This window comes from Vombatus ursinus, unplaced genomic scaffold, assembly GCF_900497805.2.
Source record: "Vombatus ursinus unplaced genomic scaffold, bare-nosed wombat genome assembly UNPS02014802.1, whole genome shotgun sequence".
NCBI lineage: Eukaryota > Metazoa > Chordata > Mammalia > Diprotodontia > Vombatidae > Vombatus > Vombatus ursinus.
Genome location: NW_020954580.1, coordinates 19,188,735 through 19,332,913, shown reverse-complemented (window position 1 = coordinate 19,332,913; position 144,179 = coordinate 19,188,735). Strand labels below are relative to the sequence as shown.

Here is a 144,179-nt window from a genome sequence, read left to right as displayed (position 1 = left end):
TCAGCTCCCATGGGTTCAATTATCATCTCTATGCAAATGACTCTCATGTGTTCAGACTTGATCTTTCTTCTGAGTTCCAATCCTCCGTCACCAATTGTTTGTCTGAACTGGGTAACCTACAGGCATCTCAAACTCAGAATATTCCAAAAAGAATTAATCTTTCTCCCTAAACAACCTGTTTTCTGGACATCCCTATTTCTATCAAGGGCATCACCATCCTTCCACTCACCCAAGTTTGCATCTTTGGCATCATCTCAATTCCTCACTCTCACTCTACATATCCAATTAATGGCCGAGTCTTTTGTTTTATTTACAACATACATCAGCTGCAACACTTTTTCTTCATTCACATAGCCATTACAGATTGGCCCTCATTGTTCAGGCCCTCATCCTTTCTCTCCTGGATTATTCTAAGAGTTTCTGATTAGTCTCCCTGCTTCAAGTCTCTCTCCACTCCAATCCATCCTCCAAATATCTACAAAAGTGATTTTTCTAAACTAGACGTCTGACCTCATTTTCATCTGAACTGGTCAAGAGGGAAGAATACACACATACACACACTGATTCAGGCATAGAAATACATTTTACTCAATAGTGAAATAGGAGGGAAAAGGTAGCACATATAAATATAAATACATATAAATATATCGAGTAGGGCTATATATATATATATATATGTATATATATATTTTCATCAAGAATGCTTAGATGTCCTAATCTATTTCATTAAAAGCCTGCTTCCCCCACTGTTGCATTGTACTCAGTTTTGCTGAGTAAGTTACTCTTGATTGTAAGCCCATATCCTTTGACTTTTGGAATATCATGTTCCAGGTTGTCTGTTTCTTTACAGTGGTGGCTGCTAAATCAGAGGTGGTCCCCACGGTAGATCCCTAATATTTGAATTCTTTATTTTTGGCTGCTTGCAGTATTTTTTTTTCTCTGACCTGGAAGCTCTGGATTTTAGCTCTGATGTTCCTGGGAGTTTTCATTTTGAGGTTTCTTTTAGGAGATAACCAGTGAATTCTTTCTACTTTTCACTTTGACCTTTGGTTCAAAGCAATTTGGGCAGTTTTCTTTTAAGATTTCTTGAAATATGATATTTAGGCCCTTTTTCTTTTTGATTATGGTGACCAAATAGTCCAAGGATTCTTACATTTTTTCTCCTTAATCTTTTCCCATATCTGTTGTTTTTACTATGAGATACCTTACATTTTCTTCTATGTTTTCAGCTTTTTGACTTTGTTTTTAATTATTTCTTGTTGACTCTCAGAGTAATTGGCTTCTATGTGGTCCATTCTAATTTTCAAGGAGTTTGTTGTTTGGACAACGTTTTGGACCTCTTGTGCCCAGCTGTTAATTCCCTTTCTAAATTCCTTCTTGCGTAGCTCTCATTTCTTTTCCATTTTTTTCCTGCAAGCACTTTCATTCAATATATAAAACCATTTTAACTCTTTTAAAAAAAGAATTGTTGCTTCATCTGTTCCAGGAATTCTAGTTGAGTTTGTGCCCAAGCTGTTTTTCTCTGACGTAATACTTATAGATGTTTTGGAGTCATTCTCTGATTTGTGTCTTGAGTGTTCCTGCCATAAAAGCTCATTAGGCTGGAATTCTTTTTTTTTTTTTTTAATCTGCCCATTCTTCCAACTTACTTCCTAACTTTAGACTTGATGTCAGAGCTGGGCTCTGTGGCACTTCTGGAGGAAGGGTGAGGCTGGTCCTGTTACTGATTTTGGTGGAATATTGAGCCTTGCATCATACCAGGATCTCAGGACCTAAGAAACCTAGACCTGAGATACAGGTTGGGGACCTGAACATTTTCAAAGTGGTCTGATCCAGGGCAAAGTCTGACTGCAGCCCCCCAGGACTGAGCTCTGCAAGTTCCTGACCTGGGTTTGGTCTGTGCAAGAGTAGACTGCTGCTGGACTCTGTATCAACCAACTGGAAAGCTCTTTTGGCTCAGAGTGGCAGGAATTGTCGGTTCCCCTCTGGTCTGGGATTCTGGCCCTGGTTACTCCTTTGCAGGCCGGCCTAGATGTTGGAAATGAGAACCTGCTGTGAGCCTGAAGTCTATGCCACACACCACTGTTGCTGCTGCTAGCTTCTGAAGCCACCCAGGGCCTCCTCAACCAGAAACCTTTGTGCGAATCCCTTTTTACTCCACCCTGGATCTATAACCAGGGACTGGAGAGTGGGCAACAAAGCTGACAGTTAGCACCTGCCCTTGTCATGGTGCCCCAGTGTGGGTTTGGGCGTGCTCAGGTAAAGGCTCAGGATCTCCTCTTGTGTCTGGTACACAGCATCTCTCTGGACGCTGGAGTAGTGCCTTTGGCTCCCCCATCTCCAGGGCAGACCTTGTCCAGACCTCTGTCTGTCTTCCTATGTCAGATAGGGAGAGTCAGAGGACTCACTGTGACTTCTTCTGGATTTCCTTACCAAGATCCAGTCTGGTGAATTTTCTAGATCTGTCTGGAGGAGTTTGACCAGAGTTATTATTTTTTTTTTACAATATTGTAGACATTATATGGATTGTTCTTTTACTCTCTTCACCTTTCATGTCATACGAGTCTTTTTTAGTTTCTCTGAATCAATCCTTTTCATCTTTTCTTACAGAACAGTAATATTCCACTGCATTCATATACCCTTCTTTATTTGGTCGTTCCCTAATTGATGGAAACTTCCTTAATTTCCAATTCTTTTAAAAAACAAAATGTGCCTCTATGAATATTTTTGTATAATATGGGTACTTTCCCTATTTCTTCAATCTCTTTGGGGCCCAGGTCCAGTATCACTGGCTCAAAGAGTATGCACAGTTTAGTGTTGTTGTTGTTGTTTTCTCAGTAGAGTTCAATTGTTTTTAAGAATGACTGAACCAGTAATTCAGAACTCTGCCAACAGTGCATTAATGTGCCTGTTATCCCATATTTCCTCCAACAATTTCTGTTTTCCTTGTTCGTCCTCTTTGCCAACCTGATGGGTGGGAGACGAGACAGCATTACTTATCTAGAATAAATAATATAAGTTCTACCCAGAAGCACTACTCAATGAATTAATATCAAAATAATTTCCCCAGACTGCTGGACTAAGGTAGTCCATATTATTATACTTTAGTGAAGTAGTATTTCCATGGAGGAGTAGATAAGTTAGTATCACTCAGTCAACATCAATAAAATACAGTGAGAAAAGATTAATTTACAATAATATTTCTAATAAATTTACTTACATATATATCCAAAACCACAGCAAATAAAGAAATGAGTAGATGTGTTGATATGAGTAATACAAGCCAAGAATATAAGTTGTAAGTAGCCTTACTAATCTTGAGAAAAAGTACAGGAGGATTAAAAATTAATAGCTTTATTTAGTTTCCTATGATGTGTTTCAGTTCTTAGCTGGCAAAATTCATGACCACTTTCCAAGCAATGAGTGGAATTAAAACTTGGCTCATCAGTTATAACAGAGGCAGGGTTTTTTGTTGTTTTGAACCTATGATTGCCACTGATGTAGCACTTTTTCTCCTTGTGGAAATTTCCTCTACTGCTGCAAATGGGAAATTCCTCTGTAACTTGGAGTCTTAGAGAATCAATTGGGGGAGGAAGATCACATAGACTTTAAATGATTTGCCCATGTTCCAATAGTTAATATTGTATCAGAGGCAGTACATTGGCCCAGGTTTTTGTTTTTCTTTTCTTCGGCCAAAGACAAGGTTTATTAAAGATCCGCCATGTTGGCCAGACTCTTAAAGAATCTGAGCATTAATGATCTATTAACTAGATTTTAAAGAAAATGAGCCCCAGGTTTTTCTGATGCCGAGATTGGTCTTCTACCTACCACAATGGGTTGCCTCTTTAATTAGAATCAGAACCACTAGATGACAAATTTTGTCAAATAATGTCAAATTGATTGAGGCATATTGGAGATAAGCAATGTTGAAAGAAGGTCTGTATGTATGTTAATGAAATAGCAAAATAAATTGGGAGGAAGATTCTGCATGACAACCAACAACATAAAAGAATGAATGTGTGACACATAGTAATAAATGCTTCTTGATGAATTGTTTTAAAAGCAACGATGAAACTATTGGCCTGTGTACAATTAGGAAATGATATAATGTAGGAAGGGAAGAATAAAGAAAATCTTTTTTTTTTCATTTAGGAAATAAGCTGCATCCTAGGATTGACTGTTTGAAGAAAAATCTAGAAATTGTTATTTTTCTATGATGACGAATCTTGGAAGTTCTTGCTTCCTCCCTCTCCCTTTGTTTGGGAAGTGTTTCATAATTTACTACACATTGGGAAATGTTTTAACCTTTGCTTATGGTTATGGAAGGTTAAATTCTTAAAATATACAATATAATGTTTTCTACTCTCTATTCTCTCATACTCCTGAAGAAATTTAGGTTTTAAAAGGCAAAACTATCTTACAGGTAATCTAGACAACTTCTTTTACATAATGGAGGCATACAGTGCAAATGATGGATTTGTATTCTAAACACAGTATTAATAAAAAGGCAGTTTTATTACATGAAAAACAGTCTCCATTATCATTTAAGCCAATTGTGGAATTCAAGTATATTGGAAAGAGCTTGGACCATTCTGTAGCTTTTGACACATCAATTACCTCCTTCTTGAGAATGCTCTTTCCTCCCTCAGCGTCTGTAACACCACTTACAATTGGTTGTCCTTTTATCTATCTGACAGGTCCTTCTCAATTTTCTCTACTGCATCATCTTCTTTTCCTCACTAAATGTGGGAACTTTCCAAAATTTTGTACCAGGCCCTCTTCTCTTTTTGGCACACATTTCCCCTTGGTCTAATTGGTTTGTATGGACTTAGTCATCATCTCTATGCAGATGATTCCCAGATCTATATATACAGTTTTAACCTCTCTCCTGACATCCAGCTCCACATTGCAAATATTCTACTAGACATCTCCAGCAGACTGTCCTTTCATATAAAATTTAACACAACAAAGATGAAACTCATGTTATTATGCCCAAAACTTATCCCTCTTTCCTATTCCTATTGAGGATACTTGAAGCTTCTCTGGTTTGATAGGAACTGGGAGAGCTTGCATGCCATGCCATTGGGATTGTTTTTGAAGGACTAGACCTTTGATTTCATTAATGTAGGGAGCTTCCAGGGAGGAATTTCCCCTACCAATGCAGCACAAAATCTGCTCAGCCACTTACTCTTCAAGAGTTGCTTGGGGCGTACTGTGAGGTTAAGTGATTTGGCTAAGGTCATTCAACCAGTGTGTGTCAGAGGTGGGATTCAAACCAGGATCTTCTTGAACCTGAGGCCAACTCTAACTTCCATGCCATACGGCTTTTCTGCTACTGCCATCACCTTTGGAAAGCTAGGGGCACTTCTCCACCATGATGGAGAAGACCTTTGAAAAGGGGAATAAGTCTTCTTTATTCATGTAACCTATGTGCTGCTAACCTGTAGACCCACATAGATTATTAGGATTTAAATCACAGGAATAATTCATCTTATATTCACAATGTTAGATTGTGAGCTCCTTGAAAGCAGGAACTGTCTGCCTTTTCAGTTTGTATCCACAGCATCTAACACAGTGCTTTGCACATAGTAAATGCTTAACAAATGCTTCATTCATTCATTCTTATGGCTTTTTTGTTTTGACCCACTTTGAAAACTGGAACTCCTAAAGTCACTCTACATATTCAGTTGCCCATTTTGTTAATAGGACCTTAAAAAAGGTAACATTAGAATAGGAAAATATTTAGCCAGTACTAAAATATAGAATAAAATAACAAGGAAACAATCTCATGCACATTCCTGGGTAAGTATAGTCTCCTTTTTTATTTCCCACCTGGATGTACTCCTGAATTTCCTTATGCCCTCTAGACTCATCCTGTAAGAACACATTAACCCTGAAACAACCTTTGTAGTATCCCTTGCTCCTGGGGTCCCTCCTATAGTTAGAGAGGGTGGAGGATGGACAGTGGAAAGTTCTTTCCAAATTCTCCATTTAGGGAGAGTGCAATCACATAATTTCTCAACTGGCTGTAATCATGGACTTCATTATGTCCCCATTCTGGGTACCCTTCCCTGCCTCCATTTTTAGCTTTTTTTTTTCCTTTTAAATTGTTGTCGTCCCCCGTAAACTGTGAGCTACTTGTGGGCAGAGACTGTCCTTTGCCTTCCTTTGTATCCCCAAGTTCTGCATGTTGAGTTTGAGATGCCTTTGGAACATCCAGGTGAAGTTGTCAATCTGGCAATTGGTTGGAGTTTGGGAGAGATGAAGGTTAGGTTTAAGTGATGAAAGTCATTACTTTTGCTTTTACAAATAAAGCATATTTTTGTAGAAGTGGTTCACTTTTTTGATATGATACCTAGTGCATATGATTTCCACCAATCCCCCAATCCTATAACTAAGGCTTTTGTAGATATCCTCTTTGTCTGAGGTTTCTGGACGTATATTTAGCATCTTTCACTCTGAGGTTGGAATACTAGTAAACCATAACACAGAGAAGTAACAGCAGCCCCTAATACCCTCTGACACTGAAGAGCTAACATTGTTTTTTAGGGATGTCATAGGGCTCCTGCTTCTGCTGAGCCAGGGATGTCTGCTATTCTGTTATTTCTGTTTGCTGCTGTGTCCTGGATGCATCCACTGGTGCTGGACACCTCCACTCTTCCTGGATAATGTTAATGCTGCTGCTGCTCTCTGCTACCATCTGCTGGTCTTTGGCTACTATGCTATCTCAGGGGGCGCAATCTGCCCCCTCTTTAGTTTGATAGTCCCAGAGGACATCTTTAGCACTTTTGTGATGTAAATTCTCCAGCCAGCTGCACCCAGTCAGCTCTCTTTCTCCTTCTGCTTCTTGGAGGTACTTCAGCCTAAATAATTATCTGAGTTATAGTCTAAAACTCCTTGTAACACATATTATTATATCCTACAATCACAAGTCTGTGTCCCCTTCAAATTATCCCATGCATTCTACTTAGCAAAAGTCACTGAGTGGAACTGTGATGAAGAGATTCCTCTCAACCCATTTTTGTCCTAGCTGTTGAGTAAAGCAGCTTGGAGTAATACTGAAAAAGAGTAGACTGAAAATATTGAAAAAGCTCAGGAGTAATACTGAAAAGGGCCAGGTGGGACTGGTAATTTTTGTTGTACATTTCATTCGATCAAAAAAATTGCTCATCTTTCTGTATGATAGCCAATAAATAATAAGTATGGTAGGATTTTGTATTCTCTATACCTTTCATGTGATCATAGATCCTATAGACTATTGAAGAACCTGCTGGTTGGTGTCTCTGCCTCAAAGCTCTCCCTACTCTAGTCCATCTTCCACTCAGCTGTCAAATTGACCTTCATAAAATACAATTCTGACCATATCACCACTATTTTCAATAAACTCCAGTGGTTCGCTATTGCCTATAGGATCAAGTGTAAAATCTTCTGCATAGTGTTCAAAGCCCTTCATAACCAGCCCCTTTTCTCTCACTTTTTTGATCTTATACCTTATACCCCACTATATACTTTGCAATCTAGTGTCACTGGCCTCCTTGCAATTCCTCCCACAAGACAAATTTCATCTACAGACTATAGGCATGTTCGCTGGCTATTCCCTATGCCTGGAATTCTCTCTCTTCATCTCCACCTCCTGGATTCCCTGGCTTCCTTCATGTCTCAGCTAAAGTTCTATCTTCTGCAAGAAGCCTTTCCCATTTCTCCTTATTCTTAGTGTCTTCCTTCTGAAATTATCTCTAATTTGTTTTACACATATATGAAGATATATCTGTGAACGCACATCTTGTTTGTACATAACTATTTACATTTTGTCTCCCCTCCTTAGACTGTGAGCTCCTTGACAGCTCCTTGTCTTTTGCCTTTCTTTGTATCCGTAATAATAAATACAATGCCTGTCAAAGTATTGTTGCTGTTTAGTCATTTTCAACTGTGTCCAATTCTTTGCGTCCCCTTTTCTTGGGGGAGAGATTTTTTGTCAAAGATACCAGAGTGGTTTACCATTTCCTTCTCCAGCTCATTTTACAGATGACGAAACCGAGGCAAACAGGGTTAAATGGCTTGCCCAGGGTCACACAGGTAGAATGTGTCTGAGGTTGTAGCTGACTTCAGGTGTAGCACTTTATCCACTGCACTATCTAGCTGTGGTGCTTGATAAATACTTATTGACTTGACTTAAAACATTCTTTGATGAGGCCACAGTCAGAGAGTAGGTATTGTTAAGGGAAAATCAATTAGAATGGATCTTCTCTAAAACTAAATTTATATGAATGAAAATATATGATTTAATTTTACTTACACCTTTTGGGTAAGATTTATATTACTAAAGCTAAGTGTGATTTTCATGTCTCAGCATTTCTTGATTTGAAGATTGAAACAATCATCAATTTGAAACAAATTTGAAGTTTGAATTTTGTTTTTTTCCCCCCTTTTCCGGTATGTCCTGTGACTTGTGAGAGACCTGAGTAGATGAGGGATAGGGAGAAAAACCAAAAACCACAAAAACTCATTGTTCATTGATCTGCAATAACTTTTGTTTTGGCCAACATGCTTGCTAAATATCTACCCAAGTTATTCTAAGCCAGTACCAGGTACACATAATAAAAGCAGAAATCACATTCCAGGGCAGTGGCATATTCTTTCAGACTTCATTTATCCCTTTTGTTTTTGCCTCTGGTTTTATTTGCACGCTAATGAAGAAGAGGGCAGCTATGTGGCTCAGTGGATAGAGTGCCAGGCTTGGAGTCAGGAAGACTCATTTTCCTGGGTTCAAATCTGGCCTCAAACACTAGCTGTGTGACCCTAGGCAAGTCACTTAACTCTTTTTGCCTCAATTCCCTCATCTGTAAAATTAGCTGGAGAAGGAAATGGCAAACTGTCTTTTGTGCTTAAAAAGGCATCCCCCAAATCAAAGGCAACTAAAAAAAAACAACAAAAAAGAAAATCAAGATTCCTAGCTGAAGCAGGAAGGGGGAAGGAGAGACAGAAACAGAGACGGAGACAGAGAAAGAAGGCAGCACGTGCCAGGCATGTTGAACCACAACCATTATCTCCCTTCCCCATTTATGGAGACAGCCCAGGATCTTCAACCCAAGAGTCTTGGGAATAGCGATGCTTTCAGATGAATGGCCTCTCCCATCATAATGGGAAGCAACCTCTGTGAAGATGGATGTAGCCTGGCAACTGTTCCTGCAGGTGCTATAGGTACAGCTACGAAAGACTCAGAAAAGAAAGGTCTTGGCACTTTGGTTCAATATCAGAAACCAATATAATTTTATCAGTGGAAGTGACATGAAAGAAGAAGCTTTAACATCTATTTTGCTGCTGTTCCTTAAGGACCATGAGACTTTTCCATCTGACTGTCAGCTGTCTCCCCCACTAGAATGTGAACTCCTTGAGATCAGGAACTGTCTCACTTTTCTATTTGTATCTCCAGTGCTTAGCCCTGAACTTTGTACGTAGTTAAATGCTTCATAAATGCTTCATTTATTCAGAAGGAAATGTGGTCCTTACAGAGTTTCTCAGAATATATGGAGCTATTGCTACAAGGATTTAGGACTTGGGATCTACTGGAAGTTACCCTCTCACCCTAAAGTGTGAAACCAAACATATTTGACTTGGTATTTGTGTAGCAACATACAGTCAGGTACCAAGTGCTACAACAAGCTAGCACTAAATCCCAGGGGACAGTGGGTCACTTGCCCTCTCATTCTTCCGCTATGGGACCCCTTTCTGCTCTGGGCCCACCTCACAGACAAGGTTTACTACTTTAAAATTCCTTTGGGTCCATATAACAAAATAGGACACTCAAATTTTCTTCAGGGATCCCTGAAATCACATAGTGAATCCAGCTCGAGGTCAAAACAAAATCTCGACGTGTCCCTTCCCCCAGCTCATAATGCTATAGTTGCCTGAAATAACATGAGGCATTTGAAATTTTCTCTGGGAATTGCTGAAATACATAGTGAATCCAACTTGAGGTTTGGACAAAATTTCAAGATGTTCTTTTCTACAGAGGGTCCCTGTGTAAGTTAGACAGGTAGTACAGTGGACAGTGCACTGGACCTGAAGTCAGGAAGACCTGAGTTCACATTTAATGCCAGACTTGTGTGACCCCGATGAAGTTGCTCAACCTGTGTTTGCTGCAGTTTCCTTAACTGTAAAATGGGATAAGGATAACACCTATCTCCTAGGGTAGTTCCATTAAATGAGATAATATTGGCAAAGCATTTGTAGTTCTTGGCATGTAGCAGATGTCTAATAAATGCTTTTTCCTTCTTTCCCTGAAACAGCCTAGGACACTCAGCATTTCTCCACTGGATCCCTCACTGCCAGGACAATATTAGTGGAATTCCAAATTCATGGGATGCCCATCAATTGGGCAAGGCTGAAAAACCTATGGTACATGAAAGTGATAGAATACCATTGTGTGTGATAAGAAATGAGGAGATAGATGATTTCAGATAGACATGGAGAGAATTATATGAACCAATTCTGAATGAAATGGGACAGAACCAGAAGAACATTTTATACTATAATATCAGTGTTATAAAAAACAACTTTAGGACTTTTATAAACTAATGAGGAATGAAATTAACAGAATCAGGAGATCAGTTAATACAATAACATTTTAAACACAAAATAGTTTTGAAATCTGTAAGAACTTGGATCAATGCAATGACCATCACTCTGAGATTATCTCTAATTTGCTCTTTCTATATCTAGTATGTTTATAGTTGTTTGCATGTGAGTTCCCCCACTAGAATATGAGCTTGCTTGAGAACTAGATTAAATGATGAAATAGCAGGAAATATTAGGACAAAATCCAAAAATTGAAAAAAAAAAAGAAGAAAATGTAAGATATCAAATATCAGAAACACTAACCTGGACAATATCTCAAGGAGGAGAGAAAATTTAAGAATCATTGGACCCCCTTGAAAACCATGACTAAAAAAAAAAATGCCTAGATGCTAATGTTAAGAAATCATAAGTGGAGCTGGCCAGCTCTATAAGAACAAGAGTAAAGACAATAAAAATCTACCTATCACTCCCTGAAAGGAACCCCCAGTCAAAATCTAGATCTTCCTTGTCAACGAAAAAAATATAAAAAAAATAAATATCCATAAAGAAGCAGTTTTTCAGAATGTTTAAAATAAATATTAAAAATTATTTTTACATGTAATTGGGGAAAAATAAAATACTAAATAAATAATATTAAAATGGGGCTAAAAAAGAGTAGTTCAAGTACCAAGGAACTACAAGCAGGATTACACGAGACCTGGGTTTCTAAACAAGTGAAAGAAAACCTTCAAATACAATATTTTAAAAGGTAAAAGAGATAGGTTTACAGCCAAGTAAATTGAGGAACTGGGAAATTAAAGAGTTTGTGGAAGAATTAATATGTATGTTAAAGTCCTCTAACATGAGAGCATGAATTGGGTTGCATAAAAAGACTATGAACCAGACAATGAACTTATTGATCAAGGATCGAGAGATGAACGCACACAGAGACACAAACACACAGACACACACACATACAGTTTAGTTTAGAATTCCATAAAAATAAACAGAGAAATAAGTAAAGATGGTGGGGGAGGGAGGGGAGTGGTTAGGGGAAGGATAATAATGGGAAAAGAATAGTCATAAGCAAAACTAATTTCCTGATCCTCAGGCAAGGATTAGAAGGTGGAAAAAAATAGAAAAGTACATTACAGAAGAAGTTCTAGCCTTTGAGTCAGGAAGATGTGAATTCACATTCTGCCTTATATACTTATTAGCTAGGTGACCCTAGGTAAGTCCCTTAATCTCTCTCAGCCTCAATTTTTTCCAACAGAAAAAAGAAATGTAATAATAGCACCTACCTCACAGGATTGAGAACATCAGATAAATCAATAAATCAATCCATAAACATTTATTAAGCACCTACTTTGTTCCAGGCACTGTGCTAAGTACTGAGATAACAAAAAAGATAACATAGATCAAGTATTTTGCAAACATCGAAGTGCTACATAAATGTTAGCTATTATTATTGGCATTTTCCTTCATTTTCCAATGTTCTTTGTTTCTGCTTGCTCTCTTTCAGGTCGAAGTTATGGTCCTCAACGTAGGTGATGACTGAGTATAGAAACAGATATATCACACTTAGTCTTTTGTACAGGACTTGACTTATGTTCTTGTACGGTCTATTATTCTGCATCACATACTTGACCAGGTGTATATTATCTTGACATGGAGTTGAAATGGCTGGCTCATTCAACTGCTGAGGGGAATAACCAAGCCAATTAATGCACCTAAGCCATTCTGTTCTAGTTATTTCTTGGATGTGCTTGTCTTCCCAGAAATCAGAAGTTTGTAATGTCTTCAGGACATTATTACCTAAGAGAGGTCTTAACTCAGTCAGAACTGTCTGATGAAGATGATCTCCAGGTGTTTCAAATAAACACACAGGCTTGTTTGTGATGGAGTTAAAAGAATCACAAGAGAGGAGAATCACCTGTATCCTGGCATCTTTCTGTTAAGAGCATCAAATCTCCTTCAACATCATATCTATGTTACAAAGAGGAGGAGTTATTAAAATCTTCTATAACTGAGGTCAATTTAACATTTGCCTTTTGGATCTCAACTAGACATCTCAATACATGTTTCCTCCATCTAGGAAACTCCACCATTTAAGGACACCTCAAACGAAGCTATTGGAACAATGAAGGAGATGAGAGAAGGCTTGACAGATGTAGGCCTCTCTGTCATTCTTTCTTTCAGCTTGGGAACTCCTGTGACCATGCTACGAAAATAATGGACAAAAAGTTGCTCAGAGAGTAGGCTCTATAATCAGAACACTGAAATTCTTGCTTATGGGAGTTGGATGGTGTTCAGAATATTTGAAAAGAGGCATCTGTTTTGAATTAGTGACTGCATCTGGTGATTCAGACATGGTTTTCAGGCATGCTTTCTGTCAAAAAGTATGAGCCAATGGCACCTTCTAGATCTCCTAAGAAAGTATTGCTTAAAAAACAACAGCAACGACTCAAAACACCTGAACTAAACCCAACCCTTAATACACCAATTGCAGTGCAGCTATACTGCAGCAAATTCAGGATCTTCAATGGAGATAAAATTGTGGAAGGTCACCTCAGCTGTTTAAAAAAATTTATCTGAGATTGGATGTATTTTCTCATTCTAACTAATCTAAAAGGCAGGATGTATTACGTGGTATAATTTTGCCAAACCACAAGTTGAAAAACAGCTGGCTGGAAACATCCAGGGACATGACCCATCATCTTGCAACTTGATTCTTGTCAAGTTTCTACTACAAATCAGACCTGGCAGGAGACCTGAGACATGATCTCATAAATCTACAATACAACAAAAATGTGTTGGATTTAGTAGAAGAAATTATTTTTTTAAGGGAGAAAGGATGAAGAAGAGTCAGAAAGCCAAGAATGATATAAAGAGTAATGAAATCCAAAGTTATGTCCACTTTTGGTTTCTAAGAAGTTTTTAAAAACTTACTTGTTAAATGAAAAATTTTAATTAGACCTTATGGAAAAATAAAATGAAAGCATTTCCTGCATTCAAAGACTCTATTCAAGATATGTTCCCAACCAATCCCTGGAGGGAATACTTGTACTTGTGTTTTTTCTATGACATTTGAAAATGAAACATTAAATCTAAATTCCAATGTTCTTCAAGAAGGGCCTGAAGTATGACTCCATGGGTCATGCTTATTAAGTAGACAACCTGAAATAGAAGTGCAGGTGTGCTTTGATGTATGCAACAGTTACATTTCTGAAAAGTTAAGTGTATCCTGCATTTAATTTTTGTGGGTTTAGTATGCTGATTAGTTAAAACTGACAGCATAAACAAAGGGAAGAACTTGGAGACAACTAACCACCATCTGGAATTCTCTATTTGCTTTGGAAACTAACTTGATTTCAAAAAGGCCACTGAGGAACTCTCTTGGTTTCAGAGATTCTGTTGTCTTCTGATTTCTCTACCTTCCTTATAAACCATACCTTCTGTCCTTGGCCTCTCCTCTCCTCTTTGCCTTCATTCTCTCCCTCAGCAAACTCATTGACTTCTATTCTGAAATCAATATTTCCAATCCTGACATCTCATCTGAATATCATACCTGCATCTCAAGACATAGCTCAAATTCTGCCTTATAAAAGAGGTCTTTCTTAATCTGCGCAAGCTGCTAATGCCTTTCTTGAGATTGCCTTTCATTTATCTTGCATGTTTGTATCTTGTATGTATATAGTTATTTGCATATTGTTTCACCCATTAGAACTTGAACTCTTTGTAGCTAGGGGCTATGTTTTTGTCTTTCTTTGAATATTCAGCTCTTCTCACAGTTCCTGGTACACAGTAAGCACTTAATAACTACCTACTGACTCACAGCAAGTGGAAATGCAGGTACTTGGGTGATGGTCCACCAGCACTTCAAACTCAAAATGTATAAAACCAAACTTATCTTTTTACCAAAACATCCTTCTTCTGATTTCACTGTTTTATCGATAGTACTGTCATATACCTAATTTCTTATGTTCAAGTTTGGTGTACTTAGTATAGTGCCTGGCACATAGTAGGTACTTAATAATTATTTATTGACTTGACTGACTTGTTATTATCAATCAACAAACATTTACTAAGTGCCGGCTATGTGTCAGGCTAGGCATTGAAGACAAATGGACAAAAATGTCTTTCCTTTGTTTCTTATTTTCTTTTTTTTTCCTTTTCTTTCTTTCTTTCTTTTTTTTTTTTTAACAGAAACAACCTTTTCTTTAATCCACAGCTAAGCTAATATCCTTCCTCTGGTGAAACAGACCTAGTTGCCTTTTCTTAGGGGAAAGGAGGAGGGACAGGGGACTTTTTATTTATCTCAGTTTTTTAAATTTTATCTCACTTTTTATATCAGATTGCCCCTCCATCATTTAGTTTCTTTCTTGGGTAACCAATTAAGCCCCTACTCCCTTTTCTTTCTTTCTTTCTTTTCTTTTTTTTTTTTTTCTGAGTGACTGGCAGCCATGCTGAAGCTATTTTCTTTGGGCTGAAGCTCCACACTTGGAAATCCAGATAGATCACTTGTTAAGAAGTGTATATTCTCTGGTAAGTAGGTAGTTGTGTAGTAGTGGGAGAGAGCTGAGCTGTACCATTTCCTTCCAATCTGACATCGATTTAGTTTATCAATTAGCTTTTACAAAGATGTATTTACTTAGAAGATACAGTAATAACAGCCTACAACATTTTACACCTCCCTTAACATTTCAGGGGCACTCTTTCCCCTATACCATCTCTATCCCTAGGGAGAGTAGATTCAGACTTAATGAAAGTTCCACATAGTATTGATCTCATCATGTGCATGTCCAAATGAAGCATCTAAGCTTGATGAGTTGTCTCAGATAACACCAGGCTGGATAACAAAGATCATTCCTCTTCCTCAAGGTCTGAGAGTTAGACAGACCAGCTGACTTCAAACCCCTGGCTGGATTCTACTACTGAATCTCTTGGTGGCTAGCTCTCCTGAGCTTTTAAAACTCAAAAGATCAGACAATCTCCTTCCCTAAATTTGCAGATGACACAAAGCTGAGAAAGATTTCTAATGATGATAATCAGGATCCAAAAGAATATTGATAGGCTAGAAGCTCTGGGATGAATCTTCCAGTTACGGCTGGTGAAGAGGTTGGTATTAGGCAGTTTTTCCCAGTGCAGGCAACCATATGATGAGATCTAGAGGTTAGGGGTGCTGGAACCCCAAGAACACAACACGTGGGTCCTGCCCAAAAGAATTCGACCCAAGCCTTCTTTCTGCCAAAAACAAGGTTTATTAAAGATCTGCCATATTGCCAGACCCTTGAGGAATATAGGAGTCTACAAGTATTGGCTAGATTCTAAGAATCTAAGCAGTGGCCAGATTATGAGAATCCGAGCCTCTTATTTTCTTTTTCAATGGAAGATAGAGAAATACCTGTTACTGAAAAAAATACACTCTTAAAGAATGATTCTTAAAGGATATTTACATAAAGAAAATTTATAAATAATTTTGTTTAATATAAATTTTACTTACCTATATAATATAATATGGAAGCATATTATTTGCAAAATAAACAAATTTTGGCTATTATACTTATGCACTAACCTCAAAACATATTGTACCTTGAACTTGCAAAGAACCCAGCAAAAATGTCTGCTTATGCTAAAATGAAGCCATGCATGCCCAAGTCTCCCAAATCTCCCATAATGTTTCCTGTATAAACATGTGTTTCTCAACTGTGTTCAGTATGTGTGATTCCTATGCATACAAATCTCCCCACTGTGTATTTCTGGGAAAATATGACCAGATCTATGGAGAAAAAATTATACTTGGGACTTTCTTGTTAGGCAGTTCCATTAACATCTTTCTTTGAATGAATTGTATCCTTTTACTGACTAGAGAAAAAAGTAAATACCTCAGCAGTGGTTCACAAACTATGGTTTTGAATGGATGTGGCTCCACAGAGTACTTTGAACCTGTGGTATCTATTCTGGGGGCCCATCCATGAGAGAAGGGTACCCTAAGTAATACATTTCTATCTCATACAATGAACCTACCTACTCTTATAACTTACATCACTACCTTGTACTTTCATTGCTAGAATCACAGAAAGCTGTATTTTGGAGGGATAGTGTTGAAACAGACTGTTGGAAGGGATTCCAGATACCATCTAGCTCAGTTTCCTACTTTTACTGATGATACCCTAAGTGATCAATCCACTCATTCATGTTTGAAAGCTCTGAATCATCGTTAACTGTTCTCAGGTCTCCTGTTGTTTATAGAGCATTGGATCTGGAATTAAAGAATCTGAGCCTGAATTCCAGTTCTGACACATACTCCCTATGTGACCTTGCATAAGTCACTTTAATGAGTTTAGGTCTCAGTTTCCTTATCTATAAAATCAGGGTATTAGACTAGATTATGTTTTATTGGGTGTCCTTTCCAGATTTTAATACATGCTTCAAAGATCTTTTTCTTTCAAATTTGGCCCCTCTTTTCTGTCACTTTTGGCACTGCTACCATAGTACATGACTTTCTCCACTCCAAATCTATCTTTCACAATATTGCCAGATTAATCTTGCTTAAACAAAGATGTAAGTTTTGTACTTCACTGTTCAAAACCCTTCAACGATTCTCTCCTGCCGGTCAAATAAAGTCTAATTTCTTAACTTGACATTGATTGCTTGCCATAATCTTGTGCTACCCTCCCTTTCCAGCCTTATCTCATGCTATTGCTAAGCCTCCTGATTCCTAGGCCAGTCATCTTTCCATGATGCCATGCTGCATCATGCTATCAGAAGAAAATAGGCCAGTACTATTTTTAGGCTGCATAGGAAGTGTCCTTTATCATAGTACAGAGCAAAGAAATGAGACAATTTTCTTTTAAGCAGACATCAAGCAATAATGAAGGTTGTATTTTTTTTTTTTAATAACCTGGAAATTGACAGAAAGAACAATGGTAGGTGTGAGAGTGTGATGGACTCCAGGGTAGTGTGGGACAGGGAGCAACAACTACCATGTGAAAGAATTTAATATAAAATGCAGACATAATATTTTTGACACTTTATAGTTCACAACACATTTTCAGATATATTATCTTTTTTGATTTTCTAGAAGAGTTAAGTAGCATGCTAAAATTGGCATGATTAGTAAGTATCAGAGTGGAAACTAGTACCAAGGTCTTCTGACTCTCAGTCTACCTAGTACCTTGTCTACAAAACAAGTGGGCTAGACATTTCATATGGATTTGTCTCAAGAAATTAAATACATCTCTACAGCCTTTGTGGCTCGGAGCATTAGCCATCTGTGGTGCTTATCCAGGAGTATTACACAATATCAGAGAGTCTATTGTTAAAATTTCAGTGTGAGCCTTTAAATTTGGAAATCTGCAAAGGCTACAAATCAGGACTTAATTTATTGTTTTATTGATTGTTTAGACTTAAGACAATGATGGAACAAGCATTAACAATGCAGATTAAACCTAAAATGAGTCCTACTTTGGAGAGCCAGTGGTTTTGCATTTCCTAGCACAATCCTGTGGCTATCCTAGATATATCTACTGATACACTAACTGCATACCAGAATGAAACTGGAGTGAATGGACTGGATTGCATTTGGGAAGTTGTACAATGCTTCTAAATGTCCCAAACTGCTCCCCAACAATCATCTTTAATACCATTTCCCTTCTAGTGATTCCATATGATTGTGAATCTTGGAATAGCAGTCTCTGATAAAATCAAAATTTCATGTGACTAGAAAAGCAATGTAGGTTGTAATACATTACCAAGGATGAACTATGCACAAGAAATGACTAGGAAATGAGTAATTGGAAAAGAAGATAGGCTGATTGCATGCCAGAGTAAGAGATACCAGTTGGGCAGTCTAAATGTTGTACTGACATCGATGACACTTTTAAATTAAATTTTACTTTTTCAATTAATAAGCATGTATTTTCTCTTCCTTCCACCCCCTCCCCAACCCTCTCACTAGAAAAAGAAAAGCCTTGTAACAATAAGCACAGTAAAGCAAAACAAACTCCCATACGGGCCATGCCCCAAAATGTTTCTCATTCTGTATCATCTCTCTGTCAGGACAGTACCCACAAAATTTAAAAAGACCTTGAGGAAGACCAGTGGGAGAACATGGACAAGAATTTCATAGATGAAATGCTATGGATAAGTTAGGATCTACGTGGATGGAGGGGAATATCTACATTGATGAGATCATAGATCTGTTAAAATAAGTGTATCAAACATGCATGAGAGCCAGCTGTAGTCAGCTTAGCTTTTTCTCCTTTTCCCTCCACACTCCTACTTTTGTGAGGGTTAGGAAAGAGAAGAAGGAAGGCACATGTACTGATAGGAAAAGGATTTGTTTCCCCATAATGCCGAGGACTGAGATACATGTTCTTCATTCTCAAAAAGGACCAATGATATCATAAGGGTGATGTCCATGCACAAAAAGACAGCAACAAAGCCTTCTGGAGACTAGGGAGTTCTGGACAGGAGGAGACTTCTGAGAGGTGGGGCAGCAGTAGCAATGTTTAATAGACAGATGGCTATAGTTAGTAGAGACTATATCTGGAAATGTGTGGCTAGAAGTATCTGAGGTAAACAGTAAAGATCTGCAAAGCTGTTGAGATTGCAGACTTGGCCAAAAGATAGGCACCATTGTTATGGGAGAGGACAGACATTGATGGAGACTGCTGTAGATGTGGAAAACTCGAGGAGGTAAATGTCCAATGGAGATGAAGAACGTGAACCTGCCATAGGATTTGTCTAAGTGCATCCTGACTACTGAGATACATTCTATTGTGGAGACCTAGATTGGGCTAGTGGGGGGAGAGGAATAGAAGGAGGCAAGAATCAATGGCACTTAAGTGGAGGTGGAATATATAACTATTCCTTTGTTAAAGTGGCTGGGATTCTAGTCCCTCCTCTAATCATTATTTTCTTAAATAATCTAATTTTAAATCCTGGGTAGCCACCATTGATTGCAGAAAGTAAATGACCCTAGGGGAGAACTAAAAGAGAAAAACCTGGGTGTTGGTTAGAATCAACTGGTATGATTATTGAGAAACTCCCAGGATTGAATTCAGGTCTGTGAGAGTCCAGAGCTATTTTGGGCAATGGTTTACATAGATACTGATGCATGTAAGTCTTATAGAAAGTCAACATATTCATCAAGCTTATTAAATAAAGACCACTTGAACTGGCCATCAATACAAAAGTCTCTTGGAAGGAGGCATACTAAGGGAATGGAAAAAGATGGGGCTTCCAAATAAGTTCTAAAACCCATAGATATTTACCAAAAGAAAATTTGCAAGCAGCTTTGTACTAAGCATAGTGCTTGGCACGTGGTAGGCACTTAATAAATGTTTATTGTTTGATTGATTGATCTTACTTCAAAGCATGTACATTTTAGTGGGGATAAAATAGACTATTTGTAAGCTTGTTCCTGAATCCCCACTCATAGTTTCTCTTATAGAGATGGAGTAGCACCTGACACCCTGAAAATGTACTATCTTACTGTGAAGTATCTTGATGTCTTTAGGGGTAGAGATGACTATAGGATGAGAGACTAAGAGCTTTAAATATATAGATAGGATCAGGGTTCATTTTCTGCTTTCTGTCAATTGTTACCTGTTACTCCAATTAGAGTATTACATTTATATTGGAATTCCTCATTTTTTTCTTTGCCAAAAATAAATGTTCCATGTAAAATTATACAAAATATTTTATTTTCTTAATAAATAGCTAGGCCACTTGCCCTGCCACTAACTCACAGCCCTTTGTGTGTGTTGCAGGAAAGGAAAAGGCAGTAGGAAAGTAATCAATCGGATCTCAAGGCAATACAGCAACACTGGGAAAGGATGAGTTGATTAAGATGAGGGTAGCAACAACATACTGATTGTGAAACTCAGTTTCCTTTCCCTGAGTCATTTTCATAATAGTAACAGTAGAAACGTATATAGTGCTTTAAAGTTTGCAAATCACTTTATATACATTTTCTAATGCTTACAACAACCCTGTGAAGAAGACACTCTTATTATTCCCATCTTAAAGATATGAAAATGGAAGCTGAAAGGTTAAGAGAAAGGGAATTGAAAGAATTAAGACAGCAAGTGTTTAATTGTGGGAATTGAGTAGACCACATTGACTCTATCTTGTGACTCAATTCTGGAGCTCGCTTAGTTTCTATTCAATTATGGATCCAGTCCAATTTCTGTTTTGTAAGAAAACTTTATTCAATTGTGGGAATTGGGAGAAAATCTTATTGCACTGTTTAAACCTGGTCCTAAGTGGCTGGGAAAGTGAACCACTCTCTGTGCTGCTTAGAGACCCTTAACCAAGGACCTAGGTCATGCTGACCAAAAACTCAGATCCAAAGATTGATTCAAGGAGTTTTCTCACAACTACACATTTCAAGCAACCCATATGTCTTATCTGAAAATTGGCCCCATACTGATCAGTCAGTTATTGTTTCCATGTTCTTTTGATTATTTACAGAAACTTGGGGGGAGTGGGATACCTCTTTTTCTGATTTCAAAAAATTGCACCTGTTTGCTCTCCACCTCCCAATTTGGAAAATCTCCAGTCTTTCATCCAATTAGAAATCAGATTACCTAATGTAGTGTTTCCTTTTAATTGATTGACCTTACTTGATTAATTATTTTTGAGTATAAAAGTCTGTCTTCCCCTGTATTCTGGGGCAAGTCCTAAGTTGAGGAGATCTGGTCCTGCTTTGTTAGGCAATTAGCATGCATTGCTTAATACATCGACATACTTGGAAGATCAAACCTTTGTCCCTTGGTCATTTCATCTATCACTTGCTACAAGAGGCTTGCCCAGAACCACTACAACTATTAAATATCTGAGGCAGGATCTGAACTCAAGTCTTCCTGATTTGAAGTCCAGGGCTCATCCACTAGATCGTGCTGCTTTCTATCCCCTCTACTTGCCAGACACAAGTTGCAGTACTGGTCATTCTAACTTATAATGATTTTAAATATTTGGACATATTTTTCAATTTCATATCTTTGGGATAAAGCCAAACAAACACTGGAAAACACTGACGTACTACTTACTTCACACTTACATAATTGAAATAAAATGATAGAACTGATGTTTTGAGTTTAAACATTATAGTTCACTGAGTCTCCAGTTGTTTCCACCATTTACCTCCCACTCTTTCTAGGCAGCTCTCCAGAATATTAGATTTTGGCCCCTGGCAAGGCCAAGAAAAACATACTTTGTTTAAACTTTTACATTGATTTATGTCACAGTTGCTCTTTTATAATACAGGAAAAAGAGTAAAGATTCTGGTTCAAGGCAGATACACTTAAGTATCTAAAGGCATAATGTTAAAATGGTTTCCATTTATCATATTAATCAGGTATAAAATGTCACATAAAAATAACAAAAAATAACATTTTTGAAAAGAAACATTTAAAGAAAATATTTTAATTTAAATACTTTGGTTTACCTTACAAAAAGTCAACCAATCCCTAAATAAACCTGAATTTCTTGGATCTAGCATGACATGATTTGAGATAATCATCCCTAACCCCATTCACCATTCCTGTAATGTGAGATTGTATTAGATTTGGGAACCAGGACTTCTTCCAAGCATTTACATTTCATGTAGTGAAAGAAATAATTTAGAACTTGGTTATTAAAGTTATGCTTCAGAGTGCTCCACCCTATATTAACCATGACTTTCCATTCTTATTTCTCACTAGTCACCCACATGAATTCTTTGTTCTAGTTAAAGGGAGCAAGTCATCATCTCTTGGGCCTGTTTTATATTCCTTTCCCTCTATCCTTTTGCTCACTATATTGTTTATCCACCTCCCCACCCAAACCGGTGCCTTCACCAGAAGGCACTGTCAGAAGGCCCGTCTCTGTTACTATCTCTGGAAATCTGCTCTCTACTCCTCCCTAACAACCCTAGCTAGAAACGATCTCACAAAATCACAGAACCTCAAATTTGGAAAGGATTTCAGAGGTCATCTACTCCAATCACCTCCTGACCAGAAAGCATCTCTACAATATGCCCGACAAGTGGTAGCCTTTTCACTTTTGGACAATCCTATTTTTTAGGTGAGTTAAAATTTACATATATATATATATATATATACACACATACACACATATATATACAGCAGCCCTAAATAATCCTATCTGTGATTTCCATCTGCATTTTCCTCTCCTTGAACTTCCAAATATTTATTATCTCTATCAGTTATCTGACACTTTATTATTATTGTGCAATATTTTCACCTGATTTTCCAAATTCAATTCAACCACATGCGGAATACTATGCAAGGTACTTGGTAAAACCCCAAATTTAAGTCCCTAAGGTTCTAAATCCATGATCTTATGATCCTTTCCCTCAGATATCTTAAAGTCCACAAAGGAGGATAAAACACACACACACAAAAGTCACTACTATTGCATGAGTACCCCTTGATTTAGGAACCCTTTGCTACCCCTGGTTCAGCATGGGATAGTTTAGGTAATCATAATTTTGCAAATATGGCTCAAGCCTCCAACTTGTTCATTCTTTACCAACAGATCATCTGGGAACCATAGATCATATAGCAAAGCACTCAATTGAACCAATGGCAAGGTAAATTATGAGGGGAAAAATCAATAAAATTATTTTTAGTCCCCATGCAAAAATGAATAAAATCCCCCATGAATTTTCACACTAGTAGGGAAAGAAACTCCAACGCAAACTCACCTCCTAAAATAGGAAGGGTTGTGTCCTGATTGAAACGCTTCTTATGAACAGGACCTTTTTTTGGCACCTGATTGTGTTTCATTACTCTCAGCTTTGCCTCTTAAAACTCCATTTTTTGTGCTTGCAGAGCTCCCCTTTGCCACTGCTGTCCTATTCCAGTAGAAATGGCTAGAACATAATGATCCCTTAGGATCCATTGTCCATTGTAGCAGGACTCTCATTATTTCTATAACATGTGGTCTTGTGAACCAAGGTTGAAAAAAAAAAAACCCAGAAAGTTGTAATCATAGGGATTAATCTCTTAAGGATCTGGGGTAGCCCCATCCCTGGCACTGTTTTCTTTATTGATGCCAGTCTGTCAGATTAATCTACCAGATTCCCCTCTCACATGGTGTGCATATCTTATTCACAGTTGAAACAAAATACCACTCAGTCTCTTTATCTGTCCCCTGTTGTTCTTGAAGGAGGCTGCCTCATTATCTAAACCCAAGCCTCCTTTGGCCCTCTGGAAGGCCTGTCAAACAAGAGTCTTGGTTGCGTCTGCAAGGTTCTCCTTTATTTCAGTCTCAGTGGATGACACCTGAGGAGATTGTCTGGATCCTGTGAAATTTTATTGATTTAGCATTCTATCTGCCCACATGCTATTCCTTTACTTCTTAGATTGAGTGAATCAGTTCTGGGTATTAGAAAGGCAATTTAATCACATTCACAGCTCCTAATCAATAGTGCTATGAGGGTCTAACCCTACCATTGAATGTCAGTTCTCCTAAATAGCCTTTGTTTATTCATTCCAATACAAGAGTATGCAAAATTGAAGGAAATTTCAATATAATTCTATACTAGAACCTTGAATCAACTTACTTCCTGGACCATAAACTTCTTCTAGAAAAAAAAATACTGCCAAATTATAGCCCAGACCTTGAAGGGAAAAAATATCCTCAATAAATTTTAGCAATACAAATCCAGGTAGCTTTCATCATCAAGAGATAAATGACAAAAACATTTATTAAGTCAGTATTGTTTTAAGTTCTGAAGATGAAAACACAAAAGCCCTCATACAGCTTACATTTTGAAAGGGAGTGACAACACATTTAAGGGTGTAATGGTCAGAGTGGCAATTTTGTCCAGAAAGTTTCAGGGATGGTGTGCAGGCTAGTAGGGGAATAAAGGGATTAAGAAATTATATGATTCTTGACACATCCCTTCCTGAAACAATGGCAGAGGTGATTTGACCATGCTTCCAAAAAATGGAAAGGAGAGAGTGTTTTGGAGAGGTGGCAGGGCTGTTGGGGAGGGCGTCAATAAGATAGCTAGGGAGTGAATGAAGGGTGTGTGGCACGGGCTCGTTATCATGGCAACTGAGACCAAGGCCAGGGAATTCGAGAAGGGGAAGCCCTTTAAACTTCTAGGGATCTTGGGTGTCCAGAATGTACCAAGTGCACAAGGCTCTACACTCCATGGCTCATTAGGCTCTGTCGTAACTGGCTTTGGACATTTTTTATTTACTAGTAGAATTAGAAGATTTTGTGACATTGCGGTAGGAGTATTTATTTTGGGAACTTTAGGATGCTGATATAATTATGCAAAGCAAAGAATCCTGCAAAGAATTGTCCAGGAAGGAATAAAAAACAAGATTTTGTTTGAAAGCACCCACCTGGATCCTGAAAGAAAACAAATCGGTACCAAAACCTGCAATTCTCAATCTAGGTGAGAAGGCTAAGGAACAACTTAAAGCCTTCCTTGAAATCATGGACTACGAGCAAAGTTGATCAGCTGTAGAAACATTTAACAGGGACACTTGAAAAAAATGGAAATTTTGTTTTAAAAATAGCAGCAGTATATAAAAGTGGTTAACATTTCATTTTCTGTATTGTAAATGTCAAACCTTTCTGCTAGTACAACACGATCTAGAATTTGTTAGTATTATAATGGTGAAATAAATGACAAAATTAAGTGTCTGGATACTTGGGGGAAAAAAAAGAAGATAGCCAGGGAGAGAAGTGAAGCATGGTTCAGAAAAAGTGGACTAGGTGAACAAGTCACCAAGTCAGGACAGCAGGGCCCCAGGGTAGAAATTCCAGAGAGTAAAGGGTTAAAACTTCCAGTGTGTGTTTTCTAATCTAGGAAGCAAGGCTGCTTCAGGTCTTTAAAAATCATAAGCAACCCTAAGTGAGGCCCTACAAACATAGCAATGGTCTCTCTCAATTCTAGAACTTTTTCCTATTTGAGGTTCAGGGTGGTATGTTTTGGTTACTCATAATTATGTAAATATGACTCTGGTCCTTTTCTAGTCCATTCTCCATCAACAGAACAGACAAGAACCATGATTTAAATAGCAAAGTAGTTAATTGAGACAGAATAGCAAAGTAAATAAATAAGTAATGAAGAAAAAAACCACACGCATATTCAAAGTCTAGGCTCCCGTGCATTCCCTGACAAGTTCATATTCTGAGATGAGGAATGGTTGCACCATAGCAGGAACCCCTTTTCTGGCCCCGTCTCCTAGCAATCAGCTGGGCTTCATTGCTTCAGAACTCTTCTGCTTATAATTCCCTCAGTGCATCTCAGAGTCATTTGCTACTGTCATTCTACTCTGCCTCCAGCATACTGTAAAATAATATATTTTGGATACAGGAGATGTGAAGGAAAATGTGAAACATGAATCTATGTGAGATTCAAGGAAGGAAAGCTAGTACTGATGGGAAAAATCAGGAGAGATTTCCCAGAGGTGCCAATATTTAATTTTAGGGATATGTAGGAATTCAATATGTGAAAGCAAATGGTAGGTGGAATACATCTGATGTGTAGGGTATGGTGTAAACAAAAAAAAAAAACAAAACAAAAAACCACAACAGAAGAGGAAAAGGGCTTGTTTAGAGGAAAGGGTATAGCCTAATTTTTCCAGAGTATAGAGTACATGGCAGGTAGTATTATATCATGAGATATGACTGGAAAAGTAGGGTTGCAACAGAATATGAAGAGTCTTGAATGACAAACGAAGGAGCATACATTTTATTTAGTAGGCAATATGGAGCCATTGCAGATTTTTTTGAGCAGAGGATTCTGTCAAGAAGCATTTATTAAGTACCTTCTATGTGCCAAGCACTGTGTTAAATACTGGAGATACAAGTAAAGGCAAAACACACACACACACACACACACACACACACACACACACACGCACAAATAGTCCCTGCTTTCAAGGAGTTCACAGTCTGAAGGAGGAGATGACATTAAAATGACTACGTGCAAAAAAGATATAATATACAGGCTAAATTGGAAACAATATAAGAGAGAATGCACTAAGATCAAGGAAGACTTGGGAAAGGCTCCTTGCAGCAGGTGAGACTTACCTAAGATTTGAAGGAAGCCAGGAGGAAGAGATGATGAAAATTCCAGACATGAAATTCACAGCCAGTGAAAATGCACAGTCAAGAGATGGAGTGTCTTGTCTGAGAAACAGCAAGGAAGATCACTGGACCACAGAGTATGTGGGGGTGAACAAGGTGTAAGAAGACTATAAAGGTAGAAAGGGCCCAGGTTATAAAGGGCTTCAAAAGCCAGGCAGGATTTTATAGTTACAACTCAGGCTGTTTGCAGTATGTTCATCTAATATGGAGGGACCTTCGAGGGGCCTTTGGAGCATGTCCAGAACTGTTAACACAATGGCCAGCGTGTCCCCTACCATGTGAGTCAGAGTAGCGTACTTTGACTGGCTGACTACACCATTAAAACTGGTGAGATTGAGCCTGTTCCTTGCTTTTTAATCACTCTTTTCTGCCTCTCCCTCTTGTTGTGTCCAGAGGATGAATGTCCCAGTTCACCCGCAGCAGGAGTGCCGTGAACTGAACCAGACATAGGGGAAGGACTGAGAAACGGGTCTGCAGATGTTTGCTGCTGTTCTGTTTTTGGTCCTCCCTAGTTTCAGGTGCTCAAGGTGATCCTCATGGGACCTGGGATTTTGGAGCCATGATCACCTTGGAATCAAAATTGCAGGGAGGATAGAGTAGTTGGCAACCTGGTAAAGAAGCCCCAAGAAGAAAGGGTGCCTGGGACTTGAGCCTGAGGGGGATTTTTGAAATTGAAGCTGGGACTGTGCTCTATAGGAAGTGAGCTAAACTATGAGCCCAATATTCTTACTCTCTTCAGAGATAGAGGTGGTATGGGGGAGAGAAATAATTATGCCTCCCACCTTTTGGAGGGTGGGTTAGGGATATGTATGTTTGTGATTATAATTTTTGAGGCAAACATTCTTTTGTAAAAGCTAATCTGACTGTTACTGGCTAAATGGAAATGGTGTGAGAGGACCACCCCCTACATTTGGAGGGAATACCATTGAGGAGGGCTGCAGCCATTGGGAGAGAGTTTAGCCACTCCCAATCCCCTTAAGGGTACTGGAGAACCCTGGGAGAAAAGTAGAATCTAACCTACTTGACCTTCAGATAGTGGGGTCAGGGTGGTCTGTGTTACATATATTTGATACTAGAAGTAATAGGGAGTTACAGGAGTTTATTGAATAGAGGGGTGATGTGGCCAGACCTGCATTTAGGAAGATTACTTTGGCAGTTGAGTGCAGACATCTCTCATCTGTCTAATCCATTCTATTTTAACTACTACTGCTCTAGTAGAGGACATTATTATAATTTATTTGAATTATTGCAATGGCTTCTTAATAGATCTTACCCCTCTACCCATGCATCCTTCACACCACGCAGCAAGACAATCCTTTTATACTTCCCTAATTAACTCATTATCCGGTTTTTCCAAACCTTTCATTGTCCTGACCTCTCCCCACCGTGGTTCGCCATCCCCCCTCTCTCAACTGAGATCTTTTCTTATACTTCATTTCCTTCCTTACAGTTGTTTGCTTGTTCTCCCAGAGCAAGGCCTTCTTCATCATTCTCTCAGGGTTCTAGGCAGGGCAGTGCTGAAGCCAGCTAGAACTGATGGGGCAAGGGAAAGGCAATTGTTAAAATATCAGTGTGAGCATTTACAAGTTGGAAATCGGCAAAAGCCCCTGGTCAGGGCTTGATTGACTGTTTTATTGATTTTCTAGACTTAAGAAAGTGACAGAGAAAATTCTAACCATGCATATTAAATTTAAAAGGAAGTCATGGTACATTTGACTCCATGAGATAACAAGAAATATTAAAACTAAATCCAAAAGCTGTAAAAATAGAAGAAAATGTAAAGTATCTCAAAGCAAAAACAATTGACCTGGAAAACAGATTGAGGAGAAAAAATTAATAATTATTAGATTCTCTGAATGCCATGACCAAAAAAAAAAAACCAAAACCAAAAACAAAAAAACCCTAGATAGCAAATTTCAATAAATCTTAAAAGAAAACTGTCCAGCTCTCAGAACCAGAGGTCAAAGTAAAAATAGAAAGGAATCTACCCGGCCTCAGACACTTTACACTGAGTAGCTGTGTGACCCTGGGCAAGTCACTTAACCCCAATTGCCTCACCAAAAAAAGCAAAAAAAGAAAAAAAAATCTGCCAGTCACCTCTTGAAAGAAACCCTAAAATGAAAACTGCCAGGAATATCTTAGCCCAAATCCAGAGCTTCCAGGTCAAAAGCAGCCAGAAAGAAAGAATTTAAGTACTGAGGAATCATAGTCAGGATCACACATGATTTAGCAGCCACTCCTATACAGGAGAGGAGAAATTAGAATATGACATTCCAGAAGGCAAAGGATACGTATGGGCTTACAAATAAGAATAACTTACTCAGCAAAATTAAGTACAATGCTAAAAGGGAAAAAAAAAGTATCTTTAATGAAATAGAGGACTTCCAAGCATTCCTGATGAAAAAATTGGAGCTGCATAGAAACTTTGAGGCTCAAACAAAGGAGTTAAGAAACATAAGATAAACATGAGTTAGCAATGGTAAGGGACTAACCAAGGGTGAACTGCTTACATTATAATATGGAGAGATGATACATGTGTCCCTCTGAACCCTATGGTCTTCATGGGTCATAGAGAGGTCTAATTAGACGAGGCCTGGGAGCGGTTCTGTTATGTTTTGATGACCTTAAAAGAAGAATAGAAAGAGATGTGGAAGGGAGAGAGGAGAAAAAGGAAGGTTAGGGAGAACTGTCTCACATGATGATGGTGCACAACTATACAAATGAGGAGGGCATGAGGGAAGCAGCTGGTATTTCAACCTTACTGTCACCTGTACTGGTTAAAGGAAACACACACACACACACACACACACACACACACACACACATACACAAACACACACAGAGTAGAATACAGAAATAAATTTTACTCAACAGGGATATAGGAGGAAAAGGGGAGGAGGGAAAAGAAATTAGGAGGATAGATTAAGGGAGAGATTAGTTCTAAACAAAACAAGTTCTAGGTATGTACAAGAATATTCAAAGGTCTTTTGAGGTGGCAAAGAATGGGAATCTGAGGGAGTGCCCACAAATTGGAGAATGGATGAACAAATTATGGCATATAAATGTGATAGAATACTATTATGTTGTAAGAAATGATGAAGGGGATATTTTTAGAGAAACCTGGAAAGACTTGTAAGAACTAATACAGAGTAGAGTGGAGAGAATCAGGAAAACAATTTATACAATGATAACAATATGGTAAAGGTACTAAATTTTGAAAGAACTAGGAACTTTTCTCAATGCAATGACCAACTACGATTCCAGAGGACTATTATGAAACATATTATCTACCTTCTGATAGAAAGGTGAAAGACTCAAAGTGCAGAATGAGACAAAATTTCTTTTGGATGTGGCCAGGGTAGAAATATGTTTGGATTGACCATACGTGTTTATAATGGGTTTTATTTTTCACTTGGGATAGAGGGAGGAATGGAAGGGTCAGAAGGAAGATTTTTGCTAATTAAAAAAATAAAATAAAAATTTTTTAAAGAGTACATTGGGAGGATTGCAGAGTTATGGTAAGGAGGCTAGGTTATGATTTATATATTTATAGCAGGTGAAATCAGCTCAATTTTTATGAGATTATTTGTTGAAGCTCATCATGCTGGGGTCTAGAGCAGAGAATATGGGTGATGGGAATTACTCAGAGATGAGAATTACCTTGGGAATAGCAGAAGGCAAAGAGGAAAAAATTCAAGGATGGTTGGCTAGTGAATCCATTAAAGTGGAAAATCATGGGATCAAGTCTGGGTATAGGGGTATAATAAATAAACATATATATAGTGGTATAACAAATATACATGTATAGTAAAGGTATATGCATATAGCTCTCTATATTTATACATCTAAGGAAGAGTTTTTTAATGTAAAGGATGGACTCCTATGTTTAAAGAGAACTTTTATTTTTGATTGATCTTACATTTAATAATGACGATGGCCTGAGTGTAATAATAATGCATGTATCTATTCTCATTTTTGAGGCATGACGGTTAGCTAGCTGGCTTGGTGCAAGAAATCATTCCAGCTAGTTGACTAACGACACCAACCCAAACCCAGGCAGCCTCACTGTCCATCAATAGCTGCAGTATTCCTTTTCCAGACCTCACCCTGACTGTAGTCTCCTTTTTGGCTCATACTTGCCTCAATGGTAACCTTATTAAAATGATCTAGAGCATAGTGACAACTAACTAACTAACTAAACTCTTTCTCTCTTTCCCATTCTGTTTCTCTCTCTTTCTCTTTCTCCCTCCTTCCCCTCCATCTCTCTCCCCATTTCTCTCTCTTTTTCTTCTCCCTCCCTCTCTTTCTCTCCCCTCTGTTTCTCTCTTTTTCTCTTCCTCTCTCCCTCTCTTTCTTTCTATCTCCTCTGTTTTTCTCTCTATCTCTGTCTCTCTTTCTCTCTCCCCTCCCCCCCCTTGTCTCTCATTCAAATCCTCTTCCCAAATCTTGTCGAAACTCATCATCATTAAATTATGCCAATTAGGGCTTTATAGGCTACTAGATTTTCTTTTGGATCATTGAGAACAAACTTGTAAACAAAAACAGAAGATTAATCAGAGAACAGTTATTTGGAATGCTGGCTGGCTGTGGCCGTACCTGGGAGGAAAGAAAGTGGGTTTTTATCCCTTGTATCTTCCACTTTTTAGGAGGGCCAAAGGAGGACCACTTGCTGCCTGGGGATGGAGAGGGGGTAAAGGAAGGTGAGGTGTTGAGGACTTGGTGTGTGCATTGTTCCCCATCCAATCCCGATATGCCTCAGAGCCTTTTCTCGTGTCATCACCCTCCTAGTATTTCAGACCGCAACTTGAACAGTTGTGTGTGTGTGTGTGTGTGTGTGTGTGTGTGTGTGTGTGATAGTCCAGGGGGTCAGTAGCAACATTGATTCCGCGGGCTCTCCTGAATTACTGCCTCCCTCCCTCCACGCCGCTCACTTGCCGCCTCCCCCCACCCCCCACCATTGGCCAAGATGGATTCTCCACATCCTTCTTCTTCCCAGAGTCCTCTCCTCCAGGGTCGGCATAACAGGTCCTATGAAAACTGGGTAAAAGCCTGCTCTGTTGCCATAGATACTCCCGGGCGTCTCCTGTTTCCATGGAAATGCTCACTAAAATGGCAAGCTAAGAGGGGTTACAGAGGCAAGTGAAGCCATAATAGGGAAGATGAATTAGGTGAACAGGAAGGAATGAAGACAACAGAGGTCATGATCAAGGTGAAGGGCAGATTTATTATGAATGAGGGAGTGGGAAAGGTGGAAAGATAAGGAGATTGTGATTAGAAAATGACATTTTGAAGTCCAAGATCTTAAAGGTGGTATAGTTGTGTAAAATTATGGGGTTTTAGGAGGGAGCCTATTTGGTTTGAGTGGGCCCTGGGAGGAGTAAGGCTATTCTGAATAGGCAGAAGATGGTAGAGGACAGATAACTTGTATGTAAGGTGGGGACAGTGGGTGATTGGGGTTGGTAAACCAGAATAATAGGAAACAGATTGTCATGGCATATTAACTGAAAGAGCATTTTGAAGGCAAGGATTGTTTCCTTTCTTGCTATTGTGTTCCCAAGGCTTAGCATTGTGCTGTTTCTTTTATCAGGGAACTCAATGGGAAGGTGGTTATCAGTTTAAGTTAAACTATAGATGTCAAAAGGGAATAGAACTCAAATCGTAGAACTTAGGAAAATTAATTTCTTTTTTTTTCTGTTTGATAAATATGCCTTACTTGTGGTGCATTTTAAAATTGTCTTTGTATTGTACCATAAGGAAAAGTTGCAACTATATTTATTCTGGGCAGTAGTGTCATTCCTAACCCAGTGCTTCAATTTAATTTAGTTCACCAATTATTTATTCAATGCTTCCTATTGGAAGGTACTATATTAGGTTCTGAGGATTTATGAAAAGCAAAATAGTCCATGACCTCAAGGAACTGACATTCCACTGGGGGCATACAACAAGTATAGTGATCTTCAAATAGGTTCATTATTTCATCCATTGAACGGATCCCTCCAAAACTGCAAATCTCAACTTACTCTTGCCTGGCCATCCTTTGCTACTCTTGTCCATGTTCTTCTAGAAATTCAACACAGAAGGTCCACTGAGCATGCTGGAGTCTTTCTACGATTTATCCTGGAAGAGCAGCAATGGAGCACTGACTATTCACGTGTCATATCTCCCTCTTGCCATGTGACCATCCTCTTTTCCTATCATACAATTCCTTCTCTTCTCCTTTCTTTTTTTCATTACTATTATTAATCACTCTTCTCCTCTCTTCAAAACCCTCCCTTAAAACAAGTAAGTATTATCAAGCTAGGCAAATTTCCTATTATACAATTCCTTGATGATGTCTTTTACTTATGTTCTTTGAATTCCCTCATTGGTTGTGTGTTCTAGCCTGTTTCCACTTGCAAGTGGCCTCTCCATTGTCCTTCAGCTTGGTTTTGCAGAAGCAGTTGTGTTCCACGTGTTGCTGTCAGGTAGCAATACTGGTAGAATGTTAGCATTAAAAAGATGGGTTTTTACTTTCATGAGAAACTTGAATTAGAAAAAGAACTTAGCAGTTTTTTGAAAACAATCCAGCCTTGTTCTCCTCCTGTTCAACTCTGGGCTCAACTCATTGTCCATTTGAACTGTCTCTCCCAGATATACCTACATTGATGGAAACTCTCTATAGGATGTCCATCCAGATGCATGCCAAAGTCCAAGTGACAGACATTCTTCCTTTACTTGGTCTTTCCTAGGTGGATGGGCAGGACAAACTTTGGAATGATTAAAAATCTCTTTCAGGAGGCTCCAAAATATTCCTGTGTGCATTCAGCACAATGTCATCTGAAAATAGGAGCTTCTAGAAGACTTCACCTTCCACAGGGAATCACTATTTGACCTGGAAACTACACTGGATACCCCCCATTACAGTGGCAATTTTTGGTGAGCATGCATCTCCCTGTTTTATTCCTAACCGTATGTTTATAATATAATATAATATAATAACCATATGTTTATAATATAATGTAACAATATTATTATTATATTTTATATAATATAATATTATATATTATATAATACAATATTATATTTTGTATAATATAATATTATATATTATATAATATAATATTATATTTTATATAATATAATATTATATTTTATATAATATAATATTTTATATAATATAATATTATATTTTATATAATATATAATCATAATATAATATTATTATATTTTGTATAATATATAATCATAATATAAGTATAATAATACTGAACAGGGTTATTTCTGTTGTTATATCTTCCAAGGAATCTTGAGTGACTTTGATGTATGGATGGAAGATGCTCTGTAGTAAAAGTTTGTCATTCTTTTCCCATTTTTTTCCATTACTTATTTGAGAAGTTCAGGGGTAGGTCATGTCAATTATGCCATATTTACCTCATTATTATTTTTTTCTTGTTTTTTAAAAACTAATTGTTATATTAACTGACAAGTTGACTGGTTAATTTTTATGGTGTTATTTGGTGCTTACCATGTCTCGACTTTTTTTTTTTAAAGAAAGAAGACATGATATAGAGGTGTGAGGCTTCTGTGTAATCTATAATTCTCTGACTTCTTTCATTCTTCTTTCCTGAACCACACCTCCTCATATATTTCTCCCAACCCTCACCTTTCCCCTTTTCCACCATCTTTTTTCCTCATATATGTCCCACCTTAAGGTAGACTCAAGATTTGACAACAGATTTCATATGCAAGGTGAGTGCAAGTGAGGAGTTAGGATGACACCAAGATGGTAAGCTTGGGTAACTGGGACGATGATGGTACCCTTGTAAAGAGGGAAGGGTTTCTGGGAGGAAAGATGATGAATTCTATTTTGGACATGTTGAGTTTGAGGTTAAATGGACAGAAGAGGATGGATGAGAGAGATATTGTGATGCTTCAGCCTATGAGGTAGATTAGGAACTCTCCTGTGAGAGGCAAGGCAGTGTAATGGAAAGACCTCAAAATGTAGAATAACAGACCTGAGTTGGATTTCTAACTCTGCCATGTATTACCTGAGTGATTTTAGGCTAGTCACTTCTGCTCTGGGAGCCTCAGTTTTCTCATCTGTAAAATGAAGGAATTGGACAAGATGGTCTTCAATTTTCCTTTCAGCTTAAGACCCCCTGTATAGGCACAGAGGTGAAAACAAATACATGTCTGTGGCACAATGAAGAGTTTGGTTTGAATAGAGCAGACAGCGCATGTTTGCTGAGAAATGAGATAGGTAGGGTGTGGCCAGATTTTAGGTAGCTTTGAAAAGCAAGCATAGTACAGTAGTTTCGACTTCATACTATAGAAAACAGAAAGACACTGAGAGGGGCTTGAGTATGGTGTGTGGTGCTTAACGATTAGTTAAGTGATAATATAAAGAATGGATTAAGTTTATAAGAGGAAGAAAGGCTAAACTTGAAGGCATGAACAGAAGTAGAGAGGAAAGGATTGATCTTCAGGATATATGAAGGAAAAAACTGATAGAAATTGGTGGCCGATTAGATATGGTAGATGAAGAAAAGAGATGATTCTGTGGTGACGGCTAAATTCAAACATTAGTGACTGGGAGAACAGTGAGTCAGTGACAGGTGAGGTGGAAGGGGAACCTGATTTTTTTGGAGGAGGAGGTGGGGTGGAATATATCTTCTGTTTTATAGACTAGGCTGTTGAATCTCCTAATGGAGTTAGGGCTTGACCCAAAGCTCAAGAGCCCCCTGACTGTGACTTTAAAATAAAGTGGAGAATACTCTGAATTCTTGTGGCCCTCCAGATTGAGGGTTATGAATTTTAGATTCTCTGAGTCAATTCATTTTTAAGTTTTTAAGCACCTACAATATTTAAGGAATTATGATCAGTACCGGGGCATCACAGAAGAAAAAAAACAAAACAACAAAACTAAACAGATCCTGCTTTCACTGAACTTACATCAAGCCCTACTTAACTTTATGGTCAAGTTTAAGCCCTTTTCTTTGTGACAGCCCTTCAAATACTTGGAAGACAACTATCAGGCTATTCCTAAATCTTCTCTTCTTTAGATTATATATTCCAAATTCAAAAGATTCTTGAATGTATGATCTTGAAAATTTTCTTCATCCTAAGTCATCCTTCTTTGGTCACTCTCTAGCTCATTCATGTCTTTCTTCAAATGTGGCATTCTAAACTAAACTCAATATTTCAAATATGATCAGATCAAAGAAAAGGACAGTAGAGCTATTATTATACTGAATAGTGTATGCCTGAGAGCATGTTAAGTTTTTTAGTTGCTGAATACTGTTGATTCATATTGAGCTTGCAGTCCACTCTAACCCACATATCTTTTTCAGGCAAATTGCTTTTTAGGTATACTTCCCTTACTTTGTATTTGTGAAGCTGATTTTTAGGGGGTCTAAGTGTGATATTTTATCCCAATTAAATTTCATCTTATTAGAATCACCCCAATGTTCCAGCCTATTTTTGGATCTTGACAGCCCTCCAACATTTTAGCTATCTCTCTTAGCTTTGTATTATCTGCAAATGGAACTATGCCTTCATCTAAGTCACTGACAAAAATGTCAAAACAGCACAGAACAAAGGATAGGTCTCCGAGTATGCCACTAGAAACCTGTTTCTAAATTGACAATCAACCATTAATCGCTACTTTTTGGGACTACTCATTTGACTAATTCTGAATCCACCTACCTGCACTATTGTCTATGCTACATCTGTTCATCTTTTCTAAAAGAATAGCATAAGACACTTAAGTCAAATGCTTTGCTGAAATCAGGATATAGTAGGTCAAAAGTATTCCTTTATAATTCTCCAAACACTCCCTCCTCAAACCTCCTAAAAATTAGGTGAGTTTGAAATGACTTATTCTTTCTTTTTCTTTTTTTACATTAAATTTTATTGATGCTACTGCTTTTTCATTAGAGTAATTTCTAAATATACTTTGCTGCCCTCTCTCATACTCATCCTCCTGTCATGAAATACCTCAGTGAAACAAAGAAAAACAGTTTAACAAAAACAATCAATAAGGTGATTGTTTCTAATGCATATAACATATACTTGTAGCTTTCACCTTTCTAATGAAAGAAGGGAGACGTGTTTCTTTACCTGTCTCTAGGACCAAAATGGGTCATTATAACTAATGTAAAACTTGTATTCCTTTTTGAGTTCTTTTTATTTATTTATTTGAGTTCTTAGTATTTACATTATTGTAGTCCTTATATATATTGATTTCCTGGTTTGGTTTACTTTACTCTGCATTACTTACTTCACACACATTGTCCCAAATTTTTCTGAATTCTCCATATTCATCATTTCTTGAAGTATAATCTGTGCCATTACATTTATATATCACAGTTTGTTCAGCTATTCTCCAGTTGATGGACACCTATTTTTTTTTCTAGTTTATTTGCTACCACAAAAAAGCTGCTACAAATATGTACATGATCTGTTCTCTCTTTTTTCGGTTGTTCCAAATGTTCAATAATAAGCCCTGTTCAAGAATTTTGCCAAGAATCAAAGTCAAGTTTACTGGTCTCTAGTTTGCTGACTCCATTCTTTACTTATTTGAAAGTCAGCAGAACACTAGTGCTTCTTAAAACCTTTCCCATTCTTTACTATTCTTCAAACATCACTTAAAAGCAACCAATCAATACCATCTACTATTTATTTCAGTATATTGGGATGGGTTTTTCTGAGCCTTAGTGACTAAACTCATCATGAACATAAAGGGTATGTTATCATATTACTAATTTTAGGTTTCAATATTATAGTCAATAAAATTAATATTTATAAAATATATACTCTGTGAAAGGCACTACATAGACACTACATGCAAATACAAAAACATTACTTGTCCTCAAGGAGTTTAGCTCAGTAAGGGGAAGCAGATTAAATAAATGCAAAATAATTACAGCAACAACACTACAACTAGAGATACTAGAAAAACCTGCCTATATGCACGTACATCCTGAGACAAGTATTTAACTACTAGGGATTCTGAGAAGGAGAGGTAAAGAGAGAATGCATTTCAGGCAATGGGGGACAAACTACCCTAAAACATACGATACAATGTGTTAAATTCAAGGAACAGGCAGTAGGCTGCTTTGGCTTAGTAAGTTTAGTAGGCATGCATGGAATAGAACATATGATTATTAATTATTTTCAGCCCTAGCTCCATCTTCTACACATCTTTTTAAAAATAAAATTTTATTGGTGTCTTTTTTTTTTAACATCCTCTATGTTTTCTGCTGTTTCTACTCCAGACTTCTCCTAGAGACCCCCTTTTGTAAAATAAAGGAAGAAAAAATGTTCAGCAAACCAATTAACCTATCTAAAAAGTTTGACATTATATACAGTGTTTAACATGTATGGTTTCTGATCTCTGCAAAGAAGGTGGAGGCAGGGAGTACTGTCTTCTCATGTTTCTTCTTTGAGGCTAACTTGGTCATTAGAATTTTGCAAACATTCAGTTTTGATTGTTCTGTTATTTTTCTTCCTATTTACATTGTTGTATTCTGTGTACATTGTTTTCTTGGTTTTGTTTACTTCTTTTTGTATGAACTCATAGAAGTCTTTCACAGTTCTTTGTTTTCATAATTTATCATAACACAGGAATATTTCATTACATTCACATACCGTATCTTGTTAGCTATTCTTCAATCAATGGGCATCTAATGTTTTTAGTTCTATACCACAACAAAAAGGGATACTAGAAATATTTTTATGTATATGGAGCTTTTCTATTTATCATTTATTTCCTTAAGGTCTATGCATAGCAGTGAAATATGGGTCTAAGAATATGGACCCAGAGATTCTAAATAAAATATAAAATATTTTTGTTACTTCAAATAATTCCTGATAGCTTTCTAGATTGAATGTACTAATTCACAGCTCCAACAACAATGTATTAGTGTTCTCACCTTTGTGCATGCCTTCCAACATTGACTATTCCCATCTTTTATTATTTTTGCCAATTTTCTGGGTGTGTAAGTGAGGTAAAACATTAGTATCATGTTGATGTACATTTATTTTATTGTTAGTGATCTAGACAGTTCTTTCATATGATTATTAACAGTTTACAATTCTTTTGAGAACATTTCCCTATCATATATTTTTATTAGTTGTCTATTGGATATCAAACCCTTTAATATGAAGCTTTCCCTCCAGTTTACCACTCCCTTCTTCTCCTTAATTGTGTTCATGCAAAAGCTTTTCAATTTCATGAAATTGAAATTAACTATTTTATTTTTTGAAATTGCTTTCATGCTTTGTTTAAGAATTTACCACCTACCTATAGCTGTGACATGTATAGGATCTCGTTTTCTTCTAATTGTTTATGGTATGATCTTTAATATTCAGGTAATGTCCATTTTCACATTATTTTGAGATATAGTATAAGCTGTTGATCTACACCAAATTTCTGCTAGACTTCTTTCAAATTTTTTTTGGTAATTCTTGTCAAATAGAGAATTCTTTCTCTGGTAATTTATATTTTCAGGTGTTCCTGTTTCATTGATCTAGTTTTCCATTTTTTAGCCAGTCCCAATGCTTTTGATGATTACTGCTTTATAATATAGGTTGAAATCTGGAAATGCTATTCCTCCTTCATTCCTATCTTTTTTTTTCATTATTTCCTTTGACAATCTTGATCTTTTGATGCTGCTAAAATGATTTTCCTTAAGCACAGACCTGACCTTATCACTTCCCTACTGAATCAACTCCAGTTACTTCCCATTGATCTAGGATAAAATATAAATCCCTCTGCTTAGTTTAAAACCTCTCCAAACCTGCCCCCCCAAATATTTCCAGCCTTATTGTACATAACTCCCTCTCCTACACTCAGTGTGATTCAGCCAAGATCTGCCTTCTCTGTTTCTCATACGTAACACTTCATCTCCAGTTTCTATGCTTTTGTACTATGTGCTCCCTACACCTGGAGTGTTCTTCTCCCCTCACCAACACATTATGAATCCCATTTTTTCTTAAGTATCTATTTGAGGTGCTTTTACACAAAGCATTTCCTAATCTTCTCAACTGCTAACCCACTTTTCCAAACTACCTTGTATTTATTCTCTTTGTATTGATTCTGTATATACTTCTATATGTACTCTCTCTCCCTCCCTCCCCACCTTCACCATAGTATGTAAGCTCCTCGAAAACAGGGATATTTTTATCCTGTTATTTGCATCACCAATCCTTACCTAGCACAGTGACTGATACATAGTAGGATTTTAATGCACATTGATGGATTGTTTAATTGATGCAAATGAATTTTATTCCTCTGTTAAGTATCTCTTTGGTGGTTTGGTACTTCACTAAATTTATAAATTAACTTTGACATTATTATCATTTTTATTATGTTGGCTTAGCTCACCCATGAGCACTGAGTATTGTTCTTTATTTTTCCTAAGGAATATTTTATAATTATATTATCTATACATCTCTCTCTCTCTATGTGCATTTATAGATTGACTCCCAGATATTTTATGAATTTTGCAATTGTTTTGAATAGATGTCTCTTTCTATTATTGCCTCCTGGATTTTGTTATTGTTATACACAAGTGCTATTGAATTTTATGGGTTACTTCCGTAGCCTACAACTTTACTCAAGCTAATTCATCTCAATTAATTTCTTCAATGATTCCTTAGGATTTTCTAAGAAAACCATTGTGTCAGAAAACAAGAGTTTTTTCTCCTTTTTGCCTGTCTTTATGCCTTTAATTTCTTTCTTTTGTCATTACTATTACTGGTATTTCAAGAACCATGTTAAATGACAGTGAGGAAAGGAGTATTTTTTTTCCTCCTCCTGTATCTATTAGGAAAACTTCTAGTGTTTCCCATTTTGTATAATGAAAGCTCTTGGTTTTAGATCTATCAAAGAAAAAGATTAATACTGTCCTTGTGTTTTAGGGTAATGTTTATCATAAACACTTTTATTTAATTTAACATTAATCAACTATCCAAGAATATCTAGCTTGGAGAAAGAAATGACCAAACTGGAATAGTCTTCCATGCTCTTAGATATTACTTTCTTTCGAGATGATTTGAGGTAGCATTTATCAGAATCTTGTACAAGACAGTGGATTGATAAAACACAGTTTTGTGTTAATATTCCAAAATGGTTGAGTGATAACATCACCATCCTATTACTTCTTTAATCATTCCCTTTAAGAAAGTGGTGGCCTGGAGTGAAAAAAAAAAAAGACTTCATCTCTTCCATCAATATCTTAATTCCTCTTCAATGAATAAGACTGGGTTCTAGCCAATCACTTCTTGGGTGTGGAGGACAATAATGGAAGCCGAATAAAAATTGTTTGGTTATGGTTCTCAATCCATTCCCCTATGAAAGGTCTCTTTGTCTTTAACCTATCACCCACTTTTTCAAGGGGCAACTTAGGAGTCTGGAAAGGATTTTAGAGTCCATAGAGTCTTAATATTTTTGATTTTACTACAAAGGAGGTTTTAAAATATGCTTCCACGGATAGATGCTTCTCTACCTATGCTTTGTAGGGCTTTTTCTTCTTTCATATAAATGAGAGCATTTATTATCTAACACTTATTTATTAATTATTCTGCATCTATTAATATGAGCATGTGGTTTGGGATGTTTTAGTTTTTAACATAATTGTTTTCCTAATGTCGAACCATCCTTCATCCCTGGTATAAATCCAACTTAAGCACAGTGGCTGATTTTTTTTTTTTTAATAAATTGCTGCAGTATGTTTTTCCAGGGTTGGTTTTATTTAATATTTTTGAATTTATATTTATTAATGATTTGGTCTATATTTCTATCTGCCTAAAAAAACAATCTACATTGGTTGAAATATTCATTGTGTACCCAAGATTGGTTTCTTTTGACATTTTCCTTTTTTTCATCATCGAATTGTTTCTTTTGTGTCTTGAGAATTTCATTCTTGAGAGCTTCTTTTGTTCTTGGGCTGACTTGTCCCAGGAGAATTAGCCTGTGGGATTGGACCTATACTATATCTTAGCCCTTTGAAATCTGCAGTCACAAATTCTAGTATGTGTGTTAGACTATGGTTGGCTTTCTTACCTTTATTACAAACTCTAAGATGAGAGACGACTTCCCTCCCAAGGTTACTCTCATTTCTACTTCAGCAACTACTTCCTCCACATTAAGGAGAATCTGGTTTAGCAGCATAGCAGTTTTCTTAGCTGCTACTTCTACCTTTTGAAGAGTGAAATTATCATTAGGGCAAAACAAGAAATTATTAGCAACTTTGCTTTTGGCAGAAAGCTCCATAAAGTGTCCCAATTATTGAAACTCTTTTTGCTGTTATTCCTCAGTCTTGGATAGGTGATGTCTTTCTAAAACCTCATCTATTTCCTTTGGCACCTTCCTAACAAATAAGGCTTTGCACTAGTAACTTCAGAATACAGCCACAAGTACTATAACTTTTAAACCTGATCCTTCAGCAAGAATATGATCAATTTGTAATCCTATTTAGCTTCTTGGGTTTTAACCTTTGAATATTACTAATGGATTTTATGTTGAATGTTCATAATATGTAACTTAGCTATAGATCTTTTCTTTTATTAACATAACCATATGAAACGAGGAATCCTTTGATCTTTTAAAAAATTAACACTTTAAAATGAATTTTATTGTAAGTCAGATAACAGAGAAAGTATGGATCATTTTCAGGGTTGGAAATGAACAAGATGAGGCTGTAACATTACAAATAAGGAATTAAACAGGAGAAATGGGATAAATAATGTCATTAAAATGCATCAATGGTTAAAAAAAGATGGGCTTGTCACATAACAAGAAAAATGGATAACTAATGTACAGCTTATGTGCTTTTCTGATTTCTGCCCAACATCCAGAGAATAAAAGGAAGGCTCCCAATACATTGAATGAATCTCTTTTGTAAAAAATGTTTGGGAGGTGTCAACTGAAAACAGGAGCAGTTGCGAAGCTATTAGTTATCTAAGTGAGAGATGATAAGGGCTTCAATTAAAAAGTAAGCACTATGAATGGAAAAAAGGAGAAGGATGGGAGAGATGCTTATTAGTTATAAGGAATGTGGGTGAAAGGAGGGAGAGGGAGAAGTCAAAGATGAAGTGGAACTGTTGAGCATGGGTGATTGCAAACAAAACTAGGGAAATTTGGGTGGGAAAAAGATAATTTTAGTTTGGGATATGTTTAGTATGGCATATCTGGGTAATGTATAGGAAGTAGTTGGAGATGTACAATTGAATTTGTGAAACATTAGTGCTGGATATAGAGATTTTGGAATTGTTTCTGTAAAATTGAACTCGGAGAGGAATAAGAGAGCTCAGTTCAGAGTTTCATGCTACCACTGTCAGAATACTAGCTTGGCAGGATAGACTGCTGGTTTGACCTAATATATTCTAGGTGACATTCTTATATTTTCATGTGGTAGTATCAGAAAAAATATGATTATTCATGAATTCAGGTACAAAAATTCGGAGGAAAGGTATCAGGTTAAAAGACTAGTTAGTTAGTAGCAGGAAGCACCCTTGTTTAATGGATAGAGCTTGTTCACAAAGTCAAAAAGCCAGGTGCAGATCCCATCTCTGATACAAAGTAGTTTCCAGAACTTCTGGCACTTTCTAATAATTAAAAGTTGTAGAAAAGATGCAGACCTGCATTGGAATTTCTTTTACCAGTGAAATCACAGCTCCAGTTTCTATCCTTACTTACATTATGCTGTAGGGGTTTATAGATATAACACCTCAAAAAATGGTGGTTACGTGGGAAAGAGAGCAAAGGACACAAGGAGGCAGTAGCACCCTGTAGAAAAGAGATGATGATATAAAAAGATTGTAGTAAAGTGAAAAAACAGAACAAAGCAAAAAAGTCCATTATGTTCTTTAATGAATGGAAGTTACTCCTCTGAGCTGATAAAAATAAAATAAACTTCTGACAGATAAGCATCAATAGCCAATGTGCAATTTAGCAATTTCTACAAGGAATATTAATATTACTCATCTCTTGGCGGTCAAAACTTTGAATTAGTTGTTTCATAGGTGCATTTGACTGTGCTGCTATGAATTTATGAGAGGGTTATTTGAGTTCCCCAGGGTATTAAAACAGTTCAGGTCTCAAGTGAATTAAAAAAAAAAAAACTATTTAGCAAGCACCTGCTAATTATAAGGTGCTTAATGCTAGGCCCTGGGGATATAAAGCTGTACACTAATGACAAAGTAGCAACATGATTAGGTGCACCTAAAGGGTTGGAGAGAATAGTCCGAGATTTGATAGGGATTACTTACAGATAGTAGGGATAGGGAGAAATCAAAAGAAAAGGTAGCATCCCCACGGCATACAGCAGTGACCTAAACGTTGCTTGCTTTTGTTACTAATAGTTAGCATTTACATAGTGCTTTAAGATTTGCAGAGCACTATACACATATTATCTCATTTCCTTCTCATAACAACCCTTCCAAGTGGGTGCTATTGTTATCCCCATTTTATAGCAGAGGGTGGGCTATTATCAGCCCGTTTTTATAGATGAGGCAGTCTAAGTGGCTTGCTGAGGGTCACCCAGGCGGGTCTTCCTGACTCCAGAGGTCCAGCGCCCTAACTGCCTTACTAATAGGTATGACGCTAAAAAGATGTTCGCAAATGACGTCACAGGATCGCCTCCTTTTGGGTCTGGAGTTGCAGTCAGGAGGGCCTTGGTTCTAGCAGCGTCGAGGGCTCGTTTTTCGCACGGTAACCGGACTTCGGCGGGCGCGTGCGTGTCTGCGTGTGTGGTGGGGGGCGGGGGGCGGATTCTCAAATCCCTCTGGGCCTGCCCTCTTTCGTCAGTACATTGCGGGGGTGGGTACAGCCACCTGAGGGAGCGGGGGCCGATCCCTGCAAACTCTGCATCCTCGATGCTGATGCCGAGGAGGGCCAGAGCGGGCTGTGGGCGCAGCGGGGGGCCGCCTGGCTGGGGGTGGGGTCAGCCAGACGAAGGCGCCCAATCCCGAGTGGGCCGTCAAAGCTGCCGCCGATCCCCCGGCCCAGCCCGGGTGAGCGTGCCGTACGGCGGCAACGCAGCCTCCTTCCTTCCCCTGGGGAGCGTTCGGGTTCGCGCTAGCCCACCACGGCTTCTCTCCCCCTTCCCCTCCCGCCCCTCTCCTCCCTTAGTCCAAGCGCTCCCCGCCTCACTGACCCCGGAAAAGGAAAAGAGGAGGCCCCCCCCCACCCTCCCCACTCCTCAGGCTCCGACCCTACTGCGGCCCGGAAGGAGTCCGCGAGGGACTCGGCTGAGGTGAGTGTCGGGGAGGGGGAGGGGATGGGGTAAAACACAGGGGCCCAAGTTCCCCCCTACTCCGCGCTGGGGCCCTTAGGCGGCCGCGGGATGTCCCTGGCCATCGCCTGGGAAGGGCCCAGGGACCCGAGGCACTCCAGGGCGCAGCTTCGAGCGGGTGGCCGCAGACAATCCGCTGCGCCCGACGGGGGGCTCGAGGCCGCCCCCGAGCGCGCGCCGCCCAAGGGGCGGGGCCTGGCCTGCTCCCGAGGCCCGGGAGGAAGCGGCTGCCTAGCTTCGGTTTGTTCTGGCTTCTGGCTCCACGTGTGGGGCGCGGGCTCGCGGGCTCCCGGGTTCCCGGCCTCCTCCGGCTCACCGGCCGCCCCCACCTCTTCACTCCCCCTCCTCACGCTGCCTGGCGGCTCTTCTCCAAACGAGGCTCGCGCCTGCGTGGGGAGGAGGGAGGGAAGAAAAGAGAGAGACAGAGAGGGCCGACCGACAGATGGACGAAGCGCCGCTGTCTCCCCCCTCTCCCGCAGTCCCGCCCCTCCTGGCCCCCTGACCCCGGCCCGTGTCCTCCGCGCTCCGCCTAGGCTTTGGGGAGAGGCGGCGGGGAGGGCCCGGAGCGTCTCACGCCCCTCCTTCGCCTCTAGTTCTCCCTGAGAGACAGCGCAGTCCTGTGGGGTTGGGGCCGGAGCGTTTGGGTGCCATCCCTGGCTCTGCGTGGGCCACCTCGGGCCACCTTCATGTACTTCATCTCTCTGGGTCTCAGTTTACTCATCTGAAAAAGGATCGGTTTGGGCCTGACGGTCCCACAATCCTGAAATTTACCCTTTGCTTCTCTTTTTTTTGAGGATGAAGTCGAATCTTCCCCAGCTTAAGGCTAACCCTTCCTTCCTTCCACCTTGTCACCAGGTGGGGTCTTCATTCCAGTAGTCGCCCCTTTTTGTGTTTTGAATCTTTCCGTTTTCTCCCTCTCCTCTGACTCTTTAGGGCTCAGGTTTCCTCTGGCCTTTAAAAACAAACAACTGAAAAAAAAGTCTCTCCACTCTGTTACCTCTCAAAATGCATCTCCGTCCCTCCTCTTCACTCTCTCCTCCGACCCCACCATAGTCTTTCACTTCCTCGTCACCCACCTGCAATCTGGTTTCTTTCCCAACGCTTTACTGAAAATGTTTTTACAGGTTGCCCATAACCTGTTACTGACAAATCTCATGGGGTTTTTCTCCTATTGGCCCTTGACCCTTTAACAGCTTGACACTATGGACCATTCCTTCTTTCTTGTAATGCTTCTCTTTTGGTTTTCTTTCTACATTGTACTATTTCTTGTTTTTTTTCTTTTTAAAGCTTTTTGTTCTCTTTTGTTTTTATGACAGTCATTTCCCCTTAAATCTTTTTCTCTCCTTTCTCCATTGAATCCTTCCTTGTAACACAACCAGACTGCATTTGACAGCTTAATGAACATTTTATATTCCTAGTCTCTCATCTCTCAACTGAGAGCTGAGAGAAATCTTTCATCACAAGTTCTCTGGAACCTTCTCGTATTACTTTTATTAATTTAAATTTTGTTTATTGATAGCTTTATTTTCACATATTTGCCTTATTCTTTCCCCTACACAGAGAGCAATCCCTTAGAAGAAAGATTAAAAAGCAAAAAGGGGGAAAAAAGCAGTTTTACAAATCTAACACAACAACCAAGTGTTCATTCCATAGAACATTCCTTCATATGTTCTATGTTTCATACCAAAATGCTTTTGCTTCTGAAAAGAAAAGGGGAGGGAAGCACATTTTCTCATCTGTTTTTTAAGGTGAAATATGATCATAATCACATAGTATTTGATGTCACTTTGACGGGTTTATTGTTTTCATTTCATATAAGTCTTCCTATGCTTTTCTGAATTCTTCCTATTTATTATTTCTTAGACAGCAGCAATATTCCATTACATTTATATAACTTGTTTAGTTGTTCACCAGTAGGTCTGCGTCTATATTGTTTCTGTTTGCTTCTACAAAAAGTTCTGCTGTGACTCTTTTGGAATATGTGAATTTTTATGTCTTTGACCTTATCCTGTATAGGAGATGCCTAGCAGTGGGATCTTCAGGTTAAAGGATATAGATGTATTTAGTCATTTCAAATCGATTTCCTTGATATCTGTGATGGGGTTGGGATCTGGACCCCAGGAAGGAAAAACCTTGGACTTTCCCACCTAGCCAAATCTCTGAATTTCATCTGTGGCCATAATCCCATCAACTGGCCTTTTGTTATCACCTATGCCCAATCTCCTAATTCTGTTCCCCTTAACCTAGCCCAGCACTCCATTGTTTTACCTCCTTATGGGCTTCCCCCCATTTCCCACCATTAATCTCCATTCTCCCATGGCCAAGTGGTCTAGGTCTCAGGTGTTCAGTTCCCACTCCCATCCAGATCATCCTGAAACCCCTCCTCCAGTCACCCCAAACTACTTGGCCACTCCTAGATCCCGCCCACAGTTTTTCTGTATATAAGGTCCATCTTGTCTCCATTAGAGTGCTCAAATTCCTTAAGAACCTAGCCAATAGCTCACAAATGTTCATATTCCTTAAGAGTCTGGCCAATATGGCAGATCCTTAACAAACCTTGTCTTTGGCTGAAAGAAAGCTTGAGTCGAATTTTTTTGTTGTAATCTCAGGGTCCCAGCACCTCTAAACCCCTAGACCTCATCATCTGGAACAATTCATAGCTTTTAGAAAGTGTGCACCTATCTTTCCACTGCTCCTCATACGTTGACTTTCTATCATTTTTGATCTTTGGCAGTTTGCCTTGTATGAAGTAAAACCTCAGTTGTTTTGATTTGCGTTTCTTACTATTAGTCACTTAGAACAGTCTTGCATATAGTTAATAATTTGTAATTATTTTGAGAGATGTTTGTTCAAGTCCTTTAATCACTTGTCCATTGGAGATTGACCCTTTGTCTTGTATAATTGTGTTTTTTATGTAATTATGTAAGTTTTCTGTGTATCTTGGTATTGGATCCCTTATTGTATGTTTAATTTAATTTGAAGATTTTTCCTTAGTCTGTATTCATACTTCCCTTATCTTAGTTGTGTTGATTTTCTTTGTGCAAAAAGTTTTAAATGACCTGCTTTATCTTTGTGCTAACCTATATCCCTTAATTGATTAAGAGATCTTTTCGTAGTTATAACTGAATATACTTGATCTGTTTCTCTTATAATTTTTTGTGGTGTGATCTTTAGTATTCAGGTTACATATGCATTTTGCTTTTATTGTGGCATGTGGTGTGAGATGTTGGTTTACTCTAAATCATATTTTTGCTGAATTGCTTTCCAGTCTTCTCAGAAAATCTTTTCAGGGAGTTTTTGTAAAGTATTTTATGATTTATGTTCTTATGTTCTGAACACTTAGTTCAGTTGTTTCTGATACTTCCTTATCTAACCTGTTCCATTTTTATTTTCACTTTTTTAGAAACCAGTACCAAATAGTTTTGATAAATACTGCTTAGTGTAGTGTAATTTGAGGTCTAGACGTGCAATCCCCTCTTCATTCCCACTTTATTTTTCTCCTTTGAATTTTTTTTTGGTCTAGTTGTATAAAGTATTTCTTTGGGAATTTGATAACATGCTAAATCTGTGAATGAATTTAGACAGTATCATCTCTTTTTATCATATTACTATATTCCAAACACAAGCAATGAATCATCTCTACAATTATTTGCCATCTTTTATTTCTTTAAAGATTGTTTTGTAATTGTATTTGCATATATTTTGGGAATGCATTCTCTCATTCTTTAAGAAGACAATGTTAGGTAGTGGAAAGAAATAATTTTGGAGTTGGAGACCTTAGGTTCCAATCTCAGTCTGATCACTTATTACATGTGTGACTTTTGGGAATGTCACATTATCCCTCTGGCCTTCAGTTTACTAATTTGTAAAATGAAGGCACCAATGATATCTAAGGTCCCTTCTAGCTCTAAATCATATAAACAGGTTTTTTTTTATCCTTCTTAGTTTCTTTCTTTTCTGTGAACCTAGGTATTACCCCAGGGTTGTTCTTCACTCTTTTTTCTTGTGGTTCTCTCTCCCTTGGTAGTCTCATTCATTTTTGGCTTTACTTCATGCCTTCCCTTATCCCATACTGATGATCCAGAAGTCACCCTTGACTTATCTTTTTCTACTCCTACATGTTCATTTAGTTGACAGATCCTATTTCTACCTTCATAGTATCTCACATATCTAGCCCTTTTCCTCCTTTTGACTACAAGCACTATCACACTAATTCAGACCCTCACTTTAGTGTAGAGTGTAGTAATAGCAACTGGTCTTGCTGCTTGAGTAACCTTCCTTCTAACACCTTGCTTTATGATCCTTCACTTCTCTGCTCAAAAGTATTCAGTGGCTTCTCATTACCCACAAAATAAAGTATAAATTCCTAACATTCAAGGTTCTATCCAGTCTGCCTTCAATCTACTTGTGCAGGTATCTCATTCTGTGTTATCTCACATCAGATGACATGTAAAAACACTTTGCAAACCTTAAAGCACTACATAGATACTAGCTATTATTGTAGCTGGCGGTACAGTAGATAGAATGCTGGTTCAGGACTCAGGAAGTTGTTCTGTCATGTCTGACTCTTCTTGACCCCATTTGGGGTTTTCTTGACAATGTTACTGGAGTGGCTTGCCATTTCCTTCTCCAGTTCATTTTACAGATGAGGAGCTGAGGCAAACAGAATTAAGTGACTTGGCCAGAGTTACATAGCTAGTAAGTGTCTGAAGCCAGATTTGAACTCAGGAAGATGAGGCTTCTTTCCAGGCCCAGCACTCCGTCCACTTTACTTTCTAGCTGCCCTATATATAATAAATACTATTTTTTGAAAGCTCTTTTGAAAAGGGTGGGGGGAAGAGAGGAAAAATCAGTATAACTGATAAATATATATTAAAAGTCTGAAAATAAGTGCAGTGTGGAACACCTTTGGACTTCCCATCTCTGCATGGGAGGTGAGGTGAAGAGTATCTTCTCAAGCCATGCCTTTTTTTGGGGGGGGGGTAATTTTGTAGCATCCACTTTGGCGCTGTGTGTGTGTGTGTGTGTGTATGTGTATGTGTGGTTGTTTCCATTTGTACTGTTGTAGTTGTATATATTGTTTTCTAGGCTCTGCTTCACTCTTATCAGTTCATGTAAATATTTCCATATTTCTCTGTATTCATTACATTCATCATTCTTACAACAAAGTAGTATTTTAGTACATTCATGTACCACAGTTTGTTTTGCTGTTTCCCAATTGATGGTCATCTATTTTGAGTTGCTATAAATATTTTATTTTATATGGGGGCTTTCTTTTTATCAGTAGCTTCCTTAGGGTATAAGCCTAGTAATGGAATCTCTAGTTCAAAAGGCATGGACATCTTAGTCACTTTATTTACATAATTTGAGATTGTTTTCCAGAATGGTTGTATTATCACACAGCTCCACCAACAATGTATTAGTGTGCCTGTCATTCCACAGTTCCTCCAACATTGATTATTACCATTTTAAAAATCATCTTTGCCAGTTTTCAGTGTGTGAGGCGAAGCCTCAGGGATGTTTTGATTTGTATTTCTCTTATTATTGATTTGGAGCATTCTTTCATATGGTTGTAAATACATCACAGTTCATCTTTTGAGAACTGTTTGTTCCTGTCTTTTGAATATTTATCCGTTGGGAAATGGCTATTAGTCTTATATATATTTGTTCATTATTTATATATCTTGAATACCAAACCTTTATCAGAGTAATTTGATACAAAGATTTTTTTTTTCCTATTTAGTTGCTTCCTTTCTTATCCTAGGTACATAGATTTTTTTCTCTGCTGAAGCTTTTCAGTTTCAAGTAATCCGAGTTATTTCTTTAATTTTTTCTGTTTATTGTTTGGTTAAGAATACGTCTGTTACCCATAGCTGGGAGAGGTATGTGATCTGCTTCTTTTCTGTTTTTTTTTATATTCTAATCATAATATTAAGGTCATACATCCCTTTAGAATGTATTGTGGAATATGATGTAAGTTGTTGGCCTAAGCCTAACATAAAACTTTTCTGTTTTTTCAGCAGCTTTTTTTTTGCAATCGAATAAGAATTTTTTTCCCTAGATAATTTATGTTTTCCACTTCTGAAACAATGGTTTGTTGACTTTTCTTGTTTTTGATTCTATCTTGTCTACATCGATCGATCTTTCTATTTTTTAACTAATATTAGAAGTTCTATAGAAAAGTATTGTCTCAGTATCTTTGATGATTCCCTAGGAATTTCCAAATTATACCATCATATCATCAGCTTAGCACAGCACCTGGCATGGAGTAGGCACTTATAAATGTTTTTTGATTTATTGATTGATAGCTTTAGCTTCTCTTTACCTGTTTTTATGCCTTTAATACCTTTCTCTTATCTTAATGCTGTTGCTAGCATTTCCATACATGTATCAAATAATGGTGGGGAGAGTGGGCCTTTTTGCTTCACTTCCATTTTTGTTGGGAAAGCTTCCAGCATATCCACATTGCGTAAGATATTTGCTTTTGGTTTTATCTAGATAATTTTTATGATATTAGAAAGGTCCCTCTATGCCTACTCTTAAAGGGTTTTTAGCGTAAGAATGTGTTGCACTTTGTCAAAGACTTTTTCCTCATCTATTGAGATGTTCATGTGGTTTTGGATGTTTTTGTTTTTAATATTATTAATGATATTGATTGTTTTCTTAATGTTGAACCATCCTTGCATCCCTGGTATAAATCCAACTTGGTTATAATGAATGATTCCTAGGAGAGATTGCAGTAGTCTAACAAGTTCTTGTTTAAAATTTTTGAGTCAATATTCATTAATGGTATTATTTAGGTTTTCATTGTTCAATCTCTGAGTGTCTTTTGTTTGTGGCCCCTGACTGTTTTTATTACATTTTGTCTGTAAGGATGTGTTTATTATTTCTACCTTTTTTCGTTTGTTTAGACTATCTCTGTGCCCAAATATGTGGTCAAAAGTAGAATATTTCATATGGTGCTAAGAAATACACATATTCTTTTGAAGTCCTATTTATAAGTTACCATAAGTATTTTAAGTCTAGCTTCTTTAGCAATTTGTTCAGATCTATATTTTCCCTTTTGTTTTATCTTTCCATTAGATTTATCCAGAAGTGAGGGAGAGACATTGAAAACCCTTGTCTTCTTGTAGCTCAGGTAATATTCACAATGTGAATTTATATCCTAAGTTATTTGGAGCATATAAATTTAATATTGATATTGGTTTGTTGTCTTTGGTTCCTTTCAGTGTAATGTGGCTTCCTTGTTTATTCCTTTTTATATTTTAAATGTTTGTTTTTTGCTTTGTTGGCATGATTGCAGCTACTGCTTTTTTGGATTTACTTCATGTGTAGTAATTTTTTTCAGCCCCTTATTTTTATTCTATGTATGTCTTTTAAAAAATAAGAAAAATGAAACTCTTGTTACAAACATGTATAAACAAAACAGTGGGGGTATCCCCCATTTATCTAGTACTCTTGAGTCCTTCACCTCTCTATCAGAGGTGGATAGCATATTTCATTCCCTACTAACAATGAGCTTATGTTTTAATGGGGAAGACAACACACACACACATATAAAACGTAAGTTAAATACATACACAAAGTAATTAGATAGAAACATTTGGGCTGGGAGAGCACTAGCAGTCGGGATCAGGAAAGGCTTTGTCAGATGATGGTGCCTGGGCTGCATCTGAAAGGAAGAAAGGGATTCTGAAGTAGAAGTAAATCAGGGAGTGCCTTCCAGGCATGAGAGACAGTCTGGGCAAAGGATGGCAGTGGGAGAGAGAATGGTGAGTGAGGAACAGACAGAACCTAAATGTCCATTAAAGCTAAAAAGTTAGGTTGGGGCCAGGTTGTAAAGTGCTTTAAAAATTTACATTTTATTCTAGAGGTAATAGGAAACCACTGGCGTTGGTTGAGTTGGTTAGATGATCAGATAAGCACATAAAGAAAATTACTTTGGCAGTAGTATGTTGGACAGATTGGAGTGATGAGAAGCAAAGCAGGGAGACCATTTAGGAAGCTGTTGCTAAATGTTGCAGTAGTCTAGTTCATATCTGTCTTTGCACTGACATCTCTTTGTTTTGGTGATAGACACTCTTAAGCATATTATTGGCAGTGATTTGAGGACATTTTAGTAACTTTTATGAGGAAACTAACCATTAGCCATAAAATCATGATCTGTATTTTCCAGAAGATCATGGATAAATATAAAATACCTGTGGCCCCTGTAGCCTTACTCCAAGGCTCAAGGTCATATTTGAATCCAGATGCTTTGACCCTGAAGCCAGTGCTCTTTCTTTAGTACCGTATTGTCCACCTTTGGACAAGTATCATACTGGCACTATTTCTTGAATGGGTCTGGAATTTAGAAGTGCTCAGATGCTGCTTCTAGTCGATTTCACTTCTTCTAAAGATGTCTTTAATATTAGCTTTATCTCATTCTGATGTTAAAAGCTGTAAGTTGTGTAGATAATGTGTGATTGTGCCTCATATTTTTATTTTTTTTCTCTCCCATTGCTAATGGTAATGCCTTTTTTTTTTCAGGAGTATCTTAGGCTCTAATGTTGTTCATATCAGTGTGTGTATGGTGGGAGGAGAGGAGGAGATTAACACTGTAGTAACTTAGTTGGTCAGGTTATTTTTAAGTGCGGCTACTAACGCCTCACTTAAAATCTTAACTTTCATGGTTTGTCTGTAGAGGGACCACTAGAATGGTGTAAACTGTAGTCTTAATTAAGAAACCCTTTCTTTCCATTTACCTGCACCCAGGAAGGAAAATGAAAGGCATTAGTCTTTCTTCATTTCTGAATGTATTTTTGATATACAAGGACTTATTTCACTGTCAGAATAACATTTCTTAATTTGTTGCTATGAATTCTAAGACTAGACTTAACATGTATCTTTTATAATGACTTATCATTTGCTTGCTCATTATTTCATTATACATGAATATAAAATTTAAATTAATTCCATTTGTAAAATAAAAGAAGCTTATCTGATTCTCTGCTGGGAACTTGAAGATACTTTGGGTACCTATTTTCTTGGCTTTCCTAATCAATTCTCTTTGGCCTGGAGCAGGTCATTTAATCACTTTAGTATCTTTGCATAGTCTATAAGATGGATAGAATTACTGTTTACTACTTATGCTTATTGAGAAAGTGAAAGAAAGAAATTATTAATTTTTGGTGTTACTAATTTTCATTTTAGTTAAATAAGTTAACATTTGAGATAAAAACACAATATGAGTATAACTTTGAAACTTAGCTAGTGCTATATTTTACTAAATATCCAAGATCTTTCAGATGGTGTGATTCAGAGGTGGGATTTGAACCGAACTCCTCAGAAACCTAAGCCTACTTACATAATGTATATACAGATTTAATGTAAGGAAGTCTGCTTTGAATATAGTTAGGAGAATCTGCAGGAGAATCATTCTGTGTCAGAGTCCTTTGAAATTCTGAGCCATTTTGGGATGATGGGGAGGTGTACTAGCTTCTCCAGGACAACTTATTCTAGTTTAAATTAGAGGCTGGGAGAAAGTGTTCAAAGATAGAAGGGAAGACAACAATTGGCTTCAGACTAGTCAGAAAGCCACAAGATAGGAGCAAGTCTACCCGTATCTGAAACACTTCGGTGATTCTAGGCACCTAAAGACTCCAAAATGGAGTGGGGCTCCGGAGTTATCCTGGGCATCCTTACTTTAAAGGACGACTTGTTTGGGCTGGGATGAATGGGGAAGACAGTTGGAGGAAATGGGACTTGAGATGGGCCTTGAAGCGGTTTAGGCAAATGGAGCAAAGAGGGAAGACATTTTAGGTAGGGAGAACAATCGGCAAAGTCAGAGGCAGCAGTACGGGCTATGTGTTTGAATATCAGATTTTGACAGTGCAGAGACTTCTTGTAGGGTTGATGTTGGGGAGATGGATTGGGACTAAACTATGGGGGAGACAATGAAGAACCATTGAAAGGTTTTGAACAAGGTGTGTATGTGTTGGCAGGGAAGTTGTGGGTGGGGGAGGTGGGGACTGAATTGAGTAAAAAGTTAACATGCCCAAAATAGAATTTATCATTGTATCCATATTGACACCTTTCTTCTCCTCCCCCCCATGCCCATTCACCCTGGTATTTATTCTTGAAAACTGTATGACTTTTGTTTCTCCTTTACTTCCCATATCCCAATTATTTACTAAGGCCCGTTGATTTTTACCTCCACTATTTTTCTCAGTTCTATACTTTACTTTCAGTTCCCATTGTCAGCACCTTAGTACAGCAGCTCATTTCCCCATGCTAGGCTATTGCTTCAACCACTTACATAATGACAATAACTAACATTTATGTAGCACTTTAAGTTTTGCAAAAGGCTTTCTATGTTAATTCATTTGATTTTTACAACTGCCCTTGGAGGTAAGTGCTGCTACTATTATTATCTCCATTTTACAGATGAAGAAACTGAGGCTTAGTAAGATCTAAGTGACTTACCCTGAGTCACATAGCTAATAACTGTCTGAGGCAGGATTCAAACTCAGGTCTTTCTGACTTCAAGTCCTGCACTCTTTCTACCTAGCTGGTTCTCTTCCTTCAATCTCCTGCTCAGGTATATTCTTTAGACTCTTCTTGTATTGACCTTTCTTTTATACACACAGATACAATTAGTTAACTCCTCTGCTCTTAACCCCTCAATGCCTTCCTATTGCCAACCATATAAAGTACACACACTCTCTTAGTCTGTCATTTAAGGCCTTCCACAATCTGGTACTGGCCACCTTTTCACAATACTGCCCTCTATATTCCCTGTATTCCAACCAAATTAAATTATTCAGCATCTCTTGTATGTGTTGATTGATTTCCCACTTTTTTACCTTTGTTTATGTTATTCCCTACATTTACCTTCCTCTCTCTTTCTTCCATACTCTCTCTTCCTTCAAAGTCTAACTCAAATAACCTCCACGAAGTTTTCCCTAAACTCCTCCTCGAAATGATTTTTCTTTTCATAACCTTCCTTGATTTTGTGTGACATTTTGTACCTCAACTCAGTGAGCGTATATTATGCACCTCCTATGTTCATGTCACAGAAGTGGGAAACATTGGATTGGTATAAGACGTGAATAATGTGATGTGGCTGGAGCATGGGGCATGTTGAGGGGAGTGGTGTATTGTTTCTAATATCAACTGATATTTATGTAGTATTTTAAGGGTTGTGGGGGGCAGAGCCAAGATGAGGAGGGAAAGCAGTGACTGGCTTGAGCTCTTTCCCAAAGCCCTCCAAATACCTAAAAAAATGACTTTAAACAAATTCTAAAGCAGCGGAACCCACAAAAAGACAGAGTGAAACAAATTCCAGCCAAAGACAGCCTGGATGGTTGATCAGAAAGGTATATCGCGCCGGGTGAGGAGAGGAGCGCAGTTCAGTGTGGGCGTGCAGGCCACAGCAACCCTGGAGCAGGCCTCAGAAGCAGGCAGGTGTGGCGGTTTCTAGACTTCTCAACCCAGGAACGCCAAAGACAACTTAGGTCAGTGGGAAAAGTCTGTGACTGTGGTGAGAGAGGAGCTAGGTCTCAGCCGCAAGTGTGGATCGCGGCCTGGGGCAGCGACTGTTTCCTGAGCTTCTGGCCCACAGACTGAGGGGGAATAGAATTGCTGATCAGAGGGGGATGGCAGGGATCTCTTTGCCAGTGCTGAGGCAGGAATCTCTTGCTTTGCCCGCGCTTGGATCTGGGTCACAGTTCTGTGGGGCGGTCCTGGGGCGAGGAGGAGTGCTGGCATGGTGGTGCTTGTGGTGGTGGTGGAGAGGAAACATCTCGCTCCTTATCATATCACCTTGGAAGAACTGAAAATTTTCAGGTCCCTAGAAGTATCTCTGAAAACAGGTGTACAAACCCCTGAAGCTTGGGACAGTACATTCTCCACATTGGAAACAGACTCTTACCTTAACAAAGAGTTTAAAACTCAACTAATTGGTTGGGATCATGAGCAAGCAGCACAAAAAGAGTCAGACTATATTATCTTACTTTGGTGACAAAGAAGATCAACACATACAACCAGAAGACAACAAAGCCAAAGCTCCTACATCCAAAGCCTCCAAGAAAAATATGAATCAGTCCCAGGCCTTGGAAGAGCTCAAAAGGGATTTTGAGAGGCAAGTAAGAGAAGTAGAGGAAAAACTGAGAGTGATGCAAGAAAATCATGAAAAACAAGTCAACACCTTGTTAAAGGAGACCCAAAAAAATACTGAAGAAAATAACACCTTAAAAAATAGCCTAACCCAAATGGCAAAAGAGGTCCAAAAAGCCAATGAGGAGAAGAATACCCTAAAAAGCAAAATTGGACAAATGGAAAAGGAAGTCCAAAAGCTTACTGAAGAAAATACTTCCTTAAAAATTAGAATAGAGCAATTGGAAGCTAGTGACTTTATGAGAAATCAGGACACTGTAAAACAAATCCAAAAGAATGAAAAATTAGAAAACAATGTGAAATATCTCATTGGAAAAACAACTGACCTGGAAAATAGATCCAGGAGAGAGAATTTAAAAATTGTTGGACTATCTGAAACCCATGATCAAAAAAAGAGCCTAGACATCATCTTTCAAGAATTTATCAAGGAAAACTGTCCTGATTTTTTAGAACCAGAGGGCAAAATAGAAATTGGAAAGAATCCACTGATCTCCTCCTGAAAGAGATCCCCAAAGGAAAACTCCTAGGAATATTGTAGCCAAATTCCAGAGTTCCCAGGTCAAGGAGAAAATATCACATGCAGCCAGAAAGAAACAATTCAAGTACTGTGGAAACACAATCAGGATAACACAAGATTTAGCTGCTTCTACATTAAAGGATAGTAGGGCATGGAATATAATAGTCCAGAGAGCAAAGGGGATAGGATTACAACCAAGAATCACCTACCCAGCAAAACTGAGTATAATCCTGCAGGGGAAAAAATGGTCATTCAGTGAAATAGAGGACTTTCAAGCATTCTTGATGAGAAGACCAGAGCTGAATAGAAAACTTGATTCTCAAATACAGGACTCGAGTGGAACATGAAGAGGTAAACAGGAAAGAAAATCATAAGAGACTTATTAAGGTTGAACTGTTTACATTCCTGCATGGAAAGATGATATTTGTAACTTTGTCAGTATTAGGGTAGTTGGAGGGGAAAAAATTATATGTATGTATATAGAGATATAGATAGAGGGCACAGGGTGAGTTGAAAATGAAGGGGTCATATCTGGAGAATAAAATTAAGGGGTGAGAGAGGAATATACTAGGAGAAGGAGAAAGGGAGAGGTAGAATGGGGTAAATTATCCCACAAAAAAAAACAAACAGAAAAGAAAAGGCTCTTACAGTGGAGGGGAAATGGGGGAAGGTGAGATGGAATGAGTGAATCTTATTCTCATAGGATTTGACTTAAGGAGGGAATAACGTACACGCTCATTTGGGTGTGGAAGTCTGTCTTACCTTACAGGAAAATGGGGGGAGGGAAGGGGACAAGAGAGTAGGGGAATGATAGAGACGCGGGCAGATTGGGAAAGGGAGTAATCAGAAGCAAATACTTCTAAGGAGGAACAGGGTCAAAAGAAAGAATAGAAAGGGTTGCAAAACACTTTAAAGACATTGTCTCATTTGATTTTTTACAGTAAAGCCTGTTAGGTACTACAAATATCATTCAGTTTTACAGATGAGGAAAGTGATACTCAGAAAGGTTAAGTAAATTACCACATAGACCAATAATATATATAAATAATATATATAATATATATAAAGTAATATATAAATATATAATAAATTGTAGAGTCTTTTTGGAAAAAATAAGTTTATTATTGTTAAGCTTATTATTGTTAAGCATAGATACACATGTATACATACATGTGTATATATAGTGTTCCAAAAGTCCCAGTGCAATTCTAAGTTTTATAAACTCAAAACTCCAAGACTTTGCAAACAGCCTGTATATGTTTGCAGTCACAGTGATAGTACACACACACACACACACACACACACACACACACACACACGTCATCTATAGTACGTCTCACAGATTTCTTGAAAAGTCATTCTGTGGGTCAGCATTCACATAATACCATGTGAATTGTAGAATTTTAAAAATTGGAAGAACTTTAAAGAAATTCAATTTCTTACTCAGTGCAAAAATGCCAGCTATAGTATCCCTGAGAGATAGTTATCCAGTCTTTGCTTGAATAGCTCTTTCCTGCTATTGATCCCAGTGTTTCTGTCTGTAGTTTTATGATGCTTTGGGGTGAGATAAAAGGCATGGAATTTATATTTTATCATGGAAGCAGCAGGGAATCACTGGAGTTTATTGAGCACTGGAGCTCATTAAGGGAAGGGCATGATCAAACCTACACTTTAAAAAATCCTCAGAAGTCGAGGGCAGCTCGGTGGCGCAGTGGATAGAGCATCAGCCCTGAAGTCAGGAAGACTTGAGTTCAAATCCAACCTCAGACCAAACACTTGACACTTACTAGCTGTGTGACCCTGGGCAAGTCACTTAACCCCATCGCCTCGCCAAAGAAAAGAAAAGAGTTGGAGATGTGAGACTGGAGGTGTTTTTTCTAGATACCTGAAAAAATGTCTGGATTTCTGGAAGGTTGATGATGCTTTGAATGCATGGATTGGGGAGAAAAGCTTAACACCGTTGTATCATTTGGGTCTGAAGTCCTTTTTTTTTTTTTTAATTCCTTTTAAACAAGTTGGTGAATCATCATAGATGCCATTGCTGTTTATCTCTTTGTGGAAGACTTCAACTACTCCATACCCTGCTGGGGGCTCTAAAGCAGTGTCCAATGGACAAATACCTGGTGATGTAGTGAAGGTGCCTGGGTCAAAAAGGCACTTGAATTTGACTGTAAATTGGTTTTGTATGAATTTTTTTTTGCAAGTTACGTTATTAAAAGAAAAACCAATGGCACACCCTGGAATTGCTGCTGCTGTTGTTTTTGTTTTTCTAGAATGTATTTATCTTTTTTGAGGACTGGTTTTTAAGTTTGGCCTACTAAAAATTTATGGCAGTGAAAATGTCTTATTTCCTGCAGAAGCCCTGTTTATTTTTATATCTCTCAACTTTTTATAATACTATTTTATAAACTTTTCTGAATATTTTCTTGTGAAAAGTTACAAGAAAATCAGAAAGTTATAGAATACTCTAAAATCATGAAATTCTGATTTTTAAGAAAATTTTTGTTAAGTATTCATTTTATTTAATTATGAAATGGTAACAAAATATTTCATCAAAGTGACTTTGGTCAAACTTTGTTGTTTTTTAACTTGGTTCTTTTTTTTTGTTTTTAAGTAAATGAGAAAACAATGTAGGGAAATAATTATGAGTGCACATGAACAAATATTTGGCATCATGTCTAAAGTCCAAAATTGCAATGAAAAGTTCTTTAAAAGACAATATATTTGTGGTATCTTCTGTATCAACTATTAAACTCAGCATATAAATATATCCTTTTTTTTTAAGCTAAAAAATAAAAAAGAACTAGGGATTCCAAGGGAGCAAAGGTAAAAGGAAATATTGTTTTATAAATAGGCTACAACAGCCTTTGCAAGGGCACAGAAATTGGAGATGGAATGTCAAATTCTAGGAACAGTTAATAAACCAGTTTGGCTAGAATGTCAAGTGTATGAAAGAAAATAATCTAAAATAAGTCTGGAAAGATAGATAATGGTCAGATTGTAGAGGGTTTTCAGCGTCAAGCTCAAGAGATTATGATTCTTGAGGTTGTAGGCTGGATCATGAAAGTGGAGGCAGGGCTTGGCTGTCTGTCACAAATTCAGGCAGGTCAGAGAGAAGGAAGCACCTGAACAAAGGCTGTTGGATTTAACAGCATCATTGGAGAGAATGTTTTTACTTGAGTAGTGGGAGTCAGAATTCAGATTGCAGAGAGTTGAGAATCAAGTAGATGCTAAATAAGTGGAGTCAAAAATACTTTTTTCAGAATCTGGCTGTTAAAAAAGATGAGCTATTCATATATCCAGGCTAAGGCTTTCTCCTCAGCTCTAGCTCCACTTCACCAACTGCTTATTGGACATTTTGAACTGAGTATCCTGTAGGCATCTCAAACTCAACATGTCTAAAACAACTCAGCCCAAAATCTACCTTTCCATTATTCACTCTGTGGTCCAATCACAGTGGTCTTGCAGTTCCTCATACACAATGTTCTGTTTCCCCTGTCTTTATACACGTTGTTCTCTGTGCCTGAAAGGTTGTCTCTTATCATCTCTGTCTCTTAGAACTCCTAGTTTCCTTCAAAACTCAGCTCAAATGCTACCTCCTTTGTGAGGTTCTTCCTGATCCTGCTTGATTCTCCCCAAATTACCTTGCATTTATTTTGTATATCATTATATATGTACATGCCATCTTTCCTGATAGAATATTTCTTAAGTGTAGGAACTGATTCATTTTTGTTTTCATACCTCTCAATGCCTACAGTGCCTGTCATATAGTAGGCGCTTAATAAATGATTGTTAGATTTGATTGATAGCCTCAGAATCAAGTGAAGGATTTTTATGAATGAGGGAGGCCTGGACAAGTTTGTAGGCATCAGAGAAGGAGGCATTAGGTAAGGAATTGATGAGAAGAGTGAAAAAGAGTAATTTAGGACACAAGTTTCTAGAGAAGATGAGAGGATCATAGAAGGGTAATTACTTGGATGTTGTTAGATGACTTTGATACATTCTGGACTGAGTGAGATAGTGGATTGGGTGTGTCTCAAATGAGTGTTACTCCTTCTCTTGGCACAATGTGTGTTGGTAGCATTGAAGGAGGGAACATGAGAGCAGGAGCACCTAGTGCTAGAGAAGTCAAGAGATGAATGCAGTGTCTTCTGGAGGGTACTAGGTTGTTTTTCCTTACCTTGAATGAATGGTTCTAATTTTTGTGCTTTTTCCCCCCCTATATATTTCTGCTTTATAAATTTTTTTTGGCTTCTTTTTTGATGTTAGGTGTTACCATTGCGATTTAATTTGCTGCCATGAATAACCCCATAGACTCCTTCTAATGTTCTTCTAATTTGCTATTCTCTTCATCTCAAAATCCCTTGAGTATTATTTCCCACTTTCTCCTAGCCTGTGACATAGAGGTGGCCCTATTCCTTGCTAAGACCAACACCTTTTCAAGTGCACTTGATCCTGTTGTCTTCTTCTGTTTTCACTTTCTGCCTGTCTATCTGTCTATTTTCTTTGTTTCTCTCTCCCCTAAGATGGTTTCTTTCCTCCTGCCTTCCATCCTGCTCCAGGCTCCCACATCCTTAAAAAACAAGAAAAAGACTTCTCCAGAACTTCCATCCCCTCAAACCACTGTCTAATATCTTTCTTCTCTTTCTCAAGAAAGTTCCTTGAAAGTTGTCTACACTTGCTGCTTCCTCTTCCTCTCAGTCACCCCTCAACCTTTTGCATTCTCACTTTTGATCTCATCCATCAGTTGAAATTGCATCCCCCAGAGTTACTAGTGATCCCTCAATAGCCAGATCCAATAATCTTTTCTCACTTACTTTCCTTCTCAGTGTACCGACAGCTCAAATCTGACATGATTTGACCATCTTCTCCCTTTGCATACTCTCTCAGTTTTCATGATGTTTCCTTTCCCACCTGTTAGACCATTCCTCAGTATCCTTTGCTGGTGGAGTGGCCACCTCATGTGCCCTGACAGTGGATCCCCTTCTCCCTCTATACCTTTTCTTTTGGTAATCTCATCAGTTCCCATGGGTTTAGGTGACTACCAGGGTATTCATCCAGCCCCAGTATCACCCCCAAGCTTCAGTTCCAGAATTCCAGTTGTTTCTGGACATTTCTAAGTGGTTGCCCTGGAGGCTATCTTAAACTCAACATGTCCAAAACTGAACTAATTATCTTTCTATATCTTTCCCCTTTCCAAACTTAACTGTTTCTATAAAACTACCACCATTCATCGAAGTGTCTTAGGTTTATAATTCTCTTACCTTATGAATCCATTTGATTGCCAAATCTTGCTGTTTCTATCTTCACAATATCTCATATTTAACCCCTTTTCTCTACTCACACAGCTACCTCTAGTTTAGGCTGTCACTGTCAGCTATTCCTTATTGCAACAGCCTCCTAATGGGTCCTTCTGCCTTAAGTGTCACCACTTTATAGTTTATCCTGTTTGCTGCTTTCAGAATAATTTTTTTTAAGTACAAATCTGATATGATTCCTCTTCTTAATCAACTCCAGACTTATAGTTGCTTCTTGGATAAAATGTAAAAACTCCTCTTTTTAGCTCTTAAAGCCCTATGCAGCTGTGCTTGTCCTATCTTCCAGTTTCATTGGACTTTATTCCCTGTCTGATACTTTTTAATCCAGACAAACTGGCCTTCTCTGTTTCTCACACATGGTAATCCATCTCTGGTATTTGTTCCTTTGCACTGGCTGTCACTCGTGCCTGGGGGCCATCTCTAGTTGTCCTGTTCTTGTAAGGACAACTTGTGAAGGACTTAAAAACATTGATAATTATAATGACCAACCACAATTCCAAGGGCCAGTGATGATTCATATTACATATCTCCAACAGGTGATGAATTCAAGGTGCAGAAAGAGACAAACATTTTTGTATGTGGCCAATGGGGAATTTGTTTCCCCGACTATTCCTATTTTTTTGAAAAGTTCTTTTTCTTTTCTTTTCAGTGTAGCGGGGAAGGTAGAAAGGGAAGGAAAAAAAAAGTCAATTGGACAAAAAAAAGATGCACTTCAGGCACCATTTTCATGAAGCCTTTCCTGATCTCCCCAACTGCTAGTATCCTTCTTTCTAAATTATCTTGTGCTTAATTACTTTGTATGTACTTGTACTTGTTAACTTTCTGTTTATTCTGTATATATTTTATATGTACTTATTACTTCACCCATGCAAATGTAATCTTATTCCACCTAGGAATTGTTTCATTCTTTGTAGTTATATTCCCATCTCCTAGCATAGTGCCTGAGTTCACATAGTTCTTAGTTAATGCTTGTTGACTGATTGAATAAAATAAAAGTAAATTATCATCTGTAAAATAGAATACATGAGCTTGGTGCATGGACTTTTTGGTATCAGCAAGTTCCTTCTGAATTTCCTTTATTTGTCATTTTGTATGCAACACTGTTATATTTTCTAATATTGTGTATTATAGTTATTTGTGATTACTTTGATGGTAGGGGTTATGTCTTGCTTTCCCAATTAATTCTTTGAAGACAAGGGCACCATGTACTATACTTTACGTAATAAGTATATAGTAAATATTTATTGATTTGTTTTTGTCTTTTATATAAAAATTATCATTAAATCTCTTTATAAATTTTTCATAAACATAAGGGAGACTTATGGTTGGGATAGTTTTAAGAAATTTAACCTTTTTTAATGATTGCTAGAGAATGTCCATAAACAATAAGTCCTGTGTTTTTCTTCATTTTTAGGTTTCTGACCCAGATGTCTGCACTGACTTAATGTCCTAAAGCTGAGGAAGGCTACAACTTTGAAGTCTAATGTCTGATATATTTGAAATAGTCTTATTTTGTGGGGGAAAGGGCTACTATCAAGGTTAGTGTCTAGTAATCTTCCTTTAGTTTATGTTTAAGACTTATAAAACTAAACTGACAATTTGGGCCCTTTGTACTTATCTTTCCAACAGGTTATTAATGAAAATAACCAGCACTTACCTTTCTGGTAAGAAATGTAGGTACCTTATTGCTTCTTCTGTTTTGCATGTGAATGAAATGTGAAATTTGCATGTAGAGAGGAAAAATGCGTAAGGATTAATTTTTTTTTCCACTTGAGTCAGAGTGGATTTGTGATCTAAGGTTTTTTTTTTCTTTTCTGGTTTTAAATAGTTACAGGAAAACTCATCTCTTCAAAGTAATGCTAAATTAAGGGACCTCCCTTAGAAAGTTAAAAATCTTATTTTATGAAAATAACTTATTTTTGATTAGAATATTTTTATATATATCTATTTTAGGCATTTGGGGTTAAGTGACTTGCCCGGGGTCACACAGCTAGTAAGTGTCAAGTGTTTGCTCTGCAGTTGAATTTGAACTCAGGTCCTCCTGACTTCAGGGCCGGTGCTATATACACAGCGCCACCTAGCTGCCCCGTGATATATTTTACTTGTCTAATTTGATACAAAGTTATCATAATTTTAATTTTCTTTTGGGAGTTTTAACATTGCTGGTAAGTCGCAAAGTTTCAGTATTATTAAAAAAAAGGAAAAATTTTGATGAATGCTGTTAATCAGATAATAAACACAGGTATCTTGCTTTCTTGTTTGTGTTTGCTCCAAAGAGAAAATGACTTTAGATCCTAGTGATTAAAAAACATTTCTGTTCCACTCCATGGTGTTATTCTGATTTTCCCGACAATATGTAAACTCTTTGAGAATAGGGACTAGTTTGGTTTTTGTCTTTGTAGTCCTGTGCTTGACGTGTGCTTAATAAATGCTTGTTGATTGATTAACTTGTGATTTATATCCCTTTAGTGTGGTGCAGTGGCAAGAGTGTTGGGTTTAATCAGAGGACCTGGATGCGATTCCTGGCTTTCTCACTTACTGACTGTATGGCCTTGGGTAAGTCATTTAAATTTTCTAGGCCTTTATTACCTCATTTGTAAAATGTTGGGGTTGGAGCTGGTGACCTCTTTAAATTGATCTTCAAATTTACGATGCTATAAAGCCTGTGATACTAGCTGGTTAAGTTTTTTGAAAGCAAGAAGTATGGCTTATTTATCTTTCTGTTCTCAGGCTTAGCAAATTGCATTGCACATGGGAGCCACTTGTTGAATTTTAGATTTGAGACTAGGAAAATGTAAAATTATCAAGATGAGAACCTTAAATGAAGATTTTTTTTTTCCCCTCATGGAGTTAAAAATATCCAACAGCAACTTTCATTTGATTAAATGCCTTTCATTTTTTCTTTTTAAAAAGAAAAAGTATAAAACAAAGTTGGCAAAAAATGGCCATCTGCTCTTTTAGATTGCATCCTGGAGCTTTCTTTTCTAGCACTAGTGCATTTTAGAATACTTTTTCATGTTTCTTTTTTTTCCTGCACTAGTTGCTTGATAAGTAGCTATAACAGTTACCCTCTTCAGTTGTAGTTCTTCACCTGCTTCATCAGTTTGCAAATTTGCAAAAGGAAGAGAAAATAAGAACATACCATGAATAGGAATACAGTGGGCAACCTTGAGTCTTAGCTATTCCTCTGCTTTTAGATAAGACTTTAACAAGACTTAAATGGTAATGGATAAATAACCTATATTTGAAAGACAGGGAAAGAAATGTCATAATTTCCCTCATTAAGCATTGGTATTTGATAATTTGTGCCATCAGACAGTATAGGAGAAATTATTGTCAGAATACCACATTCTTGTTTATCATGCTTGTGAAAGAAAAACTTAAAAGAACTTTGAAGATTATAGTTGAGAACTCAGGAAGGTAACCAAGTAACTGAGTTATTTGATTAAAATTAGGCATGAGTCAGAAAGATAATATTTAATTTTAAAAATCTAATAATAATTATTATAGCTAACATTTATATAGTGCTTATCATGTGCCAGGCACTGTGCTGAGATCTTTAGAGATATTATCTCATTTGATTCTCCCAGTAACCTGCAAGGTAGGTTCATCTCCATTTTATGATGTCTGAGGCTGGATTTGAACTTAAGTCTTCCTGACTCCAGGCACTCTGTATACTGTGTCACTTAGCTCCAACTAATGAATATTATTTGTTTTTGGTTGGACACTAAAAGATCAATATCAGTGAAAGGAAGTTTTAGCAGAATAATCAATTTTATATTTTGGTTTTTCTTTAAGAAATTTAAAATACATGTTTGGTTTCCCAACTCAATTTGTTTGGTGCTCCTTCTAGCCTTTAGAATATAGGATGACTTTGGGAGCCCTGTAGGAATGAGGTAAGATAAAACCTTCTACTTAGTAGAAGGCTTGAGACAAATAAAACCTAGAGTATTCACCACTTGGACCCTTTTAGATCCTGGTTTTCCAGGAGAGCCTAGAAATTGCAGGAAAATTTTGATCACTCTTTGGGGGTCATAGTCAAATATGGATAAGTCTTGAGATACTAGACTGAACCAGGGTATACCATAACCTTTTGTGTATATTATAAACCTTTGGGAAAGACTCTAGAATTCTCACATTTGCCTGGCTTCTTCTCAGGTGAACAGTCTTTTTGGGTACTAAGGCAATTCTCAGAGCATCACTGGATCCTTTACATTAAATATATGTTTATTGTAGCCTTGTAGACTGCAGTGTGGGAAAGGGACATCTCTGATTTTACTTCAGTTTTTTATTGATGCCTTTTGTTTTTACCCATAGTCTTTTCCTAATGTACTGCCCCCTTCTTCCAATTTCTACCATTGAATTCTCTCCTTTGTAATCCAGAAAAACAGTAAATCAAAAACAACTGGCATAGCAACTGCTTCTGACAGGTATGCACCCATCATCTCTTACTCTTCTACCACGAGAATGGATGTGTGTTTCAGCACTCGTATGGATGTGATTGATGATTACAGTTAATCAGCTGCCTTTTAGTGGCCTCTGCTTTTCATAAGAAAATTCTGAGTGGTTAGTTTTTTTTTCTTCTTAAAAAAACCCTCAGTAATTGTAAAATAATATAAATGCATTGGCATTGCAGTTATCTGATGTAGGTGTGGAAGTTATATTTTCTAAATAAATGAATTTTCTATATAACTGTTTTTGTTTTCACTCTTTTGATGGCAATGTTACTCATGTAGATAACACAGTTTTTGCTTTAGTAAACAAGATATATTGGACATAATTTAAATTTTGCTTGGTCATAATTATGATTTATCTTATATTGCTTAGATACCTTCTGCCACTATTTCCACCACCTGTCTCCCATGAAAAGGTGGCCCTTCTTGCCAAGGCAGACCCTTCTATGTATACAGGTTATCCAGTTCCATTCTGTCTTCTTCCATAGATAGCCCCCTCTATTATTCCTATTCCTTCAATAATCTTCAGTGTCTTCTTGTCTACTGGTTGTTTCTCTGCTGCCTACAAACACATTCATGTCTCTATCATCATTTTGAAACCTTCACTTGGTCTGACCTTGTCTACTACCTATTGCCCTTTATCACTCTACCCTTTCATGGCCAAACTTGAGAAGGCCATTTATAATCAGTGCTTCCATTTCTTCTCCACTCATTTTCTTTTGAACTCCCAAGAAGCAATCTGACTTCTGACCTCATAATTCAGCTGGAACTGCTCTTTCCAAAGCTACCTATGATCTCTTTGATTTCCAGATCTAATGCCTTTTTCTCAATTTTTATTCTTCTTGAGCTTTCAGCGGCCTTTGAGACTGTTGATCATCCCCCTCTCCATAATACTCTTTTCTCTCTAGGATTTTGTGTTTTTTTTTTGTCTCCTGATTTGCCTACCTGTCTGACTGCTCCTTCTGGTCTCCCTTGCTGGATCTTCACCCAGATCATGCTTACTAACCTAACCCTGGGTGTCCCCTATAGCTCTGTCCTGGGCCTCTTGTCTTCTCTTTCTGTATAGTGTCACTTGCTCATCTTGACCTCCCTTAGATTCGTTATCATTGTTATGTAAATGATTCTCAGATTTGTTCAGTGTGACCTTTTATTTATTTCCTCTACCTCCAGTCTCACTTTTCTAGCTACAGACAGCTCAAACTGGATGGCCTAAAGATATCTTAAATTCAGCATATTCAAAACGGTTCTCATTATCTTTTCCCTCTATCCCACCTTTCAGATTTTACCATCCTCCTACTTACCCAGGATCACACCCTAGGTGTCATCTTCCTTTCCTTAGACTGTTCCTTCTACTTCCCTTCAATCTAATGATTTGCCAAGTCCTCTTGATTGTACTCTCATAACATCTGTCTTTCCCTTCTTTCCTCTGACACTGCTACCACCCTGATGTAAGCCCTCCTTACTTCACACTTGGCAATATTTCCGTAGCCTTTTGGTTGATCTCTCTGCCTTAAATTTGTCCATCTTCCAATCAGTTTTCCACTCAACCTGTCAAAGTGATCTTCCCAAAGTAAAAGTCTGACCATGTCATTGCCTTGTTCATTTGACTCCAGTGACTCCTTATTATCTTCAGCCTTTCTACAAAATTTATTATTGAATACAAGCCCTATAAGTTGCTGTTCTCATTAAAACCATTGTATTTATTGTCTCTCTAAGTATTTTAGCAGGATTCAAACTTCTTTTTCTTCTGCATTAGAAATTCAACCTTGTCATCTTCAGCTCACTCTGTCTTACTTTTGTCATATTATCTTCTTGCTCGACTAAGTGGAGTATTTTAAAAAAAATTTTTTTAATTAATTTATTTTGAATGATCAACAATCAAGACTTCCATAAGCTTCTGAACTTCAAATTTTTCTCCCTCTCTCCTCCCCACCTCCCTTCCCAAGACCAGCGCACAATCTGATATAGGCTATACATATACATTCCTATTAAATGTATTTTCACGTTAGTGAAAAGTGGAGTATTTTTCATCTCTGAGTTTACCATGGGGCTGTTTTGTCTGTCCTTAGAGAGATAGTTATATCTTTAAATGATGGAAGCAGGGCCAAGGAGAAATGCTATTCTAGGTTTAATTATGACTAATATGGATGCATTATTTGCTGAGTAGAAATGATGGAGCCTTTAGAAGGAGCCGACTCCCTTATCTTAGAGCTCATGATAACAGAGAGGAAAGCTGGGCATAGTTGAATACAGACCCTAGATTGTGGTGGGAGAAGAGATTTCATATTCAGAGAAAAGAGGTAAAATTCCATGGACTAAAATTTTAGAGGGAAGTTAGTCTAGGAGTAATGTGAAATATGTAAGAATTTTATTTTGAAGATTAAACAGAGTTATGCCAGTGAATAAAAAAAGAGGAATGAAAAAGGTCTAGAGAGACTTCCGTGCCTGCAAAGGGTATTTACCCACCAAATTAGATGAAAAAGAGGCAAACTGAAGATAGTAAAAGGCAGTCTTAGTACAGTGGGGAGAAAGTCCACCTGGCAGTCAGGAACCCTTAGCTTCAAGTCCTGCTGCTAACATACACTGGCTGTATGCCCCTCGGGCAAGGCCCCAAGCAACTCTGAGACTTGAAGTGATAGCCTTTTTAAACAAAAACCTCATTTATCTGTTTTTCCTCTCCCTGACTCTGTAGTTCAACGGAATGAACTGTCCTTCTGTTTCTTTTACATGGCACTCCATCTCCTATATCTTTGCCTTTTTACAGGCTGTTCCTCATGTCTAGAATGCACTGCTTCCTAACCCCTACCTCACAGAATCCCTCTCTTCCTTCAAGACACAAGTCAAGTCTCACCTACATTAAGCCTTTCCTGATCCATTTATTTCTGTAGCCCTTCCTTCCTAAGTACTTTGTTTTTAACTGCCTTGTATTTGCTACATATATACATACATATGTGTAAACTGTCTTCCTGAATAAAATGAAAACTTCCTTGAGAGCACATTTTTTAAAAAAATACTTTCATCTGGGGCAGCGAGGGGGTGCCAACAGGGCATTGGCCCTGGAGTCTGGGGGACCTGAATTCAAATGCAGCCTTAGACACATAACTTAACTCATTAGCTGTGAGATTCTGGGCAAGTCACTTAATTCCAATTGCCTCACTAGAAAAAAATTTTTTTACATCCACAGTGCCTAGCACAGTACCTAGCACATAATAAGTGCTTAAATAAAAGCTTATTGATTTAGTCTCAGAAGATGCTTAACTACATTTACGACTGGCCAGGTCTAACTCAAACAAGTAATTTAGGCTCAGAGTGGTTGTAGGGACACACTCTTGGACCATTTTTATTTATGTATTTATTTATTTTTTTTTTGGTGAGGCAGTTGGGGTGAGTGACTTGCCCAGGGTCACACAGCTAGTAAGTATCATGTGTCTGAGGTTGGATTTGAACTCAGGTCCTCCTGACTCCAGGGCCAGTGCTTTATTCACTGTGCCACCTAGCTGCCCCTACACTCTTGGACCATTAAATCAAATAAAAATAGTTTTATATGTGATATGAAAAAAAAGATAACATTCCTTAATGTTTAAGACCTGGTTTGGAGGAATTATTCCATTGAGTCAGGAGAACACTAATGCCAAGAAATCTTCCTATCATACCACTTAAAATGCTGTGCTTGAAAACTTTCTCCTTATTGCCTATAGGATAAAAATCTGAATTCTTAAAGCTTGTATTTAAGGCTTTACCTAAATTGAACTCAGACTATTTTTTTTATTTCTTCAAAATTTTATCAATTAGAATGCATTCTTTTTCTTTACCTCTTCTCTATACCTTTTATATATTTTTATATATGCTTGCATACATGTACTTGTCTCTCTCAATAGAACATAAACTATTTGAGGCCAGAGATGGTTTCATTTTTTTCATTGTATCCTCATTGCCTAGCACACTGACTGACACATTTACCAAATACTTAATAAAGGACTTGATTGATTGAACTGCCTTGTTATGCATCTAGGCTGAGGCCATAGTTGCTGCCTCCAGCTGCCTTCCATCACCTGTAGTAATTCATAGGCAGGACAAATAATTTTTTCCTTCTTCGTACTATTGTTAATGTCAGTAATGGAAAATAGACTGATTATTCACATACTACCTAAGATTTTGGTTCATTTTATATAGAATAATTCTTTCTTTCTTAGATGGCAGAATGCCTTAGAAGATAGAGCACTGGGTTTGGACTAAAGAAGACCTGGGTTCATATCCTTCCTCAGATGTTATAAGTTATATGTCCCTCACCTCACTTCCATGTGCCTCATGCATGGATTATGATCTTATCTGTAGGGCGCTGGAAAGAATTCTCACATTGGAAATTCCTTACACTTAATGTAATAAATGATTTTTTGTGTTGAGATAATTTATTTCTTCCTTCTGGTCTTGAAGATTCTTTTGAGATTACTATTTTCTTTGCCTCCTCTTTTTTTTTTTTAACTACATATGATTTAGTCTTTTATGTTGACTTGATTATTACTTGTGCAAATAATGAAAAAACATTAGAGGAAAAAAGCAATTCTGTGGAACTAACCAACAGGTCAGTAGATTACAATTGCATATTCCATTCAGTGTTCCACACCCATAGTCTCCCTCTTTTGAACAGAATAGAAGGAAGTACATTCTCATATCTATTTTTCAGGGCCAAATATGACCATTAAAATTACTGTGATTTTTTTTGCTCTTTATATTATTGTTTTTTGGTTATCCTTAATTTCACTTTGTGTCAGTTTATATAAATTTTCCTTTTTCTCTGTATTTTTGTTTTTTTATTAAATTTTATTTTTTCATTTAAGCATTTTTTTCTCCTTACTATCTTTCTTTCCTCCTTCTCCTGCCCCAGAAAAAAGAAAAGCAAAGTCCTGATAACAAATTAAGTATAGTCAAGCAAAACAAATTCCCACGGTTGTTTGTCCCCTTTCCTTATCCTAGTTAAGAGCTATGCTATATAACTTATGTTGTATGTTTGGCAACTACTGTTTCCTTGTTTAAAGTTTTAGGTTTTGATAATGAGTTCAATGGCTCAAACATCCTTACTAGACCTAGCATTCTTCTGATGAAGTTATGTTGTGAGACTCAGAAAAGTTGTTGGAAGTGCTTTTTGTTGAAAGATAATCTTTCCAAATCTTGTCTGGTTTGAAATATTGCCTAATAGTGAGACTTTGTGTTTACTACTGGACATAGCGTTGGGTATGCTTAAAATGAAAGTACTCCTTTAGTCAATGAAAGTACTCATAGTCAGTGCTAAACTGGAGAGCAGACTGAGGGGATACTCTTCTAGGGATTTTCATTTTTTCTTTTTAATTCACAGATGTCTAACAGGATTAAAACTGCTGAGGTGGCCACTGCTTCTTCCATACAAGGTGAAGTATTTGTTAATTTTATTAAACTACTCAGTACCAGTGGAGTTCTGTAAAGCTACTAAGATCAGTGCATTCAACCCAAATCCAGATTAGTGTAAGCATAGATTCTAAGTGAAAACCTTTTCCACCAGTCTGCACTGATTAATTAGACAGGTGTTTCACTATTCATTTGGCATCCAAATGGTAGGGTTTACTACTACATAAGAATCTTGTTTGGCTTTTTGGGCTAAAACCTCTGTTCCTTTGTGTGTTTCCTTAGGCTATGTGCTACTGCCTATAGTAGTACATTGGATGACAAATATCTCATTATTACTTTTTTTTTTGTCATATTTGTGCTGTTAGTATCTCTAATGAATTTTACTCATCATTTAAATTCACATAGATTATACCTTAAAATTGGACATTCAAGTGCTTAAGCTTTAGTTTGAAGAAGTTTCATTATTTCTTTCATTAGAAGTCTATTTTGAGTATTAAGCATATGTAAGAATTATAATATTTAATAATTTTATTAATAAAATAGAAATTGTAATGTATATAGTAGTTTTGTGTTTTCAAGCTTGGTTTTGTTCACAGGCATTTTATGTGTAATCATTGGTGTCATATTGGGGAAAATTGTAAAAATATTTGCATATTATTAAATTTGGATCATTAAAGATTGTTTTGAGAAAACCTATTTTGAGGAAAACTTGAAAAATTTTATAGACTTGAGACTTTTCTGTAAAACTGCACTTTATCTTCAAGAATCTCATTGCATTTAAAAATACTTATTTTTTAATGGGTCAGATTTAAAACTAGGCTTTTGAAGTCTAGTGATTATATGTCTATGATTATATCTATGACTATACTTGTTAAAATAAAACTTTTTGAGGGGTTTTGCATTGTAGTTTTCATTCAGTTAATGGTAGTAAGGCAGTACAGAGAAAGATAAACTTGCAGATCATTTCTTTTGTCTTCTTATTTCCACAGTATGCTTGATTCATTTTCCTTGTAGGTTTTGGAAGGCAGGCTCTCAGAGGAGAGAAAGAAATATCAGGTAAGTTCATTCCAGGGGTAGAAATGGACATTTTAACTTAAAGTATATAAACAGTTGAACATTTAAGACTTCTGTATTTTGTATTTTATTGATTTTAATGTACAAATCATTTTAGTTGCAGAATAATGGCCTGTTTATTCTGCTTTAATCATAATGACCCAAATTACGGGATCATATAATAATAAAGTATAAAGAGAAGCCAGTGGAAAACCAGATGTCTTCTCTGTGTAGTGGTTTAAATATGGGGAAGCCATCACCTTCCTTGGCCTCTGTTTCCTCATCAGTAAAATGGAGGGATTTGGATTAGTTTTTTTGTTTTTTGGTTAGACAATGGGGTTAAATGGCCCAGGGTCACACAGCTAGTAAGTGTGAAGTGTCTGAGGCCTGATTTGATCTAAGGTCCTCCCGACTCCAGGACCGGTGCTCCATCCACTGCGTCACCTAGCTGCCCTCTGGATTAGATATTTTTTAAAAGCATTCTACCTCTAAATCCTGGGAAATCCTGTGAATAATGTCACAGAATAAATAGTGCCAAATGTTTGTGAAAGATTACTATAGTGATCTGTAGTAGAGATTACTGTAGTAGATTTATCAAAACTATATTTTTCATTTCCAGAGAAAGTGAAAACAGTTTAAAAAACACCCATATATTGTTATTTTTTGGTAATCTGAGTAAAATATTTATAGTATAATTTGTATAAAATTTCAATTATTAAATTAATTTAAAGTCCCACTGGTGTGGTGTAGAGGATTGAGACCACCATTGGTATCAGGAAGATCTGCTATGAACGTATAAGTATTGGGTGACTGAGGAGGTTATGTCACCTTTTAGCTTCCCAGACAACTCTCTGGGACTGTGAGTTACAGAGGAGTTGCCCGTCTGCATTGATGGAGGGAATTCCTTAAGGTAATGAGACAAGTCCACTTGCATGGACTTCCTCCTCTAATTATAAATATCTTTAAACATTTGTCTTCTTTATTTCTGAGCTAATTAGAAAAGATCATATGGCTTGGGGACGTTTAAAATAAAGAATCAGAGGTTGTAGGAGTGAGTTGTTAATATCACATTTACAGTGTTCACTTGTCTTTGTTTAATAAATCCTCTATTTGGATATTTAATTAAAAAGCAAAGGAACTTTGCAAAAGTAGAAATATATTTCAGATATTAAAATAATACGTTCAAGGTACATGCTGTAAGGTGAGTAAACTATATTAGTATACTAGTATCCAAGAAGAGTTAATTATTCTTAAAAGACTGCTTGTGGTATTGCCCAGGATGATGTTATTCCCACAGAATCAAACCCTAATAGAAAAAATGACTAGTTCTCAAAAAATGATTATATATCTAGTCTTTACTTTTCCCAAATGCTGAAAACTATTCTTTAGAAGACCCTCATTTTTCAGCAATCATCGCAGTTCTCAAAGATGGGCTAGATAGCCTGTTGTAGCCTCAGCACATACTACATTGGGAGTAGAAAAGTATAGTATTCAGAATAAGGTTCTGTCCACAGATATTATTTCGTTAAATTTTTAAAAAACTTACTTTATTTCATTAAAAAGCATTTGTTTTTGCTTCCTTCTTAACTTCTCTTCCCCCCCCCCCCCATTAAAACAAACAAATGAACTTAACAGATATTTAGCAAATTTCTTACTGGTATTGTGATGCTACTCATATCTCTTTTAGTTTTAAGGGTTCGGAACCACAAGACAGCTGACTCTAGTAGATCCATCATGCAGAACCGACAAGGGTATTGTAACTGTTGCCATGTGCACTATATTAACCTTGAACAGGTGAGAGCTGCCTAATAACTTGGCAGGGCATTACAGAAACTTGCTTTTAACCCATGTTTTTTCTTATTTCAAGTGTTGTTGACAATAGCAGTGTTTTAGAATTTCTGTTTTTAGAAATGACATTCAGGTTTTTAAAGTTAAGGTTTTCTTTACATTCTACTTGGGACATATACTTGAAAGGTTTCTTCAGGTTAAAAGATGTGTGACTAGATTATAAGGTTAAATGTTATAATGAAATTCTTCTTTCCCTTTTAATTTTAAATTTATATAAATTTTTTTACATCACTTTCATTCCTGATCTGTTATCCCAATATATATACTAAGAAAACAAAAAATTTTACCCTATGGGAAAATGGAGGGGAAGGAGATAAGAGAGTAGGGGGATGATAGAGAGGAGGGCAGATTGGGAAAGGGGGTAGTCAGAGGCAAATACTTCTGAGGAGGGACAGGGTCAAAAGAAAGAGTAAAATAAATGGGAGGGGCAGGATAGGATTAAGGGAAATAGAGTTAGTTTTTCACAACATGTCTACTATGGAAGTGTTTTGCATAACTGCACATGTATATCCTATATTTAGATGCTTGCCTTTTAAATGAGGGTGGGTGGGGGAGGGAGGAAGGGAGAAAATTTGGAATCCAAAGTTTTAAAAACACATGTTTAAAAAAAATGTTTTCACATGCAACTGGGAAATAAGAAATACAGAAAATGAGGTACAGAAAAATATCCTGCCCTACAGGAAAATAGAAGGGGAAGGGGATAAGAGAAGGGGGGGAGAGATAGAAGGGAGGGCAGACTAGGGGAAGGGGTATTCAGAATGCATGCCATCTTGGGGTGGGGGGAAGAGCGAAGTGGGGTGAAAATTTGGAACTCCAAATCTTGTGGAAGTGAATGTTGAAAACTAAAAATAAATAAATTTATAAAAAAAAAAAGAAAAACAAGCAAAATCTTTATCAAAACTAACCAACCTATCAACTGAGTCTGACAGTTTATGCTCTTCCACTGTTGTATTTCAATTTCCTTAGTTTCCCACCTCTGTAAAAAATAGAGGTTCATTTTTTGATGTCTTTAAGGCCAAACTTGATTTTCATCATTATGTAATATTTACTTCTTTTCCCTTTTCATTTACATTGTGGTAGTCATGGGGCATGTGAGTTGTCCCATGCTTCTTCATTATTTCTTATGATACAGTAGTATTCAGTTATATTCACATACTACAATTCCTCAATCAGTGGATATCCATTTTGTTTCCAATTTTTTTGCTACTACAAAAAGTGCTTCTGTGGATATTTTGGAGTATATGATACCTTTCTTTCTGTCTGACTTCCTTTGGAATCTATGCCTGGCAGTGGTATCTGTGCATCAGAGGGTCCACGGGCACTTAGTCACTTTTTTTAAGCATAATTCTAAATTGCTGTTCGTTATGGTTAGGTCATTTCACAACTCTGATAACAGTGTGTCTGCCTTCCCTTCTTTAATCTTTTCCCTTCCAATATTATCACTTGATAAGGAATTATTTGTCTATTCTTTTGCTAAACAATAACAGGTAGACATAATAGGTTTTTACCAGTGAAGTTGACATGATAGAAATTCAAGTACATTCTCTAATGTTTAGAATGTTAATTTTTTTTGTTAATTTTGATTTACACATGTATTTGGTTACAGCTTTAAAAGTCTCTTTGAGGAGACTTGGTGTTTTCTCTTGAGATAGATGGTGGCTATATTGGAAACAAAGGGAGGAAATATTAAAGTTTGTGGGTGAATTTTTAGGTGTGGCTTGTATAAGTACAGACAGAGCCATTATTACTTTGTTATCACCTATTTTTCTATGTGGATATAACCTTTCTTGGAGGAGAAAGATAAAGTCTAGACTAAGTTTTTAAAGTGTGACTTTGCTTGTTTTTTTCCTCTCTGGGCTTGTTCTCTTTATCTCTCAGGTTACTCTTCAGTGTCAGGGCCTAGAAGAGTAAGTATCTGGAAGCCTGGAGCCAGATGAGGTTGTGATAGTCATTATTAGTTGAGACTATGAATGGGACAAGATTGCTGTAGTAGGTCAGGACTTTCAGATAATCCTGGGAAGGAAGTGCTTCTGATAGTTCTCTGTATAGATTACATTTTGGAAAACATCCTTCTCCATAAGCATATATAAGCTACCTATTTATGAGACAATTCAGTTTTCCAATATTGTTAATGTGACTGAAGCGTATAGCACAGTTGTGTTTTCAGTCTTGTCATATTGCCGGAGATAATTAAGCAAATGTAACTGAACCTTTACATCATGTAATGAATTCAGTTCAGTCCAGCAAACATTTATTTATTAACCCCTTTAGCTAGACCAGGGGTGGAGAACCTGTGGCCTTCTGGGCCCTTGGGTGCGGGCTTTTTACTGAGCCCAAGTTTTTCAAGTTTTACAGAATAAATCAGTTTATTAAGGAGATTTGTTCTGTGAAATTTGGATTCATTCAAGGGACCTCACTTGAGGACCAAGAGGGCCACATATTGCCTTGAGGCCACAGATTCCCCACCCTTGAGTTAGACCAAGGCATGTTCCAGGTTTAGAAGTGCAAAGATGAAATCAGACATAATCCTTGTGATTGAGGAGCTTGATCTCTTAGGAAAAACATTGGATTTGAAAGAAGTGCTTGATTTAGAACTGCTGCTGCTGCTGGGGAAGGGGGTGGGCAGTACCTTGGATGGGGTTACTTCACCTTGGTGGACTTCACTTGCACATTTCAAATTGGCAGGTTAGACCTGATGATCTCTCTCAGGCCTTTTCTTGCTCTAAATTATGTGTATCTACACTCTTAATAGGGAGAGTGAAAAATGTATAGCAGTGGATATAAGACAAGGCAGAATGTATAGAGTGCCAAGAAATGCTCCGAAGTGTGAGAAATTCAAGGAAAGAGTAGAATTTAGAAACAACCACTTAAGCTTTTTCTAGCATCTTTTATTTTAAAATCGGGAATTTTTGTCTTCAGTACCTCACAGATAATCAGCACTCAGTGAATGTTTGTTGGTTTGAATGGAATTGAACCCTGTAACCTTTTCATGAATTCATCTTTGTTTCATTTGTGCCTCCCTTTCAGTAATAACCCAGTCTCTCTTTCTTTGCAGCATATAATCAGCCCCCAACACAGATACTTTGCTACATACTGTAGGTATCGGCTGGGTACCAATAGCCTTTTGGATCGTTTTCTTCATGATGTCATGCAGTATCACCCACATCAGTATTATGATAACAGGTAAAACAGGGTGGTGATGGGTGGGGTGAAAGAAGATATTAATAGTGCATTGGTATAGCCCACATCATGGTAAATAAAAAAAAATGGTTTAGTGGAATACAACTCTAAAGGTGATTTTTTACATCAAATAACAAAGGTTAAAATGAAAAGTCTAAGTAGAAAATTTCTTCGGTAATTATTTCAGATTTTTAAAAATAAGAAATTTCACTTGGTTTCTTCTCTTGCTTTTTCCTAAAGAAAGCCTTAGCTCATTGATTATAAAGGATGATGTCTCACTGCATCACATTGGAAACAAGTGTGTTATCATAAGGACATCATTCACTGTCAATATAGGATTCAACAGAAAGAAGTTATGCATTGGAACCTGGTTTTTAAAATATTAGTAACTGAAAAGTTAGTGAAAAAGAATAATAAAGTTAGGCCAAAAGGCATTGTTAAGTTTTGTAATAATAGAAAAACTGACAGAAAGGACCCTTGAGAGCTGTCCTTTTCTGTGATATTTTATGTAAGCTCCTTTGTGGCAGTGATTGTCTTCATCTCTTTATCCCCTACATTACTGGTCATAATATGAACTTTAGATGAGTAGATAAATATTTGTTGAATTAGGTGATTGTATTATAGTCATTATCTTGGACTTTTTCTTTTCCTTTTTTTTGCCAAATGATAGGATAAACAAAAGTTTTACTCTCTTGGTGCTTTGTGGTTTAACAGTGATCTTGTGTTCTTGAGGCACAAAGTCTGGTAGGTTCTATCAAGTGAGAAGCTTTTGACCATAGGCCTGGTACTGGATGGCGTGTAAGTGTGTCTGAGGACCATTCTAGCTGAGTAGAATCTTAGTATCAGAAGGTTGGCTAAGAGGTGATGATTAAAAAAAATTATTAAGGAAAAATTTAATCATTTAGTAACACAGTTGGAGGGCTTGAGTTCTACGTTGTGGAGGGAGGACCTATATAGATGAAATCATAAATCCTTAAAATATGTTAGAATGCAGAAACTTAAACTTGTGGTGAGTTTGCCACATTTAAACAAGTTGGCACAGAAGGAAGATATGGCTGAAAAATGCTATAAGTAGGTCTACCCAAAATTAGCTATGACATGGAAGTATCAAAAGAATTTTTAAAAATGGTTCCTTGGAACATAGTATTATGGTGAGAAGAAACTGCTGTGGAAATCTCTTCATGGACCATGTAGAACCTAGTTGGGATAGTCTTTTGGCACATTCTATATCCACATGTCAGTGCTCAGATATCTATAAGCCCATTTAATAGAAACTTTTTTTTTTTTTGCTTCAGAAAGTGTTTTATTTTCATGATGTGGGAAATCTACTAGTATTTAATTTAACCTGTAATGGGAAAATGGTTATTTTGCATTTTTTTCCACTCTGTATAACTACATAAGCTTTACATGCATAGTGAGGATATGTAATGAATCAAAGTACTAGAAATAACCAAAAGTGTGGGATCATACAGATTTACTATCAGGAAAATCACGAGTTTTTAACACCCTAAGGTGTATATTATAATAAAGGGACAATACTGACTGTGATGGTATAATATAAAAATCACTTTTTCCTTTCTCTGGAGCAACTAAATGATCCACTATTTAACCATTCTCTGGCAAAAGGAATCCCCAAAGAGCCCCAGCGATATTAATATCCATAACCCTTCATGAGGAGAAGTTGACTGAAATTTCTCTTGGTCACTTAAAAAGAGGTCATCTTAGAAATATTTTATCTAAGGAACTACTATATGGATACTAATAACATTTATTGTTTTTTAAAATAATATTAATGAAAGCACAAATTTTATAGGAAATGGATAAATGGATGGATGCATGCATGAATTTAAAAAGTATAAAGTGCTTATTATCTTCCAAGCATTATCTTAAGCATCAAATATAAAGAGCAAAATAGTTTGTGCTTTCGAAGAGATTATATCTGAATAAAAAGAACACATACAATGGAGTGGAGGTCAGGGAGGGGTGTTTTGACTGGTGAGAGAAGTCAGAGATAGTCATAAAGTAGATCCAAAGAGAAATTGCATAATATGTCCTTTCCAGGTTACTGGGTGATCAGTCCAGGGTTGGAGCCCTCTTCAGGTGACAGATGCAGCCAGTTTTCAGCTCCCTTCAAATTCACAGCAGGGGGTTTGGTCAGGAGGACTTGGTAGGGCCCTTTCCACTTTGGCTTTAAGGAATCCTTGTGCAAGTACCTTTTTCAAACCAGTCTCTGGGTTCCAGTTGCAAGGTAGACTGATTCAGGATTGAATCCCTCATTAAGGTCGGCTCTTGGTATGTCAGTCACACTTGGTATGAAAATGCAGTTTACCCAAGTTCAAAGGCCAGTTTCTTTACCTTGAGCAGGATGTGCTGAACCTGGATGATGCGTCCAGGCAAAGGTTACCCTCGGGCCCAAGGCCATTGCCATTGAGGCCCGTCCTGTAGCTGCCGCCCCTCCCCCCTCCTTCCTTTCCCCAGGTGAGGGAGGGTGAAATCAAAGGTGAGGGGGAAGGGGTGAAACTCTTCTCCTGTGAAAGGGGTTAACAGATACCCTATCTTGACTCAAGGGAAGGGAGTGACCAGGTTATAAGAATTTTGAAACACTCCTTAATGATCACAAAATCTCCAGAATCTGCTAAGATGTTTTAGCTGTTGTACCTTTCCCCTTTTAACCTCCATGAAGGAGGGTTCAGGGGTGTAGAGGGAAGGGAGTAAGTAAGCCTCAGGGAACCAAAAAGCACCTGCAGTTTTCCCGCCGAGAGAATTGACAGAATTGGGCATATGCTTCCAGATAGGCGTCCATCCTTGTCCTCTATGCTGCAGAAGGTGTACCCAGGTCCATGGCCTCGAACCAAACCAGTGGACTGAGAGCCTGAGAGAGTCAGGCCGAGTACGAGATAGCCTCATAACTGTCTGCCTGAAAAGCGCCTTCAAGCCTTCCTAGGTGCTTGGAGAGCGACCCAACTGCAGGGCAAGAAATAAGGGGGAGAGACTTAAATATCTTCCAGTCTTGGCTGGAGAAGAACTTGGGATCAGGCAGTTTCCCCATACAGGCCACCAAAATGTTGAGGTTTAGGGGTTCTGAGACCCCAAAATCACAACCCATGGGTCCTGCCCAAAAGAATTCAACCCAAGCCTTCTTTCAGCCAAAGACAAGATTTATTAGAACATCCCTCATAGTGGCCGGCCTCTTAAGGAATCTTGAGCACCTGTGAGCTATTGACTAGGTTGTAAGAGTCTGAGCCCGTGGCTAGATTATAAGAATCTGAACCAGTAGAAACTTTTGAAGTGATAACTTGCGAGCCACTGAGTCATATTCTTTGCTTTTGGCAAGTTTTATTCATAAATACTGTTAGCCTATTTGTTGAATGCCAGTGATCCTTCGGGATCTGAGTTATATCAATCTTGACATTCTTATTGTAAATGAAAGCAGAAGACAAAAGGAAGTTGCAGTTAAATGGAAAGAAGGCTCACAGGTTTTCCTTAGAGTGATAAGTAAAGAAGTTAGAAGAGTTGGTTTAATCATGCATCCAAAGATAATGATTAAGAAAAAGATTTCATGGGACGTATTGGCTGTTTTGTTATTTCAGTGCTTGTGATAAACATTTTAAAAAGTCTTTTATGAAGATAACAATTGCTTATTTATACACCAGCATCTGTTGTAGAGAATAAGGAGCTAGAAAAATTCTATGAAGAACTCAGTAAGATCCTTCAAATGAAATCAAAATACAATTTGTGTTCCAAGACTTCAGCTACAAAGATGGGCAGAGAAGAAAGGCAAAAAATATGTCAGAAAATTTGGTTCAGGAATAATAATAAAAAAGATGCTAAAGTCTTATAGAAGACTCATACCTATTTATCATGAATATGTTCTTTAACGAAAGATTTGGAAGTGAGCACCAAATGACATTGTCAAAATTTGTTAGGCAACAATAACAACAAAATGAAATTGATTGTATTTTAACCAACAGCACATGATTAGTAACTGATGTGAGAGTCCTCTCCAAATCAGTTGGCTGTGTATATTTAGACAGCTGATTTTATGGGAGCACAAATGTAGAGCTAGAAGGGGTCCCCTTCATTTAATAGGTGAAGAAACTGAAGTCCAGAGAGGTCAAATGACTTATCACATAGGTATGAACCCAGATCCTTGCTAAATCCAGCACTGTTTACCAAAAATCAAGTTGGTATCGATGAAAGCATATTCAGTGTGTTTCTTATATGTACCTATCTATTTAGATGTCTCTACCATTAGAATGCAAACTTCTTGGTGGCATGGATTGCTTTTGCCTTTTTTTGCAAACCCAGTTGTTAGCTCAGTGCCTGGCACATAGTAAGTGCTTAATAAGTGCTTGTTGCGCAAATGACAAAAAAAAAAAAAACAATAAAAAGATATGGTGTATGAGTAAAACAATTTCTGTCTGATATATTTGAACAAAATAATGTGATGGAAAATAAATGGAAATTGAAATAAAGAACATAAATTACCCAAACTATTATTATTTCTTAATGAAGTTGAACACGGGCAAACCTGTTCCTCTAATGAGATCCAAAGAGCCTAGAAATTTCCTGTGCCATTGAAGTCTGATCTCATTGCCAAGAGATAGGACGGCCAAGGGCAATGCCATTTTAAAATATAAACTCATTTGTAAAATCTGGTAGAGGAGGGTAGTATGGAAGATTACAAGTAATACTTTCTTAGTGAGAAAAGCAGTAAAGGGGGAAACTAATTTATAGAAAGCTTGATGAGAGCATAGTTATGTCAAAGGCATTTGAGAATGAAAATAGGAGAATAGAAAACTGATGAAAAATGGAAGAGATCTGTAAATGCTTTCATAAAAACTCTTTACCCTAAGTGATGGTGGAGCTGTCACATTTGGATTCTAGCATCATAGCCCTGGGCGTGTTGAGGGAGGAAGGAGAAATGTCATTGAAGAAAAAATATAAAAAGAGAACCTGGACTAGAATGATGGTACACAGAGGAAGTCCATACTGGAAGTTAGACAATTTGAATAATGTTGAGAGATTGACTGTCAAAGGATCTGAAGGAGAAGGCTTGGAAAAAATGTGGACCTATTACCAAAAAAAGATGATGAGAAATATCAGTAACTATTGACCAGTATCCCAATTTTCTCGTTTCTACAAAATTTTTATGAGAATAATCTGAATACACATCAGGACCATCCTTGATGTAAGCTTGAGAAAGAAACATTGTAGATTGTAACAAACTGTATTCTACTTCAGATTTCATCTTTATAGCCACTCATTGGCCTGAGAGAGAAAGAGAATTCAAGATACTGATTTCTTCTTACTTCTTGACTGTAAAAAGATTTGAGCTGGCATAGCAAATTGTTATAAATTATCCAATACGTTAGGTGAATTGGGTGGTCTTTAGGGGGCTTATTGGAAGCAAGGAGTTGATCAGTCAAGCTCTCCTGTTTGTATTCCTCATGATTTAGCATCAGATGTTTTCTCGTGATTTTGTTAAGTCTGGGGCCGTACCAGAAAATGAAATCTAACACACGTACACAAAGTTAATCTTTCTGAACCCAAATTTATGGGAAGTATATTTTGGCAAACAATTGCTAGCTTTTGGCCTCATAGTAAAGGTATAGGAACATAGCTGTTTAATGCTTTCAATTGGGGGGTATAGTCCTCCAGGCTTTCAGTGTGTTGGGCTTTGGACCCACTTTCTGATCCCACTGTTGCATTTATGTCAGTGCTGTCAAACTCAAATAGAAATGGAGGCCACTGCTATGTATTGATGTACCAAAACACATATTAACGCTATCTCTAGTCTATAATTTAAAATATTATTTTGTTAAGTGTTTCTCAATTACATTTCAATCTTGTTCCTGCACTGGGTATTTGACACCTCTGGTGTAAATGACAGTAGCTGGGGAACAGGTCTATGAAGAAATCTTTAACTTTACAGTAATTGTTTGTTTTCATGGACCTTGGGATTGAGTCTCTAAGCACTATCCGACTATCATGTGACAGTAAGGAGTATTTTCTAAATGACTACCTTATGTTTGCACCCATAACTTTTGTGGAGAGATAAAGCCCCTTTAATCTTAAGTGTATGAGGTTCATCATGAACAAAAGATCCCTGGGGAATATTCAGTAGGAACAGAGTATACAGCTGGCTCTGTGTGTGTGTGTGTGTGTGTGTGTGTGTGTTTTAGACCAGTCTTACGATTTTTCATTGGTATAGAACCTCCCAGATCCATTTTGTTGTCAGATCTTGTTGTTTCTACCTACACAACATGTTTCATGCATCCTCTTCTCTCTACTCACATCCAGTTCCTTTATACAGATGGCCTTTTGTCTGGACTTTTAGCAGTAGCTTTCTAATGGGTCTTCTGCACTCAAGTCTCTCACCTCTCCAGTCTGTCCTCTACTCAGTTAAAAGTGGTTTTCCTAAAGCAAAGGTGTGACCATATTCTCCCAAGTGATAAAGAGGAAAAAACAGATCTTAACTAAGGTGTTCTTCCTCTTTCTCTTTCTCTCTGTATGTATGTATGTATCTATTTTTTATATATACATGTGCATACATACATACATATATATAATATATATATGTCTCTTTCCTCCCTCCCTTGGCCATGACTGTGTTGCAGTTTGTTTAGTTTGTCATACCGCTTCATTTTTTGTTTTAGCCCTTTATAAATTGTTTAGTATGGTCTTTATGTTAAAACTCTAGAGGGAGAACTTGAAGTTTAAAAAGAGCTGTGATTTCAAGACTGCAAGAACAGATTCAGAGCCACCTTAGGATGAAAATAGTAAACAAAACCTTCCATTCTTCCCTTCCTGTGCCCTCTTAGTGCATTGGTTTTATAGATAACGTGTGTGCATGTACAGAGAGATACATATATATGTGTATGTATATATGTCTCTGTGGGTATATGTGTGTATATGTATATGTGTATATGTATGCATATTAATTCATTTTTTATCAGTCATCCCAAGGTGGGCCTGAAGCTTTTTTTGCCTTGAAATAACAGCTCTTTTAAGACTTCACTTTCTTCCTCTAGGGCTTTAAATTTAAAACCATACTCAATAATTTATAAAGAACTAGTTAAGTGCTGGAACCAAAAATGGAGAGGCATAATAGACAAAACAAGCTGCAGTGCGTTAACAACCAAGAATTGCACGTAAGATACAGAGAAATATATGGCTAGAAAGATGGATCAGTCATGTAGTAAGTGATGTTGAGACATTATTGATGAACATTCTATAGACAAGGTGACCAGAGATCCCTGCCACAGTAGAAAAGCCTTGAACAACAGCTCCAGAGACCCTTGATAGTGGGTGAGATTTCTAAGTCCAGCACAAGTTGTCCCTGGATTCCCATCAAAGGGCAAGAGAGGTGCCCTACCAGTTGGAAAGCTCCAGAGTCCCTGCAGTAGTGGGAGAAGGGCCCCAAACAGCATCCAGGAAAACTCTGCTTTAGTTATAGCAAGTGACAAGGCCAAACAATTTATTTAGAAGGTAGAACTTAGTCTTAGCAACTATGCACAAGATCAGGTTAGGCCTGCTCATGCCATACAAGAATACATGAGTAGAATATGATTCAAGCACAAAACCCCCAATCTAGACACTTGAGACTGGTGATATGAGCAAATCAAAGAAAATTACAAATACATTGAAGAAATACCTTGAACTAAAAGATCCTTAAGGCCTAAACCCAGAAAAGACTGTAAAACCACAACAATTCCAAGTAGAAGTTCAGAGAAAAGAACATTCTGGGCATGAGGAATTCAGAAGTACCCGTAAGAAATTAAATGAGACACAAAATGGAATAACTAGGAAGGAAAATAGTGAGGAGAATTAATACCTTACAGCAGATGGTGGGAAACCATACCCAAGAATTGAATACTCTGAAAATTCAAATTGACCAAATAGAAAAAATTGGATAGTAAGAAATATTAAAATAAAATAAAAACATTGAAAAAACAAGAAGTTGTAAGGAATATAATATTGAAAACAACTGACCTGCAAAACAGATGGAGAGATAATCCAAGAATCTTTGGACTACCTGAAAATCATGACCAAAAAACCTCAAAACAAAACAAAAACTTGAACTCAGTATTTCAAGAAATTATAAATGGAAAGGCTATCCAGATCACTTAAAAACAAAGTTGAAAGTGAAACCCTAGAATGAAAACACCCAGGAATATCATAGCCAAAATCTAGTGCTTCCAGATCAAAGAAGAAATATTGCAAGCAGCTAAAAGTAAAGAGATGAACCACAGTGAGAACCATACAAGATTTGGCAGTTGTGATGTTAAAGGAGAAGGGAACTTGCAATGATATTCAAGAAGAATAACCTGTCAAAACAGTATAATTTGATTGGAGGGAAAATGGATCTTTACTGAAATAGAGGACTTCCAGGAATTCCCAATGAAAAGGCTATAACTCAGTGAAATGGAAATGTAGTAGTCAAGAAGAACATAGAAAGGCACATGTTTGTTCATTTGGAAGGGACCATATTGGATAAATGACTTATTTGTTGATAGGAGGACAAGAAATGTGTTCTTGGAACCCTAATGTCTTTAGGGGTCATTGAGAGAGGTACGTAAGTCATACAGGGGCTCTGGGGAGATGAGGTTAGTTTTGTTGTGCTTTTATGGTCTTAGAAGAAGACTGAAATGGGAGGGATAGGTGACAATACTGGGGAGGAAGAAGGAGAGGGACCTCACACAAAAATAGAGGTATATGAGAGGAAGAGTATTCGTGCAGGAAGGAGTAGGGGAAGCAATATCTCATGAACTTCACTTTCATCTGAATTAGACAAAAAATAAGGTTGAACATAATTATACACACATACACAGACACAGATCATGGGATAGAAATAGAAATCAGATTCAACAAGAAAATAGAAAGCAACAGGAGATGAGTGAGAGGAGGTTTATAAGAAGGAAGGTGGGATTGGTAAGGACAAAACAACCTCCAGCATTGGAGGTGGGGGTAGGAATGGGAAATTGAGAGGAAAGGAAAAAAAAGTTAAAAATCTGTGACCAGGGGAGGGGAAGTCACTTCATTTATCAGTCATAAGTGCTGTTTGTAAAGGGGAGTGGTGAGTTGGGGGCAGAGAAAAGCAGATACAAATAGGTAGATATAGAGAAATACACAATTAATAATCATAATTTTAAACTTGAATGGGATGAACTCAGCTACAGAATGGAAGATAATAGTAGAATGGATTAGAAGGCATAGTATAATATTTTGTTTACAAGAAACACATTTGAAACATTAAGATTATGTGTTACATAGAGTTAAAGTAATTGGTTGTAACAGAGTCCATTGTGTTTCAGGTGAACTCAGAAAAGCAGGGATTCCAGTCATGATTTCAAATAAAGGTACAGTAAATGTATGATAAGAGATAAGCAGGGAAGCTATAATTATTCTTAAAGCCACCATGGATAGCAAATCAATGTAAATTTTTATTTTTGTTCTGAATAGCATAGCATCTAAATACTTAAGGGAAAGGGAGAAATAGACAGTATAGCTATAATAGTAGAGGATCTCAATGTAACTCTTTCAGACCTAGATACATCTTAACAAAAAGATAACCAGGAAAGAATTTAGAAGCCTAATTAGTACATTAGAAGAATTAAGAGCTAAAAGAACTGTAATGATTACTTAATGGGAACAGAAAGTAGTTTAAATATGTCAGCTGTATGTACATTACACCTTTACAGAAATCAACCCTATAGCCTCATGAAAAAATGCAGAAATACTAAACATATTCTTTACTGATCATAATATTAAAAATATATTTAATAAAAAGCCTTTGAAGAAAGAATTAAAAATTAAAGTAGCTTAACTCTAATAAACTGGTATGTCAAAACAAATTATAGAAACAATAGAAAGATTGATCAAAGAAAATGAAAATAATGAAAAAAACAAAAATTATTGTGTTTAGGTAAAACAATCTTGAGGGGAAAATTCCTATCTTAAAGTACTTTCATTGATGAAAGAAGGAAAAAAACTAATTGGAGATTCAACTAAAAAAAAATGAGAATGATGAAGACAAAACCCCAACTAAACAACAAAGTAGAAAATCAAAGAAGAGATTAATAAAGCTGAAAATACAAAAAAAAAACCCATTGCATTGATATATATTAAAAACAAAACACAATAAATAGACATAGCTAATGTGATTAAAAAGAGAAAAAAACCCCACCAGATTGTTCTTATAAAAAATGAAATGAGAGAATCCATAACAGCTGAAGAAAAAATAAAGAAAAAAATCAAAAATTATTTTGCTTAAGTGTTTGCCAAAGCCAGTAACTTAGATGAATTGGTGAATATATAGAAAAATATAAAATACCTAGAATAATAGAAGAAATATTGTTTAAACATCCCAATATTATAAAAAAAATTGAATAGCTATAAATGAACTTCCAGAGTGGGGGAAAGGAGAACTAAATGCTACTACCAGATGGATTTACAAGTGAATTCTATTAAATATTCAAAGAACAATTATTTCTAATATTTGTAGTGTTTGCAAAAATAGGAAGACAGATTCTTCTGATCTCATACTTTTATACCAGTATGGTTTTAATAACCTAAACCAGACAGGTAGAGGAGAAAAAGAAAACTATAAACCAGTATCCATAATCAACATTGGCATAAGACTTTTATATAAAATATTAGCAAATAGGCTACAACGACACACTTAAAAATTATATACTATGATCAGGTTGGATTTATAAGAATTCCTTATATTTGATTAAATATAAGGAAGACTATAAACAAGATAAATCTTATTAATTACAAATAATAAAAACCACATTGTTATCATTAGATGCTAAAAAGACCTTTGACAAAATCCAATATTTGTTTCTCTTAAAAACACTGGAAGGTGTAGGAACATATTAATTTTCCCTTAAATAGAGTAAATGTATCTTTCAGAAAACCAAAGGCAAATACCATGTGTAACTGAAAAAGGTTGGAAGCCTTTCCAGTAGGACCAAGGATAAAATAACAATGTTCGTTGTCACCATTGTCTATGGCACACAATACTGGAATTTCTTGGGATAACCGTTAAGGGAAGGGAAACAAATTGAAGGAGTAAGCATAGGCAAAGAGGGATGAAAATTGTCACTTTTTGGAGATAACATGGCCTACCCAGACAATGTTAGTCAAAAATTGATTGAAATAATCAAGTCAGTAAATTTCAAGATGTAAAATAATTCACATAAATCATAATAATGTTTGTATATTACCAACAAAATCCTACAGGAAGAGATAGTGAAATTCAATTTAAAATAACTGCAATATGTGTCAAATATTTAGAAGCTGACTTACTAAGATATGCTCATTATGTATATGAATGTAACTCAGAAACACACTTTACAGAAATATAGACCTAAATGTATGGAAAAATTTGAGTTGCTCATGAGGAAACTGATACAATATAATAAAAATGACAGCAGTACTGAATAATTTACTTATTAAGTGATGGCACCAATCAGATCACCCAAATGTTATTTTATGGCATTAGAAAAAAATAACAAAGTTAATCTAGAGGAACAAAAGGTCAAGAATCTCAAAGAAAGTAATGAAAAAAGGAAGGACACCTAGCAGTACCATATCTCAAATTGGTTGAACAATAAAGAAGTCAATAAGTGGAACATACTAGGTCCACAACATATAAAAGCATATTAATATAGTGGCATAGTGTTCAGTAAACTCAAAGACTTCAGTTAGTGTTGTAGGAACTCATATTCTACCACAAAAACTTGCATCTAAGCGAAATTAGGTATTGACCAGCATCTTTTTACCATATACCAAGATAAATTCTGAATGGCTATACGAGTTAGAGAAGTAATTGACCTTATCTTTCTATAGACAGGGAAGAATTCTTGACACAACAAGGAACTGAGCAGATTCACAGACAATAAAGTGGACAATTTTGGTTCCATAAAATTGAAATAACTTTTATATAAACAAAGTCAATTCTGTTAAAAATCTTTTCAACAAGTTCTCTGATAAAGTGTCATATCTAAGATATATAAGAAACTAGTGCAAGTTTATAAGAATTAAGGTCATTCCTTAGTTGACAAATGATCAAAAGATACGAACAACCAGTTTTCCAAAGAATTCCAACCCATCAACAGCTATATGGAAAAAAAGACTCCAAATCACTAATGAGAGAAATTCTCTAATTCTACTTCACATCCATCGGATTGTCAAAGATGACAAAAAAGGAAAATGACAAATGTTGATGGTGCTATGAGAAAAGAGGCACATTAATAACATTGTTGAAGCTGTGACTGGTTTAACAGTTCTGAAGAGCAATGTGGAGTTTGCCCTCTAAAATCACTGAACTGTGCAGATCCTTTGATCTAGTGATAAAACTAAGTCACCTCAAAGAAATCAATTAAAGAGGAAAAGGAGCAACATGTACAAAAATATTTATAACTTCCCTCTTTGTAGTGGCAGAGAACTGGAAAGTAAGGGATTACATATCTATTGTAATGATAATAACATCAACAATAGCTAATATTTACATAGTGCTTACTATGTGCCAGGCACTGTGCTAAGCTCTTTACAATTATTATCAGATTTGGTCCTCATCACAGACTTGGAAGGTAGCTGCTATTACTATCCTTACATTTACAGATGAGAAAACTGAGACAACAGATTAAGCGATTTGCCCAGGGTCACAGAGTTAGTACTTGTCTGATACCAGACTTGATCTCGGGTCTTTCTCACTACAGATCCAGTGCTCGGTGTGCTGTATCACCAACCTGCCTCTAGGCTAAACAAATTATGGTATATGTTTAGGGATATTATTGTGTTGTAAGAAATGAGGACATGTATGGTTTTGCATAAAACAGGGAAGGCCTATGTGAGCTGATAACAAGTAAAATTAATAAAAATAGGAACAATCTATACAATGGCAACAGTATAAAGAAAAACAGCTTTGAAAAACTCTAGAATTCTGGTTAGTGCAATGACAAATTTATGATTCCAGAGGACTAAACATGACAGAAAATTTTGATCTCCTGACAGAGAGGTGATGGGTGTATTTTGAGCAAAATGAGATACAAATTTTTTGGTATAGAAATGCAGGAATTTATTTTGCTTAATTATCTATATTTGTTGAAAGGATTTTCTTTTTCTTTTTTTTCTGTTAAATTATGAGGGGCAGAAGTGAGAGAAAAGGGAAGGGATCAAGTATTTATTAAGCACCTACTATGTGCCAGGCCCTATCCTAAGGGCTTTACAAATACATGTTGCTCCTCAAAACAACCCTGGAGGTTGGTGCTATTATTATCACCATTTTATAGTTGGGGAAACTAAAGCAGATAGAGGTTAAGTGACTAGCCAGGAGTCATGCAGCTAATAATTGTCTGAGGTCAGATTTGACCTCAGTTCCTGACTTTAGGCTCAATGCTGTAACCACTGAGCCACCTGACTACCTCTAGGTGGCATAGTGGATTAGAAGGAAGGAAAGAAAATGAATGTTTCTACAAAAACAGCAAGATGATAAAAATGTAAAGCTGGGTAGAACAAGTATTGTTTTTAGATAATAAACAATTAAAACTGATGCATTCTTTATAGTATTAGAAAAGATGGGTTGCCTTTACTTTTATCATATTAAAGCTGAAGTTATACCAATAATAACACTTATTTTATGGACATTAACTTTGAGATAAGATAGAATAGAATAGCAGTGCAAGTCAAAATTATCATAAATTTTAGCTGTTATGTTACATGCTTTACATACATACATACATACATAAACACAGAGCACTTCAGTCAAAGTACTAAATCACTCATGCCCAATCATTTATAAAGCTATACTATCCTATTTGATTTATTTTTATGATTCTTTTCTCTTCTAATCATGCTCTGTGGGACCCAGGGTTAATATTGAAACTATAAATAAGGATGTTCTTGGGAATTAGCCAGGATTAGTAATAACTATACTAAAGTTTATTTTGTTATAAATGAAGATATCAATAATTTAATTTTTAAAAATACAGCATAATATTTTAATAAAGGTATTTTGTATAAAGGTCAACTTTTTGCTTGCCAAAATGCAGTCTAATGTTAATGAAAATGACATACTTTTCATAAGATAGGAAAGGTAGTGGGAGTAATTAAAGTTAGATTAATTGTAGATGACATTCACAAAGGCATGTATGCATATGCCTCTAGACAATTGTCATCAATTTCAAGATTAAAATACACTTTAAGAATAAAATGTTTTATGGATAAAATAATCCCACTTTTATATAATGATTTTGTAATTAGTTTACAATGAGTAAAAATAAACAGTGTTTTACACTCATCAGTATATTGTGAATGTTTCATTATCACTTTGTTTATCTATGAGGGTTAGTTTTTAAGCACAATCCTGCCAATGAAAACTGAGGGATATTTATCAAGAAGGCTATTTTGACATACTAGGTTTTTGAAATAATATGGCTAAATGAGCACTGATGCTTAGAGGAATTATATAACTTTTAAAGAGAGTGACTTACCAATATGTTCAGATATTTTGATTTTTTACTTAATTAGAATGTTAATGTACATATTGTTTACATGCTTTTATGTATGTATGAATGCATGTGTGCATGAATATATGAATGAATGAGTGAACAAATGAAAAAGAATATTTTAAGTTCTTACTATATGTCAAACATTGTACTCTGGGGATACAGATACAAAATTGAGGACAGTCTCTGCCCTCAAGGAGCTTACATACTAATAGGGAAGACAAAACATATCGATGAGTGATCATCATGGGGAGGTATTTTGGTTTGGAAAGTTGTGGGGATGATAAGTAACCTGTAGAAAAGTATATCAATTCACTTTTTCTGATAGCAATTGCAGTAGTGATTTCATTATAATTTGAGTACTGGACAGAGTGATTGGGCTATTGAAGGGCATCCATATTGGTAAAGTGGATGGTGAGAAGATGGCCAGGGATTATATACATAGACAGGCAGATATGTATCCAGTGCATGCATGTGTACATATTGCATATGTAGAGAGATAGGGAGACACACATAGATACTTATCTATATATAGTCATATTTGAATACATATCTATATATAGATGTAATATACACATTTTTACAGATGAACACAAATTTTTTTTAAAGATGAATGTTATTTAAATTTCTGAGGGAAAGTGTTTTCTCTACAGTGCTTTTTGTTATGATGACCATAATTAATTGTGGCTACAAAACTACAGTATTACATTAAAGCTTCTCAGCAGCAAAGTACTACCATTAGAATTCAGGGAAACTAGCCCACAAAGGATTAGAGTCTCTCTTCAGCTACTATTCTTCCCAAAATAACTCATCAGAGAGTACTCCCTTAACTGCCTGGTAATTCAGATCTCTATTAATTGTAGTGATTGAGATTCTTGGCGTCAGCAATGGTTCTTGTTCTGGAAATAGTATTAGAATATTTGTTGAAGCAGATTTAAAAGGAAACCCTTACTCCTTTACTCAGATTTTACTGAAATTCTCTATTTAGAAGGTATAGTCAAAAAGTAATTTGAATTACTTTTTACTAACTAAAGTTACCAGAAAGTTAGGAAATTTCAGATTAAAACTATTACCTGTTATAGAATACAGTTTAATTCAGGACATAAGAACCCAGGGGGTAGTGAAAAGAGTGCTAGATTTGGGATTAATCCCAGTTCTGCTACTCAGAATTCCTGTGTGACATTGAGGAAGTTACCTAAATTACCTATGCCTCAATTTCCTTATGTGTAAAATGAAGGGATTTGAGTTGAGGCCTTCTAAGGTTCTTTCTGGTTGTAAACCTATTATCCAATGATCCATTTATAAAATTATATACTTGTATTCTGTTGGTAATAGTAACCTTTTTTCTATTATAGTAATTTACATAGTACTTAATGGTTATATGGTCTAGAACTACCTTTCCCTCACATTCTGTTTTTCAGGTAGGATATTTGACAAAACATTTTGTAAACATAAGAGAATATATATATATATATTTTTTTAAAGATGCAGAGTGGATGATCACATAACATTCCAATGTGTAATAGCCCTCACTGTTGGGTAATTATTCTTCATGTCTCACCTAAGTACCTCATGTTGCAATTTAAACCTTTTTCAGTTCTGTAGTTCTCCTTGGGGGTGGAGAATAATTACCATAATAAAAAAAGGTAGTTACTAATCTTGCTAATTTTCTGATACTCATATTAAAGGCAGAGTTGACTCTAGTTGGCTCAAATTCTTAACATATTCTTGTGACATTTACTTTGGATCCTTTACTTTAGCAATATCTATGGTTTTATAACTTTTTAAAAAATTCTCACAAAACAGAAAAATACCCCAAGGTTGTAGATTAATTATGATCTCTGAAATTTTAATCTGATGGTAATGAGCAGTTCAATATAATTATTTCCTCTTCTCTTTGGTAATATTGACATATTTCAGGTAAGTTAAATTGCTAAATCAGTTCTGTCACATAATCAAGTTGAATGTCCACATGGTACTTAGAAGGATACATGAATATATAGCAAATAAAAATATTATCTTATGATATAGGTCCTTACATACCATGTAATTTAAAAAGGGAAGAGTTTTGTGATGTTTTAGTCCCTCAGAGGAGGCAGATTTAACCTTCCCCAAGGCCCAGAAGCTGTAAGACTATAGAAATGGCTGCAACTGCCTAAAGTTTGTACTGTAAATGAGGAGTGGAGGTTGCAAGGGTTAGGAAGTAAGGCATCCTGGTGCTTTAAGTAACCATGGTTGTTTGAGCACAGGATTTCTCTTAGCAGATTAGAGACTGGTGAAAGTAGCTGGGTAAATCCAGTAGTACTAGAAGAGTTAATCAGATTTGGGGGATGGACAGGAATCATGACTGAGTTCTGCAGATCTGCAGAGTCACAGCCACTTGAACCATTGATTGAATAAAGTAGTCATTAACTTGCCTGCCACATCTATTTGTACTGAGGTGTGTGGCCAAACTCTCTTCTCATCCCTTCCTGCTGTGTTCTGAGCTGGCTAGCTCCAAAAAAGTAATAATATCAATAGTTAACATTATGCTTTGAGGTTTGCAAAGCACTACACATAAAAGATTCATTTGATTATAGATTCATAGCAATTGATGTTATTTGGTCTATTTCATTTTACAGATCAGGAAATTGAGACCTGGAGAAATCATGACTTTTCCAAGATCACACAGTAGCCCCACTGGGATTTAAATCTAAGCTCTCTAACCCCAGATTCATTGCTGGGAAAAGTTTCAGTCTAACTTCATTACATAGTACCAAAATGTCCTAAAAAGTTAACATAACAGTCCAATAACATACACGATTCTCCTGTGGATAATAATTTTTTTTCCTGTGTCTAGAAATAAAACTATTTTTAGTACTTAAATTTTTCTGATTTTCTAATTATAGTATCAAACTATTACTGATAATCCTGAAAATACCTTTGAAATTGATGGAAATTATATTATAGTAGTTGTTATCTTGATCATATTCTTTCCACTTTATATCCAATTATTTGGATAGTAAGTGCCTTCTTTGCTCTTGCTGTGTAGTTATAGTGACTAGCAAGTCACATAGCAAATGCTTAATGATTTTGTTGAATTGAATGTTGTTGAACTGGGTAAGAGCCTTAGGGTTTTGGTTTTTTTTTAAGCACCATCTGGAGAAACTGTTTCTTTCTCCTCTTAACAGGTTCCCTGAATTATTTCCCAGCTCCCAATAGCACAGAGACTGATTCAGTCACCTCTTGATTTGTCCTTCCTACATAGGAGTCTTCATTTCTGAAGTTCTTGAATATCTTTTATTTAAAATTTTAAGTGTACTATAGAATATACATACATATATATATATATATACACACACATATAATGAAAAATTTTTTCCCCCATATTTTAGACCAACTTATGATGACATACCACTTCTCAGCCGTCCATCACCTCCCAAGGAGGCTCAATTGGATATTGATCAGGTTCCAGAAAAGGGGGCTGAGATGGAAACTCTTGGTGATGGAGAAGATTCGTCTATGAAGGACTTGAAATCCATTGAAGATTCATGTTCTTCATGTAAATCCCAGAAGGATATGGGGGAGGTTTCTCTTCGACATACAGTTATCCAAACAAGAACGAATGAAGAGCAGCTGCCTATGGAAGACTCTCAGGAGGAGACCATGTGCATTGATAATAACATGCAAATTCCTGAAGAAAACATTCAAACTACAAATAGTAGCCATAAAATCCAATTTACACCAGTGATTACAGAGCTTTCCAGTTCTGTTAATTCTTTACCTCAAGATCCTGCTGTTAGTCCAGTTGTGACTGAGAATGCCAGTTTATCATCCCCAGAAACTCAATCAGTTTCAGTAATCAAATGTACCCCAAACAGGAAGGATACGTGCAATAACGATATACAGTTCGACAAATGTTCTAACTCTTTTGAGTCATCACTCCAGTTAGGAACCTCTTCAGTTTTACGTCAGAGCCCTAAAGTTGGACAAGGGAACTCTTTCGATATGACCTCAGGTAAATCATTTTTGCAGCGAGATGGTTTACAATCTCAGGGTAAAACTTGGGAGGCTGACTTTCAACTCAGGAAACCTATGGGTACTGGTGGCTCGCTAAAATTTGATTCAGTCCCCAAAGTAGGTGAAAATACAGAAACAAAATTGAGCAGTGTGGGTATGGGTACTGGTGGCTCACAAAACTTTAAGTCTATCATCAGATTTGGAAAAAACTCAGACACAAAGTTGAGCAGTATTGGTGTTGAAACTGGTGGCTCATTAAACCTCGATTCAACCCGTATATTAAAAGAAAAATCCAAAAAAAAGGTGAGCAATAGTGGTATGGGAACTGGTGGTTTACTAAATATTGATTTAACTCCCAAATTAGGAAAAAAATCACACAAAAAATTGAGAAATATTAGTATGGGTACTAGTGGCTCACTAAACCTTGATTCAACCCCCAAAGTAGGAGAAAATTCTAAAACAGAGTTAGGTAATACTAGTCTAACTACTGGTAGCTCACTTAACATTGAGGCAACCCCAAAACCAAGAAAAAACTCAGAAACAAAGTTGACCAATATGGGTATAAATATTGAAGAGTCACAAAATTTTAAGTCAGTCATCAAATTTGGAAAGAATTCAGAACCAAAGTTGAGCATTGTTGGTATGAGACCCAGTGGCTCACTAAATTTTGAGGCAACTCCCCAAATAGAAGAAAACCCCGAAATTAATTTAAGCAATATTGGTTTGGATAGTGGTGGGTCACTAAATCTTCACTCAACTCCCATACTAGGAGGAATCTCAAAAACAAAATTGAGCAATGTTGGTATGCATACCAGTGGCTCACAAAACATTGAGTCAACTCCCAAAGTAGAAGAAAATCCAGAGACACAATTGAGCAGTGTAGGTATAAGTATTGGTGACTTACAGAAGTTTAGATCAATCATCAGATTTGGAAAAGGCTCAGAAAGCAGTATTGATAAAAAAAGTGATGGCTCATTAAATTTTGAGTTAATCCCTAAATTAGGAGAAAATTCAGAAACAAAGTTAAGTGGTATTGAAAAACATAAGAGTGACTCACTAAACTTTGAGCCAACCTCAAAATTGGGAGAAAATGCAGAAACAAAGTTGAGAGGTATAGGCATAGGTACTGGTGGCTCGAAAAACTTTAAGTCAATCATCAGATTTGGAAAGAAGTCTGAAACAAAATTGGGCCATATGGGTATGGAAACTGGTGGCTCAGGAAATATTGAGTCAAACTCCCAATTAAGAGAAAACTCAGAAGCAAAGTTAGGCAGTTTTGGTATGGCGACTGGTGGCTCACTTAACTTTGAGTCATGCTTCAATCTAGGAAAAAAATTAGAAACAAAATTCAGCAGTATGGATACTGGTGGCTCAAAAGATGTTGAAGTAACTCCCAAATTAGAAAACTCAAAACCAATCATGAGCATTATTGATATGGGAACTGGTAGCCCACTAAACTTTGAAGCAGCCACCAAACTAGGAGGAAATTCAGAAAGAAAGTTGAGCAGTATGAGTACTGGTGGCTCACAGAATTTTAAGTCAATAATCAGATTTGGAAAAAACTCAGAAACGAAATTGAGCAGCATGGGCATGGATACTGATAACTTGGGAAACTTTAGGTCAATCATCAGATATGGAGAAAGCTCAGAAACAAAGTTGAAAAGCATTCATATGGGGACAGGTGGCTCACAAAACTTTGAGTCAACTTCCAAATTAAGAGAAAACTCAAAAACAAAATTAAGCAGTACTGGTATAGATAATAGTGGCTCAAGAAACATTGAATCAGTCCCCAAACTTGGAGAAAGTTCAGAAGCAAAGTTGAGCAGTATAGGTATGGTTGGCTCACCCAACTTTGAATCAATCATTAAATTTGGAGTAAGTTCGGAAACAAAGTTGAGCAGTATGGGTGTGGGTGTTAGTGGCATACCAAACACTGATGTAACTCCTAAATTAAGAGAAAACAAAGAAACAAAATTGACCAGTATGAGTTTGAGTACTGGTGGCTCACCAGACTTTGAGTCAGCTCCCAAATTAGGAGAAAGCTCAGAAACAAAGTTGAACAGCATAGAAATGGGTATTTGTGGTTCACCAAACATTGAGGCAACTTCCAAGTTAAGGGAAAACTCAGAAACAAAATTAAGCAGTGTTAATTTGGGTCCTGGTGGCTCACAAAATCTTCAGTCAATCATTAGATTTGGAGAAAGCCCCAAATCAAAATTAAGCAATATTGTTATGGGTACTAATGGATCACTAAACTTTGGGTCAACCCTTAAGCTAGGAGAGAAGTCAAAAATAAAGTTGAGCAGTACTTCTATGGGTAGTGGTTTCTCAAGAAACTTAGAGTCAGCTCCCAAATTAAGAGAAAACTCTGAAACAAGATTGAGCAGTATTAGTAAGGATTCTGGTGGTTCATTAAACTCTGATTCAACTCTCAAACTAGGAAAAAGTTCAAAAATTAGCAGTGTGGGCATGGAGCCTAGTGGTTTATTAAATTATGAATCTGTCATCAGATTAGGAGAAAGCTCAGAGAGAAAGCTGACCTGTGTGAATATGGAGACTGATAACTCACTAAAATTTGAGTCAACCCCTAAATTAGGAACAAATTCAGAAGCACAGTCGAGTGGTACCAGTATGGGAATTGTTGGCCCACAAAAATTTGAGTCAGTCATCAGATTAGGAGGTAGCTCAGAAAAAGAGGTGAGCAGTTTTCATGAAGGTGGCTTTCTAAAAGCCAGATCAGTGATCAGATCAGGACAAAGTTCAGAAACAAAGTTGGACAGTGTTGATATCAGAACTGGAGGCTCACTAAAGGCAGAGTCAGTCATCAAATTAGGACAAAGCTCAGAAACAAAGCTGAGTAGGATGCCTGTGGACACCGGTAGCTCATTAAACTTTGAGGCAACTCGAAGACTGGTAGAAAAATCAGAAACAAATTTGAGCAGTTTGGGTATGGACACCAGCAGCACTGGAAAGGCCAAGTCAGTTATCAAGTTAGGAGAAAACTTAAAAACAAAGTTGAACAGTGTGAGTATAGGAACTGGTGGCTCACTGAACATTGAGTCAACTCCCACATTAGGAGAAAACTCAGAAACAAGGTTAATCAATATAAGTATGAGCACTGGTAGTACAGTAAACTCTGAGTCAACCTCCAAACTAGGAGAAAATTCAGAAACAGAGTTGTTCAGCATGGTTATGGATGTTAGTAGCCCACTAAACTTTGAGGCAGCTCCCACACTAGGAGCAAAGTCAGAAACAGGGTTGAGGAGTATGGGTATAGGCACTGGTAGCTCACTAAACTTTGAGTCAACTCCTAAACCAGGAGCAAATTCAGAAACGAAGTTAACCAGTATGGTTCTAGGGACTGGTAGCTCACTTAATGTTGAGTCTTCACGCATAGTAGGAGAAAACTTAGAAACCATGTCAAGTTGTGTAGGTATGGGTGCTGGTAGCTCACTAAACCGTAAGTTAGCTCCAAAATTAGGAGTAAACTCTGAAACAGAATTTGTTAGTATGGGTATGGGGACTGGTAATTCATTCAACTTTCGGTCAACTCCCAAATTAGGAAAAAACGCAGATACAAAGTTGAGAGGCATGGGTATGAGTACTGGTGGGTCACTAAAATTTGAGGCAACCCCTAAACTAGGAGCAAAGTCAGAGACAAAATTGTGCCATATCAGTATGCAGACTGGTCGCTCAGTAAAATTTCAGTCAGCTCCCAAAACAGGAGAAAACTCAGAAATGAAGTTGATCAGTGTGGGGATGGGGACAAGTGACTCAGTAAACTTAGAGTCAACATCCAGACTGGGAGAAAATCTAGAAACAATGTTGAGCCGTATGTGTATGCGAAATGGTGGCTCTCTGCACATTGAGTCAACTCCCAAATCAGGAACAAACTCAAAAGCAGAATTTTCTAGTTTTGGTATGGGAACTGGTGGCTTAATAAAGTTTGAGTCAACCCCAAAATTAAAAGCAGAATCGGAGACAAAATTGAGTCGTGTGGGGATTGGTCACTCACTAAAATTTGAGACAACTCCCAAACTTGGAGAAAATTCAGAGATAAAGTTGATCAGTATGGATATGGGAACTTTTCACTCAGTAAATTTTGAGTCAACTCCCGAATCCAGAGGAAATTCAGGAACAAAATTGATCAGTGTGGGTGTGCAGACTTTTGATTCTGTAGACTTTGAGTCAACTGCTAAGCTAAGAGGAAATTTAGAAACAATGTTTAGCCGTATGGATGTGGGAACACATGGCTCATTAAACTTTGAGTCAACTTCCAAACAAGGAGCAAACCCAGAAACAAGAATATTCGGTATGGATATGGGGACTAGTTACTCAGGAAACTCTAAATCAACTCCAAAATTAGGGGAAAACTCAAAAGCAAAGCTGATCCGTATGAGCATGTGGACTGGTAGCTCACTAAACTTTGAGTCAGCTCCCAATGTAGGAGCAAATTCTGAAACACGGTTGTTCAGTATGAATATGGAGACTGGTGGCTCAGGAAATTTGGAATCAACCCCAAAATTAGGAGGAAACTCAAAAACAAAGTTGATCCATATGGGTATGTGGACTAGTGGTTCACTTAACTTTTCATCTAGTTCCAAACTAGGAGCAAACTCAGGAACAAAGTTTTCCAGTGTTAGTATGGGGACTGGTAGTTCAGTAAACTTAGAATCAGCTTCCAAATTAGGAACAAACTCAGAAACAAAGTTTACCAGTTTTGGTGTTGGGGCTGGTGGCTCACTAAAGTTGGAGTCAGCTCCTGAAGTAGAGGAAAACTCAGGAAAAAAGTTTACCAGTGTTGGTATAGGGACTGGTAATTCATTAAAATTTGAGTTGACCCACAAATTAAAAGCAAGGTCAGGATTAAAAGTGAGCCGTACAGGTATAGGAGTTTGTCGCTCACTTCAGGTTACTTCCACTCCCGAACTAGGACAAAACTCAAAAACAGTGATGACCACCATTGGTAAGCAGCCTAGTGGCTCATTCAACCTTGAGTCAACTCTTAAAGGGACTGGTGGCTCAGTAAGCTTTGAATCAACTCCCAGACTAGGAAAAAATTCAGAAGCACGGTTAATCAGTGTGGGTATAGGAACTGGTGGTTCCCCAAAGTCAGCCCCCAAAGTAGGGGAAAGCTCAGAAACAAAGTTAATAAGTATGGATTTGGGGACTAGTGGCTCAATAAACTATTTGTCCACTCCCAAACTAGGAGAAAACTCTGAAGCAAAGTTCATTAGCATTGGTGTGGGGACTGATGACTCAGTAAACTCTGAGTCAAATATCAAATTACCAGAAAAAGTTTGTGAGAAACAGAGTTTGTCAGAAACAAAGTTCGTAGGTAAGGGTATGGGGACTGGTGGCTCATTCAACTTTGAGTCAACTCCCAAAGTAGGAAAAAATTTAGAAACTAGTGTGAGTTCTATTGTCCTGGGAACCTGTCACTCCTCAAACTTTGAATCAGCTCCCATACCCAGAACAGACTCAAAGTTGGTATTGACTAGTGTGGGTTTGGGGACTGGTAGCTCATTAAATTTTGAATCCCTTCCCAAACAAGAAGAAAACTCAGAAAGAAAGTTCATTGTTACTAGTGTGGGAACTAGTGGCCCACTAACTGTTGAACCAGCTCCCAACCAAGGAGAAAATTCAGAAACAAGGTTTATTGATATGAGTATGGGAACTAATGGCTCAGTTAAGTCAACTCCCAGAGTGGGAGAAAATTCAGAAACAAAGTTGATTAGCATGAGTTTGGGTACTGGTAGATCAGTAAACTTTGAGTCAACTCCTAAACTGGGAGAAAGCTCACAAAGAAGGTTTGTAGTTACAGGTGTGGGGACTGGTGGCCCACTAAATGTTGATTCACCTCCCAGATTAGGAGAAAATTCAAAAACAAGGTTAATCAATGTGGGTATAGGGTGTGGTAGCTTACCAGATTTTGAGTCAACTCCCAAAGTAGGAGAAAATCCAGATACAAAGTTGATGAGTATGAGTTTGGGGGCTGGTAGCTCAGTAAACTTGGAGTCAGCTCCCAAAGTAGTAAAAAACTTAGGAACTGTGTCGGGTTGTATTGTTATAGCGACTAGGAGTTCACCAAATCTTGAGGCAACTCCCATACCTAGAACAGACTCAGAAACGTCGTTGACTGATGTTGGAGTAGGAACTGATAGCTCACTTAATTTTGAATCAACCCATAGACTGGGAGAAAACTCACAAAGAAGATTGGTTACTATGGGTCTGGGGAGTAGTGGTCCACTAAACGTTGATTCAACTCCCAAGTTAGGAGAAAATTCAGAAACAAATTTAATTGATGTAGGTGTAGGAATTGGTGGCTCAAACTTTGAGTTGGCTCCCAAAGTAGAGGAAAGCTCAGAAACAGAGTTAATCAGTATGGATTTGGGAACTACTGGCTCAGTAGACTTTGAGTCAAATCCCAAATTAAGAGAAAACTCAGAAACAAAGTTGATTGGTATGGATTTGGGGGCTGGTAGCTCAGTAAACTTTGAGTCAACTCCTGAAGTAGGAAGAAACTTAGAAACTAGGTTGAGCCACATTGTTACAGCGACTAGGAGCTCACCAGATACAGAGCTAAGTCCCATACCTAGAACAAACTTGGAAGCATTTTTGACCAGTGTTGGAGTGAACACTGGTAGCTCATTAAATTTTGAGTCAATTCCCAAACAAGGAGAAAATTCAGAATCAAGGTTAGACAGTATGGCTAAAGGAATTGATAGCTCACTAAACTTTGAGACCACTGCCAAACTGGAAGAAAACTCAGAAAGAAGGTTGGTAATTATGAGTGTGGGGACAAGTAGCTCACTAAACTTTGATTCAGCTCCCAAACTTGGAGAACATTCGGGTATGGGAAGTGATGGCTCACGAAACTTTGAGTCAGCTCCTAAAGTAGGGGAAAACTCGGAAGTAAAGTTAATCAGTGTAGATTTGGGGACTGGTGGCTCACCAAACTTTGAGTCCACTCCCAAACTAGGAGAAAACTCAGAAACAAAGTTGATCAATATGAATTTGGGGACTGATAGCTCACCTAACTTTGAAATGGCTCCTAAATTAGGAGAAAACTCAGAAATAAAGTTGATCAGTATGGGTTTTGGAAGTAGTAACTCAGTAATCTTGGAGTCAAATCCCAAATTAGAAGAAGACTCAGACACAAAGTTGGTCAATATGAATTTGAGGACTGGTAGTTCAGTAAACTTTGAGTCAATGCCCAAAGTAGGAAAAAATTTAGAAATGATGTTGAATTCATCAAACCTTGAGTCACGCAGAGCAGACTCAGAAACAATGTTGACTGATATTGGAGTGGGTACTGGTAGCCCGCTAAACTTTGAATCAACTCCCAAAGTAGGAAAAAACTTAGACACTGTGTTCAGCTGTATCATTGCGGCGACTAGAAGCTCACCAAACATCGAGCAAAGTCCCATGCCGAGAGCAGAATCAGAAACATTGTTGACCGAAATTGGAATGGAGACTAGTAGCTCACTAGATTTTGAGTCAGTTCTTAACCAAGGAGAAAATGCAGAACCAAGGTTAATCAGTGTGGGTGTAGGAACTGATGACTTACCAAACTTTAAGTTATCTCCAAAAATAGAAGAAAGTGAGTTATTCGGTATGAATTTGGGGACTGATAACTCAGTCAACTTTGAGTCAATGCCCAAAGTAGAAAAAATCTTAGAAACTATGTTGAAATCCCCAAAACCTGAGCCAAGTCCCATACCTAGAGCAGACTCGGAGACATTGTTGACTGAAATTGGAATGGAGACTGATAGCTCACTAAACTTGGAGTCAGTTCTCTGCAAAGGAGAAAGTGCAGAGCCAAGGTTAATCAGTATGGGTGTAGGAACTGATGGCTTACCAAACTTTAAGTTATCTCCAAAAGTAGAGGAAACAGAGTTGATCGGTGTGAATTTGGGGACTGGTGGCTCAGTAGTCTTTGAGTCAAATTCCCAGTTAGAAAAAGACTCAGAAACAAAGTTAGTTAGTGTGGGTTTGAGGACTGGTAGCCCAGTAAACTTTGAGTTAGTACCCAAAATAGAAAAAAACTTAGAAACTATGTTGAAATCGCCAAAACCCGAGCCAAGTCCCATACCTCGAGCAGACCCAGGAACATTGTGTACTCATATTAGAACTGGAACTGGTAGTACACTAAATTTTGAATCCATTCTCAAACAAGGAGAAAGTTCAGAACCCAGGTTAATCAGTGTGGGTGTAGGAACTGATGGTTTTCCAAACTTTAAGTTATCTCCAAAAGTAGAGGAAACAGAGTTGATTGGTATGAATTTAGGGACTGGTAGCTCAATAAACTTTGAGTCCATGCCCAAAGTAGAAAAAAACTTAGAAACTATGTTGAAATCACCAAAACCTGAGCCAAATCCCCTACTTAAAGCAGACTCAGAGACCGATAGTAAAATGGGAACTGGTAGCTCACTAAATTTGGAGTCAGTTCTCCACCAAGGAGAAAATTCAGAACCAATGCTAATCAGTGTTGGTGTAGGAACTGATGGCTTATCAAATTTTAAATTATTTCCAAAAGTAGAAGAAACAGAGTTGATCAATGTGAGTTTTGGGACTGGTGGCTCAGTAATCTTTGCGTCAAATCCTCAATTAGAAAAAGACTCAGAAACAAAGTTGGTCAATGTTGGTTTGAGGACTGGTAGCCCAATAAACTTTGAGTCAGTGCCCAAAGTAGAAAAAAACTTAGAAACTATGTTGAAATCACCAAAGCCTGAGCCAAATCCCATACCTAAAGCAGATTCAGAGACATTGTTGACTGATAATGGAGTGGGTACTTGTAGCTCATTGAACTTTGAGTCAACCCCCAAAGAAGAAGAAAATTCAGAATCAAGTTTAATCAATATGGGTATGGGGATTGATGACTCATTAAACTTCGAACCCACTTCTAATCTAGAAGAAAACTCAGAAAGAAGTTTGATCAATGTGGATATAGGAATTGATGACTTGTTAAACTTTCAGTCAATGTCTAATGTAGGAGAAAATTCAGAAACAGATTTTATCTTTAAGAGTATGGAAACTGGTGATTTACTCAACTTTGAATCACCTCCCATATTTGGAGAAAACTTAGAGAATGTGATAAGCTGTATTGTTATGGGGACTAGTGACTCAGTAAACCGTAGGTCACCTCCTAAACTTGGAGCCAACTCAAAAACAAATTTGACTAATATAGGTATGGAAATCAGTGGCTCACCCAACTTTGAGTCATCTCCTAAACTAGGAGAAAACTCAGAAACAAAGTTGACCAGTATGGATATAGGGACTGATGGCTCACTAAACTTTGAGTCAACTGACATTTTAGGAGAAAATTCAGAAACAGCGTTCAGCATTATGGATATGGCGAATGATGATTTACTAAACTTTGAATCAACTGCTGAATTAGGAGAAAACTCAGAAACATTGTTGTCCATTATGGATATAATGAATGATGGCTCATTTAACTTTGAGTCAATTGCCGACTTAGGAGAAAATTTAGAAATGGATATGGGGACTGATGGCTCACCAAAGTTTAAGTCAACTACAAAATTAGGAGAAAATTCAGAAATAGCATTGATCTGTATGGATTTGGGTACTGATAACCTAGTAATTGAATCAACTCCCAAACTAGGAGAAAAGTCAAAAACAAAGTTGAGCACTGTGGGTGTGGGGACTGTTGGCTCACTAACCTCTGAGTCAATTCCCAAACTAGGAGAAAATGCAGAAGCAATGGTAAGCAGTATGGGTATGGGGACTAATGACTCATTAAACTGTGAGTCAGTTCCTAAACTAAGGGAAAACTCGGAAACAGTGGTGAGCAGTGTGGGTATGGGTACTGTTGGCTCACTAAATTTTGATGCAACTCCCAAAGTAGGAGAAAACTTAGGAACAAAATTGAGCATTATGTGTATGGGTACTGGTGGCTCACTAAACTTTGAGTCCACCCCCACATTAGGAGAAAACTCAGAAACAAAGTTGAGCAGTATTGGTACAGTTCCTGTTAACGAAGTCGTTGAAGACGTCATTCTGCCCAATATACAGCCCAGCCAAGAGGAGGAGAGTCCCTTTTTTAATATATCTGCCATTTTGGATCATGAAAGTACAACAGATTCTGAAATGAGTTTTGATTGTGATACCCCATTTGAATCAGTAGCTGACCAGCATACATTAGCTGTGAAAGAAATAGACTTTCTGACAGAGGTGCATGTTGACCTGGAAGATGAGAACTATCAATCTCGTTTGAGCTCTGTTCTCAAAGTTAGTTCCTTAGGGGACGCACAACCAGCAAACGTGAACACAGTGGAACACCATGACGAGCCAGTGCTTCCTGCACTTCCTCATGTGCCTCCTTCCTTTGTGGGAAAAACATGGACTCAAATAATGTATGAAGATGACTTAAAGATTGAAGCTATGGTGCGTGAATTCCGGGAAGGCCGGAATTTCCGTTGTTACTTTGATGATGAGCCTGAGACTAAGAAAACAAGCAAAAATAAGCAGAAAGGTGGGACGTCAGCTAATGCACTGCCAGAATTCAATGATACTGCAAGCGTTTGTAGTTTTGACAACTTTTCTGAGGCTTCAGATACGCTATGCAATGCTCCACCAGCTAAGAGGCCTAAGAAGCAAACATGGCGCATGGCTTCTCGATGCCAGGTTGTTAAAGTCAGCCATGGGACTCAGACAAGTGTGATAGACTATTCAGTATTTGGAAGACACGTTTTTAGTGAGCAAGAGCTATTGGACAATGAGACAGGTATTTGGTTGGAGAATGATAGGACACCAAACACAAGTACCAGATTTTGTACACTTAAACTCCCAGAATCATATACCAAAATTTTGAGCCCTGTGCAACCTGAAACAGTAGTTTATGTTCTTTCTTGCCCAGAGACTAATCAGAATAAAGCAATTCTTGATGAACTTAAAATGAGAAGAAACCACAATTCCATAGATAATGATTCTATAAAATATAAATACAAACGATGTTCTTTTAAATATTATGATCCAATGACTAATCGAGTCCTGAAAACAACTCCTACTGACTTATTAGGAGACAAAGTTAAAAAACCTGCCCATGTGAGACAGCTGTTTAAAAGTCTCAACCTAAATGTCAAGTTGAACAAAGGTGTTGCTTCTCAGAAAGAATGCTTACCAGCTAGTCAGTCTTCTAATTTGTTAGACCTTGATAGCTCTACTTCAGACCCAGATAAAGGAGATGATTTAACATCAAGTCAGAAGTTGGATGGATCTTCCCTTTCTTCCGCTGAAGAAGATGATTTAACATCAAGTCAAAAGCAGGATGGACCTTCCTTTTCTTCAGAGGATTATGAAGTTTTGATTGATAGCCCTGCAGATGAATCTTATCAACAGTCTGCAGTCTCACTTTTAGACACCATGCATGTTCAAATAGAAAATTATTCCAGATCAGCCTCATTTAAGCAGACGGTTGCAAAAACACCTGTAAAGTCAATCAGAAGTGAGTTACTAGTGAAGAAAAATCCAAAGAAAATCTGGGAAAGGAAGGAGGCAAATAGTAAGAACACAGGTTTTTCCAGAAAGGCTTCTGGACCTATGGTTCTCCATCATGGAATTGCTAGAGTAAGAATTAAGGACACTTCGGAAAAACAAATACCCTGGGTTAGGAGCAGAAGGAATGAGATAATAAGAAAGTATATATCACCATTGCTCTCTAAATATTCTGCTGTTTTGGGTTGTGGACATCTAGCTAGAAAAACTGTTGTGGGAAAGTACTTGAGGACGCAAAAACTTGATTTTAAAATGCTAAAGAAGAGGAAAAGACCCAGGAAGATGTTTTTGAACTCCACAGTCACATCAGGTGCTACTGAAACACCAGAGAGAGCCTCAGCAGAGTCTATTCTGGAACAGTCAGAATGGACTTCTTCCAAAGTTACAAGGTGGGAGGTGAGTGATGATCAAAGACTACTTAACACAGAAAAACAGCCTTCTAGAACTGCTACACTACCTGCTTTATCTTGTCCTACTGGGACACCGTTATTTAACACAGAAACTCTTTCCTTGCCAACAACTAGTGGCAAGTTGAACGAGAAAATGAACTAAAGATTTTTGTGCTGTCTAGTTGAGGAGTCAAAACCCTCAGCTAAATTATATTTTAAATTAATAAGCTAATAACTCAGTTCACATGGCTGGGATATGGGCACAGTACACATTGCACTGTTTTGCTATAAATGTTTTTTCAGAAGTTTTGTATTTGTTTGAATTTAGCACTTAGGGCCTTATTTTTAGACTTAAATGCACTTGTTGTCCACCCTTTTCTGCAGAAAAACTGTGATCTTGTATAATTTTATAATTTAATATAAAATATTAAAATTGACCCCCAGTTTGATGCTCTCCCTCTCAGTCTTTGTGATTGTACCTCCCATATCCTCAGATTGTAATAAATTGTCAAAATGATGCCCAGGAAATATAGTAAAACAAATGCTGTCATATTTTTAATGACAAATTGGTGGTTGTTTGCACATACGTTATATGTGTTTTAGGACTGCTTTGGGAGCAGTGTCAATATAGTATGAGACTAGCAAATGAAAATGAAGTACAGTTCAATCATAAGACTGGAAGGGACCATGAGATGTCAAATAGAGTATACCCTGCCTTGTTGTTAGAATCTCAACTAAAGTATTAGACAAATGAAAATTAACTTTGTTTTTAAAGACCTGTATGGAAAGAAGTTCCAGAATCCCCCAGTTAACAAAAAATTGTCAAGCAGTTATTTTAGCCATAGCTCTTAGGCCCTAATTTCATTCATTTGGACCAAATAAAAACAAAACAAAACAACAACAAAAAAAAGCCCAAATCCTTGTGACTTTACAGTTTACAATTTAGAAACAATTCAGGTTTGTGGGTGGGAGGAAAACCCCTTTTTTTCTCCCAGTTTTTTTATGCTCTTCTTTTTTTTTTCTTTTTTTTTTCCTTGCACATTAAAAATTGCATTTGATTTTCAAAAATCTTAAACCCACAGAGGGCATATAATTAAAATATGAAGATTCAGGCTACCTTTTGACCTTATATTGTCGAAAACTAGAGATAGGGATAGACGTCATTGATGCTGAGAACTCCAAGATGAGAAAACTCCTTCTAGCAGTGCAGGTAGGCACCTCCTCTGTAAAACTCGTAGAGAAAGCTGCCTAGAGCACTGAAAGGTTAAATCATTTACCCAAGCTTACATAATCAGTTTGTGTCAGAAATGGGACTTAATCCCCGGTTTTCCTTGTGCTGAGATCAGCTCTTTTATCACCTATAACACATTGCCTCTCATATTTCAACAATATATGACAAGCACATTTCGTTTATAAGCTCTAATCAAATTTAATTGATAAGTTTATATAAGACGGTGTTACTTAAATGATTTAATTATTAATTCAGATTAAAAAAACCTATTTCAAAAAATCTAATAGTAGTTAGCATATTGACATTTAAATGCTACTATTTTATAAATACTCACCTACATTCTTTCATTATTGGTATTTCTTAAAATTGTTAGCCTAGTCCAGTGACTCCACAGAAAAGCAAGAAGAAATGTAATGTTTGTGGTTTGTGATAACCACATTGACTTAAAGTGTTATTATATCTTTATTCAGTAGACACCTTGGCCTGAAGAATTTGTTTTTCCTGACATATGAAAATCCTGAAGTAGGTCCGTTTTAAAATAACACTAATATTAGGGAATAGGACTAATTCATTTTGTAGGGTAACTTACAGTATACTTTTAACATATGCAGCTATGTTTCAAAGAGCATGATCTTAGTAACAATGGGATAATACTATATTTTGCAAATTCTTACACAGAATAAGAAATAAGACCTAAAGAAAAGGTAATATCTTAAAAACACTAACACTCACATGTAAATGTACAAAACATGTTTTAATTTCTTTGCCCAAAATGCCATGAACCACTAGCCCATAATGGCCTTTAAAACTTTGGTCTCAGAAGAAAAGCATATCCTTTTACAGATGGAAGTAAAATTATTGGTATGTAAAATACTCCTGGTGTGGGATGGGGTTGGGGTCTCTGATGCATATGCATTATTCCATTAAGTACTCTTAATAGTAATTCTGCATGCTTTTGTTAAAAGAAAAAAAAGAAATAATATATGTGAAAGCATTTTGAAAACAAATGCGCTACATAAGTGCAAGGTATTATTATCGTTATAGCCACTATGAAGAATTCCTTGTAATTCAGAAATGACCAAACGTTTTAAAATTTGCAGATAAATAACTCTTAAAAAAAAGGATAGAAATACATTCTAAGCCTCAGTTTGGAAAAGAATCTTGTGGTTAAGTCTAACACTGTTGAAATAAGGGGTTATGATACAGTATTGATTATTTCTTTAGATTAGAATTCTGTGTTAGTATTTTAGTAATAATAATAGCTTTCATTTATATAGCGCTTGGTTAAAAAGCACTTTACATACATTATAAGAGTGTTTTAGAATACAGTTATAATTTAACTCAAAATTAATATTATGTGGAAATTTACTGCTAGCAAAATTTTGTATGATACAAGAAATGCCTTTTCTGCCAAAATATATTCTTGCCCTTTTTGCAGATTACACATTGAATCCTGGTAGAGAGTGTGTAATTTTTTTGTATGTTTTATTGAGAATATACATGAAAACTTTTAACAGTAAAAATTTGAGTGCCACTGTCATGAATAGTTAATTAACTATTGTCCCTGTCCTGTGATAGAGCTTTCTGTTGTTAACTCTGGTAAGATACACAAAGTACGTGTACCATGTGATGTAAAAGATTGTTTTGCATTTGTGCATTTAAGTTCTTAATGTAAATAGGGCTCTGAATCAGGGTAACACTTTTTTTTTATAAAGATCAACTATATTTAAGTAAACATTGAAATAATTATATATTTTCTTTTAAAACCAGTATAAAGACTAACAGTGTACTATTTTTTTAAAGAAAGACATTTGAAGGGTAAGTCTTGGTAAATTTTTGTTTTCAAAGATGTCCAGATAACAAAATTTATTGTGTGTTGAACATTACCTATATTTTTTGTACATGTTAGAAACCTTTTCTGGGAATGCTCAAGAAATCTGAGAATTATGACAACCAAAGTACATTTTAAAGTTGGTTTGACAGTAAAGGAGCCAGTAACTTTAAAAAAAAAACAAAACAACAACAAAAACTTAGGAAAAATGGTGAGTTGTGAACATTGATGGTGTGAAAAATACAGATGCACTAAGAGGAATAATTTTAAAAAAAAAGAATAGAGTGTTCTTGCCCTAGTCAAATCACCCCAATTAAAGTTAGTATTTGTAATGTTTCATTTCATTTATCCATAATAAATGGCTCACTGTAACAGTGAGTAGTTTCACAATTCAAAATATCCTGCATTGGGGTATCTTCAGTCCTGTTGCCATGTGAAGTATTATAAAATTGGCATCTGGCATTGATTCACACATCAGTGCAGTGCTTTTGGCCCCAGCAGTAGTCGCCTTTAGAGGTGAAGGACTCTGGGGATCTGAGGTTTCCTGAAGTAAGAAATTTCTATTCCCATTCTTACATAGAAAAAATAATTAGGAGAAAAATAGATTAAAATCCATTCAAGACTTAAAAATTGCAAAACATCCAGTGTAAATGTTTTGGGAATTTGGTATAAAATGCAATTTAGAAAAATAGGGGTGATAGTCACTTATTTAATACTCCATTTAGATATTAGAATAATAGCATATTTATCAAGCTGTGCCTTGAAGTATTCATGTATCTGTGTATATGGTACATATGTAAGTATATGTGTATGTAAATGTATGTGTGTGTATATGTGTATATATACATATAGAATGTTTTACATTCTATATATATATATAAAGTAGACGTCATCCAGAAATATTTCATGGTATTTTCTTGCATTTGAGACACACACACAGACACACACAGACGAATCTGTGATTTAATTTTTAATTTTGTTAGTATAAACATACTTCTGTTTATTGTATTGAATGCAGTTTGCCCATAGCCATTTCATTATATTTTCCTAATATCTGAAATACAGACTTTTTTGTTATTCATTTTCAGCTATAAAAGAGATAAAGAATTATGAAATAATAGAATTTTAATGCTGGAAGTGTTCTTACAGATTATTTGCTTCAACTTCCTCAATTTAGAAACAAGGATACTGAGGCCCAGAGTGTTGAATACCTTGTTCAAAGTTACATAGCTTTACTGTGGCAAAGCTAGTTCTAGAACTCATTGCTCTGGATCTTATTTTGTATAAGGCAGCAACCGTAGTAGAGTGTTGGAAGTTAAATCTGACAGGTAAGGTACTCAGTAAGTTTTCTGAACACTTCAAGGTACTTTCGTATCTGAAAAAATATCATTGAGGTTAACATCATTTACACAATCTTATGGAATGAGAAGGGGCCACGGAAAGAGAACTAAATTTCTAGTCGAAGAGTCTGGGTTTGAATGTCGGCTCTGCCACTTACCTTCTTTATGACCTTGAGCAAATCACTTCAACGCTCTGGGCCTCAGTTTCTTTATTTCTAAAATAAGAGTGTTGGAGTAGATAATCTCTTAAGTTTTCAATGTGTGGCCCTGCAAGCCTAAATATATTTGATTTTTTGTTTCTTTTCATTAATCATAGTCATAGAATCATAGTTGTAGAGCGAGAAAGGACTTTGAGTCCTTTTTATATGATCCCTTCATTTCGCAGTTGAGGAAACTGGGCCTCAGGAAAATTCAGTGACTTATCCAGAGTCATACAGCTAGTCAGTACTAGAGATAGAATTTGGACCCTGCTTTTCTTGGCGAGAGCTGGATAGGATCTCAGAACCACCTAGTCCAACTCCCCTCATTTTATATATGATGAAATTGAGGTATGTAAGAGTTGATAAGAAACCAATATCTGTTTCCTCTAAGGGCTATATATTCAGAAATTTAGCATGGTGGTTTAAAATAGCATCTGGTTCTTCTCTTCCCCCACTCCTTCTGCTTCCCTGATTTTTCCTTAGATTACTTTTTCTTTTTTCCCTTTCCAGTAGTATTTCTTCCTCCCTCACAATTTTATTTCTGATTTCCTATTATAGAACAAAAACCCTCAACTCCTCCCTGAATCCATTTTATGCCCTCTATGACTTTGTCAAAAGTAGCCTCGTAAATGAATAAGATAAATTCATCAAACATACCTACCATTGAGCTGAGTGTGTAGATTTTTTTTTAATAAAGGAAAGAGTGCAGGTCTTTCATGTATTTAAAATATAGAACATTTAACTCCTTTTTGTTTCTCATGAAAAATAAACAAATGCACACACAATTCTGAATGCAAGATGGGATTTATTAAAATTTCTTTAGGAAATGATCTTAAATTTATTGTGGTGTCATATTTTAATCTTCCTTTTTCATGAATATATTAGTATGTGGCTTATAAATTATGGGATTTACTTTTGTGTATTTTGTCTTTGGAACCAACCTACTCATTACTTCATAGTCACATATGTCCAAGACCACTGCCTTAAGTTGATTCATGCCTTGTTTCTTCCTTTAATTTACTTTTTTCTACTCCCTTATTTTTCAGTTTTGTCTTAAAATTCTTAATGGTTTCTTTTCAGTTGCTTATACTTCTAAGCTAATATTTATTAATTTTTCTGGCCTGTTTAATTTGTAAGCTTTTTTTATGCTCTCTTCTTGAAATTTTTGCTATCTTAGCACACCTCTTAACATCTTACTTTCAGATTTCTTTTGTTCCCTCTAGCTCACAAAAAAGTTGTTCAATTAACACTACCTGGCATTTCCCCTATTTGGGGTCTTAATGAATGCTACATTTATAGCTATTTTACTTCAAATAAATTTTAAAAAAAAATCTGGCCTTTGAAGGATTATTGATTTCCTCCCCGCCCCCACGTTTCCAAATTCTTCTCATTATTTAGTATTGGCTTCTACTTTGCAAATTTAAAATCATTGAGGACAGGCACAAAATCTCTGCTGGAATGTATAGTTGTGCCTCATATATAACAAGTAATTCATCAATAAATATTTGTTGGTTTGCTTTGAATTCTGGAAATTTTGTTTTGTCTTTGAAGGTACACAAAAATTGGAACAGAATTTCTTCCTAGAAAAATTGCCCAAATGGTACCATATCAATTTAAAGCATTACCTGGACATACCAAATATTAAGTTTGCAGTTTAGAAAGATGTTGCTATCACTGACAGCCACAATTAGAGAAATAAAAAATGAGAAGACAGTTTCAGTAGACGTGGAGCATACCCAGAAATTAAGGTTTTGGAACCTGCAGTGTTTTAAACTATGAATCAATTTATTCTAACCAAATCTATCGAGAAAAATCACAGATTTTGATTTCACAATAAAAGACTGGATTTTGGATGTTTGTGTTTCTTTTTTTCTTAAAGTACTGTTTCATGTTATTAGTCATGCTGTTTATGAGGCAAAAAGTTTTCAGAGTCTTTAGAAGAAAATTAACTTTGTTTTGTTACCTTAGGTAGAGACTATAGATTCTTCAGCTTTTTATACTTCCTAGAAATTACTTGACTTCACTTCATAATCGTACACTAAATCTCAAGTAGCTATGGAATGCTTTAGAATATCGATTGAGTAATGGTCAGGAATGATATCAGCTTATTAAAGTGGTCCTACAAATAACTACACCCATGAAAAATCAACCTTTTTATATTTTTAAAAGTAGACTTTTTTCCCTTGGGGAAAAAACACAGTAAACTCATTACTTTTGACACTGCACACACATTAGCCATGCTAAGCAGCTGTCGCTAAGGATAGGTGAATATATTTAATAATTTCTAAGGTGTCTGGAGAAACTGGCATCCAATACGAATGAGAAGGGCAAGGAGAGGCAAGTGCAAAGGCTTTTCAGAGTGACTCTCTAAGCTTTGTCTTAAGTAATGCTGCCCTAACCCCTTTGTGATCAGCCTTGGGCCAAAGGAACATCTTCTGTACCCTTAAATATAAAATGTAACAAGTATTTCTTGTGGGAAAATGACCTATTATAGATTGCCTTTGCTTTCCAGAGGTATGTGAAGACTACAGGAAAACGATTTTTAAAAGTTAACTGAAGTACCTTAAGAAAGTGTTATATAATTACAAAGATTAATATTACTATATTATATCAGTTTAATTTATTATCAGTGATAGTCAATTTCTTGTGGTTCCTTCATATGTCTGTTTGGTTCATTTCTGTTGAGTTCACTTCATATTTTTTGGCAGAATTTTGTTTTATCAATAGCTGACTTTGCAAATGAAATATATATTCTGACCATGGTCATTTAACCAGGAACCACACTGCATTCTAGGATGAAAGCACAGAACACATCATCCAACAAAAACTATAGAGACATTTTTAGGTTGGTGAAAAGAATTGTCAAGGATCGCATAAGAATCAAATGGAATTGACTAAGAAAACATTAGAGTTCAGAGACCCTGACTTGCAAGAGTACCATCAGGACCACTATGTGGGTAAGTCTAGATTTTACCATTTACTGAAAAAGATTGACACCTGTAGCATCCTAGTGTTTCCAAAGCTGTTGCACGTTAGCCAGAAACACTTTAACTGATGACTCAAAAATGAAAACTTTATTGGTATGCACTATTTCTCAAATAATTTGCATATTAGTATCAAAAGGCACAGAAATATCTAACCTTTTTTTGTCAAAAGACCAATCTTCTATCATTTTCTTAAATATTCATTAGTCACTACTCCAAATCTTTCTTAGATCCTTTTGCTTCTTGTGAGTACTTTTCTGTCCCTCATTTTCTAAAGTCACTGAACCAGTCTAGAATGTTACTGAGTGGGTTTTACCTAGTTTGATCTTGTACCAGTTCTTCCATGGCCCTGGGAAAATGCATTTCTTAGCAAATATACAATTTTCCCACATAACAGGATTTGTTTTTTTTTTTAATAGTCTTAAACTATTATTATTCCAATTGGCAGAATAAATATGTAAGTGATGTAAATACAAGTCTAGGTCCTCTACTACCTCTAGGCCCTAGACTGTTATACTGGCCTGCCTCCCAATATCCAATTTATCCCCTTTCCAAGTCTCATGAAGTTGTATTGCTGGAAGTAAAGCATAGGTCCAATAATGTCATTCTTGTTCATGAGGCGTTTTTGTTTTCCATTGCCATTAGGATAAAATACAGACTTTTCCATTTGGTATTTAAAATCCTTCACAAACTGGCTTCAGCTTATCTTTCCAGGCTTATCACTCCCTTTCAGGAAACTTACCATTCCACCAAAGTGACCTAATGCTAACCATATACGTATCTCTCACTTTCGTGACAGCATAGGCCTTCCCCTGTGCCTTAAGTGCTCTTCCCCCTCACCTCTGCCTTTTTTAACTTTTTTCAGAGCTCATCTTAATTGCCATTTTCAAGATTGCTTTCTTGATTCCCCTACTAATTATTCCCACCATTATTCCACTTAATCATGGAATCCCATATTTACTTACCTGATCAGCACCCATTACAGTTACTCATCTGTAAACATGTTGCATCTCCTAAAAAAGAATGTAAGCTCCTTGACGGCCAGGACTGATTACTTTTGTATTTGTATCCTCCACTAGTAGGCATTTAATAATTAATTGTTGAGTTATTTTTGTACGTGTTATTAAAATGACCCTTATGTATAAGAAAGATGGGCTGAGTTTTACAGAGATGTTACTTTATTGCTTAATTGTTATTATTTAGTTAAATTCATTCTTAAGGGAATGTTCCCTTGAAGTTTGATTTTTAGTCATTAACCCATTTAGTAATTTATTTAAACATTTTTCAAGAATACTAATAAAGCAAAAAGTTTCTGAGGGAGTAAAAGTATTCAAGTAGAGACTAGATCACTTCTATCAAAGAAAGAAGAAGGCATTTCCATATTTGTAGGGATGAACTTTAAGGGCTTTTCCAAATTTAGGTGTTTGATTGAAACCTAGCAACATTTATTAAACTTTAACCTACTATATAACTTAATTTCACTTGGGAGAGGGCACTAGGAAATGGTACCTGAGCTAAGCTTTGAAGGAAGCTAAGTATTCTAGGAAGCCTACTTAAAGAGGAAATGCCTTCCCAGTGTACTGAGGAATGGTAGCTTGTAAAAGCTTGGAGGTAGTAGATAAGAATACCTGAAATCCTACAGGACAAGAGTTTTCAGTGAGAAAAATATATAGAACCTTTGGGTTCATTCATTTATTGCAAATACCAATTCCTTGAAGAAGGAGAAATAATGACCTAGGGCTTAATAGATTACTACAACAAAGACTTGGGTATGTTGATATAGACATATGAAATGAATAGCAAAAGAAAGAAGGTTGCTAAGTGATGGTGGCTAAGGGAGGGTTAAGGAATACCAGCAAGGGTCATGGAGTATATACTTCTTTCTCTTCCTTTCCTAATGTGGTGGAGGCCATGAGAAAATGTACTCTTAGCACTGGAGAGCATCACTGGAGATGTGGTATCTTCTGGGAGAAGCCAAGTTTCTTTGTGTGCTAGCAGATAGGAGGAGTATGTCCCTTAAAATGAAGGGAAGTTAAGGATAGGATAGTTCTGATGGACATAAGCAGGATAGAGACTTGGCCAGGGGAGGAGTGAGGGGGATGGGTATGAGAACTTGAAATAGTAGCAGGAGAAGGTAGTTTTGGTCTAGGCCGCTGGGAACCTTGAAGCACAGAGAATGTTAAAGAACTACATGGTAGTTCAATAGTTACTGGACTAAGAGGCACCATTTGACTGGACTCATATCCTGAGAGGAAGTATAGTGCCCTAGAAAGAGCATTGAATTTTGGTCATGTTGTGGGTGCAAATTCGGTTCTGCCACCTGCCACCTGCTTGATCCTGGAAAATCACTTTAACACACTGGAGTTAATTTCTTCAAATGAGGGAATTGGATAGATGACCTCTGATGTCCTTCCTGCCTCTAAATCTGTCATCCTGTGGTTTTAACAGTTATGTGATGAGGAGAATGGTATTAATTTTTTCCACTCTCAGATGCCAAGATTAAAAGGAGATCTTGCTTGTAAAAACCTGTTGATCATTTCCCTAGGGTCCTGACTGAACTTGTGTTCAGATTCTAGGGCCTTTGCCTTTTATACATAGTTAGAAGATATACTTCATGTGGAGCATTTACTTGGCTTCTGGTCAGGCCTGGTGCCTGAGGCCATACTTTCTAAATTAAGTTCTGGGGTCCTAGGTCCTGGAGGAAGCCTGGTGTTTAGCTGCTTTATGGTTATACAAGGCTGAGGCATCTTTGCTTTACTTACGTGGTTTAGTGAAGCAGAGAAAATTAGTGACGATTGATTTAGGTTTCCAAATCCAATCACAGGTCAGTGGATGAAAAGGAAGGACTGTGTACACCATTTTTGTGGCGATGACAGGGCAGGATCTAGAACAAAGATCTTTCCTATCCCTAAAAGAGGTGGGATTAATTACCTCTCCCATTCTTAATTTTAGACCATAATTGGGAAAGGAGGAATAGGAGAGGTGGGATCCTTGGTGTTCATAGAGAACCCCACCTGCTTTGGTTCTCAGTGGTAGTAGAGGACTGTGGCATTGTTGTGATGATACAGGATGAAGTAGATGTGGCCTCTAAGCAGAGTGAGTAGATTAGGGCTATAGATTCTAGAACAAGGAGACCTGCAAATCCTGTTTCTGGTTGGGACTGGCATAGGATCCTTGATGATAGTGGAGGCTTCCACATGCCTGGGAATTTGTTGTTAATGCAAGGTTATAGTCTTTTTTTCAGTGATTCAGTGTAGAGTTGTAATAGACTATAGGGCAGTAGGTTCCCAAGAGAAGCGGCTTCCAGACTCTGGCCCTGAGTGAGCAAGGGAGCACTCTTACCGGTCATGCATGCAGGTCAGCTATGGCTTCTGGCAAGGGTCACTAACAGCTATGTTGTTCTACTGTCAGGTGTGTTCTCTTGCTAAGTCAGTAATCAAAATATCTATGAAATAATAAATAATCATAGGGTGAGCCTGCCAAAAAGTAGAGCTCTTCTGGAAAATGCTGAAAGTTTATTTGGGAAGTCTTGGGCTTCATCTGCATTTACTCATTCATTCATTTTGTGCAAATACAAACTGCCAGGTTTTAAGAAGCTGGAAGAGCTTGAAGTATGGGCTTAGTAATGGATTGTGTCTGATATCCGATTAACAATTAAATTCTGAGAGGCTTATCAGTAGAGTTAGACTACCAAGTGGTGATTTTTAGCCGTATCAACTCATGAATACCATCTATTAATATGGAAGGATTTCTATCAGTCTTAAAGTAGACACCTAGTCTTTTAGATCATATAAGCCTGCTTTGTGTCCAGCACCAGAATGAGTGTTGGGTAAACTTAAAGAGCTCATGTTTTCTGGGTACAGCAGATGTGTTGGTTATCAGTTTCCTTCTGTGTTGGGAAGTGGTGAGGAAAGAAGTTAAAAACATGGAACTTAGCACGTGTTAGAGGGCCGAACGTGCTAGATGGAGGCATTTGGATATGCTACAATGGGTAAATTGGAACCAAACCACTCTTGAACAATGGAGTGACATTAAGGCAACAGTTTTTGAAGTAGACTGATCTGAAAAATATATATAAACATAGGATGAAAACTTAAAGACTTTTTTGAGGGAAACTATAGCAAGGTCACTTTTGCACCAGACTGGGTAGGGTCTAAGCATGAGGCAGAGTAAGAAGAAGGAATGAGAAGCCTATGACTTCTAGGCCTAGAGATTAAGGAAGGTTCAGGCCTCTTTATTGCCACGAAACAAAAATTTATGTCTACATTGTAGGCTGTGTTTGAGGATATTTTTGCAGTTATCTGTTACCTTCTCTGATGATGGTAGTGGAATGGCTAAGTATCTCATGATTTTTAGACTATCTACCAATATTAATTTAACTGATTGTACTCTAAACATATAATTCTTTTCCAGTTGTCACTGAATGTTACTACTTAACCATATCCATATTGACATTCTCTCTACAAGTACCAGAAGATAGAAGTTACAGATCAATGGAAGAATAGTGCTCAGTATCTCCTTGAAAAAATAAAGGAATTGGAGTTGTGCTCAGATGCAAAAAGAAACATCCTTTCATGGAAAACTTGGAGATCTCACCTTGCAGTTCTTATGGAGAACATTAGAAAAGAGAAAAGCACAAAAAAATACAGCTTATGTTCCAATATCTATTGTAGAAGATGAAGAAGTAAAGACATTATTTAAAAGCTTGATAGCATTTTTCACAGTAAGACATACATCGATACTTGGTGACTTCAAGGCAAAAGTTGACACAAGGGAGGAAACTAAGAAATATGGTAAAAGATGTAATTTGGGATCAAGACATTAAAGAAGCCAGAGGATTGTAGATTATTCATGTCTGTATATCATGAATGCTTCCTTCAAGAATAGAGTTGGAAGATGTTGGATATAACAAATGCCAAACAATATCACACAAAATGAAATCGATTTTAATAAGTAGTTAACTAGCATTTACTAAGTGCTTATTTTGTATTAAGTGCAGGCAGGAAATGTCTTATTCCCACTGCAAGAGTTATTTAAGAATCAGCTCTGTATGTGTGGACACATCATTGAGTAATTAGAAAGGGGTAAACCAATACCAAATTAGAAGAAAGAATAAAAATGGGAAGACATATAGTATTAACAATTCTAACCTTTTAACAGTCTTTTGACTCCCTCCCAAAATGGCAGGTGGGTGAAAGTCAATGTATTGACCCTCACACTAAAAAGTGAAAATTTAGAGCAAATACAACTAATACAAAATAGTTGGCCCACAGTGAGGTTAAGAGTATCAAAACTGCCTTAGCTAGGAAATAATTGATTTCTTTTCCACACTTAGAAATGTGATGGCCAAAGGCCATATGCTCAGTTGTAAAACATTAAGATTGGAGATTGGTGTAAGATTACAAGTAGTAGTCACATAATAGTGAAAATCAGGTGAGGGGAAAAAAGACTGGTAAAGAGCTTGGCATGAGATCTGTCTAAGATATTGTCTTTGAAGAATATGCAGATGAAATCACAAGGACAACAAATAGATATAAAGTGGGATTTCTATGGTGCTAAGTTTTCATCAGCAAGATAATGGATTCCCCTGCTTCTGATCCTGCTGTACTATGTTAGGGGCTGGCAGTAATACTTTAGAAGATGAGATCAGGATGTGCAATTTAATCTGACCAAATAAACATGGAAGAAATCTATGCTGGTAGTATCAAAATTTAAAAACATTTGGAGGATTGATTTTTCAGGGCATTTCAAAGAGGAAAAGCTTCTAAAAGAATAGGAAAATCTTCCAGAAAGCAACATCCAAGAAAATATTAGCAACCACTGAGTCATACGTCTACTTTCTTATTTCTGTAGCATCTTGATAACAATTGCCTCTAATCAAGAGTTTCCCTGATAAAAATATGAGAAGAGGGCACTCAGGTAATTTTGTACAGCAGACCACATCTAACACAATCACACACTTACCATTGCAACAGAGGTTGTGCTTTGTGAAATTTAAGTAAAAGATTCCTTAATAATGTTGAATTTTACGAATGTCCCCTTTTAGAGAGAAAAGTGATAAGTGCATTGAGATCCTGAAAACTGTAGGACCTCCTCAGTAATTCCGTTATTTCAAAGTAATTGACTTAATATCACTAAGTAGGTTGTGAAAAGTTACCAAAATATTCATAGCAGCACTTTTGGTGTTAGCAAAGCAGATACCCATTTATTAGGGAATGGTTAAGCAAATTGTAGTACATGATGTGATGTAATTATACTATACCATAAAAAATAATGAAGGTGACGAATTTAGAATGACAGAAAGACCCATGTACTGATGCAGAGTAAAGTAGATAGAACCAGGAAAATGTTACACAGTGACTACAGCAGTGAAAATTGAGGTATCAAAAAAAAAAACCACAAAAAACTGATTATAAGAACCAAGCTTGTTCCTGGAGAAGAGTTGAGAAAATGTCCCTTCCTCTCTTCTTTGCAGGAATAGGAGACTATTGCAATATTAAGTCATTGTCAGATTGCTTACATGTTGTTTGTTTGAACCGCTTTTTTTCTCTTTTCAAATCTTTGTTATAGAGATTTCTTACTGGGTTAGAAAGGGGAATGAGATAGTCAGAATGAATGTGACCTAAAAACAGAAGATGATAAAAATAATAAGAATTTTTTTTAATTTCAAAAGAGGTAAAAATAAAGTAATTTAACCATCCCCATAGGAAAAATAAAGTCACTGAAGACTTCTTAGTCTTCATATTGCTTAGATTATGACATGTAATTGGTCAGGCAACTAAGTCGGTTAGTCAGTACATAATATATTGGGCAGATACTACAGATGGGCAAGAAGATAGGCCAGATTGGGGAAGAGGAAATTGAACTGGACCAAATTGGAGAATTTTTTCAGTGTTTGATCCTAAGATGCTCATTACATTAAAGTTTTCCTTTTTGATGCCAGTATTTTTCCAGCAATGCTTAAGGTGATGCTATAGAGAATCTTAGACTATCAGGATCTCAAAAGAATCGCAATTTCAGGTGATCAAGGAATAATGAACATTTTAGGTATAAGGAGACATCAATGTGTTTCCAAGGATGACTTTCATAGATGTAATTGTTAAAGACATCATTAATAATATGTCTGACTGGGAAAGACTGACCACATAGCAAGAAATAAAGTGTAACATGGATAGCCAAATGTCCTACTGGCATTCACAAAATAATAAAAGAACCTAAGTATACCTTCTAGCGCATTGAAAATCCTTGAATAAAAGTCACACAAGATGAAAAGGTATGGGTGAATTATGACTTATGTCATTAGAGTCAGTCTGTAATGAGATCTGTTGAATTAGCAGTTCAACAAATTACTGTTAAACATCAGCTCTGTGTAAGACATCATGATGGGCGATGGGATATGAAAAAAAAATACAGTCTCAAGGAATTTAAATTCTATTCTAAAATACCTATATGTAATCAATGAGTAGAGAGCCAATCAGAAGCAAAACAAGCAACATTTTTGAAGTGTGCTGCTGTTTTCTGTACATCAGTGAAAGTATGCTTCTTATACAGCTATACCTTAGATTAACAGTTTGAAAAACAAAGGGATTTATATATGTTTCTTTCTGGCATATACATAGCTATAAGCCTTAGAGTCCCTTGTATCTATGGAAGGGAAGAATATCACTGTCCCACAGGAGAAAGTAGTAGAAAAGGCAGTGGAAGTTTCAACAATAAAGATTCATAGGCCCTCAAATGAGTAATTAAGGTAGGCCTGATAGTTTTCACATTGTATAAGATGTAGTGAAATAAAACAGAGATGAAGTTAATGCCTGGGAAAGGAAATGATACTTTGTTCTCTTTCTCTTTTGCTTATACATACGTACGCCATCTGTAGTCTCTGATGAATATAAATCAGGCACCTAGATGTAATGAAGAAAAACAAAAATAAGAAAAGCAATCATCTTTCAATTCTTTTATATCATACCTGATATTAGGAATTGATGGTGAAGAAAAGTTTCCGCTACTTGTATTGTGTGATGACCAGGATGATCTCATTGAAATAGGCCAGGGAAACTGGTAGAATTAGTACTAGATTATCCTATTCATGTTTTCATTGTAGTTCCAGGCTAGCCATCCAATGTAAATGACTTTATCCTTAAAAATAAAACAACTATTCTGTTATTTTGACTTTAGAAGCTAATAAAATGAATGTCTACTTGGAAATGCTTTATCTAAATTAAATCAAATTAAATTCAACATATTAAGAACTTTCATTTACAACATTATGGTAGTTATAGGAGCAAAATGAAACTTTCCCTACTCTCAAGTAGCTTACATTTTTACTGTGGGGATATGATAAGGAGAATGTTGTAGTGGATAGAATGCTGCATCTGTAGTCATAAGACGTGAGTTCAGATTTTGCCTTTATCACCTATCACCTATGTAATTTTAAGCAACAAACCTAAGTTCCTTTGGCCTCAGGTTCTTCATCTCTAAACAGAAGAGTTTGATCAAATAAATTCTAAGACCCTTTCCAATATAAAGCTATGATTTAAATCAAAAAACAGGTAAATATTAGGTAAATTAAGAACAGGGCGAATGCTAACAATATGAGGGTATCAGAGAAGGCTTTTTGGAGGATGTGACAACTGAGCCCTAAAGGGAGCTGAGGATTCTAAGGAGTAAAGAGGGTGGCTAGGTGGTGTAGTGAATAGAATTCTGGACCTGGATTAAGGAAGATCAGAGTTCAGATCTGGCCTCAGACTCCTATTATGTGATCCTGGGCAGGTCATTTAACCTCGCTTTTCTCAACTGTTAAATGGGGATAATAGTAACACTTAACCTCTCAAGTTTGTTGGGAGGATCAGATGAGAATAACTATAAAGTACTTAGTACACTGCCTGACATGTAATAGTTGCTTTACAAATACTGAGTATTATTTAATGAAATAGTTCATCCTGGGTTTGGGGTATAACTTGTAAAGGAATACACAGAGGAGATGGAATATAGTACATGAAGTTTAGTCCTATAAAATAAGACTGCAAAGATAAATTGGAGCCAAACTTAGAGGTTTTAAATGCCAAGTTGAGGACTTTGTTTATTAGGAGTATTATATACTAGAGGCAATAGGTAGCCACTGAAGATTTTTTTTTGAGCAGAGAAGTAGCATGGTTAGATCCATGACTTAGGAAAATTATTTTGGTGTCTGGAGGATAGATCAGAGAAGGGAGTAATGGGAAGTAGGCAAATCAAATAGGAGAGAGACTCTTGGAATAATTAAGGGAAGAGGTGGTCCGAACTTGTGACCTAGGGTAGTGATTACATGGATAAAAAAAGGAAATAAACGCAAGAGATGTGGTTAAGATAGACTCAATAAGGAAAGTAATTGATTAGACATGGAGGCAGTGAGTGAGAAGAGTTAAGGATCTGGCATTTCAAACCTGAAAGGATGGTGATACCTTCAACAGAAGGACCTCCAAGAAGTTTGGAGGACTGTTGGTTTAAATGGGGAAGTTAATGAATTCTCTTTTGGAAAGTATAGAATACCCTCCCTTCCGCATTGTTACCTGGGGAAAGTCTACCCAGGTCAAATGCTGCATCTTATATAAAGCCTTTCCTGACTTCCTCAGCCTGAGCCTTCTTTTCTTTGTACTAGAAAACTGATATGAGTAAAGTAATGGTTACTATTCTTGTGTGGCGTTTTAACTAGTGGTGAAGAGAAAAGACTGGGTCATAATCTTTGGGATCTTATATAATCTTGTGTGATTTTTCTCAGCAAATAGTAATGGTGTAGTCTGATAATAAGGTATAATGTCAAATACCAGCTGCAGCGCAGTATTGTTCACATTAGAGGTGTTGAATTGATTGATTATTAGTATCTTAGGTAATGGCATGGCAGTTTTCAAACTTCTCAACCCTTTCATTAAGTCATTAAAAAAAAATTTGGACTTATGATTTCTTTGGGTATGGGGAACTCCCAATGTGGAAATTTCTTCTACCAATACACACCAGAAATTGCTTTATAATTTATAGTTTTAGAGAGTTTCCTGTGACAGAGAAGTTAAGAAATATGTCCTTGATTTTACGCCAGTGTGTGGCAGAGGTAGGACTTGAATCCAGATCTTCCATACTGTAAAGCTGGTCCTTCATTTTCTGTGCCATGCTACCTATCAGAACTGTTGATTTCTCAGAATTGATAGAGACATGCATGAATGCAGTGATAATCCTTTATGCCCAAACCTTCTAAAATGGCATTTAATTTTACCATTGTTTTGACTTAATCCATGTGTGTGTGCACAGAAACATATGTATGTGTATATGTGTGTGTATATTATTGCAAAGAATAGTAGTGTTCACACCTAAGTATCAAATTATTATTGTCCATTTAAGTATAAAAATAATCTTCAGAGACTATTACTGCCATTTTGATGTTATTTGTTATAACAGGATTGAGCATATAAGACTTGCTTAACAATATAAGGAAAGGTTGTTTTATGACTTTGTTGCTATATTTATTTATGAGGCCAGGAATATGATTAAACAGAAAACAGTGGCCTTCCTCCCACTCCCCCTGGCTTAGATTTTATAATGTTTTTACTTCGTATGTATTGTAAAAGCAAATCTATTGGGTTTCCAAAAAGACCTAGCAAAGTATCAGACCAACACAGCTCTTTGGAATTTTCCATGGCAGAACTCTGAAATTTATTTGGAGGCATAATAACCCCAATTGGAATCAATTCCTGGCAGCAGGAATTCTTACCCAAAGAGTGAAATCTGACATAACCAAGCCCTAGACCATAAAGTTTTATTTAAAAAGAGACCTGAACTGGTGGGCTTTAGCCTTTTCAGCTAAAGTGAGTCTGCTCTGAGTTCTAAAGAGCTTGGCAGTTGGAGTAAATAAGGTCCAACTGGAGGTAAAAGGTTCTTAGTCAAGACTGAAATTAGCAAAAATGGGTAACTCCCTAAGGGAAAAGCTAAGAAGCATTTTTCTTTGGGAAGACATTGATGGGCCACGACTGAATGAAAGATTGTTGCTTTTCTAAAAGAGTTTTTTTTTTTTAAATGAGGAAGACATTTCCTATTCTCATGAGGAAGTGATAGTGCTATAGCAAGAACTTCAACTGAGAAGAGGATCTAAAAGTACAGAGAGGCTCTGCAGCTAGCCACATGCTCAGTGGAGATGTGCATGGCAGTAGCTAGTGAAGACAATGCACCTGGCAGAGACAGATCGTTCAAGGGAGCATTGTTTGGTGGAGATGATACATCCAGCAGATGAATATCTAGTGGAGACCAAGGGAGAGCAGACCCAGTGAGAGAAGCATGATGACATCATCAGAAGACATAGGCAGCCCTACAGCATCGGAGGTGTGAGTTGCCCCTATGTGCTTTTGCCCGCAGACTTCCCACACATGTATCCCTCTATATGAACTCTTGGGCCCTGTATGTTCAGTATGTGTGTTCCCTACATGCATCTACGCTTCCCACTAATGATATGTGTATTTATTGGAGAATGTGCCCATTTCCCTAAGGGAAAATGTTTTATTGTTACTTTCTTACTGTTGTTTTATTAAATGTCCTTGTTTTGAACCACTTGTGTCCTCTGGCTGACTTAAAAGTAAGCACATCAGAAGAGGTTAGTAAGCTATGGTTTTAGTGGATTTGGACACACAGAGTATCTTGAACCTGGTCACCTTTTTCCAGGGGATTTGCCTTATGAATTAGGGGGTGTTCCCAGACACTGTATCTATAAACTCTTCTAGTCTGGCTATCATATAATCTCAGGAAAAACTATATGAAGTTTTAATTCTTTAAAATATTTCTATTTTTAAGCTCATTTCAAATGCATATGAAAATATATCTGACTCAAGACAGCAAGCAATCATTGAAGAGTATCACCAAATCTAGAAGCTGAGGAACTACAAGAATATATGGTTTAAAATTGGAATATTTAGTTATAAAATGTTTATTATGCATTGAAGACGTCCACTTTTGTGTCAAAATATAAAATTTAGTCACATGGTATCAGCTGCCCTAATGGAGAAGTGTTAACTGGTGGAAAACTGGAAATGTTATAGGTTGGTAGAATTTGCTAATTAGTGAGGACATTTCCTTTAAAAAAAAAAACAACACATTTTTAGCTAAAAAAATGGAAATCTGAAAAAAAAAGCAGAAATAATTAAAGATCACACTGAAACATTTAGTGAGTTAATTTCACAAAAATAGTAAACATGTAATTAATGGAATAATTATTTGCTTATAATGATTTCATATAATTCATCATGGATAATGCAAGTTTTTTTGAAACTGAGACCAATTGCAGAAGAGTTTCCATGGCAACATTCTTCACCCACTGTCAATGAATTGAAAGAAATCCTTTTTTCATTTAATTTACTGTTAGGACCCCTTTCTGGGCACAACACCCATCAGATGAGATGTTATGACCAGAAATTCCTCACTCTTCTGCCCTAAGGAGTTGTTTACAACGTTCTGAGCATGATTTTCTGCCTGTGATATATATTTGATATAAAAGCTAGGTGGTGCAGTGGATAGAGCACTGGCCCTGAAGTCAGGAGGACCTGAGTTCAAATTCGGCCTCAGACCAAACACTTGACGCTTAGTAGCAGTGTAATGTTGGGCAAGTCACTTAACCCCAATTACCTAAAAACAAAACAAAACAAAAAGCTTGTGTTTGCACATATGGAATATGCTTTCCTATGGCTGATATATTAGGACAAAATGTTACCTATTCTGATTCATACAATCACACCCAGTATTGTAAATTGCTCCCCTGAGACTAAAGTGTCTGGAAAAACTACCAGTCTCAGGGTTGCCCCACAACCACCTGTAATAGATAATAGCATTTCAGAGGGGGATGGCCTGCTAAAGACCTCTCTTCTAAATCTGTGGCCCCATGAAGATAAACATTCCTTAGTATTCAGAAATTATACTGACAGAAATTATACTCCAGGTGAATGTGTTTTTGCAAAGCTGATTTAGGAAATGTTCTATTATATTGTTGAATTAAAAAAAGTGCTGTTTCCTCTGTTTTGGGTGTGTCCTGTCAGAAACATTTTTATTAATTAAAATTCTAATCTAAGAGTTTTTCTGGTAAAGACAGAAGTGTCAAACTGAGAATCTCTTCATATCCCTAGCTCCCACATCTCTAAATGCAAGTAATTTTGAAGTTATAATTTATAGGTTTCTTGAATAAATAAAATTTGACAGTCAAGACTTAGAAAATGTCCAAAGTTTAGGTTATAGTTTAGTTAACAGTTTGCTCCATCAAACAGAAAAATAGTCACTTAACATTTAGTATTCCCTTGGAGAATCATCTTCCTAAAACTATTCACTTATTCTTTGATCAGTCCCTTCAAGGTGTCCTTTCCTGCTGTTTGAAGGTGAATTCAAGAGGAGAGAGAAGCCAAGGTGGTGGAGTAGCAGGAAGAAGTACAGCAAGTTCTCCCTCAAAACTCCAAAATGATCTAGAAAACCTGCTATGCTAAATCCTAATCAGAAAATTCAAGAAAAAAAAAATGACTGTGGGCCATTTTTCTAGTCCAGTTCAGCATCAGTAGAGAGACAAGATCTGTGAACCCTAGAGGCAGAGTCTGGCCATGAGACCACTGCATGGAACAATTCAGCTTGGGAAAGGCTTTACACCAGGGAAAGGAGAGGTCAACAATGAGTGCTGGGACACAGTGAACTCATGCAAGGTACAGGAACAGGTTCCCACTGACAGACCTGTTGTTCACTACTCAGTTCTGAATCATAGATATGGAATTGACTGAGGTAGGGACCTTTACCTAAGGGTGGCATTCTACAGTAAAGAGTGATCATGTGCCTTAGTCTGTGTACTAAGAAAGAGCAAATTAAGAAGCAAGCATCAATTGTATGGCTCAACTCCAGGAGCATAGCCAGGTCTCAGCTCCAGTCTCCAGTCCAGTCTGAAATCCTGAAGTGAAATAATCAGAGCAGGAATGACAGATCAAAGAGGAGCTTTCACTCTGAACCAGCTGACCTTTCCAGCTGGCTAATAGTAGCTGAATCCAGCAGCAGCCTACTGAAACTCCAAACATGGTAAGTCCATAGGCTAGTTGCTCAAACCCAAAGACGTATCAGGAATTTGCAGAATTGAAACCAAGAGGTCAGTGATCAGACTTTGCCCTGGATCAGACCTCTTTGGGAACAATGAACTTTGAATCTTGAGGACTTGCAGGTCCCAAGCTTAAGTAGTTCCTGAGACTGTGACTAAATATTCTCAGTAAAGCAACAGCAAGACCATGCCAGACATTCCTCCAAAAGTACACAGTGCTTGTCCTTAACATAAAGTCTGAAGTCAGGATGTGAGCTGGAAGAAGGAGCAAAACAAAACAAAAAAATCTCATCATAAAAAAGCTATTATGGTGATAGGAATACAACTCAGAGGAAGAGAATAACTCCAAAACATCTACAAGCAAATCCTCAAAGAGAAATATAGCCTTGGTCAAAAATCCAACTAGAATTCCCAGGAGAGATGAGGCAAGAGTTTAAAATGAGTTAGAAAATGTTTTTTATAAATGAAATGAGAACATTAAAAGAAAAGATTAGAAAAGAAATTAGAGCTATGGAAGAAAGAATTGGAATGTGAATTTACAGCTTTACATAAGATGAAAGCCCTCAGCCAAACTCTGAAAATTAGAATGGACCAAATAGAAGCCAATGACTGTATGAAACATCAAAAAATATTTAAATAAACATAAAAGACTGAAAAAAAACGTGAAGTATCTCAAAACAAAACTAGTTGATCTGAAGAATTGATTGAGGAGAAAAAAATTTAAGAGTCACTATACTACTTGAAAGCCATGACCAAAAACAGAAATCTAGACATCATATTTTTAAAAATCTTAAAATTGATGTGCTCTTTTAGAAATAAAAAACAAAGTGGAAACTGGAAACTGAAAGAATACCATGGTCACCTCCTGAAAGAAATCCCCAATGAAAACTTCCAAAAACATTATAGCAAAAATCCAGAGCTTCCAGATCAAGGCAAAAATACATCAAGCAGTCAGAATGAAAGAAAATTCAAGGAGCAAGAAACCGTAGTCAATCATACACTCTTTAGCAGCCACTTCTATAAAAGATCAGAGAACTTGGAATACAGTATTCTAAAAGCCAAAGGATTTAGGCTTACAGTCAAGAATAACTGAATATAATCTTAGAAGGGAGAAAATGGATCTTTAATATAATAGAGCATTTCTCATGAAAAGACCAGAGCTTTGTAGCAACTTTGAGGGGCAAACACAGGAGTCAAGAGAAACATAAAAATGTCAAAGGACTAAACAAGAATAGCTACTTACATTCTAATATGGGGAGATGTGCATGTGTCTTATCTGAACACTATTATCATCAAAGGTCACAGTAGTCTAATTAGACAGAAGGCCAGGTAGTGGTTGTGTTGTGTGTTGATGATCTTAAAAAAGAACGGAGAGGGGAAGAAAAATATACTAGAGAAGAAAGAGGAAGGTTAGGGGAAATTATCTCAAGTAATTGGGGTGCATAAGTACGCATCTATATAAACACAGGAAGGGCTGTGTAGTGAATTATATCGAATCTCTTGTCTGAATTGGTTAAACGAGAAGAATACATACACACAGAGTTGGGTACAAAATTACATTTTACTCAACAGAAAAAAATAGGGGAGAAGGGAAAAGAAACAATTAGAGGCCAAATTAAGGGAGGGATTATTCCTAAGCAAAACAAAATCTAAATAAGAATGCAAAAATATTCATAGCTCTTTTCACAGTGACAAAGAGTTGGAAAATGAGAGGTGCCCATCAATTGGGGAATGACTGAACATGTTACAATATATAGATGTGATGGAATAGCAGTCCCTGACAAAATGACAAAAGGGATGGTTTCAGAGAAATTTGGGAAGACTTGTATGAACTGGTATATAATGGAACAGAACCAGGAACATAATTGATACAATGGCAGCTGTACGGTAAAGAGAAATGACTGAAAGCCTTAGGAACTCTGATCACTGTAATTACTAACCACAATTCCAAAGCATTAATGATGCTATCCATCTTATAAAGAACTGAAAGACTCAAGAGTTCAGAATGACATTTTTTAAGAAATGTGACTAATGTGGAAATTTGTTTTGCTTGACTTGATATTTGTAATAGGGGTTTTGTTTTTCTTTCATTTCCATGGGGAGGGAACAGCGTGGGAGGGAGAGAAGGATTTTAGCTAATTGAAAAAAAAAGAATTAGAAAAAAAAACTACTAGCTATTCTCTACAATAAAACACATTCCTTCTCCCACTTCAGTTACCTCACATAGACCATCCTATGTAATTAAAATATATTCCCTTCTCCTTCTTGCCCTTCAGAATTCATATCTTCCTTCAAGTCTTAGCTCAGGTACCACCTTCTCTGCTAAGCCTTTCCTGGTCCCCCACCTCTGGATTGTTAGTGTTCTCTCCCTCCTCAAATTAGGTTATATTTATTTGAGATGTTTACTGCAGGGACTTTAATTTTTGCTTTTGCATCCCAAGCTAATAATAGCATAGTGCCTTATATATAGCAGGTCCTTAATAAATGTTTTCTGAATTTGAATTCTGTAGAGTCATAGAATTTCATCCAGGTGAATCTCTCTTCCCCCCACCAGAGAATCAGAAAGTTGAAGGGGACTTCAGAAACTATTTAATCCAACCCATACTGGAACAGGAGTCCTCTCTACAACAAACTCAACAAATGTTCATCTAGTCTTTGCTTATGTTCCCCGGGGACATATAATGAAATATATCTCCTTACCTACAGCAGAGAGTAGATGTTCTGCTAGAGTATAATGTTGTATATATGATCAGATGTGGTCATTATGTTTGGTGGTTTTATTTAATTATTTTTCTTTGTTACAAAGGAGGAGGGTTCATTTGAGTAGGAGAGAGAATAGGGAGAGTGTTTTAAGAAATTTGAGTGATGTAGAAATAAAAGACATTGATAAAACATTTTTTAAAAGTGAATGATAAAAAAAAAAAGTGAATCATAGAAGCATGGTTCTTTCCTGGACTAATAAAAACACCCGGAGATTTGTCCTTATATAAGCAATTCTGGGCTGGGGCTGACTTTGGTAAGTGCACTGATAGTTTAGGTCTACTGTTGGAACTAAAAGAGACATTTCTAGATCTTTGTAGCTTCTTTGTACTCTGTGTATTGTCTTCTATTGAATGTTGTAAGCTTCTTGAGGGCAGGAACTGCTTTTGTTTGTATTTGTATCCCCAGCACTTAGTAGAGCTTGACACTTAGTAGGAGCTTAATAAATGTTTATTGATTGATTACTGATTAGGAAGTAATACAAAAAGCCCAAAGCCTTTAGTCCTTTGAGCCAATTAAGTATCAAGGATAGTTTCAGTACTTTTTAAGGAAAAACTATCGACTTTGATGAGGGAAGGGAAGGTCTAGAATATTGCTTCCACTAGACAGTCCAATGTTAGATAGTTGAACCCCTGGAAAATATATGCAGCATTTGCTGGATGACATTTGAACTACCACACTCTGGAAATAACAATGTTAATATATAGCATTTGTATAGTGCCTTGAGGTTTGCAAAGCACAATATATATGTATATATGTGTGTGTGTGTATGTGTATATATATATATACATATATATATACACATACATATAAACATATATACTTATGAAATCTCATTTGATCCTCAAAGCAGACCTGTCAGGTAAGTGCTATTATGAACTCCATTCTGCAGATGGGGAAACAGAAGCTGAGAGAAGTTCAATAATTTTCTTAGGGTCACACAGCCAGCAAGTGTCAGATGCAGAATTTGAACTCATGCTAATTCCAGGTTCGTTGTTCTTCTATCCACTATATCACGCAGTAGAGCCCTCCACAGAGGGCAGGTAGCAAGCAGTGCTATCATGAGAGGAACATGGGGAAAATAAAAAGCAGAGGCTGTGGAGGACAATGCCAGGGCCAGCCACCTGCCAGAAGCTGAACAAGTCTGCAGTGAAGTAGGACAACAATCGGGAACACCAACAGACAGTGATTGATAGTATCTGCTGAGAGGAGACAGGAGCTCCTGGAGTAAATGCTACTCATATATAGCAGCTGGGCATGGGAGCTCTGATATAGGGCAAGCAACCTTGATACCCTCAGGGAGCATTGTTCCTTTTTGTGGCCTCAGAGGGGAGGCCTATCAGCTTTATTAAATTATTTGTTAAAACTGTTTAAGTTCTAAGTTTAATGATCTTATGTGCTTATAAGAAGCACTTATTATTAGAGATATATCTTATTCTAAGATCACCAGGGTTGGGGCAGTGGGCCAGGGAAATGAAAAGCCGCCAAAGTGTAAAGCATAACTGGGCTCTTGGTACAAGGAAGGAGTCTATGACATAAGGGTTAAATTAGAACAGGCCCTACATCTGGGCAACAATGCCTCTTGTGATCATTTTGTTTAAGGTACAAATGTTAAACTGGGATCTATGAATTTTCTTTAAAAATTGTTAACTTCATTTCAATATAATTGATTTGCTTTGCAATAATTTATATATAGTATACTTTTAAAAACATTGTTCTGAGAAGGGCCGTATAGACTTTACTGAACTGTCAAAGGCTCTGCGGAGATGCCCAAAGGGTCCAGGACGCACACAAAAGTTAAATACTTCTGGTAAGGTTAGTACTTTTCTCACATGTGTTGAGCTAACCATTTCAAATTTTCATGAATATGTTTAGATTTCATTATTGGCTCCTTTTTGAAGTGTTCAATTATGTTTAATCCCTAAGGAAAATATCTAACTCTTCTTTTATTGTATTTAACATAGAATGCTACATAGCTCTATTATATGCATATATTTGCTTCTCCTCTGAATATATTCCAACTCCCAAACATGTACATCAAGGTCACACCAGTCAGGGACATGTTACATGATACTTAACCATCTAAATTATGACATACACATTTCATATTTCATTACATTGGTTTCTAGAAAGTGAGAGGCCTCAATTTGTTAAACTACACTCTGCTAAGACCAATGCCTTTTGAATCAGCAAATTTCATCCAACTCATTTTTCTCATGCATGTATCCTTTCATATTTTGAAGTGTTAGATGTTATATCAACCAAAATAGATTTATTAACACTTAAGGTAACTCTTGGGACAGAATGAAACAAATGTCCCAGAAGCATTTTAATCTCACCATGTCCAAAATAGAATTCATCTGCTACTCTCTACCCTGGCCTACCCTTCTTTCAAACTTTCGCTATTACTGTTGAAGGTATCAACATCCTTCTAATTCATTAGGTTTGTAACTTCTTACTCTTATTCCATTTATCAAATCATTTGTCAAACTTTATTCTTTCAATGTCCTCAGTACCTTTTGCATATATCCTCTTCTCTCTGCTCACTGGCTATTACCCTAGTTCAGATCCTCACCATTTCTTGCCTTGATTACTGGACTAACCTTCTATTTGGATTCCCAGTCTTACACTTCTCATAGCTCCAATAGAATCCTCTATGTAGCTGCCAAAGTGACTTTGTTAAAGTGAAGGTTTGATCATGTCTTTCACTATTTAAAATCCATTGACTCTTCATTGCCTCAAAGATCAAATAAAAATTTCTTTATCCGGCTTTAAAAGGTCAGGTCATTTCCAAATGTTCAGATCTTCTAATACTTTACTCTTGTACTTGCACTCTGCCTTCCGTCTATACTGCTCTACTCACCTATATATAATGCTCACTTTCCATAGTAAGCTCTTCAAAAATCTTGTTGATTGATTTATTGTACTGAGAAAACTTCCAATATCTGAAAGAGCACTTGTAGCATAAACTTAATGATGAACCATTGGATACTCTGATTTGCTTTCCTCTTGAATTGAGACTAAGGTTAATAAAAATGGTAGGAGTTGTTGAGCCAAAATTTTGGAAAAAGAAGCTGAGTGATGAGAAGTGGAAGAAGGGAAATGGAGGGAATGAAATAATAGCTTGATCTTTCCAAAAAGAGATGCAGAAAGGCATTAATTACAAATACTAAAAGAGGAAAATACATAAAAGTGGATGTTAGAATAGGTGTGGGGACTGTAAATAAAAAGAACTGCATTAGCTAGGTGCCAGTGAAAAACATCAGGTGGGGAGAAAATAAAAAACTGAAATGCTAAGGGAAAAGTCAGAAAGAAAAATAAGCTGAAAACCTTTTACCCCTGTACTCATAAATTTGTAACATGTAGCTGTTAAAAGTCACTAGCTTTATAAAGAAAAGTTTAAATGTACAAAAACTGTGCAGTAAGTCACCAGTTACTATAACATAGTCCCATAATTTCTCAGTTCAGGTCAGATCTCTGCAATTTAGAAGGATTACCAAAGACAGAAAATATTTAGCAGAGAGCAACAAGAGCAAAAACCTGAAGATGAAGGGTACTAAGATTGTTGGAAGGATCATTGGCAGCTTGTCAATCAATAAGGTCTGATTTGAACCAACTCCATTAAGTTCGGGCCTGTGCAAGACTAAAAAACACCATAGATTTTTTTTTTTCTTGTACCATGATTAGTCCTCCTCTTTTCCCTCTAGTTTCAGCTCATTTGAAATAGCACTTTTTGCAGCTAGGTCTGGAGAGGAACATTGTGCTCTCCTGGTTTCATTCATTCATCACTTCAAGTCAAATCAATAAGCATTTGTTAAGTACCTACTCTGTGTTGGGCAATCTGCTAAACACTGGGGTACAAAGAAAGGCAAAGAACAGTGGGGTGGGGAACCTTCGGCCTCAAGGTCACATGTGGCCTTGAGGCTACAGGTTTTCACCCCTGGCTGGCTGTCAAGGAGTTCACAGTCTAATGGAAAACTTATTTGGTTGTCTATAAAAGTGATCTCCAAAGAGAAAGCGCTTTGGGTGCTGTGACATGACCCTAAGCAGTATATGATCATCCAATAGTTGGAGGGGGGGAGGAAGAGTTGAATTCTGTTATTCCTGTAATTGCCAATCATAGAACTTGTCTCTAACACAAGCAGTTCTACCCTCTGCCTATTATCCCCCAACACTCTTATGCTTCATACCTTCTGCCCTGGTCATGGGACTCTCACAGGGATGTTATAATCTGTCCCACACCCCCAAAGCAGCAAGTGTAGGTGTCATTGACAAAATTTCCAAACCCAAGTCACTTCCTCCCTGCCTGTCTTTTTTGGAAAGTGGACTTCACATGAACTGTGGACAGTGGCTGGTAAGCCCCTATTCTGGTGCATTCTCTCCATTTAAGTGGCTGGTCATTAGCATCCCTGTAACATTTAATAATAACTTATCAATTTGCCTTTACAAAGCATATTTGCTGAGGAGATATTTACAGCAACAGTATAAATATTTTGCCCCAATGCCACGGGGCATACTGTCCTTTATACTACCTCAGTCTCTAGGGAAAATAAGCTCTAACTCAAAGGAGTTGCTGCAAAGCATTCAGCCCCAAGCAAGTTTACTTCCAAATGTAGTTTATCTTTGTTCATGTATATTTCTTCCCTACTCCAATCCCTAATAGGGCTAGGACTGCTTTCAGTTTTGTGATGTAGCTGACACAGTAATACAATACTTTGCCTAGAATAGGAGCTTAATACATGCTGTTAAATGAATGAGGTAATGAGGATGGATTTTGGGAATGCAGGAAAAGGGATAGATCCGTGAGTGAAATGTTTTAAGAATAGTTATTAGTGAATCCTTTGGTTACATCGTATAAGATACTATTTTTAAAATTTAATATAGAAAATTCATTTATCTTAAAATGATTAATAGATAAAAACCTTACTGAATTTATATTTGTGCATGCTTTTCCTCAGGGACAGGGGAGGAAACTGTGGGGGAGGAGAATATTGTATTGAAATGAGATAGTAATGACTTAAGAGTTAAATTTTAACAAATAGTTAAAGTTTGGTCTCATCACCAGTGCCTTCTCTTTTTATCTAATCTCTCTCATTCCTTCCTCTTCCCTTCTCATCCTCCATCTCCATTTTTCCTTGATACCTATTGAAACTGTTGTCAGAATTCATTGCCTAGGTTAGCTTGTTCTAGTGGGACTGGAACAATAAACTATACAACTGGTTAAATAAATCTCATAATTTATGAGGTTATAATTATGGTAGGAACTTTCATCACTAAATGATTCTAGTTGAGCTTTTTCTCTCCCTCTCTGTCCTAGACTTATATCCCATTTCCATTTAAAATTAGAACTCCTTTGGAAAAAATGTTTGTGTCTTGTCCTGTTTTCTGGCTTACTTCAATATTTTTACTGCTGTGCTAATTGGAGTTTTGGATGTAAACTGAGCTGAAGTGTAATTCATAATTAAGTGAAACCATTTCTGCAGGACCTATTTACTGCACTATAGTCAGTGTAGTAAAACAAGGACTGCTACCTTTTTGTATAGTCAGTCAACAAACATTAAGTGTGTGCTGTGTGACCAGCTCCATGCTAAATGCTGGGGTTACAAAGAAGGATAAAAATAGTATCCTTGCTCTCCAGGGGCTCACATTCTAATTGCGGAGATGACATATAAGTAAAAATGTACATAGATTAAACATATATGCATGTACATATTTATATAAACAGATATATTTGTATATGTAAATTTAGAATGGGAAGGGGAGGGAGAACAGAAAAAAGGTATTCTCAGCATGAAGGAACCATCAAAAGGGGAAAAAAAAAAGAAAAGTCTTCTTGAAGAAGGTGGGATTTGAGCTGAATCTTGAAGTAGGCCAGGGAAGCTAATGAGGAAGGAGAACATTGCATGTATGAAGGACATCCAGTACAGAGGCACAAAGACAGCGATGGAGTGTTGTATTCAAGGAACAAGTTTCTAAATGAAGCTAGATCATCTGAGTCGAGTAAGAGACTGGAAGGTTTTAAAGGTTCTTTTAAAGGTTGTAAAGGGCTTTAAATACCAGCGGACTTTATGTTTGGTCCTGGAGATAATAGGGAGCCAGTGGAGCTTATTGAGTAAGGACATGGTAATTTTCCAAGTAATTGTTGATTTAGAGTCCCTTAGAAAGTAAGAAAATTCATTCATAATTTAGCTTGTATAATTTAATCTGATATTATTAGATCGTAAGAATCTGGCTATGTCAGGTGCATAGCCATAGCTTTCCAGCTGCTGTGACACAGTAGACATAGTAGCAGGTCTGCTATACGGTCCGTGTGTGATGGGTAGCCTAGAAGTAGTTTCTTCTCATTTTGATCTTCCATTAGTAACTAACTGGGGAGGTTGGGGTGGGTGGAATCCAGTTGAGATATTTAATGGAGGTAGAATAGTATAATAGGAAGTGTGCTGGATTTGTAGTCTGAGGACCTGGGTTCAAATCCCAGCTCTCTTTTTCTCACCCCATATATACAAAATAAGGGCCAAATCTTTTGGTTTCTACCTTCACAAATCTTTCATATGTAAACCCTTAACACAGCTACCACCTTAGTTCAGACCCTTATCTCTCTTACTTAGATAATTGCGACCCCCTTCTAATTGGCCTCCCAGCCTAGTCTTTCCCCATTCTAGTCCACTCTCTACACTGCTGCCAAAATAATTTCCCTTAAGTGCGATGTGACTCCCTTAATCAACTCCAGGGGTTTTCTATTGCTTTTAAGACAAAATATAAGCTCCTCTGTTCAGCTTTTAAAACCCATCACAGTCTGGCCCCCAACGTATCTTTCAAGGGTCCTTGAGCATTATTCCCCCTTCCACATGTTGTAACCCACCCAATGTGGTCTCCTACACATGCCTAGAATGCACTGCTCCTTTCCTTTGACTCATACTCTGTCTTCCTTTAAGATGCATCTCAAGCACCAAATTCTATGGCTAGTGTCCTCTCTTGCAAACTACCTTGTCCTTGTATTTAGTTAGTATAGCATTGCATACGCTGTGTATATTTATATATGTTCTTATCTCCCTCATTAGAATATAAGCTCCTTGTAAGTAGGGACTGTGTCATTCTTCATATTTGCATCTTCCATGTCCATCCCTGCACTGGGCACAATACTAGCACATAGCATACATTTAATAAATACTTACTGATTGGTTGATAAATTTTTATCTTCCACTACTCCCTAACACAATACCTTCATTCTAATCACACTGGTTTCTCTCTCCTTCTTTTTCTTTCACTGACATACACATATGAGCACACATGCACACACATATACAAACACATATACACACAACCACAGCACACAGCTTATTCTTGCTTCTCGCAGTTTTGAGCCTACTGTTTTCCCACTTGAAAGGTCCTTTCTTAATTCTCCATTCTTTCTGTCAATCCAAATATTTTATTCCATTCAGGACTATTAAGGCATATTTCCTCCATAAAGCCTTCTATGATAATTTCAAACCACTTTGATCTCTCTCTTTTCTGAAATTTTGTGGAATTTATCATCTGCATTATACAGTCTAGCATTTGAATATGTAGGTATGTCTTCTATCTGTTTCACCGCAAATCTGCCAAAGGTCAGGACTTAGCTTAGTGCCTGGCACAAATAGTAGTCACTTAATAAATGTTTGTTGACTCACTGACTAAAGAGACAGACAATTTTGCTTGAGATAAATATTTAATAGGGATTAGCAAGCATGTAGATTTTGGAGGAAATTTTCTAGCTCAATCAAAACACATAAATGCATAAAAATGAATTGAAGATATAATTCTTAGCCCTATAAAACTTTAACCTTTAACACCAACTGTAAAGGCATGGTAACAAAAACATTCTTTCAAAGGAGATGGCACCAGATTACCAATTGTTCCTAGTGTTAGTTCCAGTTGGGCCTCTTGTGGAAATACGAGTAAAGAACCAAAGAAAAGAAAGCTGAGCAGTGGCCTGCTGCTTTGCCCAACAGGAAGGGGCTCCCAAAAGATATTGAAGATATAACCTGTCACCAAAATCCCCTAAGATCACTTGATCTAGGCTTGAGGTCACCCCCAAAATATCACTTTTTGGCTTATCATGTCTCCACCAAAATCTTCTGTGGGGCTATTTCATACTATGACTTATATCTAGGTCTCCACATGTGGGTAAAGGGATCCCCAGACTCTACAACAAACACTTATGATAACAATGCATGTATTGGATACAGATCAGCCTGTGGATTGAACTCCTTTCATAAGGAACCAAACTTGAACTTGCTGGCAGGTGATATTCCATGTATTCACTTTCATCCCTTATATGTATATACAGGAATCCAGCCTTATTACCCTGAAGGCAGCATACTTGGAACTGCTAGATAGGCAGTGTTTCCTGCTGACCCACAGAGTCTGAATATCTCACTATAAAAGTGGAATACAAAGTCCAGATCCTTTGTTTACCCATATTGTGGCTTTAGTCCCTTGCCACCTTTCCAGCATCAGGGACCATGTTCAAGGTTCTCTTCTTCCCATGAAGAGCTTCGTAGGAACTCTTCCTTCTCTGAAGGATGTCTGAATTTGAGAAGATGGCAATGCCCTTCTCTAAGGAAAAGGCTAGATTCCCCTCCTCTACCTAGGATTCTGAGGTTCAAGACTATATGGTCCCATGACTACCATGTGCTTGAGAGATTATGACACTGTAGCTCCAAGGCTGGGGCAAGGACCTCTTCCCTCAGGACACATGGAGCACATGTAACTCCCATGTCCCTTGGACCAAGGCAGGCTTTAACATTTCCTCAAGGATAGCACCTTCTTCATCCCTCAGGGATCCACCATCTGCTCCTCATTCTGTTGTACTTTCAAGATTCTGCAGAAAAAGTGAAATAGGTGAAAAAATGTAAAAAGCTTCTATTCCCTTTTATGGGCTAACACAGAGTAGAGGCTATTCTAATAGTCCATCCCATAGGAGTCTAAGTCAATTCATCTAAAATTACTGAGACCCATCCTCCTTGCTGCAACAAGAGGAATGTGCCTGCTCTCTTTAGGAAGATACAATAAAAAAAAAACTCCAAAGGCTCACCATCCTGGACACTCAAAATTGATCAAGAAACTCTCTTGATTGATCTCCTTGACTGATAGCCTTAAGAAGACTTCAGTTAAGTTCTCGCCACTGCAGTGTATTTCTGGGCTACTCAGGTAATATATAATTATTTTCCTTCTTAGGAGCCTGCTCTTCAGTATCCTTGAAAGGATAGAAGCAAAGTGATAACTTTGGGATTTCAAACTCTAGGCCAGACCTGAAGACTACTGGATGGATCTCCTCATTTTTAAGGAACATTTCACAGAAATAATCCTAGGGCTTTGCTAACTGCAAGTCCAGGATATCTTTCTTTTATTGATTAACCTGTGGCCACAGGAGACAGTCTCACTGCAGAACTTTAAGTAGGTCTGGATAAGAAGGATGCCTCAATAGACAGAGCAAAGTAAACTTAAAGTCTTGGGGAAACAAGTCAAAGGATGAGAGAGAGCAAATCAAATGAAGGGAGGCTAAGTATAAGAAGGACAGAACCTGGAAGTTTGGGAGATTAATGAATCCATAGAATAGTTCATAAAATTAATGAACACATTTAAAAGCAAACCACTGAGTCTTGGCAAGTTCTTTGGGAATCTCTGGAGAATTCATAGAAAGGTAAAATGTTAATGTATTATAAAAAAATTATACAAGCAAGTAACAAAGGTCTTTCATTATTTGATCTGTAGATGGTGGTTGCCTTCCCAGAGTTTTCCAGAGGTATAATACCTTAGGTACCTTGAGTCTTTTGCAATAATGCTCCTAGAGGCACAAGAAAACAACAGGCCTAGAATTTAGATAGACAAATTCCTATCTAAATTTAAAGGACTTAGACTCCTGATCCCATGGGGTCATGACCTGTTGACAAAAGAAAGCTGCCCCAATCAAGTCATATCATTTATTGTAGCCCATTTACCTCAGATCTACTATTCTGGATGGAGTCAAGAGAAGGGGTGGAGGAAGAGGCAAATTATTACAGAATTATAGACTCTCAGAATTAGAAAGAACCTCCCAGGCCATCTAATTGAAACTACCTGAACTGGAATTCCCTCTGCACCAGCAGGTGCTCATTAGGCCTTTGAAGACCATAAGTAAAGGCAGCCCATTGTACTTTGGCATATTTCTGATTGCTTACATGTTGTTCTATATATCAAGTCTCAATGTGCTTCTAACTAATTCCATTGCTATGCCTTCAGCCTTCTCTTTTCTGCTTTCTGGAACCAGACAAATGCTAGTGCTTCGAAAATACAAAACACATAGCTATCATGTAACTCTGGTGTCAAACACAGCTTGCAACACTCTTGAGTGAAGCTCAAACTGGAGTAAAATGTAATTGGGGAAAATATTTAACAGAATAAATAAAAATTCAATAGAACATATGTAATGTTAATATGTAGTTT

At 37.0% G+C, this 144,179-nt stretch overlaps 1 protein-coding gene across 7 annotated transcripts; it reads left to right on the top strand.

The window, feature by feature from the left end:
• Positions 1–44,863: 44,863 nt before the first annotated feature.
• On the top strand, positions 44,864–110,288 carry ZDBF2 (zinc finger DBF-type containing 2). Of its 7 annotated transcripts, none has more exons than XM_027873494.1 (12): positions 44,864–44,921; positions 52,044–52,098; positions 64,366–64,489; positions 64,581–64,624; positions 65,421–65,507; positions 67,335–67,381; positions 72,759–72,810; positions 73,802–73,843; positions 75,528–75,634; positions 78,744–78,871; positions 96,762–97,384; positions 107,336–110,288. In XM_027873494.1, exons 7-12 carry the CDS (start codon positions 72,759–72,761, stop codon positions 109,453–109,455), a joined length of 3,072 nt encoding a protein of 1,023 aa, XP_027729295.1. In that variant the 5' UTR covers positions 44,864–44,921; positions 52,044–52,098; positions 64,366–64,489; positions 64,581–64,624; positions 65,421–65,507; positions 67,335–67,381; the 3' UTR covers positions 109,456–110,288. The 7 variants fall into 7 exon arrangements, with proteins under 7 accessions (XP_027729295.1, XP_027729301.1, XP_027729296.1 ...); XM_027873497.1 differs by lacking the exon at positions 44,864–44,921 and adding an exon at positions 45,676–45,815; XM_027873500.1 differs by lacking the exons at positions 64,581–64,624; positions 67,335–67,381 and adding an exon at positions 74,676–74,750 and having other exon boundaries at positions 73,777–73,843.
• Positions 110,289–144,179: the final 33,891 nt, after the last annotated feature.

Coding starts and splice junctions, on each gene's coding strand:
- ZDBF2 (XM_027873495.1), top strand. CDS start 72,759: ATGTCTAACAGGATTAAAACTGCTGAGGTGGCCACTGCTTCTTCCATA. Junction 78,872..96,761: donor CATCAGTATTATGATAACAG/GTAAAACAGGGT, acceptor CCCATATTTTAG/ACCAACTTATGATGACATAC. Junction 97,385..107,335: donor CTCTTTCGATATGACCTCAG/GTAAATCATTTT, acceptor CCCCCACATTAG/GAGAAAACTCAGAAACAAAG.